We start from the raw sequence: 131,254 nt of genomic DNA, 5'->3' as shown, positions 1-131,254 counted from the left end.
TTAAAAACATGAAATTTTATGATTTTATAAAACATCTTCAGCCAGAGATCTTTCCATATTCTGAATTACTTCCCTGCAAATTATTCTGTCCTTTATCTCCCAATATAGTGTTATACTGCTTGCATTTGAATTTATAATGCTCTGTCCCCTGTCTAGTCCAAAGACTACTTGAAAGATTTTCTATTTCCCCATCTCTTTCTGATATAATGGCCCAAGAAATTCCCTCTTATTTCTTATATCCTAACAATAATGATTAGGCACAATAAGAAATTAGATAAGGTGAGAACCTGCCTTCTTGCTCTTCTCAGAATTTGCTCCTTATCTTTTATCCTTGGCATTGTCACCTAACACTGCACAGCATCCCCTGAACTAATTTGCACACTGTGTGTATTTAGTTTCTTTTGTTACTAAAACAAATCACTTTCCTGTTCACAGTGGGCCAGTACAATTGTCCAGATCCAGATATATCCCTAGTGCCATCAAATAGCCATGTTTCTTCATGCTCTGATGATTGGATTGGATACCAGAGGAAATGCTATTTTATTTCTACTGAAACGAAGAACTGGACACTGGCCCAAAAATTTTGCTACAAACAGGGTGCTACTCTTGCGTTCATTGATTCTGAAAAGGACATGGTAAGATAGTATTCCAAAACAATTTCATAAAAATATTGCTATTTTTTAATATAGATAATCTGTGATTTCTTTCTGTTTCCTTCTGAGTTAAGACATTATGCCTATTTCCCTTGCAGGAAAATTTAGTCACAAAAAGCCATATGATCAGTCTGAGGTCACAATCAGGGTTCAATTTAATCTTGTAAATTTGATTTGATCATTTAACATCAAAGGCCAAAAATCCAAATGAACTGCTCCTAAATAGAGCTAATAAGTGATCAGCTTAGCTATCATTTCTTAAACTGCAGCTTCTGAGAAACAGGATTGATTTATATAATTAATATATAAATTATTTATAATATAATATAATTAATTATATACTCACCCAGAAGGGTTGTTTAACATGCATCTCCTTTGTGCTTTCCTCAAGATCTTTTTAAAACGATATGTGGGTAGAGTTAAACATTGGATTGCTCTGAAAAATGAAGATGGTCAGACATGGAAATGGTCAAATGGCAGAGAATTTAGCAACTGGTAAGTTTCAAGATGTGTCTTTATCTTCCCCAGAATGGCAGTTCAGGGAAGCCATTTTCCTTTCAAAGCACTGTTGTATATGATGGTTGTGCCCTTGATGAGCAGAGCTTTATCAATCTGTTTTGTATGCTTATGCTCTTTCAAATTCTTTAAAGAAGGGTTTTGATATTGCCATTTTTTTTCTTTTTATCTACTTGGAAGTCATACAATAAATGCTTCTAGTAATTTTATCTCAGCACATTTTAGTGTGAATAATAGTTTCAGAAATATTCCAGAAATAGTTATTATGATGCAAAAAGAAAAATCCAACATTTCCAATCTCATATATATTTCTCCTGAGAGGCTGATTTTTTAGAAAAATTCCCTTTTACTCTTTCCCAGTTCTCATCCCCACAGGGATGCAGCATAAAATATCTAATAGCAAATTAGAAGCTTCTATGAACCTAATAGAAAGCTTGTCCCCAAATGGGAAATGTTGACTTTAATTTTATTACCTGTAATCGATTTACATTTTAACATTTGAAGGATATTTTATATCCTTAAATTTAGTGTTAACCTTACCACCTGAAAACTCAGTATTGAATAAATTTCTAGCTATCTAAATAGTTTTATAATAATTACTGATATGGAAAATAAATTCAAGTTGCTAGAAAAGAAATTTTTAATATGTGTCTTATGGTACTATACAAGTAAATTGGCTTCAGGAGCTGTAAGCCCTCTAAAATTGTATGTATGATGGTTGATTGTGTATACTTTCCGAAAATTGTTTCTCCAGGGGTTTGTTAACTCAGAAGTAACCCAAGAGTCACTCCTCTGGTGGTATGCCAACCAGATAAACGGAACTCTTTCCCTTAGATTTGTATCTTCCTTCCACATATCCTTTCTTTCCATTCTCACCTACTGATTAGTAGTATCGACAAATTAGTTTATGGTTACTTGACCAGCTGACTTGTTTCATGACCAGCTGACTTGTTTCATGATCACTTACTAAGCAAAACATTCAGAGGCTACCATTGCAAAGTTCATTCTAATGTAACTGAATGGAAATGATGAACAGAAAAGAACTCTAAATTTATTTATTGTCTGACAGGCTCAACCTTACTGGATTTGAGAACTGTACATTTATGAATAGTACAGAGGTCAGCAGTACAGCGTGTGAAAATAATTTACACTGGATATGTAGCAAATCCTCCAAATAAGGAGGAAACATATTTGCTTACAGACTATTATAATATGGAACTCAAAGAAATTTGTGTTGACGGATGTCGCTCTATGGTCAGATATTTTCCACAAAGACTTTGTGAAAAAATTATGTCTTATTTCGGAAACCTTCAAAACAAGACTATGGGAAAAAAGGAAGAGAAGTTCCGGGAATATCTGCATTGTGGAACACTCCTGCCAGGAGCTGAAAAAGTCACAGGTTGACTGCTCATTACATCCAAGGAGAAGATGCACTTTATATTTCATAGAACTTAGAAATAATAAAATAACTAGGCTTAAAGGTATTATTTATTGTTGAATGACTACCAAAACTGAGTGTGTATTTGCACTATTTGAAGATGTTAAATGGTGATATTAAAAACCGAATGTAAACATTAAAAAGTTTAACTGGTAGCATGGACATTTAGTGCTTCTTTATGTAGCATTTTACGGAGATACAGACAAAAGCAAAAGATGTAAGGAATATTTGTGAAACAGATAAAAATATTTGAAAATGTGCAATATGTGATGTTGTAAATTCCTGTCAGGAAAACTTCTGTTCAAACTTGGAGTAATAATAGTCTTATCTGACTATCAATGTGTACCTTTTTCAATCAATTCTATCATGTGCAATGCTTCTTATGAAGTATTTTCTGAGTGCAATAGTGTTTCTCTGTCTTTTGTATTCAGTGCCATTATAAGCTGATTTTATGTGTGTTAAAATAAAAGAATCAACAAAATGGTTTCTAAGAAGTGTTCATTCCTTCAAAATACACTAAAAATTACATATCACACTAGAAATCAGAAAACAGAATACTATAACATTTTTTAAACTTATCTATACTAAAAACTTATCTTTGTTTTAAAGATGTTCAAACAACTGTTAAAAACTGTTTTAGTTGGTGCTTTTTGAATCGTTTTCATATGTATTTCCAAAGGGCTATACTTTTTTTCTGTATGGCAGATGCTAGTAAATATTCTAATTGACTTGGGAGGAATATATGTCATTTAAAAATTTTTTGACTCTACTATTTTCTTCCTTTGTGTAATGATTCACCCCCCTTATACTAAAGAGGCATAGAGAAACTAGGAGCCCCCTACATGCATTTTGAGAAGTTGTGTTTATAAAGCTCATCTTCTTTCCAATAAAAAAATAACAGGTCCTCATAACTGATGCTCTGAAAGCATCTTGTTCAATTCTGAAGTGCCAGACTTATTTTAGCTATTTACACAAAGTAATCCATGACGAAGAAACAAGGTGCTACATTAATCTCTAGAACTTCAGTCAGGGGATCCCTGGGTGGTGCAGCGGTTTAGCGCCTGCCTTTGGCCCAGGGCGCAATCCTGGAGACCCGGGATCGAATCCCACGTCGGGCTCCCGGTGCATGGAGCCTGCTTCTCCCTCTGCCTGTGTCTCTGCCTCTCTCTCTCTCTCTCTCTCTCTGTGTGACTATCATAAATAAATAAAAATTAAAAAAAAAAAGAACTTCAGTCAGGAAAAATTCGGTTCCCTTCACAATTGTTTTATGAATGTGTTTCACAATATTCTTCTCTGAAAGCTAAAGTATATTTCACATTATTCTTTTCCAAATGCTTCTCTGAATGCTATTCTATACCTCTATATTATTATCATTAGTATGGCATATTGAAAAGAAATGTTGATTCCAGGTATTGCTTAGTGATAAAAAATATAGAGGTTTCCTCATCTCCATGTCCTTCAATTCCCACAGCTGTAACATGAAACAAATGGCCTTCAGACTCTAGTATCCTATCATGAATGACAATAATGTGCTCCTGAGTCACATTAGAAAGCAATGTCTTGTGATTCATGTGTTATGAAATGTGTAAGTGGAAAGTGTCGCTAAAGGCCGGAAAACAAGAGAAATATTGCCTGTTTTATCTCTGCCATTCCCTATTTGCCCAGCTGTTTTAGTTAGCATTAGTTAGAAATTTACTCAAAATTGGGTAGAAATTAAATTAGTTAATATATGGAAATGAACTTAGAATAGAACCTGGCTCAAAGTGACATGTTAACTTTTAGTGATGATTGTTATAAATGGGAACATTATGTCATTAAATTTCTAGTATTGGCATAAAGCAGCATTTTTACATAATATGTGTATTTCTACATAGCCTTGTCTTTCTTTTTGAAGGGGCTATTTGTAAAACAAACAATAAAGTAAACAATTACATTATGGTAGTGATGAAGTATATAGTAGGAAAGGTGTAGTGTGCTGTGGAAGGATATTCCAGATATATCACTTGATTTGCTCCTATGTTCAAGCTTTTTTAAAAGCTATGTTCCTATGTTCAAGCTAATTTTTAAAATGTTGAATTTTAGGCTATATTCACCTTAGATAATTATGTTAATATGTAGTGAAGGTAACTACCAGTTACCTGTATTTTATTTGGCTTTTACAATATAATGGCAATTATAATGGCAATTCCCTCCTCTGAAAAAGGTAACAGTTCAACTGGTTATTTCACATAAATATAGGGATTCAATAAAATTAGAAACATTTTTAAAATGATTGAATGCTATTGAAATATTAGATCCTACAATGAATATTGATTTGATTCAAAGTTTTTGTGATAGTAATACAGAAATTTTCTTTCTAATCTTGTTCCTAATTTTCATAATTTTGACTAGATTTTAATACATGAAAATCTATCATAGCTGAGATTAAAATGCTAATAAAATTCTAGAGAAACCTTTGGAATACAGTTTTTAAATACTTATCAAAAACCCTAAAAAGATTCCATGTTTCTTTTGATGTGACAATTTTGGGAGGAGGATGGAGGACTTTCAAGGAATAATCTCTGATGTTCAAGACATAACCACAAAAATGTTTATTAAAGAGTTATTTTTACTGGTGATAAATTGGAAATCACTTAATGGTCCAAAATTAAAGATTTGGTTAAGTAAGTATGATTCTACCACATGATGAAATAATATGACAACAATGAAAGATAACAATAAAAGAGAATATTTAGGTATATGGGGGAATATGCACACTATTATTAAGCCAGGCAAAATAATACAGCCAGTAAGTCTCCATCCTTTCAAATATTAAATAGAAATACATATGCTTAAAAAAAAATAAAAAAATAAATAAAAATAAAATAAAATAAAATAAAAAGAAATACATATGCTTTGAGTTTTTATATGCTTAAAGAGAGAAAATTACAAACGTAAACACCATGCTTTTCCCTGAGGAATAGGAGTAAAGATAACATTTCTTCTTTATGTTTCTTTATAGTTTCAAGGTATTGTATAAGAAAAATTTATATTTTAAATAAGCTTAAATATGGTATCATTAAAGTAGTAATCTTATTATTTAAAGTCCAACTCTATTTTCTGGTGACCATTCATAAATATGAACAATTAATTTGCTTTGAAACAGACCCATAAATACAGAAAACCAACTGATGGTTGCGGAAGAGAGGGGATGGTGGGGTGGGCAAAACAGGTGAAGGATAGTGGGGGCTACCGGCTTCCAGTTACGGAATGGACAAGTCACCAGGATGGAAGGCGCCGCACAGGGAATGCAGTCAACGGTATTGTGCTAGCACTGCGTGGTGACAGATGGTAGCTACACTTGTGGTGAGCAGAGCATAACGTATTGAGTTGTCAAATCACTATGTTGTACACCCAAAACTAATGTAACTTTGTGCATCAACTATACGTCAATAAAGGAAAGAAATAAAATAAGTTGTGTTTCAAGAATCTCCTCTACCCTGAAGGAACGCCCAATTCCCCCAATGTTATGGGCATTCGCAAGCTGCAGTGTCATCTAGTGGCTGGATAAAATTACTGCCGTTTTGTTTCATTTTGTTTCTTGGTCCAAAAGACGTGTTTAACCTGAAAAAACTTGTAGTTTTGTTTTCCTTTTTAAACACAGTTTAAAGTGCGTGGGTAGTATAATCAAGTTTATGTATTTCCTTATAAAGATATCACATCTAATTCTGCTCCAAGTACAAACCAAGGACATGATCTACATGGCAAATGATAATACCTAACATGTATCTTTATGATTTAGTTTGTTTCTTGTTCCAGATTTATTTGAGGTATAAATAGTATACAAAAAAAAACCTGCACATGATTAATCGATACAATTTGGTGAGTTCAGTCACATGCATATACTCATGCTACCATCACCACAATCAAGGTGATAAACCTATCCATCACCTCCCAAAGTTTCCTTGTGTTCTCTTGGGTTTTGTTTGTGTTTCAAGATTACAACAAAAGATCTAACCTCTTAATGAATTCAGTAAAGTTCTACGATACAAAAATCAACATACAAATATCTCTTGCATTTCTATACACCTACAACAAACAAAAAGAAATTTTAAAAACCCCAGTTACAATAGTTCCAAAAATAATATAAAACTTAGAAATAAACCTAACCAAAAAAATGTGGACACCTTAAACATTGGAAACTTGAAAACACTGATGAAAGAAATTATAGCACATACAAATATATTCTGTATTCATGGATTGGAAGAATTAATGTTGTCAAAAGGTCCATACAACCCAAAACAATCTACAAGTTCAGTGCAATCCTTATGAAAATCCTAAAGACATATTGTACAGAAATAGAAGAAAAAAATCCTAGAATTTGTGTGGAACCACAAAAGACCCCAAATAGGCAAAGTAATCTTGAGCAGGAACAAAGCTTGATGCTTCACACTTCCTGCTTTCAAAATATGTTATAAAGCCTCAGTAATCAAAACAGTATGGTGCTGGCATGAAAATTGACAGACCAATGGAACTAAATAGAGAGCCCAGGGAGGGGAAACAAAACATGCATATACAGTCAAATGATCTTTGGTATCTAGAATACACAGTGGACAAAGAATAGTCTCTTGAATAAATAGTATTGGGAAAACTGGATAGCTACATCCCTAGGAATGAAATGGAATCCTTATTTTTCACCATACATTAAAAGTTAGCTCAGAATAGATTAAAGAATTGGAAGTAAGATCCAAAACTATAAAAATAAAAAAAGGCAGAGGAAAATCTTCTTGACATTGGTCTCCATAATGATTTCTCAAATGACACCAAAAGCACAGGCAGCAAAAGGAAAAACAGGTTAAGTTCGAGATTGCATCAAAAAAGATGCTTCTGCACATCAGAGGTAACGGCACAATACAAAGGCAACCTCTGAATGAGAGAAAATGACTACATACCATCTATCTAGATAAACAGTTAGTTTGCAAATTACATAAAAAATTCTTAAAATTCAATACCAAAAAAATAATAGTAATAACATAATTTTAAAATGGGCAAAAGACTTAAATAGACATTTCTCCAAAGAAGAATGCACTTTTTTTTTAAGTAGCTCATTGTAAAAAGACATGGAAAAGATGTCTTGGTTCTTCTGTGTGTGTGGTAATGATGCTTGGTTTCAGTAATGCCTCCTTCTCAGATTCATGAATAAGAGCAGTAGTAGCACTATCCTCTCAACAACACCTTTTATATTTTTTCTAATTATGAAAGGAAATGTCTATAAAGAATAACAACATTTCCTGCAAAGAAGAACTTAAACCCCGATAAGATTTCACCCACCATGTTTCTCAATATCTTTTATGGTACATGATAAATCTAATTAAAACAATGCACGTAAAAATGCTTGTACATGTGTTAGGCAAAAGGTACAAATATACTAAAACACTTTGTGTATGCTAAAGCCTATACTATTAAAACATACTTCAAAACTTCTAGTTTTTGAAACCTGAAGGTCACATTTTTCTTGACATATACTATTATAAATAATATAACATCAGTATGTTATTAATATTTAACATACCAACGTACTGAATATTAACATATTGTATATTTTACATATTACTTAATATATCCTATTTTATATGTTATATGTGTTTAATAACTTGCAATGAACACAGGACTGTATTACTTAATATTAATTAAATATATTTAATAATTTGCAGCCAACATACAGAAAACTGCTCAAGACATAAATGTTTAATGATTTTTTACAAGGCAAATATCTATGAAACCTCTACCCAAATCAAAAAGCAGAACATTCCTGGCACCAAAAAAGACACCCTCTTGTCCTTTCTTTATCTCTATCCCTTTCATTACCCCAAGAAAAACAGAGATATTTGTTTTTATAATTTCTAACATTGATGTTTGAGGTTTGTTTTTGAGGCTCCTATTAATGGAAATAGGTAATAAGTGTTCCTCTGTGTCTAGTTTCCTTCAACATATCTCAAAGCTCATAGCCAACATCACGTGGGTGAGTTTTATGCATGCTGTTATATGTAGCTATAATTACTTTTCATTACTATCTGATGTTTTCTTGCATGAATAGGGAATATTGATAGATATGGGTTGTTTCCTGTTTTCTACTCTTGATGAGGAAAAAAATTTCTTTCTACCCTTCTAAGTTCCTTGATTGATCTATTAATCAAATTAACATAAAAAAATGTAACAGCAGAAAAATTTAATCACGAATGCACAGGGGCCCTACAAGAGTATGAAACTCAAGGACAAGCCAGGTAATTCATATTTACAAGTCATCTTGTGCTAAAAGATAGGATAGGAGCCTGGGTGCTTCAAAGGGATGGAGAGTGATTCAGAGGACAATGAGAAGAGCAGATATTTGGTAATTAGATGTTTGGCCTGCCATACAAATAAGTTATTCAGGTAAAAAGGTTATCTCTTAGGAATGGCTCTCTTTCTGAGCCAGGCCTCCTGTCTAAATATTTTTTGGTAGTTTAAGGGAGAGGTAAAAGTATTCTTGAGGCACCTGGAGTCTTGATTGCCTTGAGCTCAAAATAGCTCACTTTCCAAAGTTGCACATTTTAGAGAGAATTGTTCTGAACCCTTTCGCTAGTATTTAAATAATTGTATGATTGGTATTCTAGGATCTTTCCTTTAGGCATATGTATGTACTAATTTCTGTTGGCCATATCTCTGCATCATCCTAGATATAATAATCCTAAATAAATTTTCAAAGTAATTTTATCAATTTACATCCCAGATTAACAGTATATCATTTCTGTAACTCCCTACACCTTGCCAAAATGTGACAGCTCAAACTTTTAATTTTTAGTTAGTGTGTGTGTATATATATAGAGAGAGGGGGGGTGTATCTACTTGTATTTTAAACAATTTGCATTTCCTTTATTATTACTGAGGTGGAGCACGTTTTCATAGGTTTATTTTCCATTTGGCTATTATATTATGTGTTGTGCCCCTTCAAGTCTCTTGAATATTTTTCTTCCAGTATTTTTATTATTGATTCATAGCTTTTCAGATAGATAGATAGATAGATAGATAGATAGATAGATAGATAGATAGATAGATAGATAGATTCCTTTATCAATTACATGTATTGCTGTGTCTTCCTCTCTATGACTTTCCCAGTCATTCCATTATGGTTTCTTTTGAGAAATAGGAGTCCCTAACTTCAGGATAATACAGTCTATGTATTTTTTTCTTATTTCTGTACTTTTATCTTTCTAAAGAAACATTTTCTTACTCTGAAACTGTGTGTTTTTCTATTATCTTCCAGAAGACTTTATGATTCATTCATATTTCATATTTCATTCATATTTACATGTATAATTCATCTGGAATGAGTTTTTTGTGTGTGAGATATAAGGTATGGGGTCAAGTTCTACTTTTTCTCAAACAAGTGTCTAGTTGTGCCAACATCATTTGGGGAAGTCTTTCTCCATTGCTCTCCAGAGCCACTGTGGTCGTAAATCAAGTGTTCATGAAGCATAGTCATTTCCTACACTGTCCATTCTGCTTCATTGATATATTTGTCTATTACTCTGCCAAACTATATTGTCTTAGTTACTGTCACTTTATAATGATCCTTGATACTTAGTAGAGCAACTTTCCCCCCTTTATTGTCCTTTATGAGTATCTTGATCATTCCTGAACTCATCATTTTTCCAAATAAATTTTAGACTTATCTTCACAATTTTCACAAGAAACCTGCTGAGCTGATTGAATGAATTGACAAACCAAGTTGGCAAAAATTGACATCTTTATTAAGTCTTTGAATCCCTGCTTATGATTTAATTCTCCTTTTATTTTAGTCCTCCTTAATTCTGATTATCTTATGTATTTATTTCAGAGAGAGAGAGAGAGAGAGAGCACAAGCATGAGTAGGGAGAAGGGCAGAGGGAAAGGGAGAAGCAGACTCCCCACTGAGCAGGGAGCCAGACATGGGGCTCAATCCCAGGATCCCAGGATCCCAGGATCCCAGGATCATGACCTGAGCTGAAGGCAGTCACTTAACTGACTGAGCCACCCAGGCGCCCCTTATTGCACACTTTAAATTCAGCTTTCTTACTACCCCTCCCTGATGATGTAAAGCCCCACTCCATTCCCCATGATCGCCTTTCAACTACAGATATAGTCTCAAAGAAAGTCAAGACTGACCAGCCAGTCTCATGGACAGTCGAGACTTACTTCACTTTTGTGGTGGCTCCTGTAAATGAAATTTCCAGGGAAACATAATAGCTGATTATGCCATACTTTCTCCACATGAAACATTGGTGGCATGTTCTTTGCCCACTGTAAAAATCAGCCCAAACTGCTAAATGCATAGGTCTTACTAGAGCTTGCACATTAGTGGAAGGGAAAATTGTTACTAATTACATCAGACTACAAATATGTTTTTGGAGTCTGCCCTACTATTGACACCATTTGGAAATCCCATGAATTCTTAGCTTCTGCAGATACTCCACTGTTAATGGGCATATAATAGCTAACCTATTACAAGCTGTAGACCTCCCTTCTAAAATTGCCATACTACAGAAACTGATGTTGTATCTTTAGAAAGTGATAAGGCTGACAGATCTGCTTAGGTATACAGCCCAACACGGACCACTTTATCCTTTCTCTACCCAAGTTTTTTTGTTTTGTTTTGTTTTAAGATTTTATTAATTTATTCATGAGAGACACAGAGATAGAGGTAGAGACATAGGCAGAGGGAGAAGCAGGCTCCCTTCAGGAAGACTGATACGGGATTCAATTCTAGGACCCTGGGATCACTACCTGAGCCAAAGGCAGACACTCAACCACTGAGCCATCCAGGTACCCCCCTCTACCCAAATTTTTTAAAGATTTTATTTATTTATTCATGAGAGACGCACAGAGAGAGAGGCAGAGACATAGGCAGAGGGAGAAGCAGGGTCCGTGCAGGGAGCCTGATGTGGGAATCCATCCTAAGTCTCCAAGATAATGACCTGAAGGAAAGGCAGATGCTTAACTGCTGAACCATCCAGGCATCCCTACCCAAGTTTTAACCCTATTTTTATCCCTGACTGCTATTATGAGTCAGACAGATGCCCCCAAATCTTTAAAAGGACACTGGGATACAAGAGTGCCAAACAATTTACCAGGTGGGTTACCTCTTGAACCATATAGACTTTCTCTAGCTATGCCCCTATACCAATCCTTTTATTTTTTTTTTTCAATTTTTTGGCTTACATTTACTTCCCACCAAATGAAATATATATGCAAACAGGGGGTAGTCAAGGAATTAAATGACAATTGTTTTTGCTCTGGCACCCACAGAATTTCTGACCAAATTATTTCTCAATGTACTACTTATAAATCTCACCAAATTTCTAGAAGAAATCTGCTTACCCCAGGAAGTTCTTCTAGGCCCATAATCCCCTTTGTGAAACTTCACATAGATTTTATAGATTTGCCCCCAGCCTTAGGCTATTGTTACTGCTTGGTCATTGTTTGCATGTTTAATGGGTGGAATGATGCTATCCAACATGACAACAGCAGTAAAGAAACTAGTAACTGAGCTGAGTCTTCAATTCAGCATTTCTTTATGGATTGAGTCAGACTGAGAAATTCATTTTACTTGCTTAAAAGACTTTGGGTTACTCATTAAAATTTCATATCTCCTATCATCCTCAATCATCAGGGCAAGTGGAATATAAAATCCAGACATAAAAAAGATGTTAGGAAGATTTGCCAAGTAACTGGACTTAAATGGCCAGAAGCATAGTCTTTGGCCTTTAGTAAGATCTGGAATATTCTGGGGAACCTGGGTGGCTCAGTTGGTTAAGTGTCTGCCTTTTGCTCAGGTCATGGTCCTAGGGTCCTGGGATCCAGTCCTGCCTGCATCAGGCTCCCTGCCTCGCAGGAAGATTGCTTCTCCCTTTTCCTCTGCTCCGCCCCCGATCTTGCTCTCTCTCTCTCTCTCTCTCTCTCTCTCAAATAAATAAATAATCTTAAGAAAAATGAAAAGTTAAAAAAAAAAGACCTGGAATATTCCAAATAGTAGAGATGGATTGACCCCTTCTGAAATAATGTTTGGTCATCCAAAGCCTACTGGCATCTCTAAACTTTTCATCCAAGGACCAAATGAATGATATGATGCTATACACAAGCACTAGTATAGTTGAAGAATATTGTCAACAGGTAAAATAGGCATGGCCTCCACCAACCAATAAACTTTGCCACCCCTTGATATATCAACTTGATATATCAAGTTCTTTAGAAGAAAACACATTCTATCTATTGCTTCAGTTGGAGGGACCCTATAGGTACGGCTGTCCACCTACACTAGCATCAAAATAAAGAAAACTTCTCCTGGATTCATGCAAGCCATGCCAAGATAGACCCAGATCATCACTCCCAAGACAACTGGAGAGAAGCCCTACAAGTGACCTGAAAATAAGGATTTCTAGGGCCAAGTTTCAGGCTTCAAAAGAAGACGACACCATGATATAGACAGCTTTTCCTAAGATCACAGATCAGAAACTTCTCTTTCATCTACCTCCTCTTTTCCCTTAAGACTCCTTGATATTAAAAACAAGTAAAAACCCAACTTTTTAAAAATACTTTTTCATATTTTTAAATCATTTAATAGAAGGCTGACTAGAGAGCGTTGTCTCTATTCTACTTCCCATAGATTTCTACTATGGGCTTTTTTTCATCCTATGTTTTGCTTTTACTAATGCTTTCTTTTTCAACAGGTCAGGCATAGACCAAACACCTCTTACACCAGTTTACCAAACCTTGGCCATGTTAACTACTTGTCTGACAGTAGGCTGTGTTAACATCTAGCTAGTGCAGAAAGAATCTGGACCGTTCTTTGTTCTTGCAGCTATAAACAACTGGTAGACTAAGTGCAGAAGATAGAAGGACAGAAAGGTATGGTATCCACAGCCAGAAGAAATGCTGAAAATGGCATCCTCAAACGTGGCAAGGAGTTGAAAAACAACTCTACCATAGAGGTTTGCCAAATCGCCAAATGTTTTACATATCCATCCTGTACAGCATGGGCTGCTTACCTTGTTAGATTGGCCAGTACCACAGGCTATATTTGAGTGGACCAAAATCTGGATTTATCTGGCTGGGTGACAAAAAACAAGTTTGCCAGCTGCCAGAACCAACTGGTCTCTTCTGTTGGGGTTTTTTCTCAACTTGTTCTGCTCTCATAGACTGACAGGAGCACATGAAAAATTGAGACATATGGATGTTAACATTATCAGTGGCCAAGGTCATGAAATCTCCAGACTTTAAAAATTTCAGGCTTCAACTTAATCTTGTCTCTAAACCACACTGGTCTTTTTATTTTATGTGGTAACGAAGTATAAATGGGCTTCCTACCTACACAGTCAGGATGATGTGACCTTGGATACCTGGCTCCTTTCTGTGACTAAGTACTCCACCCTAAATGCCAGGCAAATTATAAATTTGTGCTCCTCTGTTCATAAAATTGTGCTGCATAAACATGTCCATCAAGAAATCATAGAAAATCTGCTGAAATATCACAGTACCAAATTGAGTAATGAGACACTACTCAAACTTGGGAGATTATGAATTAGAAAAGCAATCCTAAATCTCTCAGTGGTAAAGAAGGAAGAGTTCAATACTACAAAATAAACTTTTAATAAAACCACCATTTTTCACCAAAATAAACAAAAGCCTCAGAAATCCACAGCTAAGCCTCTATGGTACTCCAATGCCCTGTACTCAGCACGCTGACTGCCCAGCAATGGAGTAGCAATGCAATCACAGTGAAAAATGTTGCTTCTATGTAAACCAAACAGAACAAATAATATCTAACATATCTGTTAACAGAAAGAATTAATATTTTTTTATCAGGTGAAAAAAGAACAGACATTATATTGAACTGATCTATTTCTGGGGCTGGAACTGGCTTAATGGGATGTGGAAAATATGCTCTGATTTGTTATTTTCTGTTTATTCATCCTCATTCTAATCTATGTTCTTTTAACTTTTTGCAAAGTTCTTACCATGCATTTACTAATTTGGTTTCTCTCTCAGCTCAGCTTTTTGTTTTTGGTGGGTTGTTTTTTTTTTAAGATTTTATTTATTTATTTATTTATTTATTTATTTATTTATTTATTTATTTAAAAGAGAGAGAAAGAGAGAGCACAACCAGAGCATGCAGCCAAGGGAGAGGGAGAGGCAGGCTCCCTGCTCAGCAGGGCTCCATGCAGGGCTCAATCCCAGCATGCTGGGATCATGACCCGAACTACAGGCAGACACTTAACTGAGCCACCCAGGTCCCATCAGTTCAGCTTTGAAGTTCAGGGAATTTTCAGAGGCAGAAACGGTCAGAGGCCAGGGCAATCCGTACCAAATTGTGCCACAATGGCATACTGATTATTTTGAATTGAAGCTATTGGAAAACAACCAGTGCAGAAACATTCACACCCTCCTTTGTCCCCCTGAAAACAGAAAACAAATCTCCCATGTGAATAATGCGCCCTATCCATAATAGGAAGTAAAAAAAACACCCTTATCATCAGAGACAGGGAAATTGAGCAAGCCGTAGAAAACACTTTGTTACTTCTTTATCTACTACAACCTACTACCTCAGCACAAATTCTGCTTAGAATTCTTTACCAATGAAAGATCCCAAACATTTGTTGTTGTTTCTTAAAGATTTTATTTGTTCATGAGAGACACACAGAGAGAAGCACAGACAAAGGCAGAGGGAGAAGCAGGCTCCCCGAGGGGAGCCCGATGTGGGACTAGATCCCTGTAATCTGGGATCACACCCTGAGCTGAAGGCAGACACTCAACCGCTGAGCCACCCAGGCGCCCCAAACATTTGTTTTTTCATCCCATTAATTCCTCACAAATTTATTATCTCTTTGTCTAAAACATAGCAAAACTGCCTGCCTTGGTCATTTCTTTGGGTCTCAATTTCATTATTGGTTCTCAATGTGCATGTAATAAAATTTCGTCTTTTTTTTTTCCTCCTATTAATCTGTCTCACATCAATTTAATTGCTGACTAGTGAGAAGAACCCTGGAAGAGGGGGAAGAAGAAAATTTCTCCTTCCTCAACACTAGCAATCTGGGATCCTTTACTTTCAATTTTAGTGACTGAAAGGTTTGAAGTTGAGCTTCATCTCCTCCAAAGACCAGTCCACTCTTCCATCAGCCTTACTCCCTGGGCAGTGTTTTTCAACCTGGGATTATTTTGCCCCTCAGAGGATATTTAGCAGTGCTTAGAGATATTTTTGGTTGTCCAACATTGTCAGCAGTGAACATTGGGGAAGACTTGATACTGGCATCTAGAAGGTAGAAGTAAGAGATGCTTCTGAACAAGACAATGCACACAGGACAGCTCCCAACAACAAAGAATAATCTAACTCAAAATGTCAATAGTCTCAAGGTTGGAAAATATTGTCCTGGGTGTAGCTTTTTGGTGAACCACCCAAATGTATTGATTTTTCAGTCTTTCTATCTCTGCTTGAGGACTGAAACCACTCTAGTTCTGAGACTGCCAAAAGCCCTGCTCTGCTCCTCAGTTTCTCTGTCTTTGAGAATCTTTTATAGGAAGGCAACTAACTCTTTTTCAGAAGGCAACTAACTCTTTTTCTGGGTTTCAACTTTCTTTTGGACTTCCATTATGTTATTCACTAATTTGTTAACTCATCCATTTATTTATTTATTTATTTATTTATTTATTTATTTATTGAGAGAGGGAGAATAGAGGAGAGGCAGAGGGAGAGGGAGAGAGAAACCCCAAGCAGGCTCAGCAGGAAGCCCATCATGAGGCTCCATGTCATGATCCCAAGATCATGACCTGAGCCAAAATCAAGTGTTGGAGGCCTACCTGACTGAGCCACTTGGTTGCCCCTCACTGATGTCTTTAATATGTTTAAATTTTTTTCTGGCTTTACAGGTTGTCCTTGGTGGAGAGACGGTGGGTATTACTTAGTGAGTGATTATCCATGCTTTTTTTGAATAGCCAAATAAAAGTACTTGAAATCTCATCCTGCCTTTAAGAAATTGCCTCTGCTGGATAATGCTCAGACTCAGAGAGTGGTTAAAACTTGATTGTTGTTTAATACCTTCTCCCTCTTAACTATTGCTCCAGGCTGCTCCATTAGTCACAGTTTGCTGATTTATGCCTGCTTCCATGTGGTACAGCTTTCAACCCATATTACTTTGGGAAATCTGAGGATGCTGGCTCCCTGTATTATCCAAAGCACCCCAAAAATAAAAGTAACAAGAGTTTGTATTGAATGATGATATGATTATTAATAAGGATAATTAAAATATAGCAATAATTATAACCAACATTACATATTTCTTCTATATGTCAGAAGCTAAACACTTTACAGATAATTTTTTTAATCCTCACAACAGCCCTATGACTTAGGTGTTATTAATATCTTATTTTATTATATATATAAGGAAACCAAGGTACAAGGAAACTTGCCCAAGGCCTTAACATTTTAGATCCAGGCAATCTGACACTTTGGGAAAATATGACTTATTTTGGCATATAAAACTACAGAATGTCTCAAATTGAGTATAAAATCTCATTGCTCTTAATAAGAGCAACCACAATCATATAGGGCCCCCTAGTGGCAGAGCATCTCCTCTTCATTCAGCTTGCACATGCTTGCTCAAGCTTGCCTAGTTTCCACAGAGACTTTGTAAAAAACCAGTCTTTCCCTAATTCTTGTAGATGTTTGTCCAAAACATCAGTGACAATTGTTTTGCTTCCAGAGGCAACAATGATAACATTGAAGATAAAAAGCTGAACCAAATTTCTAAGGGAAAATTTTTATTTACTAATAGATTTTTGATGGTTGTTTGTTGCATGTGGGCTTTGAAAAGCTATAGTGGACTTTGAAAAGTTTAAACATATTTCTAGGAAGCTAAAAGTTATATGCATGTGTAGTGTGAGTGGCCAGGACTGTACACATGTCCAGGAATGACACGAGGAAGCCCTAAGCTTTCACCTCTGACTGACCTTCAGACTCTGCAATAGGAGATAAAGGGGAAGAAAAGTTTTAAGCTGCCTGTAGGAGTGTTGAAAATATGTCTTAATAGGCACACAGACTCCTCCAGCAAATACTGAAAGATTTGTAGATGAAAAAGTTGAAAAATCAATTAAAAAAGAAAAACACAAATTTTTACATGGGCAAAATGACTTGGAAGGACATTCCGCATACACACACAAATTGAAATAGGCAAATAAGCTTATCGAAACACTCAAATTTGCCATCACTTAGAAATTAAAACTAGAGGGAGTTACTGCAAGGCCAACTACAATCTAATTTTTTAAAGAAAAGCTGATAATACCAAATGTTAGTGAGAATCTGTATCAATTGGAACTCTTGTGTACCGTAGACCCTTAAACAAGCTGGGTTCGAACTGCATGGGTCCACTTATAGATTTTTTTAGTTAAATATATAATACTATATTATAAATAATATTATATATAATTATTATTATAAATATATAATACTATAAATGTACTTTCTTCCTTTTTACTTTCTTTTTTTAAAGATTTTATTTGTTTATCCATGAGAGGCACAGAGACAGAGGCCGAGACATAGGCAGAGAGAAGCAGGCTCCATGCAGGGAGCCCGATGTGGGACTCATCCCGGGTCTCCAGGATCCCGGGTTTCCAGGATCATGCCCTGAGCCGAAGGCAACGCTAAACTGCTGAGCCACCCAGGCGTCCCTCTTCTTTTTTATTTTCTTAATAACATTTTCTTCTCTCTAGCTTGCTTTACTGTAAAAACACAGTACATAATACATATAACATATAAAATATGTGATAACTGACTGTTTATGTCCAGGGATTGAGCTCCATGTGCAGCTCCCTGCTCAGCAGGGAGTCTGCCTTTCCCTCTGCCCCTCTCCCCAACTCATAAGCTCACTCTCTCTCTCTCACTTGCTCTCTCAAATAAATTAATATATATGTACACACCTATATATATAGAGAGAGAGGGAACAAGAGAGAGAGAGAAACATGTCTATGTTATTCCTAAGATATAATGGAATTTTTTTTTTAATTTTTTATTTATTTATGATAGGCACACAGTGAGAGAGAGAGAGGCAGAGACATAGGCAGAGGGAGAAGCAGGCTCCATGCACCGGAAGCCCGACGTGGGATTCGATCCCGGGTCTCCAGGATCGCGCCCTGGGCCAAAGGCAGGCGCCAAACCGCTGCGCCACCCAGGGATCCCTAATGGAATTTTTTTATTGCTGAACAAAGATGACTTAAAAACTCCACTAAAACAGCATTTGTTGAAAAATAAATTTAATGGAATAAAAAGGATAAGGAGGAAATGAACACAAAAGGTAAGTGTTCACATATTTTAGAAAATGTCAAGTGACTTAAGCCATAGAACTCCAAATGCTAAGAAATTAGAGGAAGTATGCACCTCTAAAGTTGGGTGTGAAAAAAAAATAAATAAAAAATAAAAAATAAATAAAGTTGAGTGTGGTATAAAAAACTTATGATGGCCCCACAATCCCTCTGTTCTGGGCCTCATGCCCTTGTATGATCCCCTCTCCTTAAGTGTGGGTGAGACCCATGACTTGCTTCTAACCCATAAAATGCAGGAAAGATATTACATTATGTATAATAAAGTTACATAAGATGGTAATATCTGTCTTGCTTGAGGACACCTTTTTTTTTTTTGTATTGCTGGCTTTGAGAAAGCAAAATACCATGTTAGGAAAGTCTTTGTGGTAAGACACTGAAGGCCACCTCGAGATGGTAGCCAACAAGAAACTGAGGTTTCAGTTTGACAGCATATAAGGAACTGAACGTTGCCAAAATGTGAGTTTGGAAGCAGATCCTTCCCAGCTGCACCTCAGATAAGACCTCAGCCACAAGGAATACTTGGATTATAGCCTTATGAGAGTCTGAAGCATAGGACCCATCTAAGTCATGCCTAGACTCCTAGCAAACACAAAATTTATGGCAATATGTTGATCAGACATTAAAAAACTAATACAATAGAGGGCAAACATGGGGGAAAACTGGAGTATTAGTTGAAAATACAAATAAGGAACATTTTAATCTCTTGAGATCCTTTCCACCCTGAATAACCAAACTGTAACCTGACATCTCTGCAGAAAATTGGAAGTTTACTGCCTGGTATGAGTAAACCAAAAAGAAATCTGAATTCAAATTGGGAGTCTTTAGGAAAGGCTAAAGGAGGAAGCATTTTATTAAAAAGAGAGGAATTAATTGGAATTATGATTAATGAGGTCAGAGACTCTGACCTATATTTTAATTAACTTCAAGATCCTTAAAAGCCAGGCTTAAGGCAACCAGGCTGAAAACCAGATAATTGTTTTAGTTTTAGTTTTTCAGTTGGAGTACAATTAGCATGTAACATTATACTAGTTTTAGATGTACAACATAATGATTTGATGTATGTATATATTGTGAAGTCATCACAATGTGTAGTTGACATTTGTTACCACACATAGTTACATTCTTTTTTTTTTTTTTTGCAATGGGAACTTTTAAGATATTCTAATTTAGGAAATTTCAAATATACAATGCAGGGTTATTAACTATATTTCAAATATGCAATGCAGGACTATTAACTATATTTCAAATATACAATGCAGGATTATTAACTATAGATTACTAATGCTATGCTATAAATTATAGTGCCAGGACTTATTTATCTTATAACTGGAAGTTTAAACATTCTGATCATCTTTGTCCGTTATGCTCAGCCTGAATCCCCACCTTGGGCAACCATCAATCTGTCCTCTGTAGCCGTAAGTTCCTTTTGTTGTTGTTTTTAAGATTCCACACAGAAGTGAGATGATATGGTATCCTGAGTTATTTCATTCAGCCTAATGGAGAATTGCTCTTTCAGAAAAGCAACCAAAAGACCTATAAATATTGAGGATAAGAAGAAATGAACAGTCTCTGTCTGAACACACTATTTTTCTGTTTGGTGTTTTTGACATTGTAGCTAATGACATTTAATCTTTTATTATGATATTATCGTCTTTTTTTTTGCCTTGCGACTTTAATGACAATGGTGGAGAAAGGGAATTTCACAAATTCTTAAGAATGTGTACAATCTTTTATTGAATAACCATTTTTCCTTAAGCATTACTATACTCAGTTTGACTTTTTTCTAAACTCAAAAATGCCTCCTTGAAAACATCAGATTAACAGAAGAGGCAAAATGAAATAAAGCCCCAGGGCTTGAGGAAGGGCTTGAAAAAACTACTAGAGAAATGTCACAGAAATTCAGTTGAAAGGACTCAGGGCAGGCAGCTCCAAAATTTGCCACAATAGCATATTGATTACTTTGAATTAAAGCTACTTAAGAAACACCAAGTGTAAGAAGGACATGCTGACCCTTTTGCCTCACTGAAAATAAGAAATAAATTTTTCATGTGAAACGTACCCTCCCCGTACCAGGAGGTAGAGAGATTCCTTATCACCAGCTAGGGGATTTAGAGTCAGGAAAACTGTATAAACAAATCTTGCTACTTTTTACCAATTAATACCTTAGCCCAAATTCTGTTAAGAATTCCTTATTAACTGAAGCTCCCAAACATAACACTCTTTGTCCTGTCAATTCCCCACAAAGTTATTGTCTCTTTGTCTAAAATGTATCAAAACTGCCTGCCTTGGTCATTTCTTTGGGTCTCAATTTCATTATTGGGCCGCTGTGTGCATGTAAGTAAACTTTGGAGGTGGGGGGTTCTCTCCTTAAACTGTCTCATGTCAATTTAATTCTTAGACTAGTTGAAAGATACTTAATGGATAGAGGAAAAATTTTCCTTCCTCACAGTGGTAACCAAGAGAAACAACAATATTTGTATAGTTTATTAAAGATTACAATGTTCATTGTAGAGATATTACAATTACAATATCTTACAATGGTGCTTTAATATTATTGTATATTTGTTGTAGATTGGAACATTACCATTAAAAAAAAAGAAATTTGCCCAAAATTGTTTAGCTACTACCCTTTGAAGTCAGATTCAAGCCTGAGTGTTTTGAATTCCAAATGCAGGAGTCTTATAGTGGGTTATGATGGAAACTCAAAGCCAAATAACATAGAAAAAATGAAACCAAAACAATTAGCAATATAATATTCGCTTTTTAAAAAATTTGATTATAGGATATAATTAATGAAAATATGTTTAAATGTACAGCACAACTAGCCATGATTGATTAACAAGAATCATTCTTAACTTCCCATTATAATCAACTAGAAAATTCAACAAATATATCAAAAAATTATTTCAGAACTTACACATCAGACAATTCAGGACTATGATCCTTCAGAAAAGGAAAACAACTAAGGTGGACAACTAAGGTGACCCCACACTTCACTGGGAATAATTTTCCATAATGCAGGAGCAGGAACAAGCATCCAAAGGAAGCTAGCAGCCTCACTGAAACTGAGGACACAAAGAAAAATTTTAGGAGTTGTGGAAGTTGTGGGCAAAGTTTCAAAAAAAGAAAAAAAAAGAAGCTCTCGATTCTGCTGAATAGTATAATGGTTATACATAGAATAAAAATTCATAATGCTGGGTAAATAACAAAAAAGTAGTTATCTGCAGACCAGTTCTCAGAGCCCAACCAGGGTGAGGAGACATTCAAGCTCTTATTAGTCCAAATGGAAAGTCATTAGTATTCACCATCACTACAGAAGCATAAGACCTTAGTGGTAGGAATAAACTATCCCTATTTTTAAAATATACATTTATTTGAGAGAGAGAGTACAGGTGCATGTGTGTGAGTTGGGGGGAGGTCAGAGGGAGACAATCTTCAAGCAGACTCTCTGCTGAGCGTGGAACCCACCTGCTGGGATCTCACAACCCAAGAGATCAACAACCCAAGTGTATATTAACTGATGAATGTATAAACAAAATGTGATCTGTCTATACAATGGAATAGTATTTTATGCCACAAAAAGGAAAACAACCACAAATGGAAATATATACGTCATAAAGCACATAGCCCCTCCATTAAGAGAAATAGTTCCATACAATCATTGTATTTATCCTCACCTTTCAATGACACTTAAAACATCTTGACCTTTTCTTTTAGAGTCCGTAAGTCTCCACATAGGTAAGGAGGTCATCTGATACCTCCTAAAAGGATACTTTGTTACAGCAGAACACAAATTGGTGGTGGTTAAGCCAGAATTAGAAAATGCTGACTATCCAGCACTCCTGATAAATTTAGAATATGCAAATTTAGGAGCAGTAACATGCAACATCATAACCTCTCAAATCTATTAATGCATTGCAGATCCTCAAACACCTATCTACTTTTCCTCTGGTGGAAGGGAAAGTGTTATTTCCACACACACTCCCTTAGCTGTTCTATTTCTGTAGATAGCATTTCTGAGATACATTCTATAGGGCATAAAGACAACTACGAGAGGTTCGTGGATCAAAAACAATCCATGCATGCATTTCATCTAGTTCACACTTAGTCTTGGACTCTGTTTTGAAAAAGCAATCAGAACTAACTTGATAGTCGTGTTTTCCTTGGGTTTGGCCTCCACTACTAAGGAGTTTCACTGGTTTGGAGAAGATACTAGACCTTGTTTTCACTGGCGCTTTGGTGTGTAGGAGCCCAGTCTCTTATATGTCAGTGGTGCTACTAGTTCTGCTTCTGTCACAGCTGTCTGATTTTTTTTTTCTTCTTCTTTTTTAAGATTTATTATTTATTTATTATTTATTTATTTATATTTATTCATGAGAGATACAGAGAGAGAGAGAGGCAAAGACATGGTCAGAGGGAGAAGCAGGCTCCCACAAAGGAGCCTGGACCCCCGAGATCATGCCCTGAGCCAAAGGCAGACACTTAACTGCTGAACCATCCAGGCATCCCATAATTTTTTTCTTATTATTATTGGTGAAATCTGTACCTCACTCCAAACTCACATGTGATAGCTTGACAGTTTTCAACCTTGACTAAGTATGAAATCATATATAAAGGAGTTTTTTTTTTTTTTTTTATTTCTGGTGTATGGGACACAACCCAAGTGAAAATCAAAATTCCTCAAGTAAATCCACACATAAGTTTTATTTTTCTTTTAAAAATGTTCTTATTAAGATACAATTGACATCTAATGTTATATTAGTTTCAGGTGGGCAACAGAATGATTCAATATTTGTTTATATGGGAAAATAATTATCACAATAAGTCTAGTTAATATCATTACCATACATATTTACAGAAATTGTTTTTCTTGTGAGAACTTTTAAGATCAACTGTCTTAGCAACTTCCAAATATGCAATGGAGTATTATCACTGGGTCACTCTGCTGTGCATTCTACCTCTATCATTTATTTTTTTCTTTCTTGCCTTATTTTCATTTCTCATTTTACTAATAGGAGTGGGATAGATTGAAGGCTTTTTGGTGAAAACTTTTATTTATTTTTACTTATCTTTATCTTTTATTTCAATTTATTTTTATTTTTATTGAAGTACAGCTAAGACACAATGATACATTTCGGGTGTACAAATGTAACTTGAGAACTCTATATGTACCAAAATGATTAAAGTTAGGACAATAATAAAGCACATCCCAAATACATACTATTTAATTACTTAGATCTGGTATCTATCAATAATGATAACTGAACACTACGTATTTTAATTGCTAATGCTTAAACTCAATGTTCAAAAAAGTTATAGCCCAGGAAAATTGTCATCAAGTTTAAGAATATCATCTTAAGCATATAATTTTCCTTATAACTAAATATTGTTATTCTTTCACATCTTTATTGATGAATATTTAATGAATCCAGAGTACTTAGCTGAACAGCTTATTTTCTTTCCAGACATATTTTATTTCTATTATTTAATGACATACATTGCAAGGCACCACAACTTTTAATATCCTATTGTTTAATTAATCCATAAATTAACTATCTACAAAATGGTCCTTCTGGCTAAGTGAGCCCTACCTACAAGAATCATCACAAATCAAAGTTAAATCAATCAAAGTTAAATCTCAACAAACTTAGAGATTACTACGTAACTCATACCTTGGTTACTTAACTTGGGCAGAGAAAGGAGACAAAGATTATTAATATTAAATATCTACACATTTAATTTAATCTCAAGTATTTGTTACATAATCTAAAATAGATTCTTTACATGCTAGTGTTTTGTTTTGTTTTTATATGGCTAAACTTTTGATAATATTTTTCATATCAATAGAAGTCTACTTTTTAGTCAAAAATGGCTGCTCTCATTCTGGAAAAATGATAGAATCCAGTAATAAAATTCAACATAGCATTAACCGTTTTCGTAATCCAATACATAATGACTAAGTGTCTGTTATGTTTCAGGCATAGATTGAGTGATGAATACAACAAAGTATAATAAAATGTGATTCTCATCCTCAAACTCTAGAAACCATTATTGCATCATACCATGGGCTTTGAACTGTTTCACTTGAGTTGAAATCCTCTCTTTGAAAATGAAAGGATTCTACATTACCTCTCAAAGTCAGTTTTTCTTTTTATTTATTTATTTATTTACTTACTTATTTATTTTATTGGAATTCAATTTGCCAACATATAGCATAACACCCAGTCTCATCCCATCAAGGGCCCCCCTCAGTGCCCATCACCCAGTCACCCCCACCCCCCACCCACCTCCCATTCCACCACCCCTTGATTGTTTCCCAGAGTTAGAAGTCTCTCATGTTCTGTCTCCCTCTCTGATATTTCCCACTCATTTTTTCTCCTTTCCCCTTTATTCCCTTTCACTATTTTTTATATTCCCCATATTAATGAGACCATATAATGATTGTCCTTCTCTGATTGACTTACTTCACTCAGCATAATACCCTCCAGTTCCATCCACATCGAAGCAAATGGTGGGTATTTGTCGTTTCTAATGGCTGAGTAATATTCCATTGTATACATAGACCACATCTTCTTTATCCATTCATCTTTCGATGGACACCGAGGCTCCTTCCACAGTTTGGCTATTGTGGACATTGCTGCTATAAACATCGGGGTGCAGTTGTCCCAGCACTTCACTGCATCTGTATCTTTGGGGTAAATCCCCAGCAGTGCAATTGCTGGGTCATAGGGCAGATCTATTTTTAACTCTTTGAGGAACCTCCACACAGTTTTCCAGAGTGGCTGTACCAGTTTAAATTCCCACTAACAGGGCAAAAGGGTTCCCCTTTCTCCACATCCTCTCCAACATTTGTTTCCTGTCTTCTTAATTTTCCCCATTCTCACTGGTGTGAGGTGGTATCTCATTGTAGTTTTGATTTGTATTTCCCTGATGGCCAGTGATGTGGAGTATTTTCTCATGTACTTGTTGGTCATGTCTATGTCTTCCTCTGTGAAATTTCTGTTCATATCTTTTGCCCATTTCATGATGGGTTGTTTGTTTCTTTGGTGTTGAGTTTAATAAGTTCTTTATAGATCTTGGATACTAGCCCTTTATCTGATACGTCATTTGCAAATATATTCTCCCATTCTGTAGGCTGTCTTTTAGTTTTGTTGACTGTTTCTTTTGCTATGCAGAAGCTTCTTATCTTGGTGAAGTCCCAATAATTCACTTTTGCTTTTGTTTCTCTTGACTTCATGGATGTATCTTGCAAGAAGTTACTGTGGCCGAGTTCATAAAGGGTGTTGCCTGGTTCTCCTCTAGGATTTTGATGGAATCTTGTCTCACATTTAGATCTTTCATCCATTTTGAGTTTATCTTTGTGTATGGTGTAAGAGAATGGTCCAGTTTCATTCTTCTGCATGTGGATGTCCAATTTTCCCAGCACCATTTTTTGAAGAGACTTTTTTCCAGCGGATAGTCTTTCCTGCTTTGTCGAATATTAGTTGACCATAAAGTTGAAGGTCCACTTCTGGATTCTCTATTCTGTTCCATTGATCTATGTGTCTGTCTTTGTGCCAGTACCACACTGTCTTGATGACCACAGCTTTGTAGTAGAACTCGAAATCTGGCATCGTGATGCCCCCAGCTATGGTTTTCTTTTTTAATATTCCCCTGGCTATTTGGGATTTTCTGATTCCACACAAATCTTAAAACAATTAGTTCTAACTCTCTGAAGAAAGTCCATGGAATTTTAATAGGGATTGCATTAAACGTGTAAATTGCCCTGGGTAACATTGACATTTTCACAATATTGATTCTTCCATCCATGAGCATGGAATATTTTTCCATCTCTTTGTGTCTTCCTCAATTTCTTTCAGAAGTGTTCTGTAGTTTTTAGGGTATAGATCCTTTACCTCTTTGGTTAGGTTTATTCCTAGAGCTTTTGGGTGCAATTGTAAATGGGATTTAGTTTGCAGTTACCCAATGAATCTGAGGTGTGGTTTTTCTCTGATTACAAAGGCATATCATTACGTCTCTAACTTTGCCCAACAAAAACGTATCCACTTTTTTTTCTCCCTAGACTGAGTGCTTTCAGTTTCTATGAGAAGATAGAACTTAATTTGAATAAATAATGTGGACTAGAGTTGCATTCTTATTCTCCTACCCATAAAAACTCTCATACTATTAGTCCAATTTTCTAGAAGCTATTTTAGCTCATTTCAAGCAACAAACCAGCATTTTCAATTCTGCATTCCAGGGTCAGATTTTCTTTTTCTTTTTTGTTTATAGATAGAACTTTACTTTCTGTCCTGGTTCAGAGATTTGAGGATAGCATCTTCAATGCTATCTAGTCCAATCTACTAATATTAAAAAGGAGAAAACATAAACATATAATGATTAAATTATCTGCTAACAATAATGTTTATGACCAGAAGTCAAATATTTTATTACTCTTTCATTGCATATCCCTAGGGTTAGATAAATAAAGCTTCTGTTCTCATGTGTCATAACATTGTAGAGGGAAAGAATTATTTGACACACTGAATTGTCATGTCATACAGAAGCCTAGGTATGATATGACATGGCCCAAGTCTTCCTCTTCTAACTCGATATGTTTTACTTATTTTATTCTAACTCTTGTCTTCTTTGCTCCTTAAAGTTACCATAAGCCTCATATGTGCTGAGACCCTTTCCTTAATCTCTTAATCTTCATATTCTCAGCATCTCACACAGCACCAAGTGTGTAGCAGGTAATCAGTACATGCTTGGTAAGTAGATAAATGTTTAAATGGATAAATAAATAAATGGGCCCCATGAGTTACTCAATAGATATTATAGGTTCATTCGTTCTCTAAATAAAACAGAGAGAGCTGTCATGATGAAATTGAGCAGACTATCAGTGAGAAAGTATGATTCCACTGAGGATATCCCGGGCTAACACTGAGAAATTCATGCTTTTCGTGAATCTTACTTCAGGGCCTAAAAGAGCGACCTAGTATCCCTTACGTCAATCTTTTAATAAAATCTGAAATTTGATTCTGTAAGTTTTTAGGTCTCTCACCTTAGTTCTTTATATTAAAAACATATGTAGGGATGGCATTACACTCTTCTTGGAATTACCTTGACTGGAGGAGGGGCAAGATGGCAGAAGAGTAGGGTCTCCAAGTCACCTGTCCCCACCAAATTACCTAGACAACCTTCAAATCATCCTGAAAATCTACGAATTCGGCCTGAGATTTAAAGAGAGAACAGCTGGAACGCTACAGTGAGAAGAGTTCACGCTTCTATCAAGGTAGGAAGATGAAAAAAAATAAAATAAAATAAAATAAAAAAGCATCCAAGAGGGAGGGGCCCCGCGAGGAGCCAGGCTAAGGCCGGGGCGAGTGTCCCCAGTACAGGAGAGCCCCGCCTGGAGAAGCAGGAGCTGCACCAACCTTCCCGGGCGGAAAGGCCTCGCACGGAGCTGGATCAGGACCCAGGGAGGGCGGGGATGCCCTCGGGCTCCGGGGACACTAACAGACACCTGCGCCCCGGGAGAGTGCGCCAAGCTCCCTAAGGGCTGCAGCGCGCACGGCGGGACTGGAGCAGCTGGGGGGGGGGGGGCTCGGGGGCGGCTCCACGGAGGGGGCTGCAGGACGGGAGCAGCTCGGGGGGCTCGGGGGCGGCTCCGCGGAGGGGGCTGCGGGGCGGGAGCGCAACTCCAACAGCGCAGGCTCCGGAGCACAGGGCGCCGGGACACAGCCCAGGATCCGGCCTCCCCCGGGACAGGCAGAGGCCGGGAGGGCCCAGGACAGCAAGGACGCTCCTGTCCCGAGCTGAGCAGATCAGCGGCCCCGCCCTGGAGCCTCCAGGCCCTGCAGACGGAGAGCTCTGGAGCTACTGCAGGGGCTGACTCCAGGGCTCCAGAGCTGGCCCCGCCACTGCGGCTGTTCCTCCTGGGGCCTCACGGGGTAAACAACCCTCACTGAGCCCTGCACCAGGCAGGGGCACAGCAGCTTCCCCAAGTGCTAACACCTGAAAATCAGCACAAGAGGCCCCTCCCCCAGAAGACCAGCTAGGAAGACAGGGGAAAAACAAATTATTGACCCAGCAGCACTGGAAAGTTCCAGGGGAAGTCAAGGGACTTGCAGTATACAGAATCAGAGGATACTCCCTCTTGGTTTTTTGTTTTGTTTTGTTTTGTTTTTGTGTTTGCTTTTGTTTGTTTTGTTTTTTGTTTTTGTTTTTGTTTTTGCTTTTTGATTTCTATTTGCTTCCTGCCTCTTTTTTCTTTTTTTCTTTTTCTTCCCTTTTTTTTCTCTTTTTTTCTTCCTTTTTTCTTTTTTTCTTTTTCTCTTTTTCTTTCCTTCTTTCTCTTTTCTCTTTTCTCCTTTTCCCAATACAACTTGTTTTTGGCCACTCTGCCAAAATGAGCAAAATGACTAGAAGGAAAACCTCACCTCAAAAGAAAGAATCAGAAATCAGAATCAGAAACAGTCCTCTCTCCCACAGAGTTACAAAATCTGGATTACAATTCAATGTCAGAAAGCCAATTCAGAAGCACTATTATACAGCTACTGGTGGCTCTAGAAAAAAGCATAAAGGACTCAAGAGACTTCATGACTGCAGAATTTAGAGCTAATCAGGCAGAAATTAAAAATCAATTGAATGAGATGCAATCCAAACTAGAAGTCCTAACGACGAGGGTTAACGAGGTGAAAGAACGAGTGAGTGACATAGAAGACAAGTTGATGGCAAAGAGGGAAACTGAGGAAAAAAGAGACAAACAATTAAAAGATCATGAGGAGAGATTAAGGGAAATAAATGACAGCCTCAGGAATAAAAACCTACATTTAATTGGGGGTCCCGAGGGCGCCGAAAGGGACAGAGGGCCAGAATATGTATTTGAACAAATCATAGCTGAAAACTTTCCTAATCAGGGAAGGGAAACAGGCATTCAGATCCAGGAAATAGAGAGATCCCCCCCTAAAATAAATAAACACCATTCAACACCTCGACATTTAATAGCGAAGCTTGCAAATTCCAAAGATAAAGAGAAGATCCTTAAAGCAGCAAGAGACAAGAAATCCCTAACTTTTATGGGGAGAAGTATTAGGGTAACAGCAGGTCTGTTACAACAGACAGGTCTCCACAGAGACCTGGCAGGCCAGAAAGTGCTGGCAGGATATATTCAGGGTCCTAATGAGAAAAACATGCAACCAAGACTCTCATTCACAATGGAAGGAGAGATAAAGAGCTTCCAAGATAGACAGAAACTGAAAGAATATGTGACCTCCAAACCAGCTCTGCAAGACATTTTAAGGGGGACTCTTAAAATTCCCCTTTAGGAAGAAGTCCAAAGGAACAATCCACAAAAACAGGGACTGAATAGATATCATGATGACACTAAACTCATAACTTTCGATAGTAACTCTGAACATGAATGGGCTTAATGACCCCATCAAAAGGCGCAGGGTTTCAGACTGGATAAAAAAAAAACAGGACCCATCCATTTGCTGTCTACAAGAGACTCATTTTAGAAAGAAGGACACCTACAGCCTGAAAATAAAAGGTTGGAGAACCATTTACCATTCAAATGGTCCTCAAAAGAAAGCAGGGGTAGCCATCCTTATATCAGAAAAACTAAAATTTTCCCCAAAGACAGTAGTGAGAGATGAAGAGGGACACTATATCATACTTAAAGAATCTATCCAACAAGAGGACTTAACAATCCTCAATATATATGCCCCGAATGTGGGAGCTGCCAAATATATCAATCAATTAATAACCAAAGTTAAGACATACTTAGATAATAATACACTTATACTTGGTGACATCACTGTAGCACTTTCTACACTCGGTAGGTCTTCTAAGCACAACATCTCCAAAGAAACGAGAGCTTTAAATGATACACTGGACCAGATGGATTTCACAGATATTTACAGAACTTTACATCCAAACTCACTGAATACACATTCTTCTCAAGTGCACATAGAACTTTCTCCAGAATAGACCACATACTGGGTCACAAATCAGGTCTGAACTGATACCAAAAGATTGGGATCGTCCCCTGAGTATTCTCAAACCATAATGCCTTGCAATTAGAACTAAATCACAACAAGAAGTATGGAAGGACTTCAAACATGTGGAGGTTAAGGACCATCCTGCTAAAAGATGAAAGGGTCAACCAGGAAATTAAGGAAGAATTAAAAAGATTCATGGAAATTAATGAGAATGAAGATACAACCATTCAAAATCTTTGGGATACAGCAAAAGCAGTCCTGAGGGGGAAATACATCGCAATACAAGCATCCATCCAAAAACTGGAAAGAACTCAAATACAAAAGCTAGCCTTACACCTAAAGAAGCTGGAGAAAAAACAGCAAATAGATCCTACACCCAGCAGAAGAAGAGAGTTAATAAAGATTTGAGCAGAACTCAATGAAATCGAGACCAGAAGAACTGTGGAACAGATCAACAGAACCAGGAGTTGGTTCTTTGAAAGAATTAATAAGATACATAAACCATTAGCCTGCCTTATTAAAAAGAAGAGAGAGGAGACTCAAATTAATAAAATCATGAATGAGAAAGGAGAGATCACTACCAACACCAAGGAAATACAAACGATTTTAAAAACATATTATGAACAGCTATACACCAATAAATTAAGCAATCTAGAAGAAATGGACGCATTTCTGGAAAGCCACAAACTACCAAAACTGGAACAGGAAGAAATAGAAAACCTGAACAGGCCTATAACCAGGGATGAAATTGAAGCAGTCATCAAAAACCTCCCAAGACACAAAAGTCCAGGGCCAGATGGCTTCCCAGGGGAATTCTATCAAACGTTTAAAGAATAAACCATACCTATTCTACTAAAGCTGTTTGGAAAGATACAAAGAGATGGAGTACTTCCAAACTCATTCTATGAGGCCAGCATCACCTTAATTCCAAAACCAGACAAAGACCCCACCAACAAGGAGAATTACAGACCAATATCCCTGATGAACATGGATGCAAAAATTCTCAACAAGATACTAGCCAATAGGATCCAACAGTACAGTAAGAAAATTATTCACCATGACCAAGTAGGATTTATTCCCGGGATACAAGGCTGGTTCAACACTCGTAAAGCAATCAATGTGATTCATCATATCAGCAAGAGAAAAACCAAGAACCATATGATCCTCTCATTAGATGCAGAGAAAGCATTTGACAAAATACAGCATCCATTCCTGATCAAAACTATTCAGAGTGTAGGGATAGAGGGAACATTCCTCAACATCTTAAAAGCCATCTAAGAAAAGCCCATAGCAAATATAATTCTCAACGGGGAAGCACTGGGAGCCTTTCCCCTAAGATCAGGAACAAGACAGGGATGTCCACTCTCACCACTGCTATTCAACATAGTACTGGAAGTCCTAGCCTCAGCAATCAGACAACAAAAAGTCATTAAAGGCATTCAAATTGGCAAAGAAGAAGTCAAACTCTCCCTCTTCGCCGATGACATGATATTCTACATAGAAAACCCAAAAGACTCCACCCCAAGATTGCTAGAACTCATACAGAAATTTGGCAGTGTGGCAGGATACAAAATCAATGCCCAGAAATCAGTGGCATTTCTATACACTAACAATGAGACTGAAGAAAGAGAAATTAAGGAGTCAATCCCATTTATAAATGCACTCAAAAGCATAAGATACCTAGGAATAAACCTAACCAAAGAGGTAAAGGATATATACCCTAAAAACTACAGAACACTTCTGAAAGAAATTGAGGAAGACACAAAGAGATGGAAAAATATTCCATGCTCATGGACTGGCAGAATCAATATTGTGAAAATGTCAATGTTACCCAGGGCAATTTACACGTTTAATGCAATCCCTATCAAAATACCATGGACTTTTTTCAGAGAGTTAGAACAAATTAAGATGTGTGTGGAATCAGAAAAGACCCCGAATAGCCAGGGGAATTTTAAAAAAGAAAACCATATCTGGGGGCATCACAATGCCAGATCTCAGGTTGTACTACAAAGCTGTGGTCATCAAGACAGTGTGGTACTGGCACAAAAACAGACACATAGATCAATGGGACAGAATAGAGAATCCAGAAGAGGAACTTCAACTTTATGGTCAACTAATATTCGACAAAGGAAGAAAGACAGAAGAGATGCCGTGCCTCAGCCAGGCTGGCACAAGACTTGCCCCCACAGCCCCTGGGGTATGTCCCTGGGTCTTGTTGAAACTGTTTTCTATCAAACCCTTCCTTGCCTGTTTCTATTTAGCCGTCATTAAAGAGCACCTGGCACAGTCAAAAAAATTGGGAAAATTGGACATCCACATGCAGAAGAATGAAACTGGACCATTCTCTTTCACCATACACAAAGATAAACTCAAAATGGATTAAAGATCTAAATGTGAGACAAGATTCCATCAAAATCCTAAAGGAGAACACAGGCAACACCCTTTTTGAACTCGGCCACAGTAACTGCTTGCAAGATACATCCACAAAGGCAAAAGAAACAAAAGCAAAAATGAACTATTGGGACTTCATCAAGAAAGCTTTTGCACAGCAAAGGATACAGTCAACAAAACTAAAAGACAACCTACAGAATGGGAGAAGATATTTGCAAATGACCTATCAGATAAAGGGCTAGTTTCCAAGATCTATAAAGAACTTATTAAACTCAACAGCAAAGAAACAAACACTCCATCATGAAATGGGCAAAAGACATGAACAGAAATCTCACAGAGGAAGACATAGACATGGCCAACATGCATATGAGAAAATGCTCTGCATCACTTGCCATCAGGGAAATACAAATCAAAACTACAATGAGATACCACCTCACACCAGTGAGAATGGGGAAAATTAACAAGGCAGGAAACAACAAATGTTGGAGAGGATGCGGAGAAAAGGGAACCCTCTTACACTGTCGGTGGGAATGTGAACTGGTGCAGCCACTCTGGAAAACTGTGTGGAGGTTCCTCAAACAGTTAAAAATATACCTGCCCTACGACCCAGCAATTGCACTGTTGGGGATTTACCCCAAAGATACAAATGCAATGAAACGCCGGGACACCTGCACCCCGATGTTTCTAGCAGCAATGGCCACGATAGCCAAACTGTGGAAGGAGCCTCGGTGTCCAACGAAAGATGAATGGATAAAGAAGATGTGGTCTATGTATACAATGGAATATTCCTCAGCCATTAGAATCGACAAATACCCACCATTGCTTCGACGTGGATGGAACTGGAGGGTATTATGCTGAGCGAAATAAGTCAGTCAGGGAAGGACAAACATTATATGGTCTCATTCATTTGGGGGAATATAAATAATAGTGAAAGGGAATAGAGGGGAAGGGAGAAGAAATGGCTATGAAATATCAGAAAGGGAGACAAAACATGGAAGACTCTTAATTCTGGGAAATGAACTGGGGGTGTTGGAAGGGGAGGAGGGTGGGGGTGAGAGTGACTGGGTGGCGGGCACTGCGGGGGGCACTTGATGGGATGAGCACTGGGTGTTATTCTGTATGTTGGCAAATTGAACACCAATAAAAAAATAAATTTATTATTAAAAAATAATTTAAAAAGTAAAAAATGCAACAGATTTTGCATGTGGATTTTTGTATACTGCAAAAAGAATGGAATTACTTTCACTGTCACAATTTGCATTGTTTTACATGATAAATGAAAAAAATAGACATTTTATGTTCTGAGAATTAATAAACTTCTATTAAGAATGTTTTATTTAGGGGCTCCTCGGCAGCTCAGTTGGTTAAGTGTCTTCTTTGGCTCAGGTCATAATCCCAGGATCCTGGGATTAAGCCCTGCATGGGGCTCCCTGCTTAGTGGAGAGCCTGCTTTTCCCTCTCAGTCTGCCTCTCACCCTGCTTGTGCTCTCTCTCTCTACCTCCCTTAAATATAAATATATTTACTTATATAAATAAATAAAATCTTTTTTTTAAAAAAGGATGTTTTAGTTAACAATAATAATTTGAACATAAAACGAAGCTCTCTATGATAATATTTCGCTAAAGAAGCATTCAGGTTAATGGGTCTTGATGCTTGAGTTTGTAATTGGTTATATTTCAATATCAGTTATTGTATTACTTTCTCAGTGTATTTTATCTATGTATGTATCATATATCTAGTGGAATTGATATACTGCAATTATTTTGGATTAGAGGTTGTTGGTTTAACTCTCAGACAAAGATTATAATTCCTGCTTCTTTTTCTGATTTATTATTATCTTTTGAGTAATCCAAAGGCAATGAAATAGTATGGATAACAAACCAACCACTGCTTTGGAAGACAATAAAATAACTGTGATTGCGGACTTGAATATTCCCATAAATATGTAGATGTTGAGCAAGGTAATACCTAAGAGTACTTTTATTTTAAAATAAAAAATGAATGAATGCATGAAATTATAATTATGTATCACAATAAGTAGGCATGTTACATAAGAGAGAAAAGAATGGATCAATCCAAATAGGTGGCTGTTGTCAATAAACTTATTAAAGACTCTGGAGAGCTCAGTCTTATATAAAAATTTAGGACTACAGAGAGTTGATCATTGTAAGATTAATGTTGTGGAACATGTATGATAAATCCACAAACAAAAGTTCACATCCATTCACAGTTTTATAGGTCCTCTCCTCACAAACCAGAAGACCAAATATAGTCTCTCTTGTGTGTGCATGCTCAAAATGAAGCTGGGTCTATATATTTCAAAGGAAAGTAATTTAGAAGCGTGGTAATGAAGAAAGTTTATTCAGCTCGCTCTCACTTCTGACCATATGAGAAATTACTTACTGGGCTAACTATCCAATCTATCCAATTGTGTAGTTCCTCACCATCATGGAATTGTCCTGAAAGTTGGATGTGCAATGATCATCATCCTCCTTGTAATGGTAATTGTGCTGAACATTTTGGGTAAGTAACCATCAAAATTATTTATTTTTCCCAAAGTGTTTTTCTTTAATAACCTGTTTTAATTGTGTTTGCTGTTCAGTGGCTCCTAAACAACACAGTACAACTTCACAAAACACGAAATTTGAAAAAATTAAAATTAGAGATTTTCCCATAGAACTTCAGCATGTGATATCATTATGGATTCACTTAATTGCTAAAGTGAGGTCAAGAATATGCTTATATTTTATGATCAAAATCACACAATGCAGCTTGATAGTGACCTATATACAAACTTCTCTAAGACTACATTCAGATGAAAGAAGATTAAATTATGTAGTGTATTTCTATGTAAGAGTATTCATATTAGCTACCCCTGGGGACTATCAATCTTGTATCAGTAGATGAGAAATTTGCCTAAATTAATCAACTAAATTGAGCATTTAAAAATTCTACTCATGTACTTTGGACCTAGCAGCATAATCTAATATTCAGGTGGCAAATATTTTAATTGTTGAATAAGTGCTTGGAGAAAAAGCTCCTCACAAATATCTATAGGACAAAGATAATATACAAATTGTATATATTCCAAGGAATTCAGGCTTCTAGATTAAACCCTAGAACAGACCAATGCATACCTGCCTACATCAAAGAACCCTTGTGAATGATGTTAGCAATTACAAATGACATTGGAAGTTGCAAATTAAATAGGCACTGTGATAGAGTTCCAGAATTGGAAAGAGCTAGACTTCTAGGTCAAACCTCTAGTTGAGATGAACACCCTAAGTCCCAGAAAGAGAAGTTATCTGACTAATTTCATATAACTGGCCTATTGTCTAATTGCAGCTATAAAATTAGGAGAGAAGGAAACAAAAACAATTAGCATGAAAAATCTCTTCTGTATCTTTTTTGTCATGTTAAGGTAGGTTTATGTGTTACTAAAATAGCAGTTTTTAAATAAAATATATCTGTTTGTTACGTATAGATTCATTACCAAAAGAGATTTTAAAGATTTATTTGCCTGATACGCACTATTATGAAATTAAAAGTCACCAAAGGTAATTTCAGTTAAATAATCCTCAGAAAGACAAATACCTTCCTCATTGTAGAAAAAGTCTCACCTCATCCTACCCTTCTATATGCAACATTTACATGCAGATTCTTGAAAGAAACAGAATTATGAACCAAGCCAAAACCTATAAAATCCTTCCCCTGAATCATGTTACACTGGATATAATCTAACAATATCTCACTAAATATAAACTATCCAAATGGGGCTTATATCCATTGCTGGATATTTTGTGCTTAATAAAATAAATATGAAAACTCAGGACAAAAATTAGGTGAGAATCTCTGTGGTCCCAGATCATATTTTTTTTTTCAATTTCACTAACGTTGACATTAATAAAATAAATAAGAATGCAAAGGAAAGTCCAAATCTTAGAAAAATAGGGTTGTTTCCCTCCCTAAAATTATAATTATTTAACTTACTATAGAGTTTCTACATTATTAAACTTCAGAATCACTAGAACCCAATGCTTTTATGCTTTTTATTTAATTAGGAAAATATGTTTCTTCTTTCATGAGTTACCCAGTTTAAATCTGAAGGACATAATATTGTGAAAATGAATCAAAACAGAAATTTTGTACTGGGAAAAATAAATCTGGAGTAATCAATCACCTCAACAGGCAACGTTATTTTATATTATATAGTCAAATTCCTGAGTAACCAGACACTGACAGTCACATTGGTCTTACTTGAATATATCTGAAAAGAGAGATTCCTTTACCCCTATAGAGAGATGATTTAGATCATTGCTTTTTAGGGACCCATTACAGTCCATGACAAAAATATTCAAAGATCCAAAGCAAATGAGAAAAATGAGCTTATAGAGTTCTAGATTAATGAAAAGGTATTTCATTGACCCAATTGCATTTTATTATTTTTATTTCTATGGGAGCATGTGCGAGTGTAGGATATAGTCAAAATATCTTCATTCTTAAAGTTTATGATTGTATTAGTTCTTTTTTTCTTATCAGGTAATGTTATTACATGAAAAGCAATTGCAAATGGTAATCTTATGTTAATCTTTCTTTTGCTAGCTCATATGAATATATTTGCACACTTTTAAAAGTCAAGAAAACACTCAATTATTTGAACTTTCTGCTCTCTTTTTTTCCCAGTGGTTTTATTACATTTTGAAATCTGTTAACTTCTCAATTCCATGTTGAAAAACCATTCTCCCTTTGAACATCTGAGTGTAATTCTATTAGAAAGACTTACCAGTCCATAATGTAGAATATATACAAATTCTGGGAATTCATTAAAACATTAAATTGGATTTTGATATTTCCAAGCCCCCTTGATCACATTCTAAAACCTGATACAATATATGTTCATTTTTGTTAACTTGTGTGACTATGAGGGCAAATTTTGTGACACTATCCCCAGAGCAAAAGCATTGAGGTGTCCTATACCTAATACAGAGATGGTAATAGTGGTATTAAATAAAGCTCTAGCTTTAAATTCTGTCAAAGTTGTTTTCTAATCCTCATCTTACTATTATAGATGTATAAGCCCCTGCTCCTAGAGTCCTAGATCAATTAATCAGGAAAGAATATCCATTCTAAATTTGATCTTAACAAAATAATAAAACCTTAAAATATATGAGGTAAAACGTAATAGATCTCTTCAGCCATCATTTCTAATGCTTTGTCAACCTTCCCTCTATTTTCTTTCTAGAATTTAATCAGATGTGCAATAGGCCTTCGCTCCTCCATTTTGCTTACCATCCCATTTTGTCCTCATGGCTGTCGGTTTGTGCTGAAGGCAATGTTTTTAGGTATATCTTGCAGTTTTAAATGCTCTCTTTTCCTATGTCTAAGCTACAAACTCATTCATGGAGTCTAATGCCAATGATCATACTTCTCTCTTTTTTTAAAAAAAGATTTTTATTCATTTACTTGAGAGAGAGAGAGAGCAGGAGGAGGGGCAGAGAGAGAAGGAGAGAATCTTCAAGCAGACTCCACCCAGAGCTGGTCCCAGAGCTCAATCTTATGACACTGAGATCATGACTTGGGCTGAAACCAAGAGATGGAAGCATAACCGACTGAGTCACCCAGGCGCCCCCAATGATCAGTTTTCAATCCTAGACTTATTTTCAAACAACCCTGGTAGCTTTCGATAGTCTCCTATTATCTGATTATTTTTAATTTATTATTTCTTAAAAGAATTTAAAAACATTATTATTTATGGTACACATGATTTTTAAATACCTAAAGTCTTTGGTGACCAAGCTAAAGTCTTTGGTGACCAAGACTGCTGTTTGTATTTCCTGCTATGTTGAGTGTTTTTTAAAGTATTTGATATGTGTTTATTTTAATTTGAATGATTTCAGGACGCCTGTGTGGCTTAGTGGTTGTGCATCAGACGTTGGCTCAGGATGTGACCCTGGGGTCCCTGGATCCAGTCCTGCATTGGGGTCCCCACAGGGAGTATGCTGCTTCCTCTGCCTATGTCTCTGCCTCTCTCTGTCTCTCATGAATAAATAATACATTTAAAAAATTTTTTTAATTTGAATGATTTCAGTTGATGGAATTTCTAAAAAAATTAAAGATACTTTCTTGCAAACATTATTTGCATTTTCATTTGCAGGGAGGCACTGAGGAGCTAATGATTAGATGGCTTGAGGTACTTTTGAAAATGGTTAATTAGCAGACTGTAGACTTTTATTTATTTAGAAATATATATTGTTTTATATTCCATGATAGAGAAACAGTTGGGAAGCACTGCTTCATACTATCTAGTCAAAGTATCTACTATTAGAAATATAGAAGTGAAAACAGTAGTTTCTTATTAAATATCTTCTTAAAGTCCCAGTTGCATAGTTGCTGTGTCTTTAGCAATAATTATAGCATGTATTTGGCATTATTACCTGAAAAGGTTTGGATATGATGTATTACACTGATCTGAAAAAGAACTGTACAAGTGAGACAAGTGTGTGAACTTAATATTGAAAGGAAGAACAGTGTTTTGAATATATGTTGCTCACCTTATGCTTTTATTCTTACCTATATGTTTGCCATTTCTGATGTTCTTCTTTCTTGAATATGAAAGGTTCTATTTAGAAATATTCCCAATAACTTCCTGAAAAACTTCCTTTAACATCCATTGTAGTGATCATTCAGCAATGGATTCTTTATGTTTTCCCTTATCTGAAAGTGTCTTAAATTTGCCATGATTTTAGAAAGATAGTGTCATTGAATATAGAATATTTTGTTGGCAGTTATTTTTCCCTTAAACAATTCTTTTAAGTTTTATATAAATTCCAGTTTGTCAACATACAACATAGTGTTAGTTTCAAGTGTACAATACAATGACTCAACGGTTCCAAACAATGCCTGGTGCTCCTCACGGCAAGCACCCTCCTTAATCTCCATCACCTACTTTACTCATTGCCCCACCCATCTTCCCTCTGGTAACCATCAGTTTGTTCTCTAGAGTTAAGAGTCTATTCTTACTTCCCTTCAACAATTTGAAGGTATTTTTCACTATGTTCTGTCTCCTGTAATTCATGATGAGAATGAGAGATTTTTAATAATCGTATCCCTATAAATGGCATGCAATTTTTCTCTGCTTTCAAGATTTTTCTCTACCTTTGTTGTTAAGCAGTTTATTTTTATATATAATTTCTTCATATTTATCTTGCTTAGGGTTTGATGAGCTTCTTGAATGTATAAATTTATAAATTTAAATAATTTAGCAAAATTTTAGCTATTGTCCTTTTCCCCTCTTATTATCTCTTTCCTTTGGTTCTAGCACTTCAATTTCATATATGTTAGATATTTTTATATTGCCCTGCAAATCCTTGAGACTCTACATTTTTTCCAACTTTTTTCCCTTTTTTTTATATAAGACAATTTCAAGTTTACTAATCATTTTTTCTGCTAATTCTCTATTTTTAAGACAATCTAGTGAAGTTTTCATATCATGTATTTTTCAATTATAAATTAAATTTCTGAATGAAATTCAAAATTCTCTATTTCTTGGATAGAAATGTTAAAATATCTTATTTTTTAATTGCAAGCATATTTTCTTTCTTGTACTTGAGCATAATTAGAACAGCTGCTTTAGAATATTTGAGGATAATTCTAACATCTGCATCATTTTTCTATTGCAATGAATCCCTTTCTCTTTTGAATTGGTCATATTTTCCTGGTTTTTCTTACATTAAGTGATTTGAGATTGTGTCCTAGACTTTGTGAAAATCATGCTAAGAAATCTATAGATTCTGTTGTACTTCTCTAAAAAAATGTTGATTTTCCTACTTTAGCAGGGACTCGGTATGGTTGAACTCAAATTTTAACTTCTTTTAGGCAGCAGCTCAAATCCATGTTTTTATCCTTAGCTGGAATGTAGCTTTCACATGCATCAGACAGAAACTTGGAAAAATTTTAGACATAGAACTTGGTGCACATCTTTTATTTTTTCTCATCTATGGGATTCACTCTTCATTTTTAGCATCTGTGGTTGCCCCAAACTCTGTTCTCTGGTATTTTAGTTTAGAAAGACTACAAATGGGCTATTGAAATTTTATTTACTCTATGTAGCAACCAACATTGGTCTGTCATAGACTAAAATTTATAAAAATGAGAAACTTTTACCTTGCTCTACTTATTACAAGTGTCACTTTCCCCCTCCAAAATGTGCCTGCTTTTATTAATGATTCAGTGGCTTCAGGTCATTGTGTGTGTATAGGAATGTGTGTTTTTTTTTTTTTTTAAGATTTTATTTATTTATTCGTGAGAGACAGAGGCAGAGACACAGGCAGAGGGAGAAGCAGGCTCCATGCAGGGAGCCTGATGTGGGACTCGATCCCCGGTCTCCAGGATCACACCCTGAGCTGAAGACAGCACTAAACCGCTGAGCCACCCAGGCTGCCCGGAATGTGTGTGTTTTTAAAGGATGTTTAGTTGAAGGGCAATGAAGTTTTGGTATATCCAAGATGCTTATGTGTCATCATCTAAATCTACTGGCAAATATTATAAATTAAAACTACCTATTTCAAACACATTTTTGTGTAAGGATCCTTTTGTGTAAAGGAGGATAAATCTATCCTGAGTTTGGGGGCCACCTATTGCACAAATTTTGCCCAAGAAAAATTATTCCAGTGTGATATATAATTCCCAAAATGTCTGGTTCATTGGTAGATTGCTAATTAAAATCTCTAATTTCTATTTTTCATTTAAAATTCTTATCTCCCTGAGATTTGGGTGTTCACTGTTTGATCCTAGTGTCTAGTACATTGTTTTGCTGATAGAGAATATGATATATTTTAATTGAATATATTAGAAAAAGGAAGAATGAATATATGCATGGCTGTAAGTCTATTAATCTTTATTTTTTCCAAATCCACCCTGAGAAAACCACATATGTTTGTCAAAAAAAAACTTTAGACCAGAACTTAACAAATTATTAGAAGCTTTAATGATACTAGGGATACCGTTCTGAGTTTCTTTTAATTACTTATCCTTTTCTCCTCCCAGTTTCTTTCAATTCTTCCTTTCCTCATAAATCATGCCCCTTTAAAGACTGGAAGTTACATTGGGGGGGGGGGGATATGTTACTGGGTTGCTGAAGATAAGAAATCTTGGAATGAAAGCAAAAATGACTGTGCCATGAAAAATTTACATCTCATGGTGATTCAAGACTTCATTGATACGGTGAGATATCAAACTTAGAGATTATAGCATCCTTCACATTTTCAATGCATTTGTTGTGCTACATCTTAAAAATGTCTATGAAATAAACTTTAAACTTCATTGCTTTTAACTACATAAATGATTCAATGAATGAATCATTGAACTACAGGATTATTTTAGGCTTTTTGTTTTCTTTTTTGGCTATGGATTGGAGGAATTCATTTGGTACTATACACCTAAATTCTTCTCCACAAGGGATCCCACTGCTTACTAGATTCCATTTTAAAATGTAAAACAGTAAATATCTTACATCATCTCTCATGTTTATTGCAATGTTCACAAAAGCTGCAATCAGATATGGCAGCTACAATTAAGATGATACTGAGAGAAAAGAAATACAGAATAATCCTCCTTAACATTTCATTCTCCTTTAAGCAGAATACTTTGGTAACTCTGGTTCAACTCAATTTTTACTACATGAATATTGGACACTATACTTTCAATTAATAAAGCAAATATAGATGTTAATTAGCAAGCAGCAGATAAGGATACTCAGGATGAAGACTTGTGTATTGGAAAGACAAGTCATGTCAAAGTTTCCACTTCTGAAAACCCAATGACCAGCAGTGCTTTAAAACCTTAGTTGATTAATAGCCATCTGGAGGACAGCACAGCTGTTGAAACTTCTGAAGAGAAAAAGAAAGAAAAAAAAAAAAACCTATTCTGAGTTTCACAGGAATCCGCCACAAGAAGACAAACAAAAACAGAAGTAAATTATCTTCTCACCCTAACCAGTATAACTGCCAATCTCAAACTGTAAGACTGCCTATCAGATGCAGTTCAAATTGATTCAAATATGAGCCCAATCCAGGATACATAAAGAGCTGAAAAGAGATCTGCTTTCTTCTCCAAGAGATCAATTTTAAGACGAGAAAGAGGAAGCGGGTATCAACTAGAAAGCTTCTCTGAAAGGGATAAATAAGAAATCATTGCATGGAGAAACTGTGCAACGAAAGATTTCAATCAGAAGCTCATCTATTTCCTGCTCACCATCAAAGGGAAGGATGCTGAAATGCAGAAAAGACATATCTTCTAGGCCATTGATAAACCAGATTGGGGTGACTAGCAGACTGAGACGATTTTTTTTTACTTTTTATTTAAATTCAGTTCAGTCAACATATAGTATATTATTACTTTCAGGGGTAGAATTCAGCAACCCTAAGTTCAGAAACAGTGGTCTTGGGATGCCTGGATGGCTCAGCGGTTGAGCATCTGCCTTTGGCCTAGGACTTGATCCTGGGGTTAGGGATTGGGTCCCACCTTGGACTCCTTGGGAGGAGTCTGCTTCTCCCTCTGTTTGTGTCTCTGCCTCTTTCTCTATGTATCTCATGAATAAATAAAATCTTAAAAAAAAGAAACAGTGGTCTTCTTCCTGTTCAGATGACCTCTCTCACATTATTCCTAAGCAAATATATGGGCCAGATGTAATTGTTCCCTTTCATGGATAAATAAGAATCTGAAAGCAATCAACATAGGAAGTATGCATACATATTTCCACTTCCAAACTTCTCCAAAAAAGACAAGTAAAAGTCAAATAAAATATATATTATAAAAGAATAATTACTCCAAGAAACAGACAATAATTTTCTAGCCAATACTTTTCCAGCTCTCAAATAAGAGTAAAATTTTAAAAATAATTATTAGTGTATATAGAATTGCCATGTATCATCATATGGCAAAAAGAAGAAGAAAGAAAGAAAGAAAGAAAGAAAGAAAGAAAGAAAGAAAGAAAGAAAGAAAGAGAAAGAAGAAAGAAAGAAAGAAGAAAGAAAGAAAGAAAGAAAGAAAGAAAGAAAGAAAGAAAGAAAGAAAGAGAGAAAGAAAGAGGAGGAGGGAGGAAGAAGAAGAGAATGAGAAAAAGAGGTAAACAAACCACAACAACAAAAAACAACAACAATAAAATAGAAAAAAGCAAGAAGGTTTATAGCTTTCACTCTGTCATGCAAAGATCTTGAAGAAATGTTGCTACAACTTTTACAATGAGAAATAACCAAGTTAACTTTAAATTGCCAACTTGTTTCAAATCCATTGAAGAATTGAGTTTGCAGTGCCAAAATCCATGTTGAAACAGGTACCTGTGGGAGAGAGAAGACATATCCTCACTTACTTAGAACACACAAATCAGCTACCAGACATTAGAAAGAGGAGTTCAGTCAGAGTATTTGAAAAATGAGTGAAGTCTGAGTGTAAGTTGGCAAAATAGTGTGAAGCTCCTGGGCTCTGCAGAAATTGGGGAATTCTACAATCCATTGAAGGCTCTTTTTTTCCCTTTTCTTTTCTTTCTTCTTTTTTTTCCTGTAAATGCCACTGGTTCCCAAGATTGGAAAGAACCAAGAGAAAGTGTCCATTGTGGTGCAAACCTGGGAGAAGAAAATAGCAATGACACGGAAGAAGCAAGGAATTCCACCTAAATCCTTGTCCCCTCTCTGAGCTACAGGACAACAGCTTTCATGTGTGTTGGTGGGAAGGACAAGTGTCCTTAGGGACCTGATCAAGCATCACTGCAGGTGCAAAAGAGGATTTCGGGCAAGAGATACTCCTGTGGGAGGGGTAAGAACGCACAATGGGACCACAACTATACGCAGGGTAGGGGCAGCAGAAGGGAGAAAGCTCATGGAGAAGACACAGAGATGAGTGGCTGCCTAAGACCGAGGCATAATCAGATCAAGAAGACCATTGCCTCTGCTGCCTTTCACTGTCAAGCTAACAAGTTTCAAACAAGAAGTCAAGAAGAACACTGCTGAGTGAGGAACAGAGGAAGAACACTGTGTAAAAAGGTCTTCTCTGAGGCATGATGTGAAGGGGAACCTAAACGCCCAGGTCAAGGAGACGTCTTTCTGACAAACAAGCAAACAAACCCCATCAAACACAAGATATCATAACAGGAATTTGAAACCTGTGGAAGCTTTGCGGGTAACCAGAGCAACAATAAATCACAAACTCACCCCCATAACTATTGACTTAAACCCCACATGAATGACCTATGAGAAGGAACTCTACTCATTTCTATGCACAAAACTATTTAAGCCAGTCTCCACTATACTAGACAGCTTTCAACAATCAAGTACGAGGTATATAAAAAGACAAGAAGAAACAAGACACTTCCAAGAACAAGGAGGACTGTTGCACAATGATAAAGGGGCTGTATGAGTTTGCTAGGGCTGCCATAGCAAAGTACCATGAATTTAATGACTTAAGCAACAGAAATTAATTTCTTTTGTTTCTGAAGACTGCAAGTCCAAGATCGAGGTATTGGCAGGTTTTGTTTCTCATGGTGACTCTCTCCTTGGCTTTTAGCTGGCCACCTTCTTACTACATCCTCACATGTTCTTTCCTCTATGTATGTATATCGGTGTCTCTCTGTGTGTCCAAATTTTTCTCATAAAGACACCATCAGATTGAATTAAGACCCACTCTAATAGCCCTACTTTAGTTTACTGACCTCTTTAAAGGCTCTGACTTCAAATGCAATCATATTTTGAAGTACTGGGGGTTAAAACTGCAACATATAAATTTTAGAGAGACGCAATTCGGTCCATAATATTCTACCCTCTGGCCCCTAAGTCCCATCATAGGGGTCAACTATATATATGGAGAAATTCACAATTATAGGTGAAGTTGTCAACAACTCCTCTTTGAGTAACTGATAAAACAAGTCCAATAAGTAAATAAATAAATAAATAAATAAATAAATAAATGCCTGAACAATACTATCAACCAATTAGACCTAATTAATCTTATAGAAAACTGTATCCAACAAAGTAGAATCCGTATTTTTTTTCAATACACCTGGAACTTTCCTGAAACAGTCCGTATTTGGAAACGTAATAAACTTTTAAAAATTACAAATATATATATTATACAAGGCATGTCAGACCATAACAAAATAAAACTTGAAATTAGGAACAGAATAATATTCAAAAAAAAAAAAGAAGAATATTCAGAAAATGCCCAAATATTTGAAAATTAAACAACCACTTCTTAATAATGTATGGGCCAAAGAAGTGATCAGAGAAAAATTTTAAACTATATTATGAACTGAATGAAAACATTTTAACATATCAAAATTCACAGGTTTCAGCTTAAGAAGAACTTGGAAATTTATAGCATTAAGTGCTTATATTTGAAAAGAAAATAATATAAAATCAATCATCTACGCTTCCGTTAAAAAAAAAAAGGACTAGAAAAAAGCAAACTAAACCCAAAACAAGCAGAAGGGTGAAAGATGTACACTACTCTATGTCAAGTCTTACTATAAAGCAAAATTAGTTAATATGGTGTGAAATTGGCAAAAGAGAAATATGCAGATCAGTGGAACTGAATAGAGACCAGAAATAGGCCTATCAAAATTTAGCCAACTGATTTTTTTTATCATAGTGCAAAGATAATTCAATGGAAAAACACTATTCTCTCTCTTATATGCCTAATGACTATTTCTTTTCCTACAAACAGTTATGACATTTAGCATAAGAGTTTGGCTGCATGTGACAGAGAACAAAAATCACTATAGCTTAAACCAGGTGGACGTTTACTTTGTTTATTGAATCTAAAACACTGTTAATTATAAGATGTAACATTGGTACCCTTAAAAGCATTAGTACAGTTAAAAAGGAAAAACAAAGACAGAGAGAGGCAGAGACACAGGTAGAGGGAGAAGTAGGCTCCATGCAGGAAGTTGATGTGAGATTCGATCCCAGGACCAGGATCACGCCCTGAGCCAAAGGCAGATGCTCAACAGCTGGACCACCCAGGCATCCCAAAAACTAAGCTTCTGATTAAACTACTACAAGCCATAGATTGTTTGATGTTTCCAATTTTGAAGCATTAAAATAGGGGGGGAAAATCTGTCCATTCTACATGCAATAGGTCATATTACTCATATTGTAGTCCATACAGTTATGGATTTCTGGTCTCATCAGTGGGGTGCTGTCCATGTTTTCCTATTTCTGGTTGATTCACCACCATGTCCACATTCTAGCCATCAGAAAAGAGGGAAATGATGAATGGAAGGGTATAGTCCAACATTTTTAAATGCTTGATTAGAATTTCCGTATCACTTCCATTCTAATCCATTGGCCAGAAATTAAGTCAATCACATTGCCACACTTAGCCAAAAGGCAGCCTGGGAAATGTAGCCTTTATTATGTCTGGCCATATATATGGCTCAGGGGTTACATTACTATAGAAAAAGATATTAAGAAACTATAAACAGTATTATCACATGAGCTCAGATTTGCTTTCTTTCTTTAATTTTCCCTGTATACATTCCTCCTTCTATATATTATTTCATACTCATATTTAATAATAACCACTAACATTTGTGTAATGAGAATTTATTACATGCCAAGCAGTACATAATAATATTACTTAATAGCAAAATAATAGTAGCTCTTTGAGATAGGTACTATTATAATCTGAGTTGCAGAGATTGGAGAAAAGAGAAGTAAAAAGATTTAATAACAGTGCAGAGGCACAGAAGTAAATTGTAGAGCTAAGACTCAACTTTGGAAGTTTGACTTCACAGCCTTAGTATCTCCTGCAATTGTACATAATTCTACCTTAATGCCATTATACTGCACAGCAGCAGTTTGTCCTTCCACTTTGATTTGTTGGATAAAGGTGAAGTAGGGGCACCTGGGTAGCTCAGATCATGATCTTAGGGTCCTGGAATCCAGCCCCATGTCAGGCTCCCTGCTCAGAGGGGAGTCTGCTTGTCCTTCTCCCTCTGCCACTCCCCCCAACTTGTGCACTCGCGTGCTCTCCTCTCTCTCAAATAAATAAATCTTTTTAAAAGAAGAAAAAAGAAAGGAAAGAAAAACAGGAAGTATGTCCTACCTGCTTGGCCCTGCTTCTAGCACAGGGTCAAGCACATAGAAGATTTGCTGGAGATATTTTCTTTTTGTATCTGTAAGAATCTGCCAGTTGTTTCATATAGATTTCCTATTCTCTTTAGAGTTTCTAGGGGTACCTAGATACTTCAGCATTATACTGGATTGGCTTGACTATTCCACCTGGAGGGGAATCATGGACCAGGGGAGACAACAGCCTTTTTGACTCCGTCTGTGAGTTTATTGTATTTTAGCTTTTTTTGCAGTATTAATCCCATATTGTGTGATAAGAAAGAGTCATCTGATGTTATTGGGCTTGAACTAGGAAATAGGTTTAAATTTCCTGACCAACTCATGTGATCTGATAAAAATATATAATGGTCTACTCAGAAAGTTGAGAAGCAAAAGAAATCTTACTCTATCCACTCAGAAGATTTAGGTGAGAAATAGGGCTTGCCGATAGTACCTTTTTATTTTATCATTTTGTTTAAGAGGTAAATTGACAAGCTTAAAATCTCTTATAAGAGCACAAGTTTAGCTTACAAAATATAAATTTCTGCTCATTTCAATAATTTTTACATGAACAAAGCAAGAGGTGCCATTTTAGCATGATCTACATACATCTCTGACTAATCATTAACTATTAACTTCTCTTGAGAAATAAAACTGAAGGTGGGAAGAATTATTTTACCTATCATACAGTGTATTGTTTAAGTTGTTTTCATGATCTATTTTTATTTTAAAACTTAGAAAGTATTTCCTAGGCCCTCTTTAGTCTCTAGACATATGCTGATATAAAGATAAGCATTTTCTTTCTTCATAGGTTTTTAATAGAAGAAAAATGGAGAACCCAGAGCATGAAATGTGCCCAGATGTCTCGGATTAAGGTAGCCAGAGAAAAATATCAGAAAAATGATCAGTGGATTTGTTAACTGTAATCCACACTGCAGAAAATCAGTCTCCATTTCTCTGACTGAAAGACACCATGTCAAGTTCGATGTCAGACTCCATCAAAGACCAGAGGGCTCTGCGTGTGTGTGTATGTGTGTGTGTGCGTGCACATGCATGCTCATTCCTGTGAGTATAGTACTATTTCTCAGAGATGTAGGAAGGCTAATAGAGAAAATGAAGTGTCATAGAAACTGAGTAGATAGAATGAATACATTTTTTCATCTGAATTACCAATGACCCCCTTTTTGCCTGTATTTTTAGAACTTCAGTCTCCTCTACATCTTGTCTCTACAATATCCTTATTTAATCTGTTACATTCTTACAGCTTTCATGTACAAAGCAATTCATATCAAATTTATATCACAGGGGATCCCTGGGTGGCGCAGCGGTGTGGCGCCTGCCTTTGGCCCAGGGTGCGATCCTGGAGACCCGGGATCGAATCCCACATCGGGCTCCCGGTGCATGGAGCCTGCTTCTCCCTCTGCCTATGTCTCTGCCCTCTCTCTCTCTCTCTATCATAAATAAATAAAAATTAAAAAAAAATTTATATCACTAGCCCAGTCCTTCCCTGATCACCAGACTCACATATCCTAGTGCTTATTTAACATAGCAAATCTAAAATCTCAAAAGCATTTCAAACTCAATGTATAAGAATAATTAGTGAACTCTCCTCACCAAAGGAACCAGCCTCCAGCACACAGCCTCTCAGTCAATGGCACAACACACAAGAAATTACACAACCTATAAACCAGCTGCCTCATCACCAGCCTCTTTCTGGCCCATGCTTCCAGGCTGCTCTCCATTCTACCTCTCACAAAACCAAGTCTTGTCACCTTTTTTACTAAATATCTCTTAAACCTGACCTCTTCTCTTCCTTGCTTTCACAAACTTAATACCAAAGTACTAAAATATTAAATAACTGCCATTAAATAATACCAAAGTACTAAAATATTAAATAACTGCCATTAAATAATACCAAAGTACTAAAATATTAAATAACTGCCATAACAGTCTTCCTGTTCTAACACATCTGACATGTAATCTAAGTGATATTTAAAATATATATACACTAATGACATAACCCTTCTTTTGAAAAATGCTTCAACATCTTTCTTAGAATAACACCAAACTCCATAACACAGCTTAGAAATCCCTTGTCAGGTCTAATCCTTGCTTACGTTGTCAGTATCTGTCTACACAAAATTTACCCAAACTCCCAGCACCACAACCCCCTAAATTAATTTCAGGAACTGAAACAGAGTTCCACCACACTACATTTACAGACATTTTCCTTATACCTGGAATTCTCTTTTCTCTCTTCTTCATCAAGTCAACTCTCAAACTTTATATATAAGCCAAATGTTTAAGGATCCTTCCTTGAACTCCATGACAAGGTCAAATATCCCAACATTACAATCCCCTCCCCAGTACTTATCACATTTTTGGTCTTACATATATCAGTTTTTGAGTGATATATGATTAATGTTCTCCACTCTCACCTGACTGTAAATTACATAAAGTTTCAATATTTGTTTTTATATTTCTAGTGCCTTTTAAAGTCTCTAGCACATAATAAATACTAAAAAAAATTATTTACTGTATTGTTTTCTCTAAGTGATCACAGAAGTAAAATACTGATGTGTGGCTGAGGAGCTGGCTACAAAAGAAACAGCAACTCAGGGATCCCTGGGTGGCGCAGCGGTTTAGCGCCTGCCTTTGGCCCAGGGCGCGATCCTGGAGACCCGGGATCGAATCCCACGTCGGGCTCCCAGTGCATGGAGCCTGCTTCTCCCTCTGCCTATGTCTCTGCCTCTCTCTCTCTCTCTCTGTGTGTGACTATCATAAATAAATAAAAATTAAAAAAAAAAAAGAAACAGCAACTCAGACAGTGAAGGCTTCATTGGTAAGTCATTGAGTGCCAGGAGAAAACTGAAGAATTGTTCTACTTGTGTGACTGATATAAAAAGAAAATCCTATAAATGCCAAGGGAGTTTGTATGAAGGGCTAAATGCTTCAGAGACAAACTTTTTTATGATGTTTATCCTCATCTCTTTATGGTGATCATGTCCTTACAAGCTTTCTTGTGCATCATATCATAACATTATAAACCAACTTGTATATGTTGAGTTGGATAGTGTATATAAACTTAAAGCATTTGTATTACGGCTTGTTAACGACTATATTCCAGGGGAAAATAAGTTTTATTTTATGAGCACAGTAGTGTTTATAAAACTATAAGAATATTTATTAGCCCGATTTTCAGACTAAACTACTTGAAAATACGGAATATTTCATGGGACAATAATCACCAAAGATTTGCTGTGTACAGTGGATGGACACAAAACTACCTAACACTTTGTACTGCAAGTACTCTGCAAGGTCTTGGGATTCAGGCAGTGCTGCTGACTGTGCAGGTATTCTGGTTTGCATTCATCCGCTAAAAGGCATGGGATGGGGGTATTTCCTGCTCATATGATTCTAGGATAGAGTCTAGCAAGTGATTCTACGGTGGTCTCAGAATCATTTGTTTGGTAATCTTGCCTCAGATATTTTGGAAATGATCCCTTCTTACTTTCTTTCTCCTCTCATATTTGGAAATACATTCTTTTTTACATATATATCCAGGAGTTCTTGGATTATAGTGTTCAGGAGCAAGAAGCTACTGGCATCCACATGGCCAGCTGTAGGGTTTTCCCAGGGAGAAGTCTCTGTTAGATGAAGAAAATAGGCAGACCTATGAGGCTGACCTAAGCCACAATTTCATTAATCAGTTGACCTCCTTATGTCCCTACTCTGATCAGTATAATACAATGATGGTTTGAGTCTCTTGAAATTAGTGTTCATTCAGAGTCAATGTCCAATAACACTTCAAAAGTCTGATTGTTTCTCTTCCCTCAATGAAAGACTAATGGTCGTAGATCTCTTTGGGGAGTGGAAAAAAAATGAACTATATAATTTTTTTTTCTGTTTAATAGAGTTATTTCTCAAAGACTTGCCCCCCACTTTTAATTTAAAAGATTCTGGGTCTGGGACACCTGGGTGGCTCAGCAGTTGAGCATCTGCCTTTAGCTTAGGGTGTGATTCTGGAGTCCCAGGATCAAGTCCCGCATTAGGCTTCTTACAGGGACCCTGCTTCTCCCTCTGCCTATGTATCTGCCTATGTGTGTGTGTGTGTGTGTGTGTGTGTGTTTTTCTCATGAATAAATAAATAAAATCTTTAAAAAAAAAAAAGATTCTGCATCTGTAAAATAGCTCAAGTAAGCAAATTGAGCAGACATGACCTCTTACAGAATTCAGGTTAGACTTCTGGTCACTTGACCATCTACTTAAGTGAGGACATTACAGGTGCTTCAAGCAAAGTAAGGCTAACCTACTTGGATGGGAGTGGAAAGGCTACATTTACTGGCAAAAAGGATGCAATAGAATTTGGGGTTTCATGTCCCTAGCTCGATTAGAATCTTCCCATATGTCCTGATTCCAGTTTTCAAGATCTCAATCCTTCCCAGCCAGTGTCTTCACATTAACAGAAGACATTTTGCAATGCTTAAAAATCCAGAAATTCCCTCTCTTCAGTCCCTCACAATGCTGCAAATGTGGCCGAAAGTTTCATCTTTCGGCCAAATTCCCTAAAAAATGTCCAGCTATATCTAGGAACTTTCTACCTTGCCTCTTGACATTTTACCTGATAACAAAAACAAGCAGTGCCCACTCTCTCCAGCAGATGGAGCCATTAAACAAACGTGTCCTTAGGAAGACATCAGAAAACTTAGCTAACCCCTTTTCTGTATGGTCGGTCATCTGAGACATTGATAGCAACAGTTAACATCAGTAACTGACTTAACTACAGCTTACAGTTAAGAAAAGAAAAAAAATGCAATTAGTAGATACCATAAAAAAGCTTACGGAATGAGAGAAAATAATTAATTTTTATCTATTTTATAAAGCCCTGACCACAGAAGAGGCAAATTGATATGGAGGTGAGAGCATAAAAGCATGAGCTGACCTGTCTTCAGAGCTTAGTGAACTTGTGGTCTCTAGTGATACTTGGAATAACATGAGGGAGGTGAGCATGCACATCCTAGTGAGTGAGGGTGGGAGGGGACTGAGAGGAAGTTTTAAGATCCCTGCTGCCAGGCAAGCTGTTTACTGTCATCTCTGTAACGTAACCTGTACCAGAAACTGAAAGCTGAGATATATGAAGATTCACAATGAATCATTAGATCACTTTTTGCTCACCTCCACAATGCATCCAATTCCTTGGACAGCCCAATCAAATAGTTAAGTTAGCCTTAAAATTTGAAGAAGAGGAAAAAAAGCATGGAAACATATATGTAAATCAGTATTAACACATCTCACTTTTTAGTTTCCATTAACCAGAGAATCATACCACAGCACTCTAAATATAGAGGTGAACTATAAAACTGTCACAAAAACAAAAACTGTTTTTGATAAAAACAATGGCAACAGAACCAGGACAGTAAATCTGAACTATACCAGTTGTGGATGAAAGAAGAAAAAAAAAAAAAAGATCCAGTTACTATGAGATCAACAGGAATACTAAAAATTGGATGTTTCTGTGAAAAAAAAATGGCTACAGAGATATGATTTAGAAATCAATTTCATCAGAATGCTTAGAAGTTGAAATGAATAGGATCTCTGATGTAAATCGAACAAATAGAAGGTAACCATGCAAAATAATCCCAAATTTGCTTTAAACAGTTCACTCTCTTGAGCCTTCAATTTGAGTACTAAAAAGTCACCACTTAAATAGTATGTACTACTTATTGAGCATAGTTTTAAGGTGTTTTAAGAATTTTAAATATATATGAACCTTACCAAAAAGCTCCTAGGTAAGGGCTCCAGGAGTGGCTCAGTTGGTTAAGCATCTGACTCTTGATTTTGGTTCAGGTCAGGATCTCAGGGTTATGGGACCATGCCCCAAGGCTCCACACTCAGGCTCCACACTCAGTGGGGAGTCAGCTTGAGATTCTCTCTCCCCCTCCCCCTGTCCTTCTCCTACTGACCCTCTCTCAAATAAACAAATAAATCTCTTTTTTTTAAGCTGCTAGGTAGACACTGCTATGATTCTCATTTTAAAGATGAAGAAATTGGCAGAATTTCCAGAACACTTGGTGAGACGCGGAGGAGCAGCGGCTGCCCGAGCTGCGCCCAGCAACGTGCTCCTTCCCTCTCCTCCACACCGGCCTTGGCCCTCTCACTGGCTGTAGAAAATGGTGAAAGAAACCACTTACTGGGATCCCTGGGTGGCACAGCGGTTTAGCGCCTGCCTTTGGCCCAGGGAGCCGGTGCATGGAGCCTGCATGGAGCCTGCTTCTCCCTCTGCCTGTGTCTCTGCCTCTCTCTCTCTCTCTCTCTCTCTCTCTCTCTCTCTGTGTGTGTGTGTGTGACTATGATAAATAAATTTTTTAAAAAAGTAAAAAAAAAAGAAAAAGAAAAAGAAAAAGAAACCACTTACTATGATGTTTTGGGAGTCAAACCCAATACCACCCAGGAGGAATTGAAAAAGGCTTACAGGAAACTGGCCTTGAAGTACCACCCTGATAATCCAAATGAAGGAGAGAAGTTTAAACAGATTTCTCAAGATTATGAAGTGCTCTCTGATACAAAGAAAAGGGAATTACATGACAAAGGAGGAGAACAGGCAATTAAAGAAGGTGGAGCTGGTGGTGGTTTTGGCTCCCCCATGGACATCTTTGGTATGTTTTTTGGAGGAGGAGGCAGGATGCAGAGAGAACGGAGAGGTAAAAATGTTGTACATCAGCTCTCAGTAACCTTAGAAGATTTATATAATGGCACAACAAGAAAACTAGCTCTGCGAAAGAATGTGATTTGCAATAAATGTGAAGGCCCAGGTGGTAAGAAAGGAGCAGTCGAATGTTGTCCCAATTGCTGAGGTACTGGAATGCAAATAAGAACTCATCAGATAGGATCTGGAATGGTTCAGCAAATTCAATCTGTGTGCATGGAGTGCTAGGGCCATGGGGAACGCATCAGTCCTAAAGATAGATGTAAAAGCTGCAACGGAAGGAAGATACTTCGAGAGAAGAAGATTCTAGAAGTGCATATTGACAAAAGTGTGAAAGATGACCAGAAGATAACATTCCATGGTGAGAGAGACCAAGAACCAGGACTGGAACCAGGAGATATTATCATTGTTTTAGATCAGAAGGACCATGCTGTTTTTACTCAATGAGGAGAAGATCTTTTCATGTGTATGGATATACAGCTGGTTGAAGCCCGGTGTGGCTTTCAAAAGCCAATATCTACTCTTGACAACTGAACCATCGTCATCACCTCTCATCCAGGTCAGATTGTCAAACATCGGGATATCAAGTGTGTGCTAAACGAAGGCATGCCAATTTATCGTAGACCATATGAGAAGGGTCGCCTAATCATCGAATTTAAGGAAAACTTCCCCAAGAATGGCTTTCTCTCTCCTGATAAACTTTCTTTACTGGAAAAACTCCTATCTGAGAGGAAAGAAGTAGAAGAGACTGATGAAATGGATCATGTAGAACTGGTGGACTTTGATCCCAATCAGGAAAGACAGCGCCATTACAATGGGGGAAGCATATGAGGATGATGAACATCATCCTAGGGGTGGTGTTCAGTGTCAGACCTCCTAATGGAGCCAGTGAATAGCACTGCTGCTGGCATTTTACATGCAGTAGTGAATGAGTGAAGGACTATAATCATAGCTCACTACTTGCTATTGTTTTTGTTTTAATATTCAACTATAAGAGTGTTTTAAAAGTTAAATGAAGAATAAACTCAAAAAGAAAAGCTCTGATTTTGCCCTGTGTGTATGATAACTTCAGTGTGCAAGATAAGTTTAATATTGTAAAAACTACTTTAAAAAAAAACCTCCCCTAGCATTTGTTAGGCCATACCTTGTAATTGATTGCAGCTCTGTGTATGAAACAGTTCAGGCTGAAGTGCTAGGTGTATGTATTGACTTCAGTGTATGACCCTTAATTGTTAAGCTATGAAGTTACAACTTGTATTTAATTGGCAATCAGACAAAGAATTTATTAATTTATAGAGAAGTGTTGGTCTATAGTTATGTTAAGTGGGATTCATTGTGATGCCCCTGCATTTTATTGCCTCAACTGTTACTTGAAGATGACATGCTATGTAATTTGGCCTATGGTATCAGTGATTGAAAGGATACCTCTCTAAAGAAGGGGTTTATCATATGCTGCTGCTTGAGGGCTTGCACTTGTAGAATTGCATTCCCTTCTGCTGTGCCATCTTATATATATATATTAATATATATATATATATATCAGTCCTGGTTACACTTTTTTTCCTTCTCTTTGGACCATGATAAACTTCAGAGTAGTGACTTCGGGAGCAGGGTAACTTAGAGTGAAGAAACATTGACGTGGAAAAGTTAATTTGCATGTATGAGACAGGAAGTTGTCTTCTAGGTATGTGACAGGCTTACTTTAAACCATCTAACTTATGCTCTGAAGTAACTGTAATTTCATGTTGGTAGTATAGCAAATTATGAGGAGCAGCTTTAATTGTATGTTTAAAAGTCATGTTCACAAGCTTAAATCTGGAATCAGAATTAAGCACTTGAAATGTATGAATGTCTCCTTAATATACTGATTACAAAGCATTTCCAATGTGTCACTACAGGCTCCCCAACCCCCCCCCCCCCCGATTGAAAGCACTGGTTTTTCACTAAAAAAATAAATAATAAATAAGGAAATAAATAAATAAATAAATAAATAAATAAATTAATTTATCCTTCTGGAGAATCTGAGTAAATTTTTAAAATCTCACATCTAGTAAGTGGCAAAGTCGGAATTTAACCTCAGGAAATCTGATTTCAGAGTCCATGCTTAACTATTATTCAGTTATATTGCATCTAAGGGCCAGATAGCAAAGTTAACTGAGTGAAGATAAGAGTTGTGGGGGACTGTGAACTTGGGCAGACCTTCAAAATTAGTATTATTATTTTATATTTAAACCTCCTGTGTAACAAAAATCCCATAATCATGAGCTAAATACCTTGGCTGTCTGTGATATGCAGACTGCCTTGGACCAGCATTATATAAACTTGATCATGAACATCACACATACATTTTAGCCCAGAAATATTAACAACATCAATCAATAATTCTTAGTCCTGAAGGAATCACCTGTGTTTTGGTGACAGTGTGTCAACCAAATAAATTTTGTCCGTGATCTAATATACCTCAACACAGAAAAGTTCATGAAAGAGATACACTTTTGAGTATTAGAAAAATTAATTTCACAAGTCCTATGGAATTTATGTGTTCCATAATTTTAATAATGAGAATCATATATAATCATGCTTTCCTCTCACTTTTAACTACCTCAAATCTCAAAGTTTGTTCTGGCTATCAGAAAGTTCAGAGTTAGATTCAGTACTAAATAATCACAGGTTTTGCCTACTTTTATGGCAATATATTAAGTTGCCTCCCTTTCTTTGATCCTCATAATGAATGAATATCTCAAGTGTATATTTTTTACAAATCTACTCAAAAACTTTTAAAATAAATATTTAAAAGAAATCAGTGTATATTTTAGTTTATTTATTGTTTTTGAGGCAACTCCAGGATATTTCTTCTCTTAGTAGGTGTCTGGATTTGGATTCATACCAAAGTACCTTCTAGAATAATTTGAGAGTAGGTCACTGAATACCAAGAGCCTTATTTTATGTGCATTGCTTCCTGTCCCTTGAAGAACTATACATTCTGCCTCTCCTGTACCACTAAGCCCTATGCTATGAACAGCAGAGGCATTTGAGTGAATTAATTAATAAATAACCGAATGAAGTATAAATATCTTCATTCTCAGAGGTTTAGAAACACCAGTTAAGCCTCTAACTCTCTTTTCTTTGGGGTCTGGATGGCAATTCTACAAGTTCAAAGGATTCAGTTTTATCTGAAGTTTCTATCAGAAGAGTCTTAGGAGTTCACATGAATAATTAGCCTAGCTATTAGTTGATCACCAATTTGTTGTCCCAAATCTATCATTCACTACGTGCTCTATCATGGAGATGGACTGTAAATTTTTCTGCCATGCCAACTGGTGCAGAGTCAAGTTTTGTCTGCTGAGGATATTAGAAGAACTCTGTAAGAGGAAGGAATTTCTCTTCCTGGTTCTAGTGTACTTTGTTCACCAGACTTTTACACAGTTGGGTTTTCTTCAATACTCAATGGCCAGTTGCTTGTAGCACCTGCCCCTGGGAAACTTTCAATGACACCTTTTCAGATGCTTTCATAATTGAGTGGTGGTCCCCTGCACCTCTGATGGTGGGCTTCCCCTCCTATGTGCTCTGGTGGCTCTGGAGTGAACTCCTAATTGTAGCGCCTTCCTGTGGACACTTTCCCCAGCCCGCCAGAGGGCAGATCTGAAGATTCCTGCTGATGTGGCACCTCACCTAACATTTCAGTTATCTGGTAAGTCATGCTGGTGTCTTCTGCTGAGGTCAGGATTTTGATCTGCAGTGTGGTATGGGGAGGGGGCTTGTCCTTCAATGTTTTCTCTCAGCCCAAGCATAAGTGAGTGGCTGTATCCTGTGTCTGATATTGTATTCTTTAGAGTTTTCTTTACCTCCTTTTAACCAATGCCCTATAAATTTAATCCTCTATTAATATTTTTTATATTAAATTTTCCAACAGGATGCCTGGGTGGCTCAGTGGTTGAGCATCTGCCTTTGGCTCAGGTTGTGATCCCAGGGTCCTGGGATTGAGTTCTGCATCTGTGTTCCCACAGGGAGCCTCTTCTCCCTCTGCCTATATCTCTGCCTCTCTCTCTCTGTGTCTCTTATGAATAAATGAAAATATTAAAAAAAAGAAAAGAAAAATAAATTTCCCAGTTCAAGTTATTGTGGTTTCCAGCCTCTTGCGTAGGCCCTGACTAATATAAGAATGTAGTTAATTCAACTGAAATTTTAATTAATCCATTTTTTTTTAACCTCCAGGACCTCTAGAATTTCCTCTGATTCAGTCGTATTCAAGCTTCTTAAGCAATGGAATATCATTTAGAGACAAAATCCTATGTGGAATACCAATAGGTATAATACATAAAAAATAAAAGTGCTTTGATTTAAGTGGGAATAGATTGCAAGATGCCCCAGGTATGGCTTCTCCTCCTCCCCCTTGCTCTCTGTCTGTGATGGTCTTGAAACATCTCTTGGGAACACAGAAGATTCTCAGGACACAGTGTCTTAGTGAGCAAGGACTACTGTAACAAAATGCCACAGACTGAGTAGCTTAGGAAAAACAGAAACTTATTTCTCATAGTTCTAGAGGATAGAAGTCCAGATCAGGGTGTCAGCATAGTCAAGTGAAGGGTCTCTTCTAGGCTGCAGACTCCCAGTTATATCCTCACATGGTAGAGAGGGCCAGGAGCTCTGTGGGGCCTATTTTACAAGGCACTAATTCCATTCATAAGGGCCCTGCCCTTAAGAACTAATCACCTCCCAAAAGCCCCCCTTGTTGATGCCATCAAATTGGGTGTTAGGATTTCCACATACAGATTTTAGGGGTTTGCAAACATTCAGACCGTAGTACACAACTTGAGAAACAACTTTGCATCCATTTTATGTACAATAAAATCAAGGCCGCGGGCGGGTGCCCCAGGACAGGAGAGCCCCGTCCCGGAGAAGCAGGAGCTTCACCAATCTTCCCGACAGAAAGGCGCTCGCAGGGAGCTCAGGCAGGATCCCAGGAGGGGAAGGGATGCCCTCAGGCTCCCAGGGGCACTAACAGAGGACCTGCGCCCCGGGGAAAGCGTGCCACACACTGGCCAAGCTCCCTAAAGGGCTGCAGCGGGCGCCCCAGCGGGACCAGGAGCAGCTCGGGCGGCGGCTGAGGCAGCAGCTCTGCGTGGAGGGGGCTGCGCAGCCCGGGAGCGTGGTTCCAGCAGCGAAGGCCCCAGAACCCAGGGCGCCGGGGGACACAGCCCAGGATCCGGCCTTCCCCCCGGGACAGGCAGAGGCCGGGAGGACACAGGACAGCAAGGACACTCCTGCCGCTGGGCTGCCCGAGCTGTACAGATCAGCAACCCTCACCCCGGAGCATCCAGGCACCTGCAGACGGGGAGCTGCAGTAGTTACTGCAGGAGATGACTGCAGGGCTGGAGAGCTGGCCGCTGCCACTGTTGTTCCTCCTGGGGCCTCACAGGGTAAACAACCTCCACTGAGCCCTGCACCAGGAGGGGGCTGAGCAGCTCCCCAGGAGCTCACACCTGAGAATCAGCACAGCAGGCCCCTCCCCCAAAAGACCAGCTGGCAGACAGGGGAAAAACAAATTATTAAACAAGCAGCACTGGAAAGTTCCAGGGGGAAGTCGAGGAAACTTCCAGGGGAAGTCGAGGGATTTACAGTACATAGAATCAGAGGATACTCCCCCTTGTTTTTTGTTTTCTATTTGCTTCCCTCACCCCCCTCCCCATTTTTTTTCTTTTCTTCTCTTTTATTTTTTTCCTTTTTTTTTCCTTTTTCTTTTTCTTTTCTTCTTTCTCTTCTCTCTTTTTCTCCTTTTCCCAATACAACTTGTTTTTGGCCACTCTGCACTGAGCAAAATGACTAGAAGGAAAAACTCACCTCAAAAGAAAGAATCAGAAACAGTCCTCTCTCCCACAGAGTTACAGAATCTGGATTACAATTCAATGTCAGAAAGCCAATTCAGAAGCACTATTATACAGCTACTGGTGGTTCTAGAAAAAAGCATAAAGGACTCAAGAGACTTCATGACTGCAGAATTTAGATCTAATCGGGGAGAAATTAAAAATCAATTGAATAAGATGCAATCCAAACTAGAAGTCCTAACGACGAAGGTTAACGAGGTGGAAGAACGAGTGAGTAACATAGATGACAAGTTGATGTCAAAGAGGGAAACTGAGGAAAAAAGAGACAAACTATTAAAAGACCATGAAGATAGATTAAGGGAAATAAACGACAGCCTCAGGAATAAAAATCTACATTTAATTGGGGTTCCCTAGTGCGCCAAAAGGGCCAGAGGGCCAGAATATGTATTTGAACAAATCATAGCTGAAAACTTTCCTAATCTGGTAAGGGAAACAGGCATTCAAATCCAGGAAATAAAGAGATCCCTCCCTAAAATCAATAAAAACCGTTCAACACCTCGACATTTAATAGTTAAGCTTGCAATTTCCAAAGATAAAGAGAAGATCCTTAAAGCAGCAAGAGACAAGAAATCCCTAACTTTTATGGGGAGAAGCATTAGGGTAACAGCAGACCTCTCCACAGAGACCTGGCAGGCCAGAAAGGGCTGGCAGGATATATTCAGGGTCCTAAATGAGAAAAACATGCAACCAAGAATACTTTATCCAGCAAGGCTCTCATTCAGAATGGAAGGAGAGATAAAGAGCTTCCAAGATAGAAACTGAAAGAATATGTGACCACCAAACCAATTCTCCAAGAAATATTAAGGGGGACTCTGTAAAAGAAAGAGGAAGTCCAATGAACAATCCACAAAAAGAGGGACTGAATGGGTATCATGATGACATTAAATTCATATCTTTCAATAGTAACTCTGAATATGAATGGGCTTAATGACCCCATTGGAAGGCGCAGGGTGTCAGACTAGATAAAAAAGCAGGACCCATCTATTTGCTGTCTACAAGAGACTCATTTTAGACAGAAGGACACCTACAGCCTGAAAATAAAAGGTTGGAGAACCATTTACCATTCCAATGGTCCTCAAAAGAAAGCAGGGGTAGCCATCCTTCTATCAGATAAACTAAAGTTTATCCCGAAGACTGTAGTGAGAGATGAAGAGGGACACTATATCATACTTAAAGGATCTATCCAACAAGAGGACTTAACAATCATGAATATTTATGCCCCGAATGTGGGAGCTGCAAAGTATATCAATTAACAACCAAAGTTAAGACATACTTAGATAATAATACACTTATACTTGGGGACTTCAATGTAGTGCTTTCTACAATCGACAGGCAATCTAAGCACAACATCTCCAAAGAAACAAGAGCTTTAAATGATACACTGGACCAGATGGATTTCACAGATATTTATAGAACTTTACATCCAACGCAACTGAATACACATTCTTCTCAAGTGCACATGGAACTCTCTCCAGAATAGACCACATACTGGGTCACAAATCAGGTCTGAACAGATATCAAAAGATTGGGATTGTCCCCTGCGTAATTTCAGACCATAATGCTTTGAAAGTAGAACTAAATCACAAGAAGTTTGGAAGGATTTCAAACACGTGGAGGTAAAGGACCATCCTGCTAAAAGACGAAAGGGTCAGGGGATCCCTGGGTGGCGCAGTGGTTTGGCGCCTGCCTTTGGCCCAGGGCGCGATCCTGGAGACCCGGGATCGAATCCCACATCGGGCTCCCGGTGCATGGAGCCTGCTTCTCCCTCTGCCTGTGTCTCTGCCTCTCTCTCTCTCTCTGTGACTATCATAAATAAATAAAATTTAAAAAAAAAATTAAAAAAAATAAAAAAATAAAAGACGAAAGGGTCAACCAGGAAATTAGAATAGAATTCAAAAGATTCATGGAAACTAAGCAGAATGAAGATACAACCATTCAATATCTTTGGGATATAGCAAAAGCAGTCCTGAGGGGGAAATACATTGCAATACAAGAATCCATCCAAAAACTGGAAAGAACTCAAATACAAAAGATAACCTTGCACCTAAAGGAGCTGGAGAAAAAACAGCAAATAGATCTTACACTCAGCAGAAGAAGAGAGTTAATAAAGATTCGAGCAGAACTCAATGAAATCGAGACCAGAAGAACTGTGGAACAGATAAACCAAACCAGGGGTTGGTTCTTTGAAAGAATTAATAAGATAGATAAGCCATTAGCCAACCTTATTAAATAGAAGAGAGAGAAGACTCAAATTAATAAAATCATGAATGAGAAAGGAGAGATCACTACCAATACCAAGGAAATACAAATGATTTTAAAAACATATTATGAACAGCTATATGCCAATAAATTAGGCAATCTAGAAGAAACGGACGCATTTCTGAAAAGCCACAAACTACCAAAACTGGAACAAGAAGAAATAGAAAACCTGAACAGGCCGATAACCAGGGAGGAAATTGAAGCAGTCATCAAAAACCTCCCAAGACACAAAAGTCCAGGGCCAGATGGCTTCCCTGGGGAATTCTATCAAATGTTTAAAGAAGAAACCATACATATTCCACTAAAGCTGTTTGGAAAGATAGAAAGAGATGGAGTACTTCCAAACTCGTTCTATGAGGCCAGCATCACCTTAATTCCAAAACCAGACAAAGACCCCACCAAAAAGGAGAATTACAGACCAATATCCCTGATGAACATGGATGCAAAAATTCTCAACAAGATACTAGCCAATAGAGTTACAAAATTTGGATTACAATTCAATGTCAGAAAGCCAATTCAGAAGCACTATTATAAAGCTACTGGTGGCTCTACATTAAGAAGATTATTCACCATTACCAAATAGGATTTATCCCCGGGATGCAAGGCTGGTTCAACACTCGTAAAACAATCGATGTGATTTATCATATCAGCAAGAGAAAAACCAAGAACCATATGATCCTCTCAATTGAAACAGAGAAAGCATTTGACAAAATACAGCATCCATTCCTGATCAAAACTCTTCAGAGTGTAGGGATAGAGGGAACATTCCTCAGCACCTTAAAAGCCATCTACGAAAAGCCCACAGCAAATATCATTCTCAATGGGGAAGCACTGGGAGCCTTTCCCCTAAGATCAGGAACCAGACAAGGATGTCCACTCTCACCACTGCTATTCAACATAGTACTAGAAGTCCTAGCCTCAGCAATCAGGCAACAAAAAGACATTAAAGGCATTCAAATTGGCAAAGAAAAATCAAACTCTCCCTCTTCGCAGATGACGTGATACTGTACATAGAAAACCCAAAAGCCTCCACCCCAAGATTGCTAAAACTCATACAGCAATTTGGCAGTGTGGCAGGATACAAAATCAATGCCCAGAAGTCAGTGGCATTTCTATTTACTAACAAAGAGACTGAATAAGGAGAAATTAAGGAGCCAATTCCATTTACAATTGCACCCAAAGCATAAGGTACCTAGGAATAAACCTAACGAAAGAGGTGAAGGATCTATACCCTAAAAACTACAGAACACTTCTGAAAGAAATTGAGGAAGACACAAAGAGATGGAAAAATATTCCATGCTCATGGATTGGCAGAATTAATATTGTGAAAATGTCAAAAGTTACCCAGGGCAATTTATACGTTCAATGCAATCCCTATCAAAATACCATGGAAGTTCTTCAGAGAGTTGGAAAAAATCATCTTAACATTTGTGTGGAATCAGAAAAGACCCGAATAGCCAGGGGAATTTTAAAAAAGAAAACCATAGCTGGGGGCATCACAATGCCAGATTTCAGGTTGTACTACAAAGCTGTGGTCATCAAGACTCTGTGGTACTGGCACAAAAACAGACACAGAGATCAATGGAACAGAATAGAGAACCCAGAAGTGGACCCTGAACTTTATGGTCAACTAATATTTGATAAAGGAGGTAAAGACTATCCACTGGAAGAAAGACAGTCTCTTCAATAAATGGTGCTGGGAAAATTGGACATCGACATGTAGAAGAATGAAACTAGACCACTCTCTTGCACCATACACAAAGATAAACTCAAAATGGATGAAAGATCTTAATGTGAGACAAGATTCCATCAAAATCCTGGAGGAGAACACAGGCAACACCCTTTATGAACTCGGCCACAGTAACTTCTTGCAAGATACATCCATGAAGGCAAAAGAAACAAAAGCAAAAATGAACTATTGGGACTTCATCAAGATAAAAAGCCTCTGCACAGCAAAAGAAACAGTCAACAAAACTCAAAGACAACCTACAGAATGGGAGAAGATATTTGCAAATGACGTATCAGATAAAGGGCTAGTTTCCAAGATCTATAAAGAACTTATTAAACTCAACACCAAAGAAACAAACAATCCAATCATGAAATGGGCAAAAGACATGAAGAGAAATCTCACAGAGGAAGACATAGACATGGCCAACACGCACATGAGAAAATGCTCCACAACACTTGCCATCAGGGAAATACAAATCAAAACCACAATGAGATACCACCTCACACCAGTGAGAATGGGGTTAATTAACAAGGCAGGAAACCACAAATGTTGGAGAGGATGCGGAGAAAGGGAAACCCTCTTACACTGTTGGTGGGAATGTGAACTGGTGCAGCCGCTCTGGAAAACTGTGTGGAGGTTCCTCAAAGAGTTAAAATAGATCTTCCCTAAGACCCAGCAATTGCACTACTGGGTATTTACTACAAAGATACAGATGCGGTGAAACGCTGGGACACCTGCACCCCGATGTTTCTAGCAGCAATGTCCACAATAGCCAAACTGTGGAAGGAGCCTCGGTGTCCATCGAAAGATGAATGGATAAAGAAGATGTGGTCTATGTATACAATGGAATATTACTCAGCCATTAGAAACAATAAATACCCACCATTTGCTTCGACGTGGATGGAACTGGAGGGTATTATGCTGAGTGAAATAAGTCAATAGAAGGACAAACATTATATGGTCTCATTCATTTGAGGAATATAAAAAATAGTGAAAGGGAATAAAGGGGAAAGGAGAGGAAAATGAGTGGGAAATATCAGAAAGGGTGATAGAACATGAGAGACTCCTAACTCTGGGAAAAAAAACAAGGGGTGGTGCAAAGGGAGGTGGGCGGGGGGTGGAGGTGATTGGGTGATGGGCACTGAGGGGGGCACTTGATGGAATTAGCACTGGGTCTTATGCTATATGTTGGAAAATTGAACTTCCAATAAAAAAGAAAAGCTAGGTTAGTGGTAATAATATCAGAAAATATAATGTATCAGAATAAATTATGAAGATATATAAAACCTGGATCAACCAAATATTCAATATATTTTGCTGCTAAGATTCTCCCATCCTAAAATACACCAAACCTAGGATTTATCAGCACATCAGAGCAAGCCATCACAGAACAAATAATTTCTGTCCTATAAAAACTCCTTTGGCTAATAGAAAAAAAAAAAAAACCTACCCAATGCAATTTACTATAGAACTTGTTATAGAAGTAACCCAACCCCATGAAGTAACCTGTGAACCAGACGAGGACAATGTCACCTTTAAAATAATTTCCAAATAAATATGAAAGTCTGTATGTCTATAAAGAGTATAATGAGGCAAAAGAAATCCAACCGAATGAAACATTTGCTATTATCCTAAAAATGTACTCTATTAAAGGATTTCTTGAATTGATATTCTAACCATTCTCAATATTGGATTGGACTCAGCCGGGAACCAGGACAGACCTGGAAGTGGATAGATGGAACCATATACAATGATTGGTAAGTCCTGAGTATATCATTTATACACCCAAAGATGGGGCTCCCAGCCCTTTCCCATCAGGGAGAGATCTGAGTTACAACCCATACACACCATTCTCCTGCTAGTTTCCTTTGTGGTGGAGAATCAAATGAGCCCAGAGAAAAAGTGGTAATGTTGTATAAACTATTTTTGTGGTATTGTGGTATTTTAAGTGGTATTGTTGTACAAAGTATTTAATACTTACAGTATTCCAAAGAATGCTTCATAATTGTTGTACCATTTGACCTACACAACAGTTGTGGGAAGGAGATATATTTATCTCCACTTTACTTAATGTTCAAAGATGTGAATACCTACAATATTTTACAACACATATTTACAATGTATTTGACAATAAATCCTGCACTTCTCATCATATAGTTTATAGATTTTTTTGAGTTTATAAAGCCATATTTTAGGTTCAAGGTATATGAATTCACTTTGCTTTATATTCAAACACTTATAGTGTTGGGCTGGAGTAAAAGCTCAGACAGAGGTAATGTTTTCTCTAATTCTTCCAATCAGTACTCACCCATTCTGTTGCTTTTTTTTTTTTCTTTCTGTGTTTCATTTCAGGATTAAAATTATTGGAATTGGAGAATGTGCCTACCTACACAAAATTGGGATTAGCAGTGCCAGCACTCACTTGGTTAGAAAATGGATTTGCAGCAAACCTGACACATGTATACCCAGAAGGTAAGACATCATAGATCTAAGATACTTTACATAAAATGTAGTTTTCATTCCTCTTGAAAAAAATATATTGGGATCCCTGGGTGGCGCAGCGTTTGGAGCCTGCCTTTGGCCCAGGGTGCGATCCTGGAGACCCGGGATCGAATCCCACGTCGGGCTCCTGGTGCATGGAGCCTGCTTCTCCCTCTGCTGATATCTCTGCCTCTCTCTCTCTCTCTCTCTCTGTGTGTGTGACTATCATAGATAAATAAAAATTTAAAAAAGAAAGAAAAAAATATATTAATATAAAAGTACATGAAATTCATGTTTAGAAATTTTCATTGGTGTTTTTTTTTTACTCCAAATCTTTAAATCCATTTTTATACATCTATTAGATTCTTAGTATTCAAGAAATATATGACCCAACATATGTCCCCAAATCCTTTATAAAATAAAATTTCTGATATGCAATACATTAAAATATGAATGAAAAATTTAAATGACATCTTAAGATATTTACTCATATGAATTCAGACTAATATCATTTAAAATTACTTGTTTATCTAAGAACTCTAATATTTTTCCTTATCTTCTTACTTTTATATCAATACTAGTTGTTGATTTTCTTTCAGTTTGTAATATTTATGAGATTCACTTGTGAATGTAGTGTAATTTAAACACAGCATTGTGCTGAGATGTGTTGATTTACTACCTAAACATATCTCTTTCATATACCACCTTGCAGCACCTTGAAATTTCAAGTTCAGACCATCATGCGAGTGGCATCAAGATTTTGAGTGAACAGTATGAACTAGCGGCTTTCTAGTAGTGAATGCCGGGAACCTGTTGGATAATGGACAATATGAATGGTACCAATTTGGGAAGCAGATGGGTGAGGGAGCAATCTGAACTTTGCTGTTCAAGCTTCTAGTTCAGAAAATGATTAATTAGGTTCTGTATCAGAATGGGTAACGTTTCAGAGAATATTATTTCCATGTTTGCTCAAGGTCAACAAGATCTCTGTTAACCTGTAATCCTTTTCTTAAAAGTAAAATCTGTGACCTGCATCCTATGGATGTGTAATGTATACTCATTGATAGAAATAAGAACAGTTATAATAGACAAGTAAGAACATAGGAAAATCACTTAGGAAAGTCTCATTCTTGCATCTTTCACAAGCCAGGCCACATTTCCCATCTTTTCACCCCCCTCTTTGCACTCTCATTTTCATTTCCTTTTCCTCCCTGAACTTCCCCTCCCCTATTCTTCAGAAAATCAGAGATTGGTTAGGTGAAACTTCCACAAAGAGTTATCAAACAGTGTTAAGAAGTGCACAAATAAATGTAGGCGATGTATGAAGAGGTTCAGTGGCAGCAGAAGGAAGCAGAAGGAAGCAGAAGGAAGCAAGTGTCCAACATCTGAGAAAGAGATTCACAGTGAAATCATTACATGGGAAAATATTGTTAAACTGACAAGTCAAGTAAGGGTTTTCCAGGAAAAAAATTATCAGGAAGAACATTGCCAGCAGAGTGGAAAGCACACACGAGGGTACCAAATATTGCACCATTGGGAAATTATCCTAGTCTGGAAGCCCTGGGATGAGAGGTGTGAGATAGGAGAGAGTAGGAACTGAGGTTGGGATTGAGAAAGAGGAAAAGAAACAGGAGGAGGAGGAGGAACAAAGAGGGCCCAAACCAGGTTTAGGAGGATTTGGATGCCATGTCAAGGGAGAGTTAGCATTGACGCTTTCAGTTATTGCTCTAAAGTTACTGAATTCTTGTAAATAAGATAGTGACATCTTCAAATATACAATTCAGAATAATTCTCAGGGCAGTATAAAAATCTGTCTGATGGACTAAGAAATTATTTAGAAGCCTTTTCAATTGACTAGAAGAAGAAATGATAAGGACAGTGCCAGAAACAGTGGCAGGGAGAACAGAGAGGAGTGAATGTATTCAAGAACTCTTTCAGAGAGAAAATCTTAGAAAATACAGGATGAAGGGGATGAAGGAGAAATAGACATCAGGAATAAATCCCAGGGAATAAAGGGGAAAGGAGAGAAAATGAGTAGGAAATATCAGAAAGGGAGACAGAACAAGAGAGACTCCTGACTCTGGGAAACAAACTAGGAGTGGTGGAAGGGGAAGTGGGAGGAGGGTGGGGTTGACTGGGTGACGGGCACTGAGGGGGGCACTTGATGGGAGGAACACTGGGTGTTATTCTATATGTTGAATATTGACACCAATAAAAAATAAATATTTTTTTTAAAAAAGGAATAAATCCCAGGTCAGGCAGATGAATCATGGTGTTCTTAATAACTAAAGGAAAACAAAAGACACTTTCAAATTACTGAGTTTTAGAGGTGCATAGGAAATTCAGATGGAGATGTTTAGTTGAATGTCGAATGTAGAGTTCTGGAACTCATGAGCAGATCTGGGCTGGATACATGACATGGACACAAATAGAGGTGCAGAGGTCTGAGGGATGAGCTGAGATGACAAAAGGAGCATAGTCCTTGTTAGCAAAGAGCAGGTGATTATTTGCTTAATGAAAAAAATAATTTTCTTTTATAAACTCTTATTTCTTGATTTTTGTTTTATTTTTCAGGTATGCTCTAAATTTAGGTTGTTAAGGTTGGTCACAGAGCTGAATCTGTGGCAGAAGAGCACTGGTAGAGCAATAGTAGAAGTTTAGACAAATAAGTTAGCTTTTATAGAAGTGTTTTTTTATGTATACTAATAGAAGTGTTAAATGAGAGAAGTGCATTATTTTTCAGAAGACAGATGCTGAATGGCTCTGAAGAATTGAATCTACAAAACTTCTAATACTGAATAGTGTCCAAAAACAAGTAGGAAAAAGCACTGCTTCTTTGCCCTTTCAAGTTATAGTTTTAAAAATTGTATGATCATTTTATCAGCCCTCTCTAATAATGTCAAGAATCCCTTTGTATGATTCATAGCTTTTATGGCATCTAATGCTATTATATACTTAATAACATAGACTTTAAAGTTGTCTGCCTCAAGTGTACTAATTAATATTAAAATAAACTTGTTACTTTGGAAACAAATTGAGACTTTTGGCATATTTTAAGTCAAAATATTCTTACATTGCAAAACAATAATGAATAATTGTGCCTGGAAATGCATATCCCTGAAATTTTGGAGAGACAACTTCTAAAAGTTAAAACATTTTTATATTTGATTAAAATTTGTGTTATATTTTTAAGTGTAATATATATATATGTAATACTTATTAACATATATACTTAAGAACATATGTATATGTTATACATATGTGTATATATATATGCACATACCCCCTAGGTATATATTTTTAGTATGTATATATTTATAGTATATATGTGTGTATATATAATATACTGAGTATAAACAAAATATGAGAGTAATATGTTGATTTATACAATGATTAGTGGAAAAGTCAGGGTTTTCAAAGCAATTGAGGATAAATGAGGGGAAAGAAGATGTTTAGGAATATAACCTTATCATTGTGTAAGAGTGAATATATGATATTTCATTTGACTTGAAAAATGCTTACTTGGAAATGGGAATACTAACTCAATTGCTATACAGTATCCATGGGTATGTTTCCAGTGTAGTGATTTGATACATATGAACAGTTTACTGTTAACAGTTATTGAACAATTCTTTTTTATTTTCCCTTGAGAATTCTATTTTGGGGTTGGTCCAATGGCACACCCAACATGTATGTGTCAGACCTACCACCTTTGAGTTGCCATAACATCTAATATGCATTTTAACTGTTAAAATAATCCAAATTTTTGTCTTTGATTTAGGAAATAATCAAACTGGTTTCAGGGAATTTAAAAAAGTTCAGTGGGAAAATATGATAATGGCAGAAAGGAAGCCCTCAAGAGTAAAACAGAAAAGTAGTATGGAGAGTTCCTTAGCTAAGGGTGTTCCAACAGGTCCACCCTGCTTGAAATCGCTATTCAGCAAAGCAGCATGAAGGGGGCATGTACCAAGGTGCACCTTCCCATATTAACACAGCATCACAGAGAAACTTGCTGAAGGGGGCAAATGAGCAGTACAACTGGTTCTTTTCTCTTTTTCACACTTCTAGCCTAACTAATGTTGGATCTTATTTGGTTTTTATTACTAATGCATCAGATGAGGTGAAAAATGGTTACATGGTACAAACATTTTCAAAGAAGGGAAAAAAGGGTCAAGGAAACAATGGGAGCAGGAAATGACATAATTAGATTTCAGGAGCAAAAGATTCTCAGCCATTCTTCCTTTCTCAGGGAGAGTAGGCAGATTTCGTGGTTGACTTTAATGGGAGTATAAATGGGAAAGTTTCTAGTGGTCTCATCAAAGCCTTTAGTGAAGCGACAGTGAATCAAGTTATCCCCAACTGCATATAAACAAACCTCTCTACATTCCAAAAGAAGTCTAAAGTTTAAGGATAAAAATTTTTGAAGTGCCATAAATTATATATTTATTCCTAAAGGATTTTCTACTGAGAATCTTCTAATTTACATTATTTAATATGCTCACCTCCCAACAATTAGAATCACTGTATAATTAAAAATAGTAATTTGGAGAACTGGGTAATCTAAAAATAACTTTAGTTGTTATGATTCAGACAATCTAATCCCTTAAAAATTTACATATATGTATAGTGGAAATAATAAGACAAGCTTTGATTTCGAGTAGGATTCTTAGACATGGCTTATTGAATTCACGGTAATTTTTAGAATTCTTGTATCAAAATTTCACTAGTAAAATATTTCCTTATGTGCAATTTTAGAACTTAGTGGGAAATATTATTTCTTTTTAAAATATTTTATTTATTTATTCATGAGAAACACAGAGAGAGAGAGAGAGGCAAAGACACAGGCAGAGGGAGAAGCAGGCCCCATGCAGGGAGCCTGATGTGGGACTCGATCCCAGGTCTCCAGGATCACACCCTGGGCTAAAGGCGGTGCTAAACCACTGAGCCACCCGGGCTGCCCCTATTATTTCAAGAATAACCCTTGAACAAGAATTCCTGTCTTTTTAAAATCCAGCCAGACTAATTGTTTTATGTTTTAATATTTAATTACTTGTTTAAACATTTAAAACAAAATCTGAGTTTCAAAGAGCATTGATAATTTAGCTTTGAATTTTAAAAAGATACAGACCTCTTAATATTCTATCATTCTTCCTCGCTTCTCCTTAACTGCAACTTGTAACATTTTTCCCACATTACATCAAATGTACACATTAATAAAATAGTACATGTTTCCATTCATTATACTAAATAAAAATGGATTTATGTTCTTTGTGTTCAATTTTTTAAGTGAGTTTAAGTTCTTATATTTCATTCTCTGTAAACTATAATTACTTCTGTTCACACATATCAATTTGCAATAATTTTTTTAAAATTCATGTATTACCTTTAAGTTTTTCTCTTAGTGGATCTAAGACCTTAAAGTAAGTTTCCAGGGATCCCTGGGTGGCACAGCGGTTTGGCAGCCTGCCTTTGGCCCAGGGCACGATCCTGGGGACCCTGGATCAAGTCCCACGTTGGGCTCCCAGTGCATGGAGCCTGCTTCTCCCTATGTCTCTGCCTCTCTCTCTCTCTCTCTCTCTCTCTCTGTGACTATCATAAAAAAAAAAAAAAGTAAGTTTCCCGTTGATGAATTCATATGTAATAATCTCTCTGCTCTAAGTCTCAATGTAGGTTCTAGGTTAAACACAAAAACAAACAACAAACCTGAACTTTAATGAAAAAAACAAAAGAGTGGTTTATTTCTCTCTATACAGATAAGTATTATCTAAACTAAGGGAAACTCTGTACAACTAGGAAAAATTATGCTGGGGAAACAATAAAACATGTTACAAATAATCTCAACAACATAACAAGTACTTATTTACTAACCATCAAGCATCAGGCACCTTGTCTCACCCACTCAGTGAAGATCATTGTCTTCCAGAGTTTACAGTACATTAATAAATACAAATAATTAAACAATGGCCAAAAAAAATAGGGTATTAAATGTTAAGATTGGTTAAGTACAGGAAATTGTGAGAATATACACCAAGTGCATATAATTTAGTCTGGAGAGGGGAATGGTTAAAGAATTATTTTCCACCAAATTTTGCACTTATTTAACTGGCCATCTGAAAAATAAGCAAGAGTTAAACAGGCGAGTAAGAAAGGGAAGAATGTCAAGTGGAGGCAAACATCTGATTAGATTCAAGGCAAGAGAAAGCATGACACATTTGAGAAACTGAAAAAGTTTAAGGTGTCTGCATTATTACAAGCATAGTGGTGGGGGAGAAATGAAGAGGAGCCAAGACACAAAGGATTGGTAGGAGAGGGTCAAAGATTGAATCAATGGAAAGCCCCTAAAGGGAATTAAGTAGTGAGCAATGTAGCCTGTTAGGAGGTTTAGACAATCACTCGTCATGATATGGAGAATGGACTTTGGCAGACAAAGCTAGAAGCACACAAAAACAACTGTTGCAGGAATCCAGGGCCATATGGTGGGTATGAAACTATGTAGATGGATTCAGAAATAATTATGTGATAAAAAAATAATTCATTCTCTTACTGAAGGCGAAAAGAAAGAAGTCAGGGTTGACTCCAGGGAGTCTGACTTGGACTAATGGTCACGTTGCTGCCATTCACTAGGCTAATGAGTTTAATTTTTAACATGTGAAGACTGAGAGGTTTTAAGATGTCCAATAGAGATATCAAGTGGGCAAACAGCTGTAATAAGGTCTGAGTTTGAAATATGGGTTTGGGAGTTATTAATATATTGATTACAATCAAACTTAGAGCATGGATGGGTTGAGCCAAGAATTGTGTATGATAGAGGATCTCCCCAAACTCTGAAGAATGTCAGTTTTGAAGAGATCAGAAGAAGAGATGCTTGAGAAAAAACTGAGGAGCAATAGCAGAAAACCTACATACAGGTTTAAGAGAGCATTGTGTCATAGATGCTGAGGTTACAGAATATTTCTGGAAGATAGGTCAATAATGAGCAACACTGCTGAGAGTTAAAATGAAAGCTAAAAAATCCTCATTGTGCTTTGCCAGAAGAAAGGCATTTGTGACATAATGAGAATACTTTAGTGAAATAGGAAAAGCAGAAACCAGATTTTAGAAGAACCTGGAGTAGGAGGTGGAAAGAGGAAAAAGCAAGAAGAAATAATTTCTAGGAAGTTTGACTTAAAAGAGGTGGGAGAAACTGGGCAGAAACTAGAAACCACATGTGGTTCAGGGAAACTTTTCTTGTGCTTTTGCATGTTTCATTGCTGAAAGAAAAGGAGGTAGAAAAAGAGAAAGGTTGGAGGAAGGAATCCCCTTGAAAAAATTAAAAGAGACACAATCCCAACTGTAGACTCAGAGATTTGATTTAGACAGACAGAGGGATACCTCTTTTTCAGAAATAGGAGAAGAGGAAAAGGAAATAAGTAAGATGCAGGTAAGTGTGTACACTTAGTATTAGAAAGTTCATGAATATATCTGATCGATTCTCTTTAAAAAATAATAGCTCCTTTGCTAATGTGAATAAGAGATGTAGGGAGAGAATTTTCCCTACATTAAAAATTTTTTTATTTATTTAGAGAGGGTGATAGAGAGGGAGGAGGGGCAGAGAGGAAGGAAGAAAAAATCCCAAGCAGACTCCTCACCCCCTATCCCGGGGGACGGCTCTATCCCATGACCCCAAGATCATGATCATGAGCCAAAACCAAGAGTCTGATCTTAAGGCACTAAGTCACCCAGTGCCCAGGGAGAGAATTATTGAGCAGACTAAGGGATAGTTTCTGTCTAAAATAGCCACCATATTGAATGGGATATAACTGTGGAAATACAGCACTAGTGACGAGCTAGGGGATGAGTTGATGAGGCTGATTACCCAGATTGATAGTGACACAAATCTACACCATTATTATCATCACCATAATATTTGTTGCCAAAATAATGTGATTCAGCAAAAACACATAAATTACAAAGTCCTTGTGAATTGTTTTTATGGGAAGGATAAACTGGGATCAGTTTAGAGGTCATCTTCAGCAATCGTGTTGACAAATCCAGGAACTCTGATTGCAACATTTCTCAGAAAACACATCCTTCTTTGTTATCACAGCACAGGAATTATCTTCAACCTGGCCCAGGACTTGAAATCTGTATGGGGAAAAAGCAACATTCAGTTCTCATTCGGCTAAAAATACAACCGTGTATATTTTGTGTTTTCTCCCTTCTTAGAAGGGATGTACTCTCCAAGCTGGAGATCTAAGCCACTGTAATTTTCAGACAAGAAATGCCTGTTAAAAAAATGACTTCTTTAATGAAGGTAGTTGCTCCAAATAGTTTCTTAACCAAAGATGGTCATTCGTAAATGGAAAAGCTGCATGGAATTAAAATAAAAATGTGATTAAGAAGTAGTAGTTTCCTGATTCCATGTGACCATACAAAAAAAAAAAAAAAGAGAGAGAGAGAGAGATCTTAGGGGACTATTATCTATAATGGTCTGAATGTTTGTGTTCCCCCCAAAATTCATAGGTTAAAATCCTCACCCATAAAAGTGATATGTTTGGAAGTGGGGCCTTTGGGAGGTACTTAAGTTATGAAGTGGAACTCTCATTAATTCCTTATAAAAAAGACTCCAGAGAGATTGCTAGCCCCTTCCACCATATTTACATGGTGGAAGGGATCTGTCTACAAGCCAAGAGGAGGGCCCTCACCAAAAGATGACCATGCTGACGTCTTTACCTTGGAGTCCCATTTTCCAGGACAGTGAGAGACAAATTTCTGTTGCTTGTATGCTACCCAGTCTGTGGTATTTTGTCATAGTAGCCCAAACGACTAAGAGGACAGACCTACCCTTTTAGGAGAAAATTTCATTTTATTACTCCAAAGGTTCCTGATTCAACTTTTTGAGTATCTGCAACAATGGAATAATGATACCAGCTTTATAACAGATAATATCATATTTATGATTCTAAGATTTAGAAATATCAACACATCTTAAAATATGAATGTTTTTCAAAAAACATTAGACCAATTCTCTGTAAAAGGTTAAACTACTAACCATTTCATTTTCCAGACCCAAATTCCAAGTGTCATACCTTTCAAAAATCTTCCTTCACTGTCTGCCTATAATAAGCCTCCTTACTTCTACGAGAGATCCTAAGAAAGAATGGTACATCTAGACTCTACATGTAAAATGTGGCAACAGTAACCCTAGTCAGAATGGGGGAAGGAGTGAAAGAATGAGCAATAGAGGAAGAAGATTTCTCCACTTTTAAACGTTTTAAACTCACATAGAGACCTCAGCAAGGGAATTTTTACTCATTTGTTTATGTATGGGGATACCCAAATCCTTTATCCATTACACAAAAGAAGGAAAAATCCCCTAAGTTCTATTTTTCCGTGATATTTTAAGCCAACTTTCTTTTCTTAAACTAAGCTATAAGGCATCTAAAAAATCAGAAAAAGAAAACCCTCAATTTTAAAAACAAGATTGGCAAATTAATAATTTTAAGCAAATTTGCAAGTGGGTTGACAGAGTATCACTTTAAAAACATAATGCTACATTTCTATTAGAAATAATCAAAGGTAATTTTTTTTAAATATTTTATTTAATTATTCATGAGAAATACAGAGAGAGAGAGAGGCAGAGACAGAGGTGGAGGGAGAAGCAGGCTCCCTGCAGGGAGCCCAATATGGGACTTGATCCCAGAACCCTGGGATCACAACCTGAGCCAAAGGCAGATGCTCAACCACTGAGCAACCCAGGAGTCCCTCAAAAGTAAATCTTAAAAGTTAATTTATTGTGCGATGTACAGAGAGTATGGCATGGGTGGGTATATGGAGTGTAAATTTTAACAAGAAATATTGTAAATAGTCTCTGTGTAAGAATATTCATTTTAGGGTGACTTTTTCTGTTTCAGAGCATTTTTTTCCCTACCCTCAGTCTGGTGGGCCTGTTTTATCCCTCCAGAGCATCTATCTCTCCAGAGCCTTCCTAAATCCCCTTAACTTCACATCTCTTTGAGAGACACAACAAAATTTCATATTTTCAAGAAGTATAATTAACTTTTGATGCTGAGGGTAGAAAGTTTCACCCTGGGCTCCCAGGAGCTTCTGCTTGCATTTTGGGGATTAGTGCCTAACCCCAAAAGATTTTAGAACTCTCTACCCATGGCATTTAAGTAGAAATGAATGAAGTGCATAAAAGTAGATACACATATTGTTGATTAAGGTGATAGTATTCAAAAAGAGTCAAATGCTATTTGTTGTATTATGTATGACATATGCCTTAATATTTCCCAATAATTGAAGTCTTCCTACTAATCAAAATAAGGATTGTTTGGTAAACTTTCAAGAAATACTTCAAAGGAAATGAAATTTAGAGAATTTTACATTAGCTACACTTTCCCATTTCTATCTCTAGCATTATAGATAAACTCAGAGCTCAAATAAGAAAACAAATTAGCATTGGAGACTTGATTTCTCTAAGGCAAATTTCCTAATCATTCACACATTAACAAGATCAAAGTCTTCAGTCTATGGAACCATTTGGTTATCTGGAGTTTCAGACAACCCCCAGGAGGGATTGGCTGCTGAAAGACTCAAATGCTAAATACTCACAACTGTAAATTTAATAGGGTGCCATCCAGCCAGGTCTATGTCTTTTGTGGGTGTGTGATGTTCAATCCAATCCAAAAGTAAATTCCATCCTGTATATTACTCTATATGATATCCTATGAAAGAGGATCCAGAGGAAACGGAGTTAAACCTATTGAAATAGCCTCCTCTGATTTTGTCCAGACTTATCTCCCTATCCAAGAAAACCTTAAGAAGCTTGAAGAAGTTTCCTATAAATTTAGGGAAGGAAACTGTATAGGAAAGTTTTCAAAACACATGACTCATATATATTATGTGCAGGCATGTGATGGTTACTGGAATTGATGGGGATGATGATGTGAACAGCAACTGCTGAAGGAGCTCAAAAAGGATGTGAAGGCAAAGCTAGGGATGAATAGATCTTCTTGAAGGAGCAAGAACTATTCAGATTGCTGTTGCCAACGTGCAGTCTTGAGAAAACTGATGCCTATGGTAAAAGTACCCACAAGTAAAGCTACAGAGCCCATCATCCCTACCCAAGATGCTAGGGCTATTGCCAGATACTGATAATGTTCAAAGAGCTCTTATCTTTCCTCCCAAGAGGTAATGTGGAAAGACAGCACTGATATTCCAGTTTTGCCATTCATATGCTGAGTGAAATTTTACAATCTGTCCGGTTCTGCAGATTCTTCATATGGAAATAGGGAAAATACTGCCTATCTCATAAAGTTATTGTGAGCACTAAGTTTTATAGCATTGTAGCATGCCTACTACCGTGTCTGGCACCTACTATGAATTCAATAAATGCCATAATTATTAGCACTATAATTCTTTTATTAAAAAAAAACAAAAAAAAACCTACTTTGGAGCACCTGGGTAATTCAGTCCCTTAAGCGTCTGCCTTCAGCTCAGGTCATGATCCCAGGGTCCTGGGATTGAGTCCTGTGTCGGGCTCCCTGATCAGGGGAGAATCTGCTTCTCCCTTTGCCCTTCCCCTTGCTCATACTCTCTCTCTCTCTTTCTCAAATAAATAAAAATTAAATCTTTTTTTTTAAATAACCTACATATTTCTCTCAGTTTTAGAAGGTATAATTTTTGTGGTGAGTTAGTTCTTACCAGTTCAGCCTTGTCTTGAATCATCAAGAGATGTGATTTCATTATTAAACAGGATTTTTGGCTATTTGTCCATGATTTAAAGGTTTTTAAAAAATGATACCATTTCCCCTTTTTCTGCAGCCAGTTATTAGGCCATAAGTTTAGCCTTGGTTTTACTGAAATGGAAAAAATAGGGAGAAATAGAAGAGCAAGGTTTGAATATCAAAAAAATGCACTCATTTTGTAAACTTTTCCCTTAAAAGTAAAGATTTTGCCCCACTTTTAATTAAAGAAGTTCTTGGGCAGCCCTGGTGGCTCAGCAGTTTAGTGCTGCCTTCAGCCCAGGGCGTGATCCTGGAGACCCGGGATCGAGTCCTACATCAGGCTCCGTGCATGGAGCCAGCTTCTCCCTTGGCCTGTGTCTCTGCCTCTCTCTCTCTCTCTCTCTCGCTCTCTGTCACTCATGAATAAATAAATAAAATATTTTTTAAAAAAGAAAAGGAGTTCTTTTTGGTATTTTAATGTATTTTAATGCACATGAACATATGAAATATTTTTCCTTACATGAAATGAATGAGGTATATAAAAGTATTAATTTCATATTCCTCATTTTGTACATAAAGTTACTAAAGTTAAGGCTAAGTACACTTAAATATACTTAAGTATAAAGTGGGAGACTGATGTAAAGGTGAAAGAACTTACTCAAAGCTATAACTATTACAGCCAAAATAGTAAACCATAGGTCATACAGAAACAAAGTAAAACAAAGAGTCTAAAAGGCATCAGGAGAAACCTGCTGTGGAAAAAAAATACATATATATTCTTTTCAGAGCCCCTGGTTGGTGCAAAAATATATATATATTTCATGATATGCTTTATCAGTAACTTTGTAAAACAAATTGTTCACCACAACCCCAATATCCTCAATGACCACCAGATGTATCTCTCTGAAAAAGGAAAAACTGGAAAAATAGACACTAACATTAAGCTATATTCAAAAATAGATACAAAGGTTTTAAGTGAATCTTATATTTTAAGCTGAGTGGTAGGTACATAAGTATTGATTGCATTCTATTTAACTTTTTGTATATCTTGGATATTGCGTATTTTTGAAATATCCACAAAATTGAGTACAAACTTGTCTGATATGTTAAATGAGATGAACATGAAAATGTAAACTATAAAATACTCTGTATAAAAGTTAGTTCTCACCCGTAGAGCTTTTTGAGAGATAGTATGAGGAATCATGTTACTTGGGGGAAAACATCACATACTAAGTTGCTATTTTGAATCAGCAAAGTAACCCAATTTGCACAACACTCTTCCCAGAGCATTTTATTTTATAAGTAATAACAACATGGACATTGAAATAGTATGTTAGTGAACTAGGTTTAACCTGCACTGGCTAGGAAAAATACCTCAACACACACTTCAAGACCAAAACTGGGGACAAATTTTAGTTCTGCTGAAATTTAGTATTGTAAATTATTGACAGAAATAAATGAATTTAAGTTCTTCTGCTTATTTAGAGGTTTACTGTGACATGCCTTTTGCTATGGTAGCATTTGGCCTCTAAAATAAAACATTAATTATTCACTTCACTCTTTGTTGGCCTGCAAGTCACATACCAGAGCAATAAAGAAGCCCAGGCTCTTGTCAGTGTGGTAAAATGGAAAGAAATTTCCATTGGAAAGTATAATTATTTAGAATGTGGAGATTATTATTGATATGACAAGGAAAAAAATGATGAAAACAGCAAACAATTTTTGAGTGCTTTAATGCTAGGACCCCTATGGTAAAAAGGCTTCCAAGTGGTCTAGAGAAACCTAGAAGGTAATTAATGTACAGGGAGTAATATAGAATGGCCATAGCAGAGAAGCACTGAGTTGACCTATTACAGAAATGCAATATAAAGACTAAAGTCTGAAGGGAAAAGTGCCTACAAAAGCATTCACATTAGTTATATTTTTCATAGTATTTTCCATCACTCTCTATGATCATCAATGTTTAATTAGAATGTACTTATTATTTATCCAAACTTAATCTGAGGTTTAGAAATATATTTTGGCATACTTCGTAGTATCTAAACAATGCAAAACTTTATAGTTTTTGGTAGATTGTTTTTACTTAGAAAATAGTTGTAACGTGGGAGAAAAGGTTAATTTTCTTATTCTACAATAAGCACTGATAAACACTCAGGCACCTGGGTGGCTCAGTCAGTTAGGCACCTGCCTTTGGCTCAGGTCATGATCTCAGGATGTCAGGCTCTCTGCTCATCAGGGAACCTGCTTCTTCCTCTCCCTCTGCTACTCCCCCTGCTTATGCTCCCTCTCTCTCTCTCTCTTTCTTTCTCTGTCAAATAAATAAAATCTTTTTAAAAAATAATAAAAAATAAATGCTTATTTTTTTTAAAAAGAACAAAAACCAGTTTAGAGTAAAAATGTAAATATCCAGTGTATGTGACTTTATTTTTAATTTGTGTATTATATAAGAAATTTAACTAAATACAACTATGTGTATTTTTGTCAGATTATATCAGTCTTATAGTCTGAACTGTGTGTGTGTGTCTGTGTGTCTGTGTATCTGTGTGTCTGTGTCTGTGTCTGTGTTAGAAAGGTTCCGAGGGTAAGAAGTTGCAGGTAAAGATAAATATTCAAAAGAGGTGGATTGGATCAGCAATGAACAAAGACTTGAGGTTGAGAGAGTATGTTGCATTTTATTATCATATGGAGGTTTGTTTTGCTGGAGGCTGGAGTGCAAAAGGGAGAGTTGCATTGTGAGAAATGAGACTTGGCATAAGGTTTATCCTGAGGTGGTTGCTTTTAAGGAACTGCAGACACTGAAAGTCTAAAAACCTAGTAGAAATTATCCTTTTGTAAGAGATATTTATATTTACATTTACAAGGGAAATCTCCATTAGCAAGTGTGTCCTTCCATTCTGTGCCAGGAAGAAGAGGATGACCAAAATCTCTAGAAACTTTTCAAAGGAGAAGGCATGGATTTAACTTTTCACAACCATATACTTGTTGACTGGGCTTTGCCTGAAAACCTCCTGTAACTGGTGAAGGGAGGAAAAAATTTACCTTGTCTAAGGCTTCTCCCAGATGGACTAAGAATTATATTCACATGAGACAGCCTTCAGAGCAAAACCCAGAGTTTCATTACATGTGCATGGAGGCTCAATAATGAAATGGAGACCCAAACAAATGACCACAGGCAGTTTCAATACATCTTAGACAGAGAGATGATTAGTTTGTGAGGAAATGACCAGATGCAGAAAACAGGTTCGGAAGCTTTAATTACCAAGGAATTCTGAAGAATTTGGGCTAAGGTTGTGTATTAGAAAAAAAGGAACAAAGTTTGTTTATTTGTTTGTTTATTGGCTTTAAAGTTTCCAATCTCTTGTGATAAGTATGTGTTTTTACTTCTCTGTATGAGGAGCATACCTTTCATATAAGAGATTTGCTTCCTACTGTGAGGGTGATAGAAGAGAGGGATGGAGTGTCTCCACACCTACAATTTCCCAAGTAGCTTCAATTCAAAATCATTTATATGCCATTGTGGTACATTTGGGCCAGCCTGCCCTTGGCGCCTACACCTGCTCCCCTGCCCCAACATTTTCTTTTGTCTTCAGCTGGAGATGGCATATAAGATGGTGGCTTGTGCCTTTTTGGGGAATTACTCAATTTTCCTGGGTATCTTACATGTACACAGAGAATGTAAATGTTATAAAACTTCAGTTTTTCTCCTGTTGATCTGTCATTTATTACAAAGGGATCTCACCAAAAATGTAGAAAAGTAAAGGGGAAAGGATTTTTCCTCCCTGGCCACTGATTTGCATTTTAGAGAGATCTTACTGGCTACAGTATGGAAACAAATAGAAATCTAGGTGATGATAAATTAATAATTAGTAATCACCTTCTTTGTGAGACATACTGATCTCCAAATGCCTTACAATTGGATCTTTCCACATTAATTTCTAAAGGATGATCTAAAACACCTTAATCACATATAACAAATGAAATTACAAACAGCAATCAACGGAGTATAGAAATGGGATCTGCAAGGATAAAAATAGGTACATAAAGCTGGAATTGTAGAGTAAAAGGCAATGACATCCACCCATTTGAAGCCAATGCATTTCCCAGTTTTCCACCAAATCACCTCCAACAACAGAGGACAATAAACTTGTTTCTCAGGGACTTAGGCACAATTTCCTGAAAAGCTGATTTCTCTTGAAGTTCTTATGCAGCTGCTAACATCCTAATCCTTAATATATTTGTGAGTTTGATTAAATATGATACCATCTACCATCTACATTACTTCCCATCAAATAAAGTTATTACAAAAATATTAACTCTATTGCTATCGAGTAACCATTATATCATCCTTAACCATACCTCCTTATTTGTAACTTACCTTTAGAGATACTATACTCATGTTTAGCTCAAGATGCTGCTCTAGACCCCCATCAGGAAAGTTTTACCAGTTTAAACTGCATGTGGCAGTGCCATTTGACTTTATCTTTATTACCTCATACATTAATCATGAGATTGTTAAGGGTAGTGACTTTTTCTTAAATTCCTTGCCATCTCAGTAAACCAATTACTTTGTATTGGCCTAGAAGCCTCCTCTGAGCTTCTCTTATTTGACTAAAAATAGAAGCTTCTGAGGTATGAGACTGTAATAAATTCCTCTTTTAAGTCATTTACTCTCAGGAAAAAAAAATAAATGAATAAATAAAAAACAACTACAAATCGACTATGAACTCTACCATAAAGGCCTTTTCTAGAGAAATTTTGTAACTTTGGGGAAGGAAAGACTACTTACACCTCTGTATGCAAACACTATTACTAATTTTGTCATCTCCAGTTTCTTCTTCTGAAAAAGCCATTTGTCTTTCCTAAAAAAAAAGTATTTGTTTTTCCCAGAGAAGCCACTCCCCATCACCTTTCTCCTAGGAAGCTGGGTATATAAACCTTTAACTGTAACCATCTAGAGCTAGCTACTTCTTTTGTTACCTCTCCTATGAATGCGAATAAATCTTTTCTTCCTGTTAATTGGTCTGTTGACAGTTTAATTCACAGTCTCCCTGGTACTAAACTTAAGAGGGTAAAGGAAGTTTTTGCTCCTCTACAATGCAGTGAAATATAACCACTTACTTGTGAAGTTTGTATTGTCCTGCTGTTTCCTGGGAGAAATATTCATACAATCACAATCTTTGGTTCCATTCTCACTACTTAGGCGACTTACTAACAAATGAAGAGAATTAGTAACACTAATTAAATTTCTACAAATATAAGCTTGTGCCTTTTAATTATCTGTTAAAATAAAACTACAAATGATTGCAGACACTGGTGGCTGAGAAATCTCTCTATAGCATTTCAACTCTATAATTTGGCAAAGCCTGAATGAACCTAGAGACTCGAGAGATTTCCACTTACAAAAAAGTAAGTAGAATCAAACAATAAAAAAATATCTAAGTAAAATTAAAAATATATTGAAATTTTTATCTGTTTCATAGGATAGAATGCTATGTGATCTTGAATGGGTTACACAGCTTTTCTGTTTCTCAGTCTACTCTCAGTCTATAAAAGTAGGAAAAGCTTAACAAACTTAGTTGTCTTGAGGCTAAAAAATAATTTATGTAAAATGCTTATCACAATTCCTAACACATAGGAGGTCACAACAAGGGTGCCTGGGTGGCTCAGTCAGTTAAGTGTCTGACTCTAGATTTCAGCTCAGGTCACAATCTCAGGGTTGTGAAATCAAGCCCTGAATAGGGCTCTATGGGGAGTATGGAGCCTGCTTAAGATTCTCTCTCCCTCTCCCTCTGACCCTGCCCACCTCTAAATAAGAAAAAAGAAAAAAAGAAGGTCACAACAAGTAGAAACAATAACAGATATAGTTACCCATAACTTTTCTTGAAGTAGAGCTCATTTGGGGAATAATTCAAGTGACTTTTTCTTAAATTCCTTGCCATCTCTTATATGAATATATCACAATTTCTTTAACCAATTCACTTGTTGTTGGACATTTGGCTTATTTCCAGTTTGAGCTGTCAGTCAGAATAAAGTTGCTATGAACATTGGCATATAAATCTCTGTGTGAATATATGCTTTCAATATTCCTGAATAAAAACCCAAGAGTGGAATGGGCTCAGTCATATGAAATGTGTATGTTACATTTTTTAAAATAACTTTATTGAGATAGGATTTACATACCATAAAGTTCATCAGCTTAAAATGTATGATTCAATGTTTTCTAGCATACTTACAGGGTTACGCAACCAAACATAAAACCTTGTAGCCATTAGCAGTCACTCATGCCCCCTCTCCACCTGAGTCCTTACCTACCCCAAACCCCAAGAAACCACTAATCTACTTACTATCTCTACAGATCTGTTTTTTCTAGATATATTACATAATGTCATATAATATGTGGCCTTTGTCACGTAGCACAATGTTTGCCTTTTTAAGAAATAGCCAGACTGTTTTCCAAAGAGGTTGTACCATTTTCTGTTCCCCCAGCAGTATCATACGAGTTCCAATAGCTGTGTCCCTTGCCAAAACTTAGTATGATCAAACTTTTTGATTCTGTGCAACACAAGTGTCCTGGTCTCTAATTTTAATTTTCATTTCCTTAATAACTAATGATAAGCATCTTTTCATGTGATTACTTATCATCCATGTATCTTTTTTTGTGAAGTGTCCATTCAAATTCCTTTTTTAATTTCTTGTTTTACGATCACCGAGTTTTGAGTGATATATATATATATATATATATATATATATATATATATATATAAAATATATTTTTCTCTTCAAGACCTTTAGGATATATGTGATTTGCAAAAATGTTTTTCCTAATCAGTGGCCTGTCTTTCCATTTCTTTAAAAGCTTCTTTCAGGGGCACCTGGGTGGCTCAGTGGTTGAGCCTCTGCCTTTGGCTCAGGGCGTGATCCCAGAGTCCTGGGATAGAGTTCCGCATCAGGATCCCAATAGGAAGCCTGCTTCTCCCTATGCCTATGTCTCTGCCTCTCTTTCTGTGTCTCTCATGAATAAATAAATGAAATCTTTAAAAAAAAATAACGTGCTAAAAAAAAAAAAAGAAGAGAGAGAGAGAACATCTTTCAAAGACCTGTTCTTAATTTTGGTGAAGTCCAATTCATATGTATTTTTTTATTATATGTATATTGCATTTGGGGTTGTATCTTAAAAAAATCTTTACTTACCTCAAGCTTAAAAGATTTTTCCTCTGCTTTCTTCTAGAACTAGTATAGTTTAAGACTTTATGTTAGATCTATGACCCATTACAGATTATAATTTAGAGATAATTGACTTGGCTAATATTTGTATATTATGTGAATTATAGATTTAAGTTCATTATTTTTGTATATTGATCTTTTATCCCAAAACCTTGCAAACTCATTTGTTGATTGTAGTAACGTTTTTTTTTAAATTTTCTCTAGTATTCTCTACAAATCACCTGCAAATTCTGCATTTCCAGTTTGGGTACTTTTTATCCTATTTTCTTTTTTTTTTTTAAGATTTTATTTATTTATTCATGAGAATACACAGAGAAGAGAGAGAAAGAGGCAGAGACACAGGCAGAGGGAGAAGCAGGCTTCAGGCAGGAAGCCTGACGTGGGACTGGATCCTGCGTCTCCAGGATCACACCCTGGGCTGCAGGCGGCGCTAAACTGCTGAGCCACCGGGGCTGCCCTATCCTATTTTCTTGATTTACTATAGATTTTCTGTGTTCTATTTCATTGATTTTTCGATTTTTCCCAGCTTTTTCCTTTCTTCTGCTTACATTGGATTTCATTTGCTTCTTTGTTCCTAATTTTGTAAGATGAAAACTATAATCCTTCATTTAAGATCTTTCTTCTTTTCTTTTAATTTTAATTTTTTAATTATTTATTTATGATAGTCACAGAGAGAGAGAGAGAGAGAGGCAGAGACACAGGCAGAGGGAGAAGCAGGCTCCATGCACCGGGAGCCCGATGTGGGATTCCATCCCGGGTCTCCAGGATCGCGCCCTGGGCCAAAGGCAGGCGCCAAACCGCTGCGCCACCCAGGGATCCCTCTTCTTTTCTAATATGGTATTGAGAGCTATAAATTCTTGAATAAGTACTGCTTTACTAATATCTTATAAATTTTTATGTTTGTATTCATTTACAAATAGTTTCTAAATTTTCTGATGATTCCTTATTTGATCCATGGATCCATTTATAAATGAATCCATTTATGGATCCTTAAATGGATTTATTTAGTTTACAAATATTTGGGAATTCTCTAGTATCTTTCAGTTGTTGATTTCTAATTTATTTCCATTTTGGCCTAACATAAAACATAGCATGTTTTCTATAACTTGAATAATTCTTCATCTATTAAGATTTGTCCAGTTTTATGGCCCAGTATATATATATTAAGCATTCTGTGTATTCTTGTAAAGCATATGTATACCGCAGGTGCTGAGTGGAGTATTCCATAAGTGTTAATTAAAGCAAATCATTGATTAGGAGAAAACATTTGTAAATTATCTATTTGGTAAAGGACTTTTACTCAGAATATATGAAGAACACTTTCAGTTCAATTATAAGAAAATAAGGAACCTAAATTAAAAATACTCAAAATATAGGAATAGACATTTCCCCTAAGAAGATATATAATTAGCTAATGAGTACCTGAAAAGACGTGTTTGGGATACTACTTATGAATGTGATTATCAAATAATTATTAGCACTCTGTTTTGTCCTGGGAACTCTAGCAGCCCTTGTTTCTCTGGCTTCTAAGCAAGCTCTTTTTCAACTCAGGGAGGTGCCAAGATGGGCTTTGCCTGGAGTCTCACTCCACTGCAGCCTGGAAACATCCTCAACTCAGTAAGCTAGAGCAATCGTAGAGCATACCTCATTTGTTTCTCATTTTTCAGAGATGACTATCATCCATTGCCTGAGGGGGTTTTCTTGTTTGTTTGTTTCAAATGGAACAAACAGAACCAATAGATGTTTGTTTGTTTATTATAGTAATTGACTCATGCAATTATTGAGACTGAGAAGTCTTGCAATATGCTGTCTACAAACTGGAAAACCAGAAAAGCTGATGGTGTAATTCAGTCTGATTCCAAAGGCCTGAGAGACAGGAATGCCAATGTCTAAAGGCAGGTCAAGACGGATGTCTTAGCTCAAGCAAAGAGCAAATTCAGTCTTCCTCTGTCTTTTGCTCTATTCAGGCCCTCAATAGATTGGATGATGTCCACCTGTCTCGATGAGGGTGATATTCTTTACTCAATCTACCAATTCAAATGCTAACCTCTTCCAGAAACATCTTTGCAGATTCAAGCAGAAATGCACAGCTATGGGGCACACCTTAGCCCAGTCAAGTTGACATACAAAATTAAGCATCTATGCCCCCTTTAATAGCTTAGTTACAGCCTGAAAGAGAACTGGGTTAGCAAGAGCGAAAAAATTAAAAGGTTTTCGTTGACTACAAGCTCAGTATGCATCAGTATCATAACAAGGCTGCCAAAGCAAAGGGAAATATATAACAAAGCAACTTTAGTTTGGCTTAACAGAGGTAAATGGTCTGGAATGAGCAAGGCAATGTTTCTACTCTGCCTGCCTTGCATGAATTAGATCACTCCTGGAATACTGCACTCAATTCTGGGCATTGCTCTGAACTAGACCTGGCAACATGGGGCACAAATGAAGAAGAGAGCCTCTGTGGGTTTTCCACTTACTTGGAGTGATCTGTCATCTCAACTTCCAGCTTAGACTTACACATTAAGAGAAAAAGTCATTCATTCATTCAGCACTTACTCTCTGAAAAGCATAGGATGTGTCCAGAGGTGGATCTGCTTTGAAGCTGGTGAAGCTGAAGCTTCAAACTCCTTTCTTATCTGGGTCCCTCCTAAGGCATTGGATGAATCTAGGCAATGTGTCTTCATGGCCGTATTTTTTGCAAACTTGTAAACCTAAGATATAACTAATCAATGCTGTCTCTTTCTGTTTTGATCTGTCTTCCATCTCATCACATTTCCTTCCACAGGTATTGATGTCATTGGAAGGGTGGCCAGCATTATTTTTTATCTTCTGAAGAGGAAATTGAGTGGCATTTTCAACTTAGTTAAGTGGCATGAATGTACATAGTTTTCTGTCATATCTAAGTATATTAGGTATAAATATATTCTTGCTAGCCTTCCTGCCATAGGTATGGCTTCTAGGAATACTCTTAACTGCTATGGTACAGATTTACCTTGTATCTTAACATAAAGGTGCAAGACTACAGATCATATCATGATATGACTGGATCCTATGGAACCCAGAACCAGAAGCAAGTAGGAAATATGGGGAGGGGAACAAGATTTGAAATGTACAAAGCCATAACCCAGTCTACGGAAAATGCTTCCAAGTATCACACAAGTAAAATTGTTAGTGGAAGACTCATTGTCATTCATACTTAGACAAAATGAAATTTTCTTTCTGTAGGATAACACAAAAATATACTACATCACTGCAATGAGGACATCTGTGGAAAACGAAAGTCATCAAGTCAAAGAGTACTTAAGATTCATCCTTGAACAAGAACACTTGAAATGTCCCCAGATCTTACAGCTATTTTAGGAAATAACATGATAAACATAGCATTACCATTAACAAGTTGTAATGTGCAAAAGAATTCAAAACTCGTAATAATACAAAACAAGGGTGGGTCAACCATGCTTACTATCAAAAATAGTACTACAAATAGCATTTTTTAAAAATTAGGTTTCCTCTTGATCCAACTTAAGTGGAAGTGGAGTCTGAATTACAATTTAAAAATCAGAAAATATCACCACTGCGAACAAATCTAGAAGATCATAAAATAAATAAACAGCAAAATAAAGCTATTAAAATGCTTTTTGAGGTCACAGAACTATGAGAAAGACACAGGTCTATATTTGTGATGAGGAAAACCAGCTGTACAGAGAAAGAGAAAACAAATGTAGGAGGGAATAATCTGCTGCTCCTGAGACTAAAAAAATGACTTCTAGAATGTAAGGTTATATAACCTAAGTCTTCAGAGAACCATTTTGGTTCTAAATCAAAAATCAAAATTTGTTACTGGTGGTTTATGTAAAAGAAGTAATAGGATAGGAGCCCAGGTCAATTAAAGATGTGATGAGCCAATGTAAATTTTTTTTTAATTTTTATTTATTTATTTATGATAGTCACAGAGAGAGAGAGAGGCAGAGACATAGGCAGAGGGAGAAGCAGGCTCCATGCACCGGGAGCCCGACGTGGGATTCGATCCCGGGTCTCCAGGATCGCGCCCTGGGTCAAAGGCAGGCGCCAAAACGCTGCGCCACCCAGGGATCCCAGCCAATGTAAATTTATTGAGAGGATCACTGAGTTTGTGCTAGATATCAGAATACCCACAGAAGCTAAAGCTCTAATTGCTCCTCTCTGTGATAGTTTATCTATAGTTTGAGACCTGAAAAGTTAATTATTCTAGTGTTTCAACATTGAGATTATGTTCCATTCATTTATTTTTTTTCACTTAAAATTTTAATCAGATATGAGTCTGATACCTACTTATATCTTAAAATTGTTTTTATTCCTTATAAATAAGACAGCTTAAATTGTGAAATGCCCTTCCTTTCATAAGACTATTAAAAATATTTGCTATTGGAGCACCTGGTTGCCTCAGTTGGTTGAGGATCTGCCTTTGGCACAAGTCATGATCCCAGGGTCCTGGGATTGAGTCCTGAGTTGGGCTCCCTGATCAGTGGAGGGTCTGCTTCTCCCTCTTCCTCTGCCCTCCCCCCACTCATGCGGTCTCTCTCTCTCTCTCAAAGAAATAAATAAAACCTTTAAAAAATATCTGCTACCTGGGGCAGCCCCGGTGGCTCAGTGGTTTAGCACCGCCTTCAGCGTGATCCTGGAGACCTGGGATCGAGTCCCATGTTGGGCTCCCTGCATGGAGCCTGCTTCTCCCTCTGCCTGTGTCTCTGCTCCTCTCTGTGTGTGTGTCTCTCATGAATAAGTAAAATCTTTAAAAAAATAAAAATAAATAAAAAATATCTGCTACCAATTTTTCTATGACGAATCCTAATTTACATCACACAAACAAAGAATGACTGGTCTACAGTATGGACATATATAGGATGAGACAGAAATTTGGGCACAGTTTTTTAAATTTGAAATGTCCGTTCAGATTCTTTATACCTTTTGACACATTTCAGCAATGTCTCACATTTTTAAGAGGGGAAAAAAGGTCTATAAGTCTCAAGTCAGAAATGAGCATTTGAAGTATTAATTTACTTTTTTTCTGAACAAATAAGTGCAAATATTCTCAGTTGTTTTCTCTAGTTCTTACTACATATTCTGAATAATCTTGAATTATCTTGAAAGATAATTACATGGTCATCTTTGAAATAATACTATTTCTGAATGAAAGAGTTGATTTCCAAGTGTTAGAGAAAGGAAGCACTCTGACTAGAGAATCAAGTACAATTTCTGTGAAGAGGAAAGATAGCATCTCATGTTCACACATAACCTGCTATTTCCACCTGGCCGCAGAGAAAAACACTTTAGCCACAAGCTATATATGACTTGATCACAGCAGTGCATCAAATATTGTAAAAATTTCCTTTGTTCTTTTTGTGCTGATGAAAACATAACACGTTTGAAAACAAATCCTAATAGAACCAGGACATGTTTTGGGGGATTTTGTCTCACAACTCCTCTGATAATAATCTTAAAACCAGATTTTTATGTTAACATAAAAATTTGATTTGTTGACCCTGAGATGGCAATATAGATTGAAACAATGTAGAAATAATTGCAGTCTAGTAAAAAGTGTTTTTGTTACTAATGAAATACATAACTGTGAATCATAGAATTTGAATGTGGGAAGAGATAATGAAATGGACTATATTTGTAACTTTAGAGCTGAAATCATCCATAGATACAAGCATTGTTCCAAATTTGTCATCACAGTTTTTAAAAAGTACAGATTACTGTTCTTCAACCCAGAAGATTCTAATCCAATAGACTTGGGACAGTATATGGAAATATATACATATATATATTTTTGAGAGAGAGAGAGAGAGCAAGCACAAGTGCCTGTGCTTTAAAGTTGGAGGAGTGGCAGAGGAAGAGGGAGAGAGAGAGAATCACAAGCAGGCTCCACACTCAGCATGGAGCCCCACACGGGGCTTGGTCTTACCACCCTGAAATCATGACCTGAGCTAAAATCAAGAGTCCGAGACTTAACCTACTGAGCCATGCGGGCACCCCTGTGCCCCTGGGAATATTTATTTCATACAAAAACCCCAGATTATTAAGACACACGTTGTAATATGGAACCATTGATCTAAACTAATAGTTCGTTTCTGAAAAAGAAAAGAAAAAAAAATTAAGGTCTTAACTGGTCACCCAGATAACTGTGATAAAGAAGAAACTGGAGCACAGTGTACCTACAGAGGCATTCTTCTTATCATACAATATTGCTCTATTAATTATTGCCTATGTTATTATAGAAGTGACTCTTTTATTCCAATAAATGTACTTTGACTAATATGAAATTGATAGCTTAAAGAGAAGTTATTTTTATTTCCACAAATACCTCAATCTCTACTAGCTAGGTTATATGCCAGGTCATATTTTCCTTCAGTATCCAAATCAAAATATTCCTAGCTCTCTCTCTCTCTCTCTCTCTTTTTTCAACAGAAGAAAGTCGGTATTTACAAGGTTTCTCTTCCCATACCTGATTCCAAGGAGAATTTTATCTTTTTTTTTTTTACAAATATGCATTAAATGTTTATTACTGCAGCCAAGATGGTTCTGCAAAGTAAAATTGAACTACAAAGAGGTTGAGTAGCTCGCCCAGAGTCTCAGAAGAAATGAGCAGAAAGTCAAGCAAGGCCTCCCACAGGCAGTCTGGTTTCTACACTTAATCCTAAACCACTACCATCTGAAGCTCTTGGCAAAGCCACTCACCTTCTAAGCAAAGTGAGAGGAGCCCTCCGTAGAGGTTGAGGTCACTATCTCTACCTTCCTCTTGGTTTCGAGGTGCTGCTGCTGATGCACTACCCTCAGGGAAGCCAGCCCCATGGAGCCCACGGTTTGGAGCTGTCCTGGCAGATAAGGCAGGAGAGAATTCAACCAAAGATTAATCACTGTGAACTCTGAGGGGCTGAGAGAGGACCACTGCTCCCCTTGTGGTATCCTTCACATGCAGGAGAAAAAAAGCACCCCCGGTGGGGGATGAGGTGGGTGGGGGTACTTTTCATAAACGTATCTCCCGGAGTTGAAGAATTATAAAAGGCGCCCCTTGTGGATTGACGCAGAACCCTCCAGAACCCACCCAGATGCACCACTTCAGGGTTTTCTTAAAACTGATCATTCCTCTCGCCGTCCTCTCCTGCCATAGATGTAGGCTTATTTTTTAGACCAAAATTGTTTGCTTTAAAAGTACTTTCGCTATTTAACAACATTCTAGCCGGGGTATTTTGCCTTAGAGACCGTGACATTCTTTACAACTGCCGAACATATTGACGGTGCGGCTGGAAGGATTTAATGATACTGCGCATAGGGAACACCACCCAGTCCGTCAGGCTTATGCAAGGACTAGCAGACTTGACAGTGTCTCTCGTTTAAAAAACATCAGCAATGTTCTATCGTGTTTTCTTTCCGCTTCGCGGTGAAACTAGGTGGTTTGCAGAGCCACCTGCACCAGCGGACTACGGTTGAAGCGGAGGAAGTGGTGCACTCACTGCAGTTATTTTTCTCTTTGCAGGCGCCGAGGGAGGCGGGGGGCGGAATGGGTGGGCGAGGACGTCCGGTGCTCGCGGGGCCTCGCAGTGCGGCGCCGCCCCCCCCCCCCCAGCCGCGCGCTTGCGGCACCGCCCTGCAGCCCACCCGGGACGGGACTGGAGTGGGGAGGAAGGAGCGGCCTCTCCGCACCTCTGCGCAGAAGAGCGGGGCGAGCTCTGCGGGGCTCTCGGGCAACGCGATCCCTCCCCGCCCCCCCTCCCCTCCCTGCTCCCCCTCCCTGCTCCCCCTCCCCTCCCTGCTCCTCCTCCCCTCCCTGCTCCCCCTCCCCTCCCTCCTCCCTCCCTGTCCTCTTTCCTACCCCCTCCTCCCCTCTCCCCTCCCCCACACGCTGGGCCTCTGCGGGGAGCTCAGGCACTAGCCCTGCCTACCCCCGCCCAGAGTTAAACGCGGGGGCTGGCCTCGCGGGGACCACCGAGAGGGCGAGGGGTCGAGGAGCGAGAAGCGGGCTCTGGATTCCCACTGAGGGAGGCCATTGGTGACCTGTACAAGGCCAGTTTTGGTGAAGAGGTAAAGAAACAGACTTACCCAGATGGGTTCCACGGAGCACGGAAGAGAAGTGAAGAGGGGTTTGTAGACATCTCTTTTGAAGAGCTGTGTTCCAGGACACCTGGGAAGTGTAATCAAAGCAATGCAATCGTGATTAAAGCTGCTCCTTTAACCCAGAGATCCTTAGCTTTTCTAGACCCTGGTTGATGTCGACTTATTTAGGAGTTAGATTAGTTACTTTGGAACCATTGTTTTAGGGACACCAGGGTGGCTCAGTGGTTTAGCCTATGCCTTCAGCTCAGGGCCTGATCCTGGGGTCCTCAGATGGAGTCCCACTCGGGCTCCCTGCAAAGAGCCGGCTTCTCCTTCTGCATGTGTCTCTGCCTATCTCTGTATGTCTCTCCTGAGTAGATAAATACAATCTTAAACAAACGAAGAAACAAACACAAACAAAACCATTGTTTTATTCCTGGTTGCAAAGACAGAGGCAGGCCTGGAGTATCGAAGCTCCAGAGTGGGTACTAGAAACCAGAAAGTTGAGCCCTGAAGGCATAGCTCCAAGGGCAATATAACACCACATGACATTCTCTTCATGAGGTTTCCCGGGGCACACCATGCTGACAGTATTCTCATTATCTTATTTACGTTTTGCGAATAGAGACATCTAGATTTCTACTCTCATCATCAGAGACATTTTCCTCAGATAAAATTTAATTAGATGCCTTAAATAAAATTTAATGTCTTAACTCTTGAGTAGTATACAGTCTATTGACTAAATATAAATTTCCTAATGTAGAAAAGCATAGTGTGTCAAAGATGTCCTGGGAGAGATTCAGTTAATAGGGTTCTATGTTTTCCCTACTACAAATAAGGCTGCAAGGTGCATCACTGCACAGGTGCTTATTCTAAGAACTTCTGCCCCAGTAGAAAAGTACAACATGGTTCCTTGGAAAGTCTATCGTTTGACTATGAGTGTGAAAGTTACACTAGTGTAAATCTTTATTCGATTCCTTCAAATACTAACACACTATCACATCTTAAGATTATTGGTGAAAATGGGTGCTTTCTGAAACCTGAAGAGAAATGGAGGAAGATACTCCCCATTCACATCTGTTGAACAGAGTGTATACAAAAAGGGAAAAATGGGAACTAAATCTTTGGTTCATAAACTATATAACTGACCACCATATCACAAATAATACATCATTTCTTTAGCAGGAGGCTAAGATTTAAAGCCCAAAATTATTGTGCTTCTCTTGTTCTTCAGTTTTCTACAAATAAATAAAGTGGACCTAAAATAGAGTTTGTGAAAATAACATAATGCTGACTTGCCATTTGAAACAACATGGCAAACAAGAAATATCAGATCCTAGGACAAAAATCACTTTTTTTATAAAGTGAATGTGAGGAGGTGCTCTGTCACAATGGGCACATAGGAAAATTAGATGGCCTTGGCCAGGTTTCAATATAAGATGATCTTCCTGAATTTTTTTTTTTTTAAGTAAGTTCTTACCTGGGAATAGATCTTGATGCAAACAAAATAAAACAAAACACAACATAAAAAGACTGCTGAGAAAATGCAAGGGCATGAATAGATATTTCTCAGCCATAACCTGGATGATTTAATGTTCAATACAGAATCAGAAGCCCCATTTTTCTGTTGAAATGTGGAGTTTTTAAACACAAAATACATGATTATTAACAAGAGCTAACTCATTAAACTCATTTTAATCTCACTAAACAGGTTTATTTTGGTACTACCAAATTTTACCTTATCACAACCAAGAAATCAGATCACCATGAATTTTAACTATTTTAAATATTTGTTTTAATTTATAATATAATTAACATACAGTGCTATATTAATTTCAATGATTCAAAATTTCTATGCATTTCTTGATGCTCATCATGATAAGTGTGCTCTTAATCATTTTCATCTGTTTCTTCATCCTCCCACTTACCTCTCCTCTGACAACCACCAGCTTGTTCTCTGTAGTTCAGATTCTGTTTTTCATTTGTCTCTTTTCATTTGTTTTGTTTCTTAAATTCCACACATGAGTGAACCATATGGTATTTATCTTTCTCTGTCTTATCTCAGTTATGATCCTCTAGATCCATCCATGTTGTTTCAAATGGCAAGATTTTATTCTTTTTTGTGTCTATGTAATATTCCATCATACTTCTTTGTCCATTCATCTATCGATGGACAGTTGAGTTGCTTCCATATCTTAGCTATTGTAAATAATGCTGCAATAAACATCAAGGTGCTTATATCTTTTCTAATTAGTATTTTTTGTTTTCTTTGGGTAAAATAGTCAGTAGAATAATTACCAGACCATAAGATAATGCTATTTTTAATATTTAAGGAAACTCCATACTGTTTTCCACAATGGCTGCACCTGTTCATATTCCCATCAAGAGTGCACAGGGGATCCTTTACCTCCACATCTTGTGTAATTTATTTTAGCCATTCTGACACATATGAGGTTATATCTCATTGTGGTATTGATTTGCTTTTCCCTGATGATCTTTTCATCTTTTCATGTGTTTATTGGTCATCTGTATGTCTTCTTTGGAAAAGTGCCTGTTCATGTCTTCTGCCCATTTTAACTGGATTATGAGGTATGTTCCCTCTAAATCTAGTTTGTTGAGTGTTTCTAACATGAATGGATATTGTACTTTCTCAAGTAATTTTTCTGCATCCAGAAATGGTCATATGGTTCTTATTTTTTTCTCTTGTTGAGGTGATGTATCGCACTTGCTGATTTGTGAATATCGAATCATCCTTGGATCCCAGGAATAAATCCCACTTGATCATGGTGAATGATTTTTTAAAATGTATTGTTGAATTTGGTTTGATTATATTTAGTTAAGGATTTCGCATCTATATTCATCAGAGATATTGGCCTATAGTTCTCTTTCTTTTGTAGTCTTATAATCTGGCTTTGGTATCAGGGTAATGCTGGCCTCACAGAATGAACTTGGAAGCATTCTTTCCTCTATTTTTGGAATGGTTTGAGAAGTATTGGAATGGTTTGACAAGTAGGTATTAACTCTTCATTAAATGTTTGATAAAAGTCACCTGTGAAGCTGTTTGATCCTAGATTTTTGTTTGTTGAGAGTTTTTAAACTGCTGACTCAATTACTTTGCAGGTGATCTGTTCCAATTTTCTATTTCTTTTTGATTCAGTTTTGAGAGGTTATATGTTTCTAGGAATTTATGTATTTCTTCTAGGTTGTCCAATTTTTGGCATATTTTTGGCATATTTTGCTGCATCTCAAAGATTTTGGATCATTGTGTTTTCATTTTCGTTTGTCTCCACAAAATTTTTCCTTTCTTTTTTGATTTCATGGTTGATTCATTCATTGATTAGCAGCATGTTACTTAAACTCCATGTATTTGTATTCTTTCCAGATTTTTTCTAATAGTTGATTTCTTGCTTCATGGCATTATGGTTAGAAAAGATGCATGATTTTAATCTTTTTTAATTTGTTGAGATTTGTCCTATGACCTTGGATCCCAGGATCTGCCTTCTCCAGATTAGTCAAGTTTTCAGCTAATGTTTAAGTAAATTTTTAGCCACCCTTTTTGCTCTCTCTTCTCTTTCTGAGATGCCTATAATGCAAAATTACTGTGCATGGTGGTGTCACTGAGTTCCCTTAACCTATTCTCATTTTTTATTATTCTGTTTTCTTTTTCCTGTTTCATCTGATTTTTTTGAATTTCTCTCTTTCCCAGTTCACTAATTTATCCTTCTGTTTCATCTAATCTACTATTTATCCCCTCAAATGAGTTTTTAATTTCAGTTATTGTGTTATCTCTAATTGGTAATTTTTATATTTTCTATCTCTTTTTTGAGGGTCTCACCCCAAAGGGTGGACCCCCCCCCCCACCCTTTTCTGAAGTCTAGTGAGTACCTTTATGACCATTTCTTTGAATTCTCTATCTGGCATATAGCTTATCTCCATTTTGCTTTGCTCTTTTGCTGTGATTTTGTCCTGTTCTTTCATATGCAACATATTCTTCTGTCTCCTCATTTTGTCCCACTTTTGTGTCTGTTTCTATGTGTTAAGAAAATCAGCTACATCTCCTGTTCTTGAAAATAATGGCCTTATGAAGAAGAGGTCTGGTAGTGCCCTGTAGTGCCATGTCCCCTGTGCACCAGAACTTGGTGCTTCAGGAGTGTCTCCTAAGTGTGTTGTGTATGTCCTACTATTGCGATTGAGATACGTTTGCTTTCAGTCCAGTTGTATTCAATGACTCTCCCTGCCTATTGTGGAGAGTTTGGTCTCTGTCATGTTAAGGGGCAAGACTGGGCCTGCCTTGAGCTTGAATTGGGTCAGACCAGATGCCTACCCTCAGCTCACTTGCCAGAACTGTGGTCACACTGAACTGCAGGGTGCTCTCCTTGCATTGTCTCCTGAGAGGTTTTCATTGGTGGGTGGAGCCGACAGTCAGACTAGATGCCTGCCTACAGTCTGCTGGGGTTGCAGTGACACCAAACTGCTGAACTCTCTCTTTGTGCTGTCCCTTGTAAGGTTTTTGTTGGTTTGTGGGAACAACAGTCAAATCAGATTTCTACCCCCAGCCCATTGTGGAGGCTGCAGTTGACCTGATATATGTGATTATCTTCCCCTCTACCAAAACAAGAGTCACTTTTTAGTGGTGCTTGCCCCTGTTGGACCTGCTTACATTATACCAAACTTGTTGCTCAGTTTTGGATGGACTCCTACCAAGTGGTGCTGGTCATATGCAATGGATACACAGAAAAGTCAGAGGTGGGTTTCTTTTTTTAAGGTTTTATTTATTTATTCATGAGAGACACACAGAGAGAGAGAGAGGCAGAGACACAGGCAGAGGGAGAAGCAGGCTCCATGTAGGGAGCCCAATGCGGTACTCGATCCCGGGACTCCAGAATCATGCCATGAGCTGAAGGCAGATGCTCAAACACTGAGCCACCCAGGCATCCCTAGGAGTGGGTTTCAAAGTGTTAGCAAGATATGTTGCATGCCTGCTTGTGGGCAGAGACCTGGAGGTGGTTTGGAGGAACTCCTACAGAGAGAGAGAGAGAGAGACAGGTTGGATTGAGCAATCTATAGGAGACTACAAAGGCAAGGTGTGTTGTTAGCAAAGCTAGGTGGAGAGTGTTCCTGCTGGTTCCTCCAGGTGTTGGTGTATTCAGGCTGGGGAGTATGAGAGAGAAATGGTGCCAGCCACCTCCTTTGTTCTTGGAGAAATCTCCCAAAGATCCCTGCCCTTCCTGTCCTTGCTCAGAGACTAGTAAATACATCTCCTTCCAGAATACCCCAGGCAGCTCTCAAACTGCTGCTTCTATGCTGTATCTTGGTGAGTTTGTTTGTTATGCTGGCTCTTTAAGGACATACTCAGTTTCCCATTACCCTCAGACTTATCCAGAGCCAATTCCACTGATTTGTAGGTTCCCAGTGAATAAACTCCACTAATTGGGAAAACTCACAAAATTAAGCCACTCTAGCTTTCAAAGCCAAATATTGTGGCAATTTGTCTTCCCAGTACAGATTACACATACTGTAGTGCCTGGTATGGAATCTGCTCTTCTCCCTTCTCTGTACATACAGTGTCTTTCCCTCCCATAGTCAGTCTTGTTGGTTGGTTTGGTTCTTTTTTGGGGGGGGGGGGGGCGGGCGGCTGTCAGAGAGGGTCAGTTTGGTTCTTGATGGCATCTCCACCCTTCCTGCTGTTCTCTGATATGACCTCTTCTCTACAATTAACTGTGAGAGCCTGTTCTACCAGTCTTTGAGTCATTTTCTGGGTTACTTACTGAAGTGGGTGTCATCTAAGACATATCATAGGACAAGGTGAACTTAGGATTCTCCTAATCTACCATATTCCCCTGAAGTTCTGATATTTTTCCTTATTTAAAAAATATATACATAACAAATACTATTTTATTTTATTTTATTTTATTTTGGGGTTTATTTTATTTTTACTTATTTTTTATTTATAGTTGACATACTATATAATATTAGCTTCAAGTGGTCAACATAGCGATGTTGAAATACAATATGTAATGAGCACTATGATAAATCTAGATACCATCTGTAAATATACAAAGTTGTCAAATAGGAACTATATCCCTATGCTATATATTGTATCCCCATGTCTTGCTAATAATTGGATGGAAGTTTGTATGCCTTTTAAATGACTTCACCCTATTTCACCCATCTCCCTATCCCTTCTCCTCTGGCAATAACCAGATTGCTCCCTGTATTCATGAGTTGGTTTCTGTTTTGTTTGTCCCTTTGTTTTGTTTTTTAGATGCCCCACATAATTGTAAAATTCCATAAAAACTTGAAATCATACTGTATTTGTCTTTCTCTGTCTGATTTATTTCACTTAGCATGATATTCTCCAGACCCATCTATATTGTTGTAAATTACAAAATTTTATTATTAGTTTTATTAGTTCACTAATATTGTATTCTTAATATGTATTAATATATTGTTGATAATTATTAATGTTTTATTTTATATGTGATATACGTCAGTCATAAAAAAGAATGAATCGTTCCATTTACAACAATATGGAAACATATACCACATCTTCATTATCCTTTCATCTATTGATGGACACGTAGGTTCCTTCTATGTTTGTTAAAAGATCATCAATACAGTAGTATAAAAAAAGTGGAACCTTTTCCCAACTGTGATTTTTTTCTTCCCCAGAGTTTGGTATTTTTTTGGTATTTTGGTATTTTTTGGTATTTTTTTCATATTATAGTACAATTTTATAGTACAATTTTCTTCCCCAGAGGTTACCATTTCTGGTATTTCTTACACATTATAGTACAATTTTACATTCATCAGTTTTTTTAGTCTCTTAATACTAGTTTTGGGTATTAGAAATTCTGTTCTTCTAAACTTTTTGAAGGTATAAAATATCACACTTCATGTATCAGCTTGATTTTATAGATACCTAGGAATAAACCTAACCAAAGATATAAAATATCTCTGCTCTGAAAACTATAGAACACTTATGAAAGAAATTGAGGAAGACACAAAGAAATGGAAAACCATTCCATGCTCATGGATGGGAAAAACAAATATGGCTAAAATGTCTATACTACCCAAGCAATCTACACATTTAATGCAATCCTTATCAAAAATGCCACCAGAATTTTTCATGGAAATAGAACAAGCAATCCAAAATTTGTATGGAACCACAAAAAGACCCCAAATATCCAAAGCAATCTTAACCATGAACTTTTGAAATGGGCCATGCCGCCTGCCTTCAGCCCAAGGTGTGATCCTGGAGTCCGGGATTGAGCCCCAGAGTCAGGCAACCTGCATGGAGCTACTTCTTCCTCTGCCTCTCTCTCTCTCTCTTTCTCTCTTAGTGTTTCTTATGAATAAATAAATACAATCTTTTTTAAAAATTGAATTTTGTTTTAGAATATTATTCAACCATAAGAAAATGAAATCTTGCAATTTGCAATAAAGTGGGTCAAACTAGATTGTATAATATACATTTAGTGATACATCCCAATGACTACCTGAAGATCAGATAGAGTTTTGCCTCTTTATCTGGGCATATATGTCTGGTTTGGAACAAATCCACTTCCTCTCCGTGTAGCGCCTAGCGCTACTGGCACCTTTGTCATTCAAATAGGCACACTCTCCACCTCCTCTGATAGGAAAACTGCAATGAAAGAAGCAGAATCAATCAGTTTGCCACCAGTTATCTCTTCAAAAGCAGAGAGGATAAAGATAAAAATATAAAGAAATTAACATTAAATCAGCTTCTAAATATAAAATTCATTACAAAAAAAATTCATTACACATACCATCTCTTTAAAATTTAAACTTACCCTCTGAGATATATATCATCTTTTATAAAAAAATAAAAATAAAAAACAACAGATTTTTCCAAGATTCTATAACAAGTAAAACTAGGATTCATAACTAAATTGATGAAAATACAGGACACATGCTATTCACACTTTCTTCACTTTGGGAAGGAGCACAGAAAAGAAATGTTTCTATGTTACAGGTAATTTTATTGTTGTTTGTTCTTGTTGTTGTTGTTGTTAGGCCCTGATTTTCTCCTGTACTATTTATCAGTATTTAAATGGCCTGACACAGACAGCTGGGTCAGAATTTAGACTCTAAGTTTTTTTCCTCTGTACTGTTTGAAATTGCTATAGTGTGACATGGTTTGCCTATGCTTAAAACATGTTAGCACGTAATAAATACACTTTTCCCCTCTATAGTGATGAACAATTTCCAACTGAATAGTTAACAATATACTTGCTCCTTTAAACATTTAGAGAATTAGATAATGTAAACATTACTATTTCAGTATTAGGATGAAGTAAAGGTTAATCCTAAATATTTACCAAGTATCCACAACGTGCTAGGCACTACACATACAACACTGTATAAATATAAGTTCTAATTCCTAAAACTTAGTGTCTGTCCAAGATAAAAAAAAAAAAAAAGCTAGTAGGTAAGATCTAGTTTTCAAAACTACCACTGGCCCTTTGCAGCAAATAAAGTGATATTTCCAAAGCTGATTATTTTTCATAACCTCGTAAAGCAACATTTCAAAACCTCCTTGTGTCCTCGGATAAGAAAACATTTATTGAAATTGTCTAAATCCAAGTCTTTCAGCATTATCCAGAACTCTTCCAGTAATATAAAAATCTAATAGGTATATGAATGAGATTGAATTTGACAATGCCAAACTGTACTTGTCCTAGACATTATGATTATGATCTTACAAATAATAGATGCCATTACCATCACTCATCTCTATGAAAATGGTTGAGGATTGATGCAGTTATGGTTTAATATAGTAATTTAACTTGCATTTATAAAAGATTTAAAGTTTAAACAGTACAGTCATATACATCAAACTGGTTCTCATATCAACCCTGTGAGAGCAATTGAGCAAGTACAATTAATTTTGTTGTAGAGGTAAGCAACAGTCTTAAAGATAGTACGTAGTTTTTTCAAAGTGAAAGAGTTGGCAAATTACACAGATGAGGCTGGAGTCAAGTTTACCATTCTACTATGCCACATATGATAGATTTTATATTTGGTTGGAGGAGCTTGCAAAACCTCTGCAACTTACAACTTTTCACTTGATTCCATCATAACTAATCTTAAAAATGTTTAGAGCATATAAATGAAGAACTCATTTGGTTTCATGCAAAGCAAATACAAATACAAATACTGCTATCATATTTTTCAGAACTTACCAGTTGGTCCATTCAGTGCCATTTACCCATTTCCATGGTTGGCCTAAATCTCTGCTGAGCCCAATCCAGTGGTCATAGGGGCCTTTATACCTCAATAGGAAATTCTTTCAGAAAAAAAAAAAAAAGATTACATGCATTAACCTGTCATTACCTGGCCTCTCCCAGAAGCAGTGTTGCTTCTCTACTATATTCTTAACTCTCATAGTTTTCTTCTTTTTAATTTTGTATTGTTTAATAACACATAGAGAATAGATGTACTATAGTAACATCACATGTAAATATTAAAACAGAGAAATTGTTGATAACTTGTTTACTTTCAATTCAGCATAATGCCACTTTACGCTCTATTCCACAACCTGTTTCTCTATTCTATGATCAGTGTCCACTAGTATTATTTCAAGTTTAAAGTTGTTATAAATGCTGTTCTGACATTCTTGGCACTTGTCCTGGAATGAATTATTAGGACACAGTGAATGCTTATTGTCAATTTTACCAAATGACACCAAACTCTTTTACGATGTTATTGTAACAAATTATACTCACACCAGCACTAGAGACTAGTTTTCCATGCCACATTTCTTGGTCTACACTTAGAGCATCTTTTTCTGATGGCAAGTATTAATTTCAATATAATTAAATGTATGATTTTCCTTTATGATTAGTGGATTTAGTGACATTTTAGGGAAATTTTTACTCTTTTAAAGTCGTAAAGATGATATTGATTTTTGTTTTACCTTGAGGTATACAGTTGGGATATTGATTTTAGATACTTCTCTTTTTTTTTTTTAAGATTTTATTTATTCATGAGAGACACAGAGACAGAGACAGAGAGAGGCAGAGACACAGGCAGAGGGAGAAGCAGGCACCATGCAGGGAGCCCGATGTGGGACTCGATCCCAGGTCTCCAGGATAATGCCCTGGGCGGAAGGCGGCGCTAACCGCTGAGCCACCCAGGCTGCCCACTTCTCTTTTTTTCTTTGAGGTATGCATTTACAGCTATGAATTTCCCTCTTAGTATTGCTTCTACCACATATCATAAGTTTGGCATGTTATGTTTTTATTTTATTTGTCTCAAAGTATTTTCTATTTTCTTTTGTGATTTCTTTCCTTGTTCACTGGATGTCTAATAGTGAGTTAATTTCTACATATTTGTGAATTTCCATTTTTCCTTCTGTTGTGGATTTTTGGTTTCATTACATTGTGATTGTAAAAGGAACTTTATATGATTTCAATCTTTTCAAATATATTAACTTGCTTTGTGGCCTATCATATGTTTTATACAGAAAAATGTTCCATTTGCACTTGAGAAGAATATGTATTCTGTTGTTGGGAGGAGCATTCTGCATGTCTTTTAGGTTTAATTGGTTTATAGAATTGTTCACGATTTCTATTTCCTCATTGTTCTACTGTCTGATTGTTTTATCCATATTGAAAGTGGAATCATGAATCTATTCCCAAACAGGATACTGTCCATTGTCTTATCTTCAAGTTTGCTGATCCTTTCTTCTTCCTGTTCAAATAGGCTTTTGACTCCTCTAGTGAGTTTTTCATTTCAATTATTGTACTTTTTAGCTCCAGAATTTCTATTTGGTTTCTTTTAATAGCTACCTCTTTATTGAAATTGATATTTATTGATATTCTACCTCTTTAATGATATATCATTTTCCTGATTTCTTTTACTTTTCCTGTCTATGGTTTTCTTTAGCTCATTGAATATATTTAAGACAGTAGATTTTACATCTTTGACTAATATTTCCAATATCTGGCTCCCTCAGGAATGTTCTCTGTCAGATATGTCTCCCTGTGAATGAGCTATGCCTTCCTATTTCTCTGTATGTTTTGTAAATTCTTTGCTCAGAACTGGACATTATGAATTTTTAACTATGCTAACTCTGGAAATATAATTCTTTTCTTCAGAGATTGTTGAATTTTGATTATTGAGATATGGAGCCAGCTGTTTGTAACTTTTCCAAATAATTTTGCAAATTTTTGTGTATTCCCTACCATGTGTTATCATTGAAAGTTTATTTTATTATTTCTGTGGTCATCCAGTTACCTGCCAAAGATCTTCTTATATGTCTGGCTCCCAAAAGGGGAAAAAAACAAGTATTGTTTATTTAAATCCTTTGGAAATCACTTCCGTTGGCAGGAGTTGAAGAAAAAATGGCAGCCCACCTCTGTATCTGTCCCTCAGTAATGAAAAGCAGCACTCAAAAATAACAACACATAACCACAATATTTGAGTAATAATTTCTTATTGGCCATCCTGGCTCCAGCAAGCTTTACCAGAAAAATGGCCAGAAGTCTTCATGGCTTCTAGCCATGATAAGGTGTAGAGAGTGGTGGCCACTGAGTGAGGAGGCTGAAATTCACTGAGATTAAGTGAAATTTACTAACCTTTTCATTAAGTTATCCCTTGGATGCTGCAAGACTCCAGAGTTCCAAATCAGTTACGTCAGAGAGTTTCTGCCAACTCAATTGATGTTTTGGTAGAGATTCCTGGAGCTTTCTACTCTGCCACCTTCTCTAAGATCATTCCTGCCTGGTTCATTTTGAAACAATGTTAATAACCTCATACAAATTGAAAATTACATTTCCCTCTCTAATTTTTAAATTCTATTTGCACAATTCTTGCTCATAAGTCAAAGAAAGCATGGGCCTGCTCTCTGGCCACCTTCCTGCTGTGAATGTTAAGGTAACTGTGGATAGCCCACTGCAGAATGTAGCATCTGCTGGATTTTCTCTCCTTATGTTAAAAATCAATGTCTAGGCAGGCATCTAAACCTGTATTTTAGACATTCTCACAAAGAATTACATACTACACTGGAGGGGGCATTTTTTTTATTCTAGACAGAACTATTTTTTTTTTATGATAGTCACAGAGAGAGAGAGAGAGAGAGGCAGAGACACAGGCAGAGGGAGAAGCAGGGTCCATGCACCGGGAGCCCGACGTGGGATTCGATCCCGGGTGTCCAGGATCACGCCCTGGGCCAAAGGCAGGTGCCAAACCGCTGCGCCACCCAGGGATCCCTAGACAGAACTATTTTCTTACCAGTTCCAGGAGGGTTTCAATCTGAACAAGATCAGCACCATATGAGTCACAAAACCTCTGGCTAAATGTCCAATTTTTGATGTCATCAGAAAAATAGAAACACTTTCTTTGGAAACCAATCCAGCTTTCTGGGCATGCAGCTTCAAAACACTCTGATGATGATATCTTATGCAATTTTCTTCTAGGTACTAAAAATAAAAACAACTTGCTTATATGTTTTTCTATATATATTACCAAGTGCTTTCTAATACACTTTTCAATAGTCATGTGAAATACTAAATGTATTATCCTTATTTTTCAAATTAGGAATAGAATCCTGAAAGTCACTGCATATATGACACAGCAAATGTCAAAGCTGAGAGTCAACTAATGCCTTAGTGGATGAATTGAAAAAAGAATTCATAATACCTTAAACTCTGGACTATATACCTGTCTAACTTGGATTTCAACAATGTTTGAAAACTTTTCTTAAAATATTAGGTACCTCGATAGCAAGATTTTATCAGCCTCAGAGAAGAGATAGTTCAAGAGCTCTAGATACTTTCCTAAATAAAATGAGGGGCAGGGTATAGATATCTTTCTGGAATAAAGTTTCTTAAGATGAAATAGTCAGATCCATGTCTAAATAGTCCCAAGAGGACAAAAGACATAATTTTACCCTGAGTTTCCTTCTACTAAGGAACTTCCTTCTACTAAGGAAATTTTGTGAGGTCTTCTATATTTTGAAGCTGACAAGGATGCCCACTTTCACCACTTCTGTACAATATAGTATTGGAAATTTTAGCCAGAACAATTCAGCAAAAAATATATGGATATAAATATAGATACAGATATATAAAAGACACCTAGATTGGAAAGGGAGAAGTAAAATTATCTCCATTCACTAACGACATGATCCTATATGTAGAAATCCCTAAAAATTCCACCAAAAACATGTTAAAACTAGTAAACAAATTTAGCAAATTGCAGGATACAAAATCAAACCAGAAACATCAGTTCTATTTGTATATATCAGTGATGAACAATGCAAAAGGAAATTAAGAAAACAATTCCATTATTACAGCATCAAAAGGATAAAATAACTAGGAAAAAACCTCACAAAGGAAACTAAATACTTGTACACTGAAAACTATAAAACAATACTAAAGGAAATTTAAAAAGATACAAATAAGTGGAAAGACATCTAATGGTCATGTATTAGACTTATCATTGTTAAAATGGCAAAACTTCCCAGAGAGATCTACAGATTGGGTGCCATCCCTATCAAAAGTCCAGTTTGAAAAAAAAAAAAGTCCAGTTTGTGTTTCCCTGATGGCAAGTGATGCGGAGCATTTTCTCATGTGCTTGTTGGCCATGTGTATGCCTTCTTTGATAAAATTTCTGTTCATGTCTTCTGCCCATTTCATAACTGGATTGTTTGTTTCTTGAGTGTTGAGTTTAATAAGTTCTTTATAGATCTTGGATACTAACCCTTTATCTGATATGTCATTTGCAAATATCTTCTCCCATTCTGTAGATTGTTGTTTAGTTTGATTAACTGTTTCTTCTGCTGTACAGAAGTTTTTTTTTATCTTGATGAAGTCCCAATAGTTCATTTTTTCTTTTGTTTCCCTTGCCTTCATAGATGTATCTTTCAAAAAGTTGCTGTGGCCGAGTTCAAAAAGTGTGTGGCCTGTGTTCTGCTCTAGGATTTTGATGGATTAGGGTGGGAATGTGAACTGGTATAGCCACTCTGGAAAACTGTGTGGAGGTTCCTCAAAGGGTTAAAAATAGAGCTACCTTACGACCCAGCAATTGCACTGCTGGGGATTTACCCCAAAGATACAGATGCAGGGAAATGCCAAGACATCTGCACCCTGATGTTTATAGCAGCAATGTCCACAATAGCCAAACTGTGGAAGGAGCCTCAGTGTCCATCGAAAGATGAATGGATAAAGAAGATGTGGTCTATGTATACAATGGAATATTAGCCATTAGAAACGATGAATACCCACCATTTGCTTCAATGTGGATGGAACTGGAGGGTATTATGCTGAGTGAAGTAAGTCAGTGGGAGAAGGACAAACATTATATGGTTTCACTCATACGGGGAATATAAAACATATGAAAGGGATTATAGGAGAAAGGAGAGAAAATGAGTGGGAAAAATCAGAGAGGGTGACAGAACATGAGAGACTCCTAACTCTGGGAAATGAATAAGTGTTAGTGGAAGGGGTGGTGGGCGGGAAGATGGAGTGACTGGATTACGGGCACTGAGGGGGGCACTAGATGGGATGAGCACTGGGTATTATACTATATGTTGGCAAATCAAACTCTAATAAAAAATATACAAAAAAACCAAAAACAAAAACTTTGCTCTTCTAGGCAGGTAAAGAAAAAAAAGTCCAATAGTAATGTTTGCAAAAATAGAAAATTTTATTATAAGATTTATATGGAATCATATGGGACTCTGAATATCCAAAATAATCTTGAAAAAGACAGAAAAAATGGAAGAATCTACACTTTCTGACATTAAAACTTACTAAAAAGTACAATTACCAAAAAAGTATGATATTGGCATAAAGACAGATATACAAACCAATGAAAGATAGAGAATCCAGAAATAAACCCTTGTGGTCAAATGGTTTTTGACAAGGATACCAAGACCTTTCAATCGGAAAAGGACAGTGTTTTCAACAAACTGTTAGTAAACTTGGATATTCATATTCAAAAGAATAAAGTTGGACCCTTACCATTAACCACATATAAAAACTTATTTAAAATGGATCAAAGACCTAAATTTAAGATCTAGAACTATAAAACTCTTAGAAGAAAACATACCAGAAAGTCTACATTACATTGGGTTTGGCAATTATTTCTTGAATATGACAACCAAAACACAGGCAACAAAGAACCAATAGATAAACTAGAGTATATTAAATAAAAAAAATTCTCTGCCTCAAAAGATATCCATCAAGAGCATGAAAAGGCAACCCATGGAATGAGAGAAAATATTTTAAAATCATATATAATAAGGAATTAATATTCAGAATACATAAAGAATTCTTACCACTAAGCAACAAAAAACAAACAACCCAATTTTTAAATATGGGCAAAGGATTTGAATAGTCATTTCTCCACGGAAGATATACAAATGGCTAAATCCTACATCAAAAAAATACTCAAGCTCCCTAATCAATTATTAGGGAAATGCAAACTCAAACCATAAGGAGACAAAATTTCACTCCCACTAGGATGGCAATTACAAAAAGAAGGAAGGAAAATAAAGTTGGTGAAGATGTGGAAAAACTGGAACCACTGTGTGTTGCAGATGGAAATGTAAAATGGTACAACCACTGTGAAAACAGTTTGATATTTTCTCAAAAAGTTGAACATGGAATTACCATATGACCCAGCAATTCAACTTCTACATATAGACCCAAAAGAACTGAAACCAGACTTAGATATTGTACACCAATATTCATAGCAGCATTATTCACAATATTGCCAAAAGGTGAAACAACATAAATGTTCATCAACAAATGAATGGATAAATAATACATCATTTGTACTTGCACTGGGATATTTTTTGGCCTTGAAAAGCCATAAAAATCTAATATACCTAAAAAATGGAGGAGTTTTTAGAACATTATGGTAAGTGAAATAAGCCAAACATACAAAGAGAAACATCGTATGATTCCACTCTGAGGGGTATCTGGAAAAGGTGACTTCATAAATATATAAATTAGAATGATGGTTACCAGGGCTAAGGCAAGGGGGCAATAGGTACATACTACTGTTTATCTGGTACAGAGTATCTGCTGGGATGATGAAAAAGTTCTAGAACTGAATAGTGGTTGTGGTTAGATAATACTTTAAATGTATTTAATGCCACTGAATTGCACACTTAAAAATAGTTAAAGTGGTAACTTTTTTGTTATGTATATTTTACCACAATTCAAAATATAAAAGAAAAATAAACACTCCCACAAAGCCTAAAACATTGAAGGAATATCTGAAAGGATATAGTCTGTATTGCAAGATTATGCGAAGATTTTAAATTTCTGTTTTCTTCTTATTCCATAATAATTTAATGGAACCTGAGCAAATCACATTTCCCAGATTCCTTTTCATTTCTTTTCTTTTTTTCCCTTTTCATTTCTGTGTGCCTTTCTTACTAAGTTTTCACAAATGAAACTTGAATGAACGGGTTGTATGCCACTTTCTGTCCTAGACCTTAAAAGTCCTATGTCCCTCCTCAATGCACCCTTTTCCTTCCTTTTGGGAAATCCTGGCTTGATAGTGACATCTTACAGAAGTCAATGGCATTGTAGAGAATAATGGAAAATAGCAGTCCCACAGTCCTATTCACAAGTGACAGGATTACTGAAAGGTCAAAGAAGTTTATTTTATAACCACCATGTTTTTGTGTTCCTCGCTTCTTTAAAATATCATCTCAGCTTATATCCTCATTAATACATTGCTTAAAAATTACTGAATTCTTGGCCAATATCTAAGCATAAACACAATGTCATAAATCATACACAATCAGCTTCTACAGCTCTATTTTGATGTGTCCTCCATTAATATCTACATACATTACCTTTGAGTAATTTTAATTGAAAATGTAATTTCAATTATATTACACTCCTAAAACTAATATAACGTCATATGTCAATTTTAACCCATATATCCTTAATCTAAAGAAAAAAATTTAAAAGAAAATGTAATTTGAGAGTAAATTGTGTATATATATAAATATACAAAATATATAAATGTTTATAAATAAAATATATATGAATATATAATACACTATATGTATATATATACATATATATAGTAAAAATACATAATAAAAGCCCTAGCAATAACATAAATTAAAGCACAATATAATTGGCAGCTAGGTTCTACCTTCTGCAGACCCTGGTCATTCTATTAAGCTTGCAATAATATGACTTCTATATTACACAATTAAAATCTTAGAACCCGGGGATCCCTGGGTGGCTCAGCCCAGGGCGTGGTCCTGGAGTCCCAGGATCGAATCCCACATCGGGTTCCCTGCATGTGGAGCTGCTTCTCCCTCTGCCTGGGTCTCTGCCTCTCTCTCTCATGCTCTGTGTCTCTCATGAATAAATAAATAAAATCTTAAAAAAAATTCTTAGAACCCACTTATAAGTTTATTAGAATTTAACTCAATTGGTGAAATAAAAAAATCATTAGGAACAGGAAAATTATCAGTAAATTCTCTCTTCGTTTGGAAAGTGGACTTCTCTAGATGAAGAAAGATTACAATTCACTTACCTAACAAACCTGTTATAAGTCCAAGCACTGTAAGTATCAGAAATATGAGTATGAGTATGAGTATAACCAAGATTCGATTCTGGTTAATGTTAATAGAATGCTTTTTTGAAGACAGGTAATCTGGAAAAAAAAATATTGAAAACATGTTTTTAGTTTTGTTTACATTAAATACAGAACAGACTTCAGACTACTAGAAGCATTAACTATCAAAATGTTACTTCCACTTCATTCCTTTTCACTAGAGGGGACAATTGGCTTGTTATTTTGTGAATTTACAATTTTGTTTCTGGAGTTTGTTTAATTGTTTACAGAAGTTAAAATTGATATTAAGACAGAACTCATGAACAGTTTTGCTCCTGAAACCTAACTGCAAATCTCATTAACTTCCAGATCCAGCTACCAATTTAATAGAAATACAAGAGAGAAAATCATGTCAATTAAAAAGGAATAAAATGAACAAATTTCAGACTGTGGGAAATTCTACATAATAAATTATTTTGAATCTTAAAGAAAGGAGCGAAAAACAAATTTTAAAAAGCAATCATGAAGGAATCTTTTGATTAAAAGGGACTTACAAAGCTTTTTTTTAAAATCAAAGTAAAGGGCAGCCCGGGTGGCTCAGCGGTTTAGCGCGGTCTTCGGCCCAGGGCCTGGTCCTGGAGACCCAGGATGGAGTCCCACTTCGGGCTCCCTGCGTGGAGCCTGCTTCTCCCTCTGCTTGTGTCTCTGCCTCTCTCTCTCTCTCTCTGTCTCTCATGAATAAATAAATTAAAATCTTTAAAAAATAAATAAATAAAATCAAAATCAAGTGAGAAAATGATTCTCATAAAAGTCAGTTTAGTGTGATTCAAGGGAATACCTGGAGGGCTTCTGAGCTGGATAGCAAGCGTTCTCCCCTGACAAAGATAGTATTTAACAAGGATGCTCACCTTAGAATAATTCATTAAGCTGTATATTTGTTTTGTAAAATTTTCTACATTTGTGTTGTATCTCAAACCATCCTACTTATCTAAAACCTCTTGTAAATTTTACCATTGGAACTGTCTTCTGACTCCATCTCTTGGCTACCACACACACTTTTAGCTACTTCATCTAGAGGTGTTCTTGGCTAAACAGGCATATTTTTCTCCAACATTCTATCCACACTAGAAAGCTTTTCATTAATGTTTCCCAGATTGACCAATGGTTGACACATACACGGAAAAGATGTGAACCAACAAGTGAGATGACTTTGGAATCAAAGCCTACAGAATTCTTAAACCTAGCCAGAATAATTGCCTGGTAAAAACATAATTGTACTTCAAAAATTTATATAAAGTCAAAAGTCTCACAACAAAATATTTCTTTAAAATCTCCAGAATACAGTCCAAATTATTAAATATATGAAAAATCATGAAAATTCAACTTCCATAGGAAAAGACAATCAAAAGAAGCCAATGCTGAGATGACACAGATGTTAGAATTAACTGACATATACTTTAAAGCAGCTGTTAGAAATACTCAAAATACCAAATGAATGAAGAAATAACTGGTCATTTAACACCCCTTAGTAAAATTAATTTTTATTCATATTTACTCATTTTAATTTCATAATTTAATTTTTAAATTAATATTTTAATTTTACTATTTATTAGCTTATTGATAAATCATTATAAATATATTAATAATAAAATATTAATGTGTTTGTGACATTTTTAAATTTTTATTCTCAATCATAAATTTACCCTGACCCCATTCTCTTACATCTTTCTCTAATAGTTCTCTCTCCTTACTTGTTACAAGTGCACTTAAGTATCTGCATATTTTTACGCATATTATAAATTAATTTATATCCTCTAGCATTCTCTTATCCTTGAAAACACTTTAAAAGACTTAGCCATTTTTCCTGTGCAGAAACCAGATAGCATCACCGCTATAACCTTACCACCTTAGTTCCCACATTCATTACATACAGTCCAGCTTCTTACTTGGGGTTGCCAGCAAGTCAACTGGTACAAAATTTGCCTCCACTCCAGTGCTGTCATGCATTCTGGGACCAGTTTTTACAAAAAAAAACCACTCAGCGGGCGGTTTGAGCTCCAGAGTGAGACAAAAGGTCACATTCTGGCTAGAATTTCCTCTGTAACTGAAGATTTTGTTTCGTTTGCAGGCTCTTAAGAAAGAGAAACTAGTTTGGTTAGGCAAATGATAGGATAAAATAATTTTTAAAAAAGTCATTATAGCTAGCTCAGCTTTGGTGTGAGATAGAGAATACTCGTGAATTATGCAAAGAAGGTGAGAAATTATTGTAAGAATGAGGCAGTTGGTCCTCGGAGGCAGTGAATTTTAGGCAAATAAAAGAACAGTAATCCTAATCTCAAATTAAAACCTATTCCCAAGAGCTCATCCTCCTTAAAAAAAAATTCCAGAATCTTTGCTGCTCTTCTAGTTACCCTGAAAACTCTCCAATTCTTGAAAAGAGGTTTCTCTTGTGGTGTTTTGTTTTGTTTTGTTTAAATCTTCCTCTTCTAGTTCTCAGCATAAACTTGGTATCTCTCAACTTGTATTACCATCTACAAAAGTAAATATAAATTTTCAGGTTTATCCTTTTTGCATTTTTCATGATTTTCTTGTCAAAGAGGATAGAAAATGAGCCTTGATAAATTTCACATTACCTTGGAATTCCTACACAAATGGAAGAACTAATAATACTTTTGCTATTATTATCACAGTGTGATAATATAAAACTACAGTTTGTTGTCACTTACCATGATATTTTTACTTTTATTTTATTTAGTCCTTGAGTAAGGAATAAATAATATGTCTAAATTCACAGTTACTGACAGACTCCATGATTAAAGGTTCTAACTTAGGAACTACTTTAAAGTAGCAGTTTTACTACTACTAGTCAGTAGTCAGTAAAGGTCAAATGTTGACTCCTGTGACATTGGTGAGTCAATCATACACTCAGAAAACCTATTTCTGAAACAGCTCCTTATTGTAAAAAAAAGAAACAGAAAAATTAGTTATGTTAGTCATGATGATGAATGAAACTGTGAGGCTGAAATGGCAGAGTGATCCAGTTGAAAAGAACTGTGTTCATCTATGCCTTCAGATAAGAGAACATGAGGATAGTTGGGAGACTCCTGATATTTAAGATGCCTGGAACACAAACTGTGAAGGGTGAAATGTGAGAAAATAACTTTCTAATTAACACAAGGGATCTATGTTAAACTATGAATTTCATGACTTCTAAAAACTAAGATCCTGTCCACTTCCTTGTGAAGCACTATGTCTAAGAGCTGACACCATATTTTAAGTGTTTTTTTAAACATTTTTTAATTTAAATTCAATTTGCCAACATATAGTATAACACCCAGTGCTCATTTCATCAAGTGTCTTCCTTAGTGCCTGTACCCAGTTACCCCATGCCCCCACCCACATCCCCTTCCATTGCCCTTTGTTTCCCAGAGTTAGGAAGAGTCTCTCATGGTTTGTCTCCCTCTCTAATTTTTCCCAATAAGTTCCCCTCCTTTCCCTTATAACCCCTTTTACTATTTCTTATATTCCATGTATGAGTGAAACCATATGATCACTGTGCTTTTCTGACTGACTTATTTCACTCACCATATATACCCTCCAGTTCCAAACACATCAAAGCAAATGGTGGGTATTTGTCTTTTCTGATGCCTGAGTAATATTCCATTGTATATAGACCACGTCTTCTTCATCCATTCATCTGTCAAAGGACATCATGGCTCCTTTCACAGTTTGGATACTGGGAACATTGCTGCAATGCACATTGGGGTGCAGATGTCCTGGCATTTCAATACATCAGTGTCTTTGGGGTAAATCCCCAGTAGTGCAATTGCTGGGTCATAGGGTAGCTCTATTTGTAACTTCTTGAGAAACCTCCACACTGTTTTCCAGTGGCTGTATTGATTTGCATTCCCAACAACAGTGCAGGAGGGTTCCTCTTTCTCCACATCCTCTCCAACATTTGTTGTTTCCCATCTTGTTAATTTTCCCCATTCTCACTGGTGTGAAGTGGTATCTCATTGTGGTTTTCATTTGTATTTCCCTGATGGCCAGTGATGCGGAGCATTTTCTCATGTGCGTGTTGACCATGTCTATGTCTTCCTCTGTGAGATTTCTGTTCATGTCTTTTGCCCATTTCATGATTGGATTGTTTGTTTCTCGGGTGTTGAGTTTAATAAGTTCTTTATAGATCTTGGATACAGGCCCTTTATCTGATACATCATTTGCAAATATCTTCTCCCATTCTGTAGGTTGTCTTTTAGTTTTGTTAACTGTTTCTTCTGCTGTGCAGAAGCTTTTTTATCTGGATTAAGTCCAATAGTTCATTTTTCCCCCTTGCCTTCATAGATGTATCTTGCAAGAAATTGCTGTGGCCAAGTTCAAAAAAGGTGTTGCCTGTGTTCTCCTCTAGGATTTTGATGGATTCTTGTCTCACATTTAGATCTTTCAACCATTTTCAGTTTATCTTTGTTTTTTTTTTTATCTTTGTTTATAGCATAAGAGAATGGTCTAGTTTCATTCTTCTTCACGTGGCTGTCCAATTTTCCCAACACCATTTATTGAAGAGACTGTCCTTTTTCCAGTGGATAGTCTTTCCTGCTTTGTTGAAGATGAGTTGACCATACAGTTGAGGACCCATTTCTGGGTTCTGTAATCTGTTCCATTGATCCATGTGTCTGTTTTTGTGCCAGTACCACACTGTCTTGATGATCATAGCTTTGTAATACAGCTTGAAATCTGGCATTGTGATGCCCTCCGTGTTGATTTTCTTTCCATGGCATTTTGATAGGGATTGCATTAAATGTGTAAATTGCCCTGGGTAGCATAGACGTTTTAACAATATTTATTCTTCTAATCCATGAGCATGGAATGCTTTTCCATCTCTTTACATCTTCCTTGATTTCTTTCATAAGTGTTCTGTAGAGCTTAGGATATAGATCCTTTACCTCTTTGGTTAGGTTTATTCCTAGGTATCTTAGAGTTTTGGGTGCAATTGTAAATGGGATTGACTCCTTAATTTCTTTTTCTTCAGTCTCATTGTTAGTGTCTAGAAATGCCACTGATTTCTGGGCATTGATTTTGTATCCTGCCACACTGCCGAATTGCTGTATGAGTTCTAGCAATCTTGGGGTGGAGTCTTTGGGTTTTCTATGTACAGTATCATGTCCTCTGCGAAGAGGGGGAGTTTGACTTCTTTGCCAATTTTAATGTCTTTTATTTATTTTTGTTTACTGATTGCTGAGGCAAGAACTTCTAGTACTATGTTAAATAGCAGTGGTGAGAGTGGACATACCTGATCTTTTTTTTTTTTTGTAAATTTCCTGATCTTTTTTTTTTTTTGTAAATTTATTTTTATTTGTGTTCAATTTGCCAACATATAGAATAACACCCAGTGCTCATCCCGTCAAGTGCCCACCTCAGTGCCCATCACCCACCCAGTCACCCCCACCCCCAGCCACCTCCCCTTCCACCACTCCTAGTTCATTTCCCAGAGTCGTGTTCCTGTTCTTAAGGGAAAGGCTCCCAGCTATTCCCCATTGAGAATGAGATTCACTGTGGGCGTTTCATAGATACCTTTTAAGATATTGAGGAATGCTCCCTCTAGCCCTGTATTTTGAAGAGTTTTAATCAGGAATGGTTGCTGTCTTTTGTCAAATGCTTTCTCTGCATCTATTGAGAGGATCACATGGTTCTTGTCTTTTCTCTCATTGATGTGATCAATCACATTGATTGTTTTACAAGTGTTGAACCACCCTTGCATACTGGGAAAAAAACCCACTTGATCATGGTGAATAATCCTCTTAATGTATTGTTGGATCCTATTGACTAGTATCTTGTTGAGAATTTTTGAATCCGTGTTTATCAGGGATACTGGTCTATAATTCTCCTTTTTGGTAGCATCTTTGTCCTGTTTGGGATCAAGGTAATGCTGGCCTCATAAAACAAGTTTGAAAGTATTCCCTCCCTTTCTATCCTTCAAAACAGTGTTAGTAGAATAGGTATTATTTCTTCTTTAAATGTTTGACAGAATTCCCCTGGGAAGCCATCTGGTCCTGGACTTTTGTGTCTTGGGAGGTTTTTGATGACTGCTTCAATTTCCTCGCTAATTATTGGCCTGTTCAGGTTTTCTATTTCTTCTGGTTCCAGTTTTGGTAATTTGTGGGTTTCCAGAAATGCATCCATTTCTTCTAGATTGCCTAATTTGTTGGCATATAGTTGCTTATAATACGTTTTTAAAATCTTTTGTATTTCCTCCATTTGGTTGTGATCTCTCCTCTTTCATTCATGACTTTATTAATTTGAGTCTTTTTTCTTTTTAATAAGGCTGGCTCATGGTTTATCTATGAGCAGTGGTGAGAGTGGACATACCTGTCACGTCCAACTCCTGGTTTTGTTGATCTGTTCTCTTTTTTAAAAAAATAAATTTATTTTTTATTGGTGTTCAATTTGTCAACATATAGAATAACACCCAGTGCTCATCCCGTCAAGTGCTCACCTCAATGCCCGTCACCCATTTACCCCCACCCCCTGGCCACCTCCCCTTCCACCACCCCTAGTCCTAGTTCGTTTCCCAGAGTTAGGAGTCTTTATGTTCTGTCTCCTTTTCTGATATTTCCCACTTATTTTTTTTCCTTTCCCCTTTATTCCCTTTCACTATTTTTTATATTCCTCAAATGAATGAGACCATATGTTTGTCCTTTTCCGATTGACTTATTTCACTCAGTATAATACCCTCCAGTTCCATCCACATTGAAGCAAATGGTGGGTATTTGTCATTTCTAATGGCTGAGTAATATTCCATTGTATACATAGACCACATCTTCTTTATCCATTCATCTTTCGATGGACACCGAGGCTCCTTCCACAGTTTGGCTATTGTGGACATTGCTGCTAGAAACATCGGGGTGCAGGTGTCCCGGCGTTTCACTGCATCTGTATCTTTGGGGTAAATACCCAGCAGTGCAATTGCTGGGTCGTAGGGCAGGTCTATTTTTAACTCTTTGAGGAACCTCCACACAGTTTTCCAGAGTGGCTGCACCAGTTCACATTCCCACCAACAGTGCAAGAGGGTTCCCCTTTCTCCACATCCTCTCCAACATTTGTGGTTTCCTGCCTTGTTAATTTTCCCCATTCTCACTGGTGTGAGGTGGTATCTCATTGTGGTTTTGATTTGTATTTCCCTGATGGCAAGTGTTGTGGAGCATTTTCTCATGTGCGTGTTGGCCATGTCTATGTCTTCCTCTGTGAGATTTCTGTTCAGGTCTTTTGCCCATTTCATGATTGGATTGTTTGTGTCTTTGCTGTTGAGTTTAATAAGTTCTTTATAGATCTTGGATACTTAGCCCTTTATCTGATAGGTCATTTGCAAATATCTTCTCCCATTCTGTAGGTTGTCTTTTAGTTTTGTTGACTGTATCCTTTGCTGTGCAAAAGCTTCTTATCTTGATGAAGTCCCAATAGTTCATTTTTGCTTTTGTTTCTTTTGCCTTCGTGGATGTATCTTGCAAGAAGTTACTGTGGCCGAGTTCAAAAAGGGTGTTGCCTGTGTTCTCCTCTAGGATTTTGATGGAATCTTGTCTCACATTTAGATCTTTATCCATTTTGAGTTTATCTTTGTGTATGGTGTAAGAGAATGGTCCAGTTTCATTCTTCTGCATATGGATGTCCAATTTTCCCAACACCATTTATTGAAGAGACTGTCTTTCTTCCAGTGGATAGTCTTTCCTCCTTCATCGAATATTAGTTGACCATAAAGTTGAGGGTCTGCTTCTGGATTCTCTATTCTGTTCCATTGATCTATGTGTCTGTTTTTGTGCCAGTACCACACTGTCTTGATGATCACAGCTTTGTAGTACAACCTGAAATATGGCATTGTGATGCCCCCAGCTATGGTTTTCTTTTTTAAAATTCCCCTGGCTATTTGGCATCTTTTCTGATTCCACACAAATCTTAAAATAATTTTTTCCAACTCTCTGAAGAAAGTCCATGGTATTTTGATAGGGATTGCATTAAATGTGTAAATTGCCCTGGGTAACATTGACATTTTCACATATTAATTCTTCCAATCCATGAGCATGGAATATTTTGTTGATATGTTCTACAGTTCTTCTGGTCTCTATGTCATGGAGTTCTGCTCTAATCTTCATTGTCTCTCTTTTTCTGCTTGGTGTAGACTTTCTTTGCTATGTTTCTCCAATTCCTTTACGTGTGAGGTTAGCTTGTGTATTTGAGTTTATTCAGTTTTTTGAGGGAGGCTTGTATTAAGATCTATTTCCCTCTTAGGACTGCTCCTGCTGTATCTCAAAGATTTTGAACAGTTGTATTTTCACTTTAATTACTTTCCATGAATCTTTTTAATTCTTCTCTAATTACTTGGTTGACCCATTCATCTTTTAGTAGAATGTTCTTTAACCTTCATGTGTTTGATTTTCCTCCAAATTTCTTCTTGTGATTCAGTTCTAGTTTCAAAGCATTGTGGTCTGAAAATATGCAGCGACAATCCTGTCTTCTGAGACTGATTTGTGACCCAGTATGTGGTGTATTCTGGAGAAAATTCCATGTGGACTTGGGAAGAATGTGTATTCTGTTGCATTCAGATGGAATGTTCTGTATACATCTGTGAAATCTATTTGGTCCAGTGTATCATTCAAGGCCCTTGTTTCTTTGGTGCTGTTCTGTTTAGAAGAGGTGTCATTGGCTGAGAGTGCTGTGTTCAAGTCTCCTAGTGTTAGTGTATTATTATCTAAGTATCTCTTCACTTTGGTTAATAATTGATATACTTGGCAGATCCCACATTAGCGGCATAGACCCTCTAAGTATGATATAGTGTTCCTCTTCATCTCTTACTATAGTCTTTGGGATAAATCTGATGTATCTGATATGAGGATTGCTACACTCAGCTTTCTTTTGAACCCTTTGAATGGTAAATGGTTCTCCACGCCTTCATTTTCAGGTTGGAAGTGTCCTTAGGTCTAAAATGAGTCTCTTGTAGACAGCAAATAGATGGGTCTTGTTTTTTTTCCAGTCTGATACCCTGTGTATTTTGATGGGATCATTTAGCTCATTCACATTCAGAGTAACTATTGAAAGATATGAATTTAGTGTCATCGTATGACATGTACTGTCTCAGTTTTTGAGGATTGTTTCTTTGGCTTCCTCTTTCTTTTATAGGGTCCACCTTAATACTTCTTGCAGAGCTGGTTTGGTGGTCACATATCCTTTCAGTTTCTGCCTGTCTTGGAAGCTCTTTATCTCTCCTTCTATTCTGAATGAAAGCCTTGCTGGATAGAGTATTCTTAGCTTCATGTTCTTCTCATTTAGGACGCTGAATATATCCTGCCTGCCCTTTCCAACCTCCCAGGTCTCTGTGGAGAGGTCTGCTGTTAATCTGATACTTCTCCCCATAGAAGTTAAGAATCTCTTCTCTTGAGCTGCTTCAAGAATGTTTCTCTTTATCTTTGAAATTTGAAAGTTTCACTATTAAATGTCGAGGTGTTGAACAGTTTTTATTGATTTTGGAGGGTCTTCTCTATCTTTTGGATCCGAATGCCTGTTTCCTTCCCCTGATTAGGGACGTTCTCAGCTATGATTTGTTCAAATATACTTTGTGATCTTCTTTCTCCTAGCTTCTTCTGGAATCCCAATTAGATGTATATTCTTCCTTCTCAAGCTATAATTTATTTCCCCAAGCTTTTCCTCATGGGCTCTTGTTTTTCTCCTTTTCCCTCAGCTTCTTTCCTTACCATCAACTTGTCTTCTATGTCATCACTCTTTCTTCCACCTAATTAACTCTAGCAGTTAGAGCATCCAGTTTGGATTGCATCTCAGTTAAAGTATTTTTTATTTCAGCCTGATTAGATCTCAATTCTGCAGTAATGAAGACTCTAGAGTCCTTTATGCTTTTTCCCAGAGCCACCAGCACCTTCATAATTGTACTTCTGAATTGAATTTCTGACATATATTTAAATCCATGTTTATAACTCTGTGGCAGAGATTACTGCTTCTGGTTCTTTCTTTCATAATGAATTATTCCTTTTAGTCATCTTTTTCCAGTGTAGAGTGGCTGTATGAGTGAGCTGAGGTAAAAATATCAACCACAACCTAAGTAAAATATACCCTAGATGATTCCAAAGATGTCAGAGACTAGAAAATAAAAAAAAAGAACAGAACAAAATAAAACAAAAGGACCACTAAAGTGAAAAACAAATTTTAAAACAAGATAGTAAAAAATTAAAAAAAAAAAACATAAACAAAGAAGAAAACAAAAAGAAAAATAAAAAAAGCAGGGGGAGGATGGTGATGGTGAGGAAGTGGTGGTGGAGAGGGATTATAGTCTCCCTGAAGGGATCTAGAGGGTGCTCCTCCTGGCTCTGAGTGTACTTTGTTCTGCATGTTAGAATATGTTCCATCTCAAATTTATATAAGCCAGCCATACTTATATAAAGACCCAACATCAACCACAACAACAGAACCAAGATAAAAGAGCAAGGCAGAATGGGAAGGAAGAGAGAATATAATCTCACAAAATGAACCAACACAGTGTTCCACATGGGTGTATTTTGGTCACATGTTAGAAGGTACTAACCTTTCCATCAGGGAAAGCTCAGGTGTGGATTTTTAAAGTTTCCACTTGTCCAGAGCTGGGCTTTTGTGCCTTGGAGGCTTTTACGGTTCTGCTTTTGCCCAGTTCGTCATGATTCCCCTCCCTGACTTGATTTTTTTAATTTTTTTCTCCTTCCTACCTTCTTAGAAGCAAAAACTTTCCTCTCTGTAGCATTCCAGCTGTTCTCTCTTTACATCTCAGGTTGAATTCACAGGTGTTCAGGATGTTTTGAAGGTTATCTAGGTAAGTTTGTGGGACCAGAGAAGTTGAGGACCCCCACTCTTCCACCATCTTGCCCTGACTCCCCTAGCTGACACCATATTTAAGATACAGTGACAAGTTTTTACACAATGACATAGGACACAGAGATGTATTTTAATTTCACTTAGGAAAAGGACTTTTTTTTTCCTTTCCAAAACAAGATTTTTAAAAAATTAGGCACATATTTAAGAGACAGAAATGAATGACCAATAGTCTGGCTTTTAAAAAAAGAAAAAAAGTTCCTTCAGGGACCTCATTACGACTCAATAGAAGGAACTATTTCAAGTGACTAATGTAAAAGTAATTTTATCAGATTTTGTATCATTGGAACAGATTGCTGATAAAAAAAATAGGAAACAGCAAAACCTCATGAAAATTATTTAGTCTCACTTGACCGCTGCCCCATTTTTCTTGGCCTTTCTGGTTTTGACAACAGAATGGGTGATAGATGTATTCAATGTGAGAGAAATATAAAAAGCTGTGTACATTTTGTGAAAGAACACAGACTTTGGAGCAAAATAATCCCACCCCTAACACAACTCTTATAACCTGGTAGTTGTTTGACTTTCTGTATACATGGTAGGCACAATTTTGGCACCTCTAATCTCCAATCTTGTGGATATATTACCTTACATGGGAAACATTTTCAAAAGGTCTTTAAATAAGACCTTTTGAAAGGTCTGGATGGTGCCTTGGTGCCTGGATGGCTCAGTTGGTTAATTAAGCATCTGACTCTTGATTTGAGCTTGGGTCATGATCTCAGGCTTTGTACTGAGCATGAAGTCTGCTTAGCTTGTCTCTCCCGTCCCCTCTGCTCTTCCCCTGACCTTGTGTGCATGCACACACACACTCTCTCTTCTTTCTTTCAAGGAAAGCAACAATGTTAACTAGAGAAAGTTTTGAAGGAGCTGTGCTGTTGGCTTTGAAGACGAAGCAAGAGGCTGCAACCCAAGTAAGGCAGGTGGTGTCTAAAAGCTGTAAAAAGCAAGGAAACAGACCCCCCTGCCCCCAAAGCTCCAAAAGGAATACAGCTCCACCAATACTGATTTTTGTTCAATAAGATCCATTTTGAATCTCTGATTTTCAGAACTATAAGATAATTTATTTTTTTAAACCATAATTTGTGGTAATTTCTTATTACACAAATTATTATAGCATATTAACTAAGTTCTCTTACCCTAAAGATCTAGATGGTGACAGACTTGTTCTGAAAAATGAAATCTATGATTTAAGTAAAAGTGTCCAATAAGCTTCAGCTATTAAATACTTAGAATTCAAGTACTAATAATTTATACCTGCTTAAGGAAACATTATGAACTTTGGTATCAAAAATCGTGATGAAGCTTTGGTCTGGAGAATATCTACAACTTTTTTTCTTCTAGTTTCAAATAAAGCCATTTCCCCAAGTGCAGAACACTGGCTAGAACTTGTTCTGATAGTCGTGTTCCTGGGTTTAAATATTCTGAATATCAATGTTCCTTTAAGGGTAGGAGAAATGGTGTGTTTCATCCTAGTGCATCATGCAAGAGATCTGAGAGAAATGAGGGAAGCCTGCTGAGCAAAGCAACTATTGTTAAATAGTTCAGCAAAGAAAGTACCCTCTTCCAGAAGCAAAAACACTGAGCATGAGCAATCAATGATGAATGACGACTGGGCCTAAAAATGACTGTGCAAGACCAACTACATGAAATGCTGTCTGTCCAGCAGCAGATCTCCGTGCTCTAAAGGGCTTCCCACTTGGTTTAATATGCCACCATGGACATCTTCAAATTATTACTAATACTTAAACAAGATACTCCACATTTTTATTTTGCACTTAACCCTGCAAATTAAGTGAGTCCTGACTCTGTGTATATGAAAGAGGTGAATTAGTTGTGACTTCATCCAGTATAGCTATCATTTTTTTACTTAAATTTTTTTTAATTTTCAGATTATTAGAGTCATATGCAGTTATGAGAAATATTACAGAAAGAACCATGTCCCTTTTAGTCACTTTCCTCCTGGGTGGGTAATATTTTTAAAACTACAGTGGGTTTGGTTTACACATCTTTGCTTAGTAAAAATATCACAAACATTAATTCACCAACATCATGTGTGTTTACATATATACATTCACATATATAGAAAAGGTATATGTTGTTCCAACCCTAAAATAAAATTGAATTGAGAAGAGTGCATCAAAAAAATTAATTAAATAAAAACTACAGTCTGACACCACAACGAAGATCATGACTGACACTGACACACTCAAGATACAGAATCATTCCAACACCACATGTTTCCATCAGCAAGGCTTGCCATCAAAAACTTTAAAAATCAGCAGGCTTGGCTCTGAGAGAGCCTAAGGGTGATGAGAAACTGAGTCTCAACCTTTAAACAGTATTACAACAATCTTGCCTGAGTATAGCATAAAAGCATAAAAGCAGCATACATATAGAGTATGCGGGAACATATTTCTTGGTCTCAGAGCAAATACAGGAAAGGCAGATATCTATGGGAGACTTCTCCAAGAACAAAGGAGCTGGCTGGTGCCATTTTTCTCCTCTTCCCACTACCCTAGATACGTAGATACCTATGGGAATCAGCTAGCTTTGCTAAAGTGCATCCTGACCCTGCATTCTCCTGCACACTGCACCACCCAATCATTCCCATTCAGCAGAGTCCCTCTAAAGTGGCTACAGATCTCATCCTGCAACCATCTCCAAGAATGGCCAGCACCACTGCAAAGTGACTTGCCCTGACGAGAAAGATGGTAAGATAACCACAGACACAAGTATGACTGTAGCCCCAGCAATGGTTTGAGGGCAGGCATCTGGTCTGACCCAACTCAAGCCCAAGGTGGCCTAAGACTGGCTCCTTAACAGCACAGGGACCAAACCTTGCCCATAACAGGCAAAGAGAGCATTGCAGACAACTGGACTGAAGGCAAACACATCTCAATCACAACAACAGAGCACACACAACACAGGAGACACCCCTGAAGCACCAAACTCTGGTGCACAGGGGACTTTGCACTACAGGGCATTACCAGACCTCTTCTTCATAAGGCCGTTACTTTTAAGAGCAGAAGATGTAGCTAACTTTCCCAACCACATAGAAACAGACACTGAGAGTTAGACAAAATGAAGATGCAGGAGAATGTGCCCCAAATGAAAGAACAGGGCATAATCAAGCACAAAAAGCTAAACAAATATAAGCAAAATGCCAGACAAAGAATTCAGAGGAATGGTCATAAAGATACTCACTAGACTTGAGAAAAGAGTGGAGGGTCCAGTGAAATCTTCAACAAAGAGACAGAAAATTTCAAAAAGAACCAATCAGAGATGAAGGACTCAGTAACTGAAATTAAAAATACATTAGAATAAAAAAAAATAGTAGACTAGAGAGAACGGAAGAACAGATCAGAGATCTGGAAGATAAAATAATAGAAAACTATCAAGCTGAACAAGAAAAAGAAAAAAGAATAATAGAAAATATGAATAGGCTAAAGGAACTCAGAAATGAAATCAAGCATAATAGCATTTGCATTATAGAGATCCAGAAGGAGAAGAGAAAAAAGAAAAGAAAGCAGAAAATTTAATTGAAGAAAAATAGCTGAAAACTTCCCTAATCTAGGGACGGAAACAGAAATCCAGATCCAGGAGGTATAGAAAGCCCCAGCAAAATCAACCCAAGGAGGTCCATACCAAGGCTTACAATAATTACAATGGCAAAAAGTAGCAATAGAGATAATTTTAAAAGCAGTGGGTGAGAAAAAAAAAAACAGTTACATATAAGGGAAATCTCATGAGGCTATTAGCTGATTTTTAGCAGAAGCTTTTCATGAAGCCAGAAGGGAGTGGCATGGTATATTCAAAGTGTTCAAAGGAAACAACCTGGAGCTAAGAATACTCTGTCCAGCAAGTATATCATTCAGAGTTGAAAGAGAGATAAAGAGTGTCCCAGACAAACAAAAGTTAAAGGACTTCATCTCCAGCTTTATAAGAAATGTTAAAGGGGATTCTTTGAATGGAAAGGAAAGGCTTCAATCAAGAAAGAAAGGTATAGAGATAAACCACAATAACGGCAAAATCAATTATATCATATAAAAATCAGTCAAATGATTCAAAAAAATTAAAAAGATGTAGATATGACAAAATACATAAAATGCAGGGGTGGGGAATTTAGTGCTTTTAGAATGAGTTCAAACTGAAGTGACAATCAAACTAAAATAGACTGCTATATATAGGATATTATATATGAACCTAATAATAGTCACAAATCAAAAACCTATAATCAATAAGCAAAAAATAATAAGAAAGGAATCCAAGCATATCACTAAAGAAAACCATCAAACCAAAAGGGAAGAAAAGCAAGAGAAGAAAGGAACAGAGAACTACAAAAACCATAAAACAAGTAACACAATGGCAATAAGTACATAATTGCCAATAATTATTCCTTATATAAAAAAATGACACTCCAATCAAAAGACATAGGTGTTGGGGATCCCTGGGTGGCTCAGTGGTTTAGCGCTGCCTTCAGCCCAGGGCATGATCCTGGAGAATCAGGATCGAGTCCCACAATAGGCTCCCTGCATGGAGTGTGCTTATCCCTCTGCCTCTCTCTCTCTCTCTCTCTCTCTCTCTCTCTCTCTCTCTTTCAGCGTGTGTGTGTCTCGTGAATAAGTAAATAAAATCTTTTTTAAAAGACATATGTGACTGAATAGATACAAAAAGAAGACACATCTATATGCTGCCTATAAGAGACTCATTTCAGATCTAGAGACACATGGAGATTTAAAGTGAAGGGATGAAAAAAATAACCTAGACACATAACTAACACCCTCCCCCAAAATTGACTCAAAATGCATCATTGACCTAATGGTAAAGTGCAAACCATAAAATTCATAGAAGACAAACGGGAGAAAACCTAGATGACCTTAAATATAGTGATATCTTTTTAAATACAACATTAAAGACACAATTCATGAAAGAAAAAATGGATAAGATGGACTTTATTAAAATTAAAAACTTTCACTCTGCAAAAGTCAACAAGAGAATTAGAAGAGGAGCAACATAGATGGAAAATAAGCATATGAAAGGATTTTCCACATCATATATCACCAGGGAAATGCAAATTAGAGCACCAATGAAGTATCACTACACATCTATTAGAATGACCAGAATCTGGAGCACTGACAACACCAAATGTGTTTGCAAAAATATGGAGTAACAGGAACTCTCATACATTACTAGTAGGAATGCAAAATGATACTGTCACTTTGGAAATAGTTTAGTGGCTTCTTACAAAACTAAACATATTTGGACCATATGATTCAGCGGTCACACTTCTTGGTATTGACTCAAAGAAGTTGTAATCTTATGTCCACATGAGAACCTGCACAAGGATGTTTTTAGCAGCCTTATTCATAATTGCCAAAATTTTGAAGCAATCAAGATGTCCTTCAGTGGCTGAGTAGATAAACTGGGACATTCAGACAATACAATATTATTCAGAGCTAAAAAAAATAAGCTATGAATCCATGAAAATACACAGAGGAAATTTAAATGCATATTACTAAGTGAAAGAAATCAATTTGAAAAAGTTTATGATTCCAACCATATGACTTTATGGAAAAGGCAAGACTATGGAGTCAATAAAAAATCAGTAGTTATGGCAGTGAGGGGATAGGAGATAAATAGCAGAGCAAAGAGGATTTGCAGGCCAGTGAAAGTATCATTTGACATTATAGTTATGGATTTATGTCATTATACTTTTGTCCAAATTCATAGAATACATAACACCAAGAATGGACCCTAAGGTAAACTATGGACTTTGGGTGATTATAATGTATCAATGTGGGTTCATCTTTGGTGTTTCACTTCATTCTGATGAAGGCGGTTGATAATGAGGCTATGCATGTGAAGGGTTAGGCTGTATATGGAACATCTCTGTGCCATCTGTGTCATCCTCCCAAAACTTCTCTAAAAAAAATAATAATCCTTTTTTAAAAAGTCATCACGACCATTTTCTAGTTGGATGTTTTTTACTGTTGATTTTTAACATTTTTTTTCAATATATTCTAGATATTAGTCCTTTGTTAGGCACCTGGGGTGCACAATTTTCTCCCAGGGCTAGTCTGTCTTCTTATTTCCTTAAAAGGGTATATTTTACAGAATAAAGGTTTTTAGTTTCAGTGAGATCCAGTTTACCAAGTTTTCCTTTTAGGAATCATGCTTTTGGTGTCAAATCTAAGATTCACTGTGTGGCTGTATATCCAAAACTTTTCCATGTTTTTTTACCAAATTTTTTCTCATTTTGTGTTATAAATTTAATTAAGCCTATTGTCCCTCTTGTGTTAATGTTTGTTAGGTCAAGGTTTGTTTTTTTGTTTGTTTGTTTGTTTTTTCTTTTTCTTTTTTTCTTTACTTTTGCCAGTGGCAATCCAAGTGCTCCAGCATTATTTACTAAGTCCTTCTATTCCTTTGTGAAAATTCAGTCAGTCATATTTGTGTGGTTCTATTTGTGGGCTCTGTATTCTGTTATATTAATCTATGTATCTAGCACTCTAAAAAGAATAATAAAGTAGGAGAAATAATTCTATATGATTCTAAGACTTACTACATTGCTAAAGTCAAATACTGTCAGATTGTTTTTAGTTTTCCTAGGAAAGGAATGGATTTCCATTTGAATTTTGGAATAAGTTTATCTATAATCTCTCTATAAAAATTTTGCTGGGATTTTGATAAAAATTACATAAAAATTATACATCGCTTTGGAAAGAACTGATATTTTTACTCTGTGAAGTCTTCAAATGAGCAGTATTTCCATTTATATAGATTTTCTTTCATTTTTTATCAGCATTTTACTTACTTATTTTTAATGATTTTATTTATCTAACGAAAGAGAGTGCATGCATACATGCATGCATAAGCAGGGAGAGAGGCAGAGGGAAAAGGAGAGAGAATCTCCAGCATATTCCCTGCTGAGCATGGAGCCAATGGCTCAATCTCACAACCCTGTGATCATGACCTGAGCTGAAATCAAAAGTCAGGCATTTAGCCAATTGAGACAACCAGATGCCCCTTTCATCAGCATTGTAAAATTTCAGCATTTGTATCCTGAGCATGTTTTAGTTTTTTACATAAATATTTCATTTTCTTGGGAATGACTATAGATGCTATCATGTTTTTAATTTGTTTCCACATGTTAATTGTTAGTATATAGAAAAGTAATTAATTTTTGTATATTGAACTTGTATTCTGCAACCTTGCTGAGATCACTTATTAGTTCTAGGAAGGTTTTGTTTTGCTTTTATACTTCTTGGGTTGTCTACATAGACAATCCTATGATTTACAAATAAAGACAGTCTTAATTCCACCTATCCTGTATGTTTTATTTTTTTGTTGTTGTTCACTTATATTTTTGTATCATTGCACTGCCTAGAACTTCCACTATGATGTTAACTGTTGGTGGTGAAACAGGACATAATTACCTTGTTCCCAATAACAGGAAGAGATAATTCAGTCTTTCACCATTAAATATAAGGTCAGTTGTATGTCTTCTGTAGATATTTTTTATTGAGTTGAAGTACTTCCTCTCCTCATTCTTAATTTTCTAGGAGCTTTTATCAAGTTGTTTCCCAGGTTCATGGTATCATAGGGGATTTTCTATAGTACCCTAGACATTTTGGCTATTATGTTGAGAGATTCTGGGAACATTTCATTCTTATTTTAGCAGGCAGTCACCATTTTTAGATTTAGCATGCATATTCTGGCCCACTTTTGTGATCTGTGGTTCTAATGACAATTCTCAAAGGCTTTACAGTGTTCTTGTGGTCTTGGCTTATTTGGTACCACAGGGGCTCCCTCTGGTCTCTGCTGGTGCTGCATGAGGGGGAAGAAGGAGCTTTCCCACCTGCTCGACCTGGTGCATCTAGCTGGAAGAAGGGGGTCTTCAGTCAATATAAATTAAGAAAGCTGCCTAGACAGTGTGCTTGTAATGGTGTGTTCACCCCTGCTGGGTTCCTGGATGTCTCTGCATGGGAGAGGAGAATCTCAGGTTTGGAAGGATGAGTGATTTCCTCAGCTGCTTATTATTAGTTAGGCTCCCAATCAATCTCCTTAGCTGGTGCTCTCAGACTCACCTGGTGTTGTCAGTGGAAAGCCATCAATCAGGGCAAGGAAACAATCTGCCTAGGGTGTCTTTTATTATTAGGTTGGATCAGGAAATACCAAGTTATAATAAAATTCTTATAGGCATAGTGGAAGGGTATACAAGATGCCCTGCCATTGTGTTAGTTCTCTAGTTCTAGAATCCCAAACCAGCTCATCTTTATTTT

General features: G+C 36.8%; 2 protein-coding genes and 1 pseudogene across 11 annotated transcripts in view; 2 read left to right on the top strand and 1 right to left on the bottom strand.

The window, feature by feature from the left end:
* CD69 (CD69 molecule) overlaps window positions 1-3,088 on the top strand; it is a 7,839-nt gene extending 4,751 nt beyond the window's left edge. The window contains exons 3-5 of the mRNA XM_038576755.1: window positions 436-635; window positions 1,045-1,148; window positions 2,239-3,088. Coding sequence (XP_038432683.1) covers window positions 436-635; window positions 1,045-1,148; window positions 2,239-2,347 — 413 coding nt within the window. The 3' untranslated portion in view covers window positions 2,348-3,088. The remainder of the gene's footprint in view (window positions 1-435; window positions 636-1,044; window positions 1,149-2,238) is intronic.
* Window positions 3,089-51,720: 48,632 nt separating this feature from the next.
* LOC100684567 lies at window positions 51,721-56,035 on the top strand (annotated as a pseudogene).
* Window positions 56,036-73,218: 17,183 nt separating this feature from the next.
* On the bottom strand, window positions 73,219-114,201 carry CLEC2D (C-type lectin domain family 2 member D). 10 transcript variants are annotated; one of them, XR_005379829.1, is made up of 11 exons: window positions 114,005-114,201; window positions 112,053-112,172; window positions 106,773-106,960; window positions 103,721-103,824; window positions 102,014-102,159; window positions 94,521-94,602; window positions 93,159-93,295; window positions 79,195-79,349; window positions 78,103-78,215; window positions 76,333-76,393; window positions 73,219-75,633 (listed from the first exon to the last, which is right to left on the bottom strand). XR_005379829.1 is itself a non-coding variant. In XM_038576752.1 (6 exons), exons 1-5 carry the CDS (start codon window positions 114,078-114,080, stop codon window positions 102,021-102,023), a joined length of 627 nt encoding a protein of 208 aa, XP_038432680.1. In that variant the 5' UTR covers window positions 114,081-114,200; the 3' UTR covers window positions 99,316-99,534; window positions 102,014-102,020. The 10 variants fall into 10 exon arrangements, 3 of the variants coding, with proteins under 3 accessions (XP_038432682.1, XP_038432680.1, XP_038432681.1); XR_005379830.1 differs by lacking the exon at window positions 76,333-76,393; XR_005379831.1 differs by lacking the exons at window positions 76,333-76,393; window positions 78,103-78,215.
* Between the last annotated feature and the right edge of the window lie 17,053 nt (window positions 114,202-131,254).

The sequence above is a fragment of the Canis lupus genome, chromosome 27 (genome assembly GCF_011100685.1).
Source record: "Canis lupus familiaris isolate Mischka breed German Shepherd chromosome 27, alternate assembly UU_Cfam_GSD_1.0, whole genome shotgun sequence".
NCBI classification, from domain to species: Eukaryota; Metazoa; Chordata; class Mammalia; order Carnivora; family Canidae; genus Canis; species Canis lupus.
Note: the sequence above shows the minus strand (reverse complement) of the source record. Positions and strands in the feature narration are given on the sequence as shown.

What these genes read in the sequence shown, in the direction of transcription:
- CLEC2D (XM_038576752.1), bottom strand. Translation starts at nt 114,080, where the DNA reads ATGCATGACAGCACTGGAGTGGAGGCAAATTTTGTACCAGTTGACTTG. An exon ending in ACTTATAACAGGTTTGTTAG is followed by an intron (nt 106,961 to 112,052) that starts GTAAGTGAATTG and finishes TTTTATTTTTAG; the next exon opens with TACCTAGAAGAAAATTGCAT. An exon ending in TTGAAACCCTCCTGGAACTG is followed by an intron (nt 103,825 to 106,772) that starts GTAAGAAAATAG and finishes TTTTTCTGAAAG; the next exon opens with AATTTCCTATTGAGGTATAA.